Source organism: Quercus lobata, chromosome 3, assembly GCF_001633185.2.
Source record: "Quercus lobata isolate SW786 chromosome 3, ValleyOak3.0 Primary Assembly, whole genome shotgun sequence".
NCBI lineage: Eukaryota > Viridiplantae > Streptophyta > Magnoliopsida > Fagales > Fagaceae > Quercus > Quercus lobata.
The window spans coordinates 69,562,551-69,696,765 of NC_044906.1; the positions used below are offsets into that span (position 1 = coordinate 69,562,551).

The window sequence follows — 134,215 nt, forward strand, 5'->3', positions numbered from 1 at the left end:
TATGATTTAAACCAAATTAAGAGTAATCTTGCCTCATGTATTAGGTAGCCCATGCACTATGCTAGACCTATCCTTGTCCATTGACAGCATGAAGGCTCTCTAAAATTTTTTGGTAGGTGCCGAACTATTTCTAAGATGCAACGAACCCCTTTGTCCTGTTCAATCCAACTCATTCGATTCAAGGATGTTTAGGTAGAGATAAGTCAAATGATGGAGATAGCTAGAAAGTAGCAATCAACCATTATCAGCTCAATTTTCTTCGTGGGTTCTAAGACCATCCTCCAAAGATCAAATAATCAAATAAATCATTGATGCATACTTGAATCCATTCTTCCATATGTGATCTCATGTATTTTTTTTAGATTTAAGAAATAAAATCTTAAATGTATAGTGAATTCTCTCCGTTATACTTGAAAATGAAACTGAGAATGATTTGGAATCGAATAGATTTTTATATATATAATATTTATTTTGAGAAAAATTCTTAGTTTATATTGTACTAATAATGTAAGATTTATATTGTAAATTAAACAAATGTGTACAATATCACATACTTGAATCCATTCTTCTATGTGTGAAACGGAGAATGATTTGGAATCGAGGACATTTATATATATATATAATTTTTTTTAGGAATATTTTTCGTTTACATTGTACTAACAATATAAGATTTATATTATATATTAAACAAATATGTATAATATTGTACACATTTGTACATTTGTAAAAATTGTAAATTGATAGCTTTTCAAAATCCCCCTTAAGAGCAGTAGTAAAAGTTAAGAATAACTTACTTACTGGCCCCCCCTAGAATTTTAGCAAAAAATGTAGACATGTTTCAGTCCTCAAATCTTATGTTTGTTTAAAAAAAAAAAAAAAAAAACCCGAAAACAAAAATAGGATTTGGCCCATTTCTTCAGCCCATAGCTCCTCTAAAATATAAACCCCAAAAAAAAAATTTAACAAATTTGTAATAACGCAACAAATAAAACCCAAATCTTTTCCGAATCAAGACTCCTAATTAAATCAAAATTAAACTCCAAAAAAATTGCATAGTTAATATGTAAACAACTCTAAACTTCATAACCGTTGTAGGACCACACACTTTTTCACAATTTTTTTGTCACGATTCTAACGTGATAAATTATGAATGATTGTCTATCACCTATAAACCTACCTTTTTTTTTTTTTTTTTTTTGGTGCATAAACGGAGGGTTTATTGAAATAAAAGATAACAAACACAACCGAATTCACACCACTAACTGAGAGAGCAGCAACTTACAAAACAAACTAAAGCCCAACAAGCAAACCAAACACTAATTTAAAAACAACATCACCTAAACTTTTAATACACAAAACAATAATCTACCATTTTTTCTCCATTACTCACATTCTGTCACATTACGGTAAAAATGTTATGAAATAAGTTGTGATACTAGATTTTCTCTTTAATTCTTACCGTCATACATATAGATGATCAAAGCCTATATGGCTATAGGCATGCAAAAATAAACTTGTCTAAAAAGGTCGGGAGGGGCACTCCATGCCATCCCTACTTGTAAATGAATGACGAGTACTGTGAAAGGAAGACAACCCGCATGGTGTTAAAGATATGTGAAAGAGAGAAAAGTACTGTCTGGACCTTAATTCAAGACACAGATGCAGGCATCTTTTTTAATTTCATTGCCATAAACCGGAAAAAAAATGCTACATAAAGACCTTGGCGGCTCCAAGATTTTTGTGGGTCAACAAAAGATAAACTATAACTCTTCATTCATTTACAAGTAGGGATGGCATGGAGTGGAGACAGCCGGCATGGTGTTAAAGGTATGTGAAAGGAAGAAAAGTACTCCCTGTACCTTAATTCAAGACATAGATGCAGGCATTTTTTTATTAGTTTGCAATTCTTTAATTTTTAAGTTTACAATTCTTTAATTTTTTAATACTTTTACCGTTACTAACTGGACCACCCGCATAGCCAACAACCACTCCCACGGTGACAAGTCAAATTCGGTCAAAGGGCCAAAAGTGTAAAAGACAAAAACTCAAAACTTAAAAAAAGAAAAAAAGAAAAAAAAAAGAAAAAAGAAAAGGGACTATAATATTGTTATAGTAATGTTATTTAAGTGTTGTGAAAATATATATAGATAAAAAAGTATTATGTAAATATATGTTGTGTTATTTAAATAACGAAAACTATTGTTCAAATAATGTTATAATTCTTTAATTTTTTAATACTTTTACCGTTACTAACTGGCCCACCCATAACCAACAGCCACTCCCACGGTCACAAGTCAAATTCGGTCAAAGGGTCAAAAGTGCAAAAGACAAAAACTCAAAACTCAAAAAAAAGAAAAAAGAAAGGGATTATAATGTGTTCTAGTAATGTTATTTAAGTGTTGTGAAAATATATATGGATAAAAAAGTATTATGTAAATACATATTGTGTTATTTAAATAACGAAAACTATTGTTTAAATAACATTACCAAACAGAAAAACATTACAAAGTACAAACAATACTAAACACACGTAGCAAGAGATCGTCAAAGACTAGAAACTCAAAAAAATTATCAAAACATTGTAACCACACACACGGTAATTCAATGAAAGAGACTTTATCATAAACATACACTCAAATGGTGAAAGAGAGAGAAAAAGAGAGAGTTGAAAATACTGAAGCAGCTGCAGACCAACACACACTTAAGAAATAGTGCGATTCCCTTCAAAACGGAAAACATAAAATATAAAATAAAGAGGGGATTTACTAACATATGCAGGGTATATGTTATTAAACCATTTTAAGATATATTTTTTTTATGGAAAAATGAAAAAGTAACTAACTGATTTGATAATTTTTTTAGTTTTTCATAAAATATTCTTTAAAATAGATGGTTAATGTGTACCCTACATTAACTGAACCCAATAAAGAGATAAAGCGCTTAAAAGTTAGTAGAGTGCTGTTATTGCCAACACATCACTACATTATTGGCACACATTTATGTTTGGGATTCTTCTACTCAGTTAAATTGCTAAATTAAAACTCTTTATTTTGATTCTTTAAAAAAAAAAAAAAAAAAAAAAAAAAAACTCTTTAGCAATTAGCACTGGTCATGACACTAGGGTTATAAGTCAAGAATTAAGCAGCAGCAACAACTGCCATAGAAACCAAGTCTTAATCTAATAAAAAATTTCTTTTAACTTAATAGTTAATAGGTTAAAGGAATCACACAAATTTCTAATTTGGTATTAACTCTACTTCTAAAAGAACTCATTTCTCTTCCAAAACTTACCACATAACCCCTCTAGGAACACTATCATATATATTCTCTAGATTAATAAAAACCATACAAATATCTCTACATGTCTCTATATTTTTCCGTTAAACATCTGTAGACAATTTTTTCAACATACCGCATGTCTTAATCTCATTGGGTTTCACTTACCCAATAACCAAAAATACGAAAATACCACCTACAAATCATTTTGGACTACTACAATTATTTGATACTTCACTACGGAATTGGGCCGAAACCCCATTATTATATCATTAAGCCAAAAGCCCAAAATGTCATTTTCTACCTCATTTTACCTCACTATTAGCAAAGCCTATTACAAATTACTTCATTCCATTCCATTTTAAAAGACAAATGGTTAAAACCAATTGCAAACTACTTCATTTCATTCTATTCAAAAAGCCCATGGTTAAAATTAAAACTTATGCAATTATTTATTGTGAAGGCCCAAGAGGCTACATCATATGTGCAACCCAAATGGGAGAGCCTTTAAAGCCGGCTCACTCTAAAGGAGCTTCGGTTAAGGTGCTCACATAGATTTTGATTCTTGTTTCAAACTCGAAGTTATTCTCTTTGTTTTGAATTTACTTGTGATCAAGATTGATATTTTTGTCTGCATTGAGTGATGTTTGGAGGTTAATAACAAGAACATTGCCTTTTTTGTTTGGCTTTTTTATCAATGGCTTCAATGAGATGATGATCATGACACTAATGCTTAAGTGAGATAGATGCCTACATGTTGTACCTGAACGTAACCTCTCTCCATCAAAGTTCAATTTTTCCCCCATATAACCATATTAGAATCCATTTTGCCCAATCCCACCTGTTTTCCAGTTTTGTCCTTTCCAAAATGACAAGGCCATGTAATTCTCTCATACAAAATCTGTTTCACTTTGTATTCTTAATTCTTCTAGCGTCATCCTCGTCATTTTGTTAAATAAAAATGGTGTTTTTGTTTTTGGAATTCAATAATTTTGTTTTGTGTCAAAACCATATTCTCTCTGTCTTGTGTGAGTTTGTTTCTAAAAAAAAAGTATAACAATAACTATCCATGTGTTAATTTGTTATAGTTATAAAAAAATGTCTTCAAACTATCTTCTTATTTAAAACCTTCGGTTATAAATTTCCTTAAGCCGTATACAATAAACGTCTTTTTTAGCAGAATTATAAAGTATAAACGTCTTTCATGTGCACAAATACACCTTTTTTTTGCGCTATTTCAGCTTGTGAAAAATGTTTTGTCTAGCATTACCCATACTTTGTGCAATCAAGCTCTATGATTACCCCTAAGAACCTTGAGGTCATGGCCTCATGGGTGGAAAAGGCAGAGGGTTTGTGGGTATTTTGCTTTGCTGTTAAGACTTGGGATTTTGAAAGTTTTATGTAAGTGAGACCTGATTTTAGGATCACAACAATTACCACAGAACTTTTCTATAATTATTTTATGTGGCAAACTGTGATTAGTTGTCTGTCATTTTCATATAGACTCAATATTTTTTTCTTCATCACTCATAATTTGCCACATTAGAGTTGTGGTACTAAATTATTTTGGGTAAGTAATGGTTAATTGAATATTTTCAGATTTGGGGTTAATTTCGACGTGGGTTTTGTTGTAGATGTGTGTTTTGTATATATATGTTTTGAGTAGATCTATAAACTGTGTGGGTATGTTTTCTATGTTAGAATGTTGTTTGTGAACCATGGATTGTTAAATTGGAAGAAAAATGGGGTAAGCAACATGGAGATGAGAAAAAAGAGACGGATGTTGTGAAATCTCTCTATTTCTTCACGATCGTGAAGAAATAGAGAGATTCACTTTTTCTATAATAACTTTTACTTGTTAGAAAAATTCACTTTTAATCCTTAAAACTGAGACATGGTCCCAAACAAAAATTGTGTTTTTTGTTTATCAAAAAACATGTCCTAGTAAAATGGTATCAAACACACATTTTTTTCTATCCCAATTTTATGAATACTGTTTTAACATTGTTTTGAAAACAAATAAATGAATGATGTCACTAAAGTTAAAGAAAGTAAATTATATTTTAACATAAATTCTAATGGTAATTTTTAATTCACCCACCTTGTTGTATACATCATATACACAATTTAATTTTTGAACTGAAATTAAGATTTTAAATTACAATTTCAATTCAAAAACTAAAAATGTGTGTACGTTGTGTAACAGGCCATGTGTAATAGACATTGCCAAATTTAATACATGTACACAAATTTGAGTTCCTTATGTCTGATTGTCCGAATGTATAAGAGGAAAGCACAACTATGGCAACGTTGCGGTATTGGGCTTTAAGAAAAGTCATTAAAAACACGCCGATACCTAAAGTACTCCTTAAATTAGGCAGTCCTTAGTCAAAACCGAGCCCAAATGGCACTTGATTGAAATCTCTTTCGGTCTCAGCTCTACAACCTAAAGAAGGTGTTTCTCCATTCACCTAATATGGGCCTCTAGGAGTCCAATCACTCAATATTCCCCCACTTTTTAAATCTCTTTTAGAAATTAAAGTTTCAAGTGGTATATTTTATGTCGTGATATATTTGTAATTTTTTTTTTTTTTTTTGAGAAGTTGATATATTTGTGATTGATATATAATAAAAGTGGTGTTAATAGAGAATCCATGCGAAAGTCATGTTATTCCAATCATAACTTGCCATCTTAACAACACCCAAGGGGTTAGTTTAGTTGTTTACAAGGTCTTATGAGATTCATGAGGTTCTGAATTCAAAACACTTAATCAACACCTTGAAACCACCCTAAAGATTCCTTCATATAGGTGTGTATGAGATTGGAAGATTACGCACACCTAAGAGAATAGTTCAATGCTAGAAAATAAAGCCTAAATTACAATTTACACCTTTAAAGTTTTGAATAATTTTGATTTGTCCTCTAAAGTTTCAAAATGTAGATTTGCACCCCTAATAATTACTACATATAATTTGGATTTTAAGTTATTTCGTCAATGTGTTGTTTGAGATGTTAAATTGTCAATTAAGTGCCAACAAAAAATTATAATGATTGAATCTTGTGACTTACAGTATATTAATAAATTGAGTCAATATTCAAATAAATACCTAAATTATAAATCATAAAAGAATATTGAAGTTGACTTATTAGGAAAATATATAATCAGAAGATGCAATAATGAAATAAAAAAATTGGATATATTTTAAAAATGTCAACACAAAGAAGAGTTATTTCATTTAGAGAACAATATTATGAAAATTTCAAAAAATATTGAAATGAAAATAATTTACATCATTTTGTTGCACATAATTTTTTCCAAATAAATCTATCCAAATTAAGAGATACATTTTAGAACATTCATGTATAATGAAATATATTCTATTAGTTGATTTCTTTCCTTAATAAAGTATTTAATTTCTATACTTCAATTGTTAGATAAAATGAGACTTGAGAGAGGATAATTCAAACCCTAGTTCTCCTTATAAAAGAGATTATATAACATACATTACTCTAGAGATTCCTCCATATAGGTGTGTATGAGACTAGAAGATTACACACACCTAAAAGAATAGTTCAATGTTCAAAGATAAAGCCTAAATTACAATTTACACCTTTAAAGTTTTAAATTAATTTTGACTTGTCCCCTAAAGTTTCAAAATGTAGATCTATACCCCTAAAAATTATATATCATTTGGATTTAAGTCATTTTGTTAATGTGTAGTTTGAGGTGTCAATTAAGTGCTAACAAAAAATTATAATTATAATGATTGAATCTTTTACGTTACAACATATTAACAAATTGCGTCAATATTCAAATAAATACCTAAATTATAAATCATAAAAGAATATTGAATGTTGATGGTGCTGCGAACCACAGAGGATCTGGAGTGGGGCCAGTTTTGATATCTCCAGAGAGGATCATAATTGAGAAATCCTTAAGATTGGGCTTCTCAGCCACAAATAATGAGGCTGAGTATGAAGCTCTGTTGGCCGGGATGACCATGGTTCAAAAGATGGGTGGAAAAGCAGTGGAAATATTCTCTGATTCAAGGCTGGTTGTAGGCCTCCAAGAAGAGTCAAAGGCCAGAGATCTTAGAATGCAGGAGTACTTGAGTCAAGTTAGAAATTTACAATCAAGATTTGAATCTTTTAACTTATCACAAATCCCTAGAAGTAGAAATACACATTCTGACTCCCTAGCCACGCTGGCAACTTCCTCAGCACAAAGTTTACCTCAGATGATTCTAGTGGAAGACTTGTGTAAGCCTACTGAAATAGGGAGAAACGTGACCCACATTCATCAGATTAGGATGGGACCTAGCTGGATGGATCTCATAGTACTATTCCTTAAGAAGGATGTCCTATCCGAGGAGAAATCAGAGCCTGACAAGGTATGAAGAAAGGTTCCTCGGTTTTGGTTGTTTGAGAACCAAAAATTGTATAAGAGATCTTTTTCTGGCCCATATCTACTATGCATACACCTTGAAGCGGTTGAGCTACTCTTGGAAGAATTACATGAAAGAATTTGTGGAAGCCACACAGGGGGTAGATCTTTGTCCCACAGGGCACTCACTCAAGGCTATCGGTGGCCAAATATGCAGAGGGAAGCACAAAAAGTATGTAAATAAGTGTAACCAATGTCAAAGATTTGCACCAAAAATTCACGAGCCAGGAGGTGTCCTTAATCCTCTATCACAACCCTTTGCCATTTGCCCAATAGGGCTTGGACATCGTAGGTCCTTTCCCCAAGGCAGCAGGGAATAAGAGATATTTATTGGTAGGCACAGACTACTTTACCAAATGGGTTGAAATTGAATCATTGGCGAATATTAGGGACGTGGATGCCAAGAGATTCGTTCGGAAAAATATTGTCACTCGGTTTGGAATCCCTCGCACCTTTATCTCGAACAACGAACTTCAATTTGGTAGCAAAGCTTTCAGGAGATATTGTCGTGACCTCTGCATAACGAATAGATACTTCACCCCGGCATATCACCACGGGAATGGACAGGCTGAAGCTGTCAATAAGGTCATAGTGAGTGGAAGAGTTGCCACATGTCCTATGGACATACCAGACTACACCTCGTAGGTCCACTGGGGAGACCCCCATTTCAATGACTTATGGAGCTGAGGCTGTTATTCCTCTAGAGACTGGATTCCCAACACTGAAGACGAGTTCTTTCACTTCAAGCAACAATGATGAGTTGTTAGAAAATAGCCTAGACTTAATTGAAGAGCGAAGAGAAAATGCCATGGTCCAGTTAGCTTATTTTCAACACAAGCTCAAACAAGGGTATAATTCCAACGTAAAGCTAAGACCACTGGCGCCTGGAGACTTGGTGTTAAGAAAGCATCTGAGTACTGCAAAGAACCCAGCATGGGGAAAGTTAGGGCCCAACTGGGAAGGGCCATATCGCATCACTTCGGTGGCTGTAATAGGTGCGCATTACTTCGATGGCTGGAATAGGTGCATATCACCTTGAAGACCTAGATGAGAATGTTGTACTACGTCCCTAAAATGTAAATAACCTGAAAATGTATTATTATTAATGAAAGTGTTTCTTGTCACATTCTCATTTATTAGATTATCTGTTGAGCTCCATATTATTGTTACTCTAAGTATCTAATAGAGCCTTGGTTATGCTTAGATCATCAGACCACATACTTTGGATAAATTGATCTGTTAAGTTACTTTTCTGAGTATTAAATAGAAACCTTAGCTATGCCTAGTTCCTCGGATCACATACTTTGGGTAAATTAATACTTAATGGCATCTTTCTGAGTATCAAAATAGCATTTTGGTCATGCCTGGATTCTCGAACCACATACCTTGGGTAAATTGATATGCTAAGTTACTTTTCTGAGTATTAGACAGAACCTTAGCTATGCCTGATTCCTCAGACCACATACTTTAGATAAATTTATACTTAATGACATCTTTCTGAGTATCAAACAGAATCTTGGTCATACCTGGATTCTCGGACCACATACCTTTAGTAAATTGATATGTTAAGTTACTTTTTTGAGTATTAAATAGAACCTTAACTATGCCTGGTTCCTTGGACCACATACTTTGAGTAAATTAATACTTAATGACATCTTTCTGAGTATCAAACAGAACCTTGGTTATGCATGACTCCTTGGACCACATACCTTGGGTAAATTGATATGTTAAATTATCTTTCTAAGTGTTAAACAAAACCTTAGCTATGCCTGAATCCTCGAACCACATGCTTTGAGTAAACTAACACTTCTTGACATCTATCCAAGTGTCAAACAGAACCTTGGTCATACTTGGTTCCCTAAACCATATACCTTGGGTAAATTAATGCTTTAGGTTACTTTTCTAAGTGTTAAACAGAACCTTAGCTATTCCTGGATCCTTAGACCATATGTTTTGGGTAAATTAATACGTCCTGACTTCTATCCAAGTGTTAAACAAAACCTTGGTCGTGTATGGTTCCCTGAACCACATACATTAGGTAAATTGATACATCAAAGTTACTTTTCTAAGTGTTAAACATAATCTTAGCTATGCTTGGATTATCGGACCACATGTTTTGGATAAATTAACACTTCTTGACTTTTATCCAAGTGTCAAACAGAACCTAGGTCATGCCTGGTTCCCTGAACCACATACCTTGGGTAAATTGATGCTTCAAAACTACTTTTCCGAGTATTAAACAGACCTTAGCCATGCCTGGCTCCTCGGACCACATGTTTTGGATAAATTCATACTCCCTGACATCTATTTAAGCGTTAAACAAAACCTTAACTATGCTTGGATCCTTGGACCACATGCTTTAGGTAAATTCATACTTTATGATATTTTTCTAAGTATCAAACAAAAACTTGGTCATGCTTGGATCCTCGGACCACATATCTTGTATAAATTGATACCTCTCAATCATTTTTCTAATTCTTCTGAAGTTGGACCATTCTTAGTCAAAACCGAACCCAAATGGCACTTGATTGAAATCTCTTTGGGTCTCAGCTCTATAACCTAAGGAAAATGTTACTCCATTCACCTAATATGGGCCTAGAGTCCGATCACTCAATATGGCCCCTTTTTGAAATATCTTTCTGAAAATTTTTTTGAACCCAGTGGAATATTTTTTTTTGAGGTAGTGACATATTTGTGATTAATGTATAATAAAAGTGGTGTCGTTTGAAGGTTGTTGATGCCCATTTTTGTGACACATTTTCACAAGCCGACTTTCTTGTGGGTTTCATTTATGTATTATATTTTATTTTATTCTTTTAAGCATGACCCAAGTCCATGTGACATATTTGGGAAAATTGAGGAAGCGTGGTTTGGAAAGTATGGGGTTGGTTTCTTTAAGACCTTTTACATGAGCCAACCCATATGTGTTACCAAGTGGGCATGGGACACTGGTAGCACTTTAGGCTCATGAAGTGGGTCTTGTACCTAAAATTTTCACCCCAAAAGAACTTTTATGCTCTGACTACTTGTGGCCCAAAGTTTCTATCCTAAACCATTTTTGCCTTTAAAACATAGTTGACTCTCATTGACCAACTCCAGTTGCTAGCCCTCACTTAGGTGAGTATTCCAATAATCTAAAATGATTCACCAAAGGTAGCCAATTAGAGCAAACCCCTTTTATTTCCTAAATTATGTTAAAAGCATGTCAAACTCTTCCCTAAACAAAAGCAACCCAAGCCAAGACACCAAATTAGTGTCATGGGGGATAAAAACCTCCTCTACTACCAAAAAACCAGTTATTAGCAGCACCCCAAGCTCAATATAAAACTCTCCCTTCAGCTCAAAAACCAACAAATTCACATTCTGTCCTTAGAGCAAAGGCCCATTCAGCTAGCTAACATTCTCACAATTATGAAGTTTAGGGATGGAAATATAGGTATAGGGGAGCCTTCCCTTTCATCCTCACAACCTTTCTCAAATTTTTTTTTTCTCGCTGACTATGGGTTGATGTTTCAGATTTGTGCCCTTTTTCTACATTTTCTTGTATTTTAGTTATGACATTTTGATTTCTCTCTTGTTAAAGCACCATTAGCCTTTTGTTCATTAATTTTAAGCTTGATTCTCCACAAATAAAAGTTTCTAAAGAATCCAAGGGGATATTTGGACTAATCTTGTATCTTTGGCCCTTGTCGCAAAAATGTCCTTAACAAAGGTCTATGTGAAAATAATATTACTTCAATCACAACTTGTTATCTTAACAACCCCAAAGGGTTAGTCTAGCTATCTAGTTGTTCACAAGGCTTCATGGGATACGTGTAGTTTTGAATTCAAAACTCCTAACAAGTATCTTGAAACCACTCTAAAGATTCTTCTATGTAGGTGTGTATGGGACTAGAAGGCAACACATATCTAAGAGAATAGCCCAGTGCTCAAAGAGCTTCCAACACTCTTTTTTTTTTTCTTTTTTTCTTTTTTTTTCTTTTTTTTTCAATGTCATTTTAAAAAATTGGGAAGAAAATTGTGTTCTTTAACTTTCAACTCAAATTCATACATCATTAAACTTAAACAACAATTCATTTACTAAATGAAAGCTGAAGATATTCAGTTCCAAACTTAATCTCACATATAATAAGATGAAATGTCTTCAAGTTAGAAGCATATATGGTTTAAAAAATTGGATTTGACAAAACCAAAAAAGAAAGAAAACTCAATTAAATTAACACACCACCAGTCATTCCAATTATTTTAGAGTGTACAAAACCACAAACCCAAACACCAAACAGAAGATGTTTTGCACCAAAGGAAATTGTGGAGAGAGAGAGAGAAAACTCACTAAGCGTTGAGGAACATAAGAGAAAAATCAAAGGAACATGCTAATAACAAACTTAACACAAGTGGGATGAATCATGATTGCAGAACAAACTGCCATGCATGAAAGCCCTAATTACGAGCCATGCCCGGTTCAGGAATTGGAGTTGCTCCGTTTGGGTTCATTATCGTTTCATAGGCTTTTCTCCAACCTTTATATATGACACCCATCAAAAGAACAAAAACACAAAAGAGATTATAAATAATGAATAATAGATCATGTTTGATTATTATTAAAAGCTTATGTTGGAATATTTTTATAAAGATTAAAATATTTTTGTTAAGTAATGCTACAAATACAAACTTTTTTACAAACTGTTGATGTGGTGTGTGATTATTGATAAATGAAAAGATAATGTTAATGGTGGACCTCGATGAGAACTAGTATGGATTTGCCACATTAATAAGTTTTAAAAATGTTATAAAATAGTTTATGGACTGTATTTTGTTAAATACTAATTTAAGTGATTTAATAGAAATTAGTTTTTTTTTTTCTTTGATGTCTTTCCTATTATGAGTTGGCTAAATCAATGCATATTGATTAGCAAAATTTTCCATACTTTGGAGCCTTTAAAAATAATTGAATATTTGCCTTATTAAATCATTTACTTTGCCAAACCTTTTTTCCAAAGGTTTAACGTTAGTAAAATGCCTATCTACTTACAATAGATTTAATTGGTAAAAGCAATAAAAGGAAACTTTATTGCTAACGATTCATCTGATTTTTAATTGGCAATTACCCTTTATTATTATTATTATTATTATTATTATTATTATTATCATTATATACACACACTAGTTAGGGCTACACGTTTTTTTTTTTTTTTTTTTTTGAAGTAGTATAAAATTATGTACTTAAATTTAGAATAGTTATTTAGGATATGACTCTCTGTTACTATGACTCTCTATTTACTAAAGAATAAGGCTACAACCACAAACTATTTTATAACATTTTTACAAATTATTGATGCAGCAAATTCTTATTAGTTCTAATATGGGTCCATCACTTATATCACATTTATGTTTATTAGTGATTATTTGAAAATTACTAAAACTACATCAGTAGTTTGTAAAAATGTTGTAAAATAGTTTGTGCCTGTAGCGTTACTCTAACTCTTTACTAAAAGCAGTATCTACTCATGAAAAAAATTCTACTAAGAATGATAACAAATGTTTTCATCTTCTAACAATAAATAACTAAGTTTTGATAAAACATTGTCACAATATTTAAATTTTCGCAATAAATGATGACATATAGTATAATTGAAACTCTTCATCAAATTAAATACTCACAACCATTTGCAATGAATATTTTATTATTCGGGTCAGGTTTAGGTCTAGTGTTCAGTGGTACTGGACCTATTGAGATGATGACATGTGTCTACTTTTGAACACGTGTCACCATCTAACCAGTGCACTAGATGCACTAGACCTAAACCAAGTCCTTATTATTCATACTTCCTTCTGTATCATCTTATTTTATGAGCCTAACTACGATGTTTAGCTTACTTAATCTTTAATTAACACATTTTTAAGAAAGAAAACAAATAAAAGAAGAACAAGATAATAAAAAAAAATGTCATTGAAGTTTCTATTAGATAAAATTATAAATCTAGAAGATTTAAATCTCTAATAAATTAGTGTTCTCTAGGTAGCAAATAGAATACCATACATCACTATTTTTACATTCTAAGTATGATTGACACATAAAACTCAAAATAAATAAAGAAAATTTTTTGGGACATTAAAATTTAGTAAGGCATTTTAGATGTTGCACAATGAAATATTATACGAATCATAAGATTTTGTTAGGGTTTAACTATGAGAGTAATAGCAGAGACTATATGCTTGTTTATAAAATATAAATGAGGAAATTATTCAACTTTAAAATTTAGGTGGGGGGGGGGGGGGAATGAAACTACCCCAAACATAAAAGGGGAAAGCACTTTCCCATTTTTTTTTTTTCTTTTTTTTTGGGGTAAAACTATGCGTTTTTTACTTTAAACAATGTGTTAAACCAAAAAAGAAAGTCAACCTAAGAAAATTGTCCATAAAACTATGAATTTTGGCTCAACAAATTGATTAAACCAAAAAAAAAAGTTAGGAACATAATAAATGTCACGATATTTTCACAATATCTTTATTTTAGTTATCGTGGGCCCTGGTATGATATTTTATTATTTTATTTTCGAGTAATGCTACGTCCATAACATTTTTACAACACATCCTAAATGGTGAATTGTTATTAGTTATTAATTGGGACAACCACTATAAACTGTGCTTTAAAAAAAATAAACAAAAAACAACAAAAGAAAATTGTGTAAGAAACAGTGAATTTTAGCTCACCAAATTTGACTAAATCAAGAAAAGAAGTTAGGAACAAAACAAAATATCACAATACCTTTATTTTCAGCCATGGTAAGTTTCAATCTAATATTTTATTATTTATTTTATAGAAATTTTATCTCCATAATATTTTCATAACAAATTCTAGATGACAAGTTGTTACTGGTTTTAAGATGGACCCACGATTGAAAACACTTTTTTATCCATCAATAGTAATTTACCACCTATAATTTATTGTGAAATTAATGCAAAAATGTTGTGGACTTAGCATTTTTTTCATTTGATCTATTAGAAACTGAGTTCTTAAAAATTGTGAAAATATTGTGATAATAATAAGTGTTATAACATTTTCACAAAACATTTATTTTCGGTTGTGGTTGGTTACAGTATCATATTTTATTATTTTATTTCATCTTATAAGAAATTGACACCTTAATAATTATGAAAATATTGTGAAATTTATTGTGTCAGTATAACAATACCATGCCAACTCATATAAATATTTAAAAGAAAAAAAAAAGAGGCAAAATACAAAACAGTGAGTTTTGCTCACCAATTGACAAAACCAATTTTTTGCTTCTACTGCGTTGGTTTTAAAGGTGCATTTGGTAGTTAAAGTTACATTATTAAATATTTCTATAATATTTTTACGACAAATTATCGGCAGTAAATTATTAATGATTCTAATTTGAATTCACCATTGAGATTTTTTCTCCACTAAAATTAGCAATAATAACTTGCCACTTAAGATTTATTATAAAAATATTGTAGACATAACATTTTTTGACATTTAACATTAAAAAAATTTCTTTCTCACCCAAACTCACCTTTTGGCTTGTTATACAAAAGTAGTGGCAACTCCAGGAATTTTTCTTAAGGTGGTCATTAAAAAACTTAAATTAAAAAAAATTTAATAAAATAAAATTTGAATATATAGATATCACAAAAAAGCGCAAATACATATATCTTTAAAATTTTATTTTATGAGTTTTCATATTTTGAAATTGATGTATGATAGTTTCGTTATCAATTCTATCAACTGCATCATTTTGAATGTATATAACCAAACAATTATTAAATTATTGATATCCTATCCAATTACGAACATCTTGCCTAATAAGTAACAATATAAACAAAATACAACATCTTTTTTTATGATCTATTCCAACCAATTTTTGTATTCTTTAAACTAATTAGTATTAAATCAACACAATGCTCCATTAATTTCTTTTTTAGGGAAATCATGGCCAAGAAGTTGACAAAAACGTCTTTATAGATATGCTCTTCTTATTTCAACCTGATCTTTAGGATGAAAAAATGATACATTTTCTCATAGCCTATGATTTGAAAGAAAATAATTAAAGTCAATAAAGTTTTGCTTAGAATATTAATCTTGCAATACAAGTGATTTCTTTATAAGAAATTTATTCATGGTGCAAAATAATAAAGGATAAACCATAAGTTCATTCAATATATTCAATTTAGGCATTCAACTGTTATATTAATCATATTCAATAAAGTATTCAGGCATTACTTAATTTAGTACATATGCATATGTACAAAACATATCACATAAATCCAACAAATTCAACTAAAGACTCAAATAAACACTAATAGACTAGCCTTTTGAAAAGGTGTGTCTTTTGAGAACATAATTTAAAAATCACAATTAGGGTCTATTTGGGATCTGTTTATTTTATTGAAACTAAATTTTTTTTACTGAAAGTACTGTAGATAAAGAGAAAAGTTAGTTGAAATAGTATAGTGGAACCTATGAATAGTACCAAAAAGTGCAATGAGACTCATGGATAGTAGTAAAAATAAGTTGAATAATAAAATAAACTGACTTTTAAATTTGGAGCCAGGCACACATTTAGATGAAATCTCTTCCCTCGCAAATCGGAGAGCAAGCAAGTCAACAAGACTAGAAACAGTAGCATTATAAATATTTTCAATGTAAAATTGATCGGTAATGGTAAAGTCAGTGGGTGGTTAGGATAGATAATGAAATTAATTGGACTTTATCACTTGATTTTATTTTGGCACAAGGCACAAAGCACATCCATCCATAATACATGGTTCGATAATGAAATTAATTGGACTTTATCACTTGATTTTATTTTGGCACAAGGCACAAAGCACATCCATCCATAATATATGGTTCAAGCGTGGACGAAGTTTGTTCTCTTGAAACAACAATTTTATTATTATTTTTTCAATTTGTATTAAAATTTTTGATATAAAAGTATTAAAAACCTCATAGATTCACTTCCCAAAACAAATAAAATAATTGCGCGGTCACTAGATGTGATACTTTTTTTTTTTTGAGAAGCGCTAGATGTGATACTGATTGCAAGTCCTTTGTACTACAATTATTGATACATTGTCAACAACTTATTAGCATTATTTGAACAACAGGGATTCTTAAAACATTTTCCTTCTTTCAATTATTATACTCTGCATAGATATTAAAAGTGTTACTTTGTTGAAAGGTACTAAGTGTTTGTTTGGGAACTAAGTGTTCGTTGAGGAACAATTTAAGATCTGTTTGAGATCTATTTATTTTGCTAAAACTGAAATTTATTTTTACTGAAATTACTGTAGATAAAGGTAAAAGTTAGCTGAAATAGTACAGTGGGACTTATGAATAGTACCAAAAACTGTAATGAGACCTATGAATAGCAGCAAAAATTAGTAAAATAAGCTGACTTTTTAATTTGGAGCCAAACACACACTTAAACATTTGATTTGGGCTTTTGGGCTAAATTTTATTTGTTTGGGCAATTTTTTAGAAGTGTTATGTTCTCAACATTTTCACGATACTTTTACAACAAATTCTAGATGAATAGTTTTTACTAGTTTTAATTTGAACTTACCACATAAATAACTTTTTTGTCCACTAATAACAATCAGTAATAACTTACCACTTAAAATTTATTTATGAAACTATTGTAAAAATGTTTTAAAAATTGCATTTTTTGAAATTATTTGGTTCAATCTTCAATGAACCAAAATTTTGGAGAGATCAAATTTTATTTTTAATGGACTCAAATTTTTATTTAGGGTGGTCAAGATTTTTTTTAAGGACGGTCAACAACTCACATTCATTTAAAATTCAAAAATTGTAAGGTATTAAAAAAAAAAAAAAAATCAATTCAGGGCTGTCATGTGACCACCCTGAGTAACATGTAAAGCTGCCAGTGTACAAAAGACAAAAGTTTGAATAAACAAAAAATAGTGTAGCTAGAGTCATAACATTTTTTAACTTTTAACATTAAAAATTTTTCTCTCACCCAAATTCACCTTTTGGCTTGTTATACAAAAGACAAAAGTTTGATTAAACCAAAAGCGGTGCACTTAGAGTCATTGGCTCTTTTTATATAGAGAAAATTTAGACTAGTGTGTAATATTTTATGACCGAGTTTTTTGTTATAGATATAGCAAATGTCAAAAACATAACAATAGATTTAATTGGTTAAAGCAATAAAAGGGAAATTTATTGCTAACGATTCATCTGATTTTTAATTGGCAAGTACCCTTTACTATATATATATATAGAGAGAGAGAGAGAGAGAGAGACCGGTGGATAATATTCTATGACCGAGTTTTTTGATATAGATATAGCAAGTGTCAAAAGCATAAAGTTTCCACTTGACCCTTGCACGCAGTAGCTATTTTCAAAAACCTTTGCTTTGTAATTTTTCACTTCTTTTGAGAATATATATGTTTTTCATATATTATATTTCTGGATAAAAAGAAATTATTATTTCGAGAAGCTTCCTATCCTATAAGTTATGTATGTTTGTAAGGACAATCAGCAAAATGGTTTGGTTGGTAAGCATGATATTGTTAATATCTACTACATTAAAAATCTCATAGACAGCGTGAGTTGTCTTTAGATAATGACATGATCCATGTCTCAATTCTGCCATCTAAAAACTTATGAATTGACAGTAAATTATTTTCATGTTATGAGATAACTTTAAAGCATCATCGACATAATATCTCTTAACTGTTTTATAATTTTATGATAAATTCTAATTTATGTGATATATGATTATTTAATTGATATTTTGAAGATTATTTATTTATCAATTATTGTTGTTAGGTACAGCAGCTTGTAGTTCAGTTGTGCATGTAAATTTATTGTCCAATATGTAGTATAGTAGCTAGGAAAATGTTAAATTCACGAACTATTTTACCTCCTGCTGGATCCATATGACGGTTTTTGAGCTCGCGGTGCTCTTGGCAAAGAGCGCAAAAACAGCATAGGTGATGGACATAGCAATCACCGCAGGGCCCGCACGGCTGTTCTGGCAACTCAAAGTGGCGTCTCAGTTTGGTTCGGTACGTGCATCCGTATAAAGTTGCGCCCAAAACCGGCAGAAAAGTGAGAAGCACCAAATAGTTTCGGCCTGCGGTAAAAGCAGCTGCATGCAAAAAATAGCAGACAATAATCACCCCCATGACCATGACTCCATGTGACTGAAACTTTTTAACTTAAATCACAATTGTTCTTTGTTGATGAGATAGCGTATACATGTGTGTACACACACACATATATATAAAAGCACCATTTATTTCTCACACAAAATACACACTCACAAGTCATGATTTTGAACTTTGAATTCGTGGCTTCAAGCTACGTTTTCTCTTGTTTTTTGTGTGTATGCTATGTGTGTGATACAATTTTCCCATAATGGCATAATCCCATGTATATATGTCACAAAACAATGAGTAGAATTTGCTTACATGTTCGTCCCTCGTCCACTATCTCAGCATTGCGGGCAAAGGTGAGGCAGGGACACACGCAGGTAACCCAGCCTTTCGAGAGAGAGAGAAAAAAAAACAATAGAATTTGTTAAAAAGATGTTGAAAGCATTTGAACTTGTAAAACAACACTCTGAATAGATTCCACTACCCCAAAGCCAAAGGCCACCCATTGTATTCTATACAAAATACAAGCAAAGATTTTCACCCATCTGTTAGTATTTTACCATCAACTAAAAATAGAGTTATATGAAACACTTCAATATTGAAATTTGCAATTTATGCATGTTGCTCAATTATAAGTTCAAACAAGATCATAAAATAAAGTTTGGGATTTAAAAAATAAAATAAAACAACAGAGGATTCCTTTACAATTGGAGCAGTCTTCAAAGCAACCATATATTCCGGTGGACCACTTTCCCATGGTTGGAAGCTGTGGAGCGGCCATATTTTAGAGATGGAAAGATGTATCAGGACGAGGATGGCAAATTCAGATCTCTTCATGCCTCTGCCTGTTTGATTTCTGTTTATAGAGAGATTGGATATGGTTTTTTTATTCACTGGCAGACAAGTCAACAACCACTTGACTTTTGTTCAAAACTTTCCACACATCTGGATTTGTAAAAGCTAACTAAGATTTTACTAATGTATGACCTAGGGGCACACAATAGTAAATCAATTTTGGAAAATGTTTATTAGAAATTGAAAAAATTTTGACAACTTTTTCAATATCTAATAAAACTTTTCCAATAATGAATTTGTTAATGTGTGCCCCTAACTATTGTAAAAAAATTTGCAATAGTATTACAGTGTAATTCTAAAGGTAGATTGCACTGTAACTTAATTCTAAAAAAAAAAAAAAAAACTAATATTTTATACACTTACTTTATCAATTCCTCTCTCTCTCTCATTAGGTTTTTGGGTTTTGGATTTTTGTTTTTATTTGGATTTTGGGATATATTATTTTATTATGTAGAAATATTATTTTAATATGTTGTATTGTAAAATAAAAATTGAAATACTGAGAGTATTGTAAAATTGTATGATACAATTGATAAAGTAGTTTTTTGCTATGAGCATTCACATTTCATATTTTTAAACTATTTTATTTTACTATCTTAAAACCTACTTTATCTATTATTCCATAACATCTAGAGGGGCACTCCATGCCCTTCTTACTTGTAAATGAATGAAAAGTACTGTGAAAGGAAGACAGCCCGCATGGTGTTAAAGATATGTGAAAGAAAGAAAAGTACTGTCTAGACCTTAGTTCAAGACACAGGAAAAAACTTAAGTACTTCGGGAGCAATGCTCCCTCCTCTCACATGAGGGGTGGACCCCATGCATGGGTCCCACCATAGGGCTCACCCTTCATGTGAGAGAAGGGAGCATTGCTCCCGGAGCATGTAAGAATTACCCTTCATGCAGGCATCTTTTTTTTTTTTGTGAAAGAAAATACCTGCATCTATGTCTTGAATTAAGGTACAGATAGTACTTTTCTTCCACTTCTCAACGAAACTAAGGTCTAGACAGTACTTTTCTTTCTTTCACATATCTTTAACACCATGCGGGCTGTCTTCCTTTCACAGTACTTTTCATTCATTTACAAGTAGGGAGGGCATGAAGTGCCCCTCTGGATGTTATGGAATAATAAATAAAGTAGGTTTTAAGATAGTAAAATAAAATAGTTTAAAAATATGAAATGTTTATGCTCATAGCAAAAAACTACTTTATCAATTGTATTATACAATTTTACAATACTCTCAGTATTTTAATTTTTATTTTATAATACAACACATTAAAATAATATTTCTACATAATAAAATAATATATCCCAAAATCCAAATAAAAACAAAAATCCAAAACCCAAAAACCTGATGAGGGAGAGAGAGGAATTGATAAAGTACAGATAGTATTTTTCTTCCTCTCACGTATCCTTAACACCATGCCGGCTGTCTCCACTCCATGCCATCCCTACTTGTAAATGAATGATATTTTTTTCCCGGTTTATGGCAATGAAATTAAAAAAGATGCCACTTCTCAAAAAAAAAGATGCCACCATAGGGCCCACCCTTCATGCAGGCATCTTTTTTTTTTTTTTGAGAAGTGGCATCTTTTTTAATTTCATTGCCATTAACCGGAAAAAATATCATTCATTTACAAGTAGGGATGGCATGGAGTGGAGACAGCCGGCATGGTGTTAAGGATACGTGAGAGGAAGAAAAGTACTATCTGTACCTTAATTCAAGACATAGATGCAGGCATTTTTTTTAAATGGAAAATGAAAATTTCATTACCATAAACTGGAAAAATACTATTAAAGACCATAGCCGCTTCAGGATTTTTGTGCAGAGGTCAATAAAAGATAAACTATAAGTTTATTTAATATTTTTTTAATACAATAAACATATTAATTATTATTACCAAGTGAACTTAATTATTATTACTTAAAATACTATAATCTAATAGTTTATGTCTTTTACTCTTAACTATTTTTTTTATGAGTAATGCTATAGATATAAGCTATTTTACAATATTTTTACAAACTGTTGATATGACTTTAGCATTTTCTAAATAGTTATTATAAGTAAAAATATGATGTTAGTGATGAGCTTATATTAAAACTAGTAAGAATTTACTATGTTAGCAGTCGGTAAAAATGTTTAAAATAGTTTATGTTTGTAACATTTCTCCTTTTTTTAATGGGTTTTACTTAATAAACCATTTTAGAAAATTTTTTTATGGAATAATGAAAAAATGATTTACTATTTTAACAGCCTTTTCAATTCTCCATAAAAAATTTCCCAAAATAAGTAATTAATGTATTAGGGCATACATTAACCAGACTATTTTTTTTAATAAATTCACAAAATATTTTGATTAATTAGTTTTTTTACAATTATTTAATTTAATTTGTCAGTTTCTGTCCCACTAACTAAGTGTTTACAATTATTTAATTTTATATTAGTTTACAATTCTTTAATTGTTTGATACTTTTACCGTTACTAGCTGACCCACCCACATAGCGAACAGCCACTCCCACTGTCACAAGTCAAATTCGGTCAAAGAGTCAAAAGTGCAAAAGACAAAAACTCAAAAGTCAAAAACTTTTTTTGAGCACATTGGGTAACGTTGTTAACATTTTTTAAGGATATGTTTGGGAATCATTTATTTTTGAAAATTAAAAATTAAAAATATTATAATAAAATAATTTTTAAATATATATAGTACCATGAGACTCAGTTTTAATGAAAATTTTACTGAAAAGAGTACGATTGCAGATCTTATGAACAATGCATGGAACCCACTGATGGAGACACAAACGCGCAATGCTTGCTAAAAAATGTTATCCAAACTCAATCTAAGTGTTGTGAAAATATGTATAGGTAATAAAGTGATGTAAAAATAAATGTTATGTTGTTTAAATAACAAAAATTATTGTTAAAATAATGTTACCAAACAGTAAAACACTACAAAGTACAAACCATGGTTATTGATACCGTTCCATTCCGGCCGGAACGGTCTGAATTTTTCGTACCGGTATGCAAACCGGTACTAGAATACCCCACGTTCCATCTCGGGTCAGATTTCAGACCGTTTCAGGCCATTCCAGACAATTTTGGCCAATTTTGACCGAGATGTAAATTCTAGCCGGTACAGGATTTAGCCTATTAAAAAAAAAAAAAAAAAAACAGTAACAGTCCAAACGACGCCGGCCTACCATTTGCCTGAATGAACCTAGCGTTCTAGCCCACTTATTCTTCTTTATCTCCTTCTTCTCCGTTTTGTATCCACTGGTTAGTGGGACTGGTCTTTTGCTCTTATTTTCCATTGTCTTGAGTGTCTGGTGTCTCCTAGAGTATTTCAAATTTCAACTTCAACTTTTCTGAGCTCATCACGTGAGTAGCTTTGGAAATGACAAAAAAAGTTAAAAAATTCAAAAGCAAATGTCTTTTTTTTTTGAGCCCCAAAAGCAAATGTCAGAGGTATTATATTAATATTAATTTATTTTTTTTAAAATATGATTATTAGAAAAATGTTATATTGATAACATTTTCATAATATTTACACAATAAATTGTAAATAATAGGTTGTATATATGTACCCATATACATATATATATATATATATATTTTTTTTTTTAAGAATCCCGAAACACCTTGAAACGATATACCAAAATAGAGCGGTACTGAAATATTCTGTTCCATTAGACAAACCAAAATGAGTCTGTAACGGAATTAATAACAATGGTACAAACAACAGTAAACACTCGTAGCAAGAGATTGTCAAAGACTAGAAACTCATAAAAATTATCAAAATACTGTAACCACATACACGGTAATCCAGTGAAAGAGACTTTATCATAAACATACACTCACATGGTGAAAGAGAGAGAAAAAGAGAGAGTTGAAAATACTAGATGAAGTAGCTGTGGACCAACACACACTTAAGAAATAGTGTGATTCCCTTCAAAACGGAAAACATAAAATATAAAATAAAGGGGGGATTTACTAACATATGCCCTAAATCATTTTTAAAAAAAATTATGAAAAAAATGAAAAAGTAACTAATTGATATGATAATTTTTCAATTTTTCATAAAATATTTTCTAAAATGAATGGTTGATGTATACCCTATATTAACTAGACCCAATAAAGAGATAGTGCGCTTAAAAGTTAGTAGTGTGCTGTTGTTGCCAACACATCACTTCATTATTGGTACACATTTATGTTTTGGGTTCTTCTACCCGGTTAAATTTCTAAATTAAAACTCTTTATTTTGATTCTTAAAAATAAAATTATTAAAAAAAAAAAAAAAAAAAAAAAAAAAAAAAAAAAAACTCTTTAGCAATTAGCACCGGTCATAGCACTAGGGTTATAAGTCAAGAACTAAGTAGCAGCAACAACTACCACAGAAACCAAGTCTTAATCTAATAAAAAATTTCTTCTAACTTAATAGTTAATAGGTTAAAGGAATCACACAAATTTCTAATTTGGTATTAACTAGAACTCATTTCTCTTCCAAAACTTACCACATAACCTCTCTAGGAATACTACCATGTTTTCTCCAGATTAATAAAAACCATACGAATATCTCTACATGCCTCTCTTGAGGCCATTGTTGCTAGCCATGCTCTTGAGTTTGGTTTAGAAGTTGGGATTGATCGAGCTATATTGGAAGTTGACTCGACGGTGATTATGAATGCTCTGAAGGGTGATTGAATTGTCTTTAGCTTCCCTTTCTCCTTTGATTCAGGATGCCAAGGTGTTTTCAAGATCCTTTACTCAATTACTATACTCTCATATTAGGAGAGAAGGTAATAATATTGCCCATAGTCTAGCTAGGCATTCTATTAATATCTCAGATTGGGCTATGTGCATAGAGGATGTTTCACCACTGTTTTATTTTATACTTCAGACTAATATAGTTTGTTCTTTTTCTTTTCTTTTCTTTTCTTTTTTTATTATAAAGTTTCAGTCTTTTTCCTCGCACAAAAAAAAAGAAAAAAAAAAAAAAGAAAAAGAACAAACAAACTACTTCATTCCATTCTATTCAAAAGGCTCATAGTTAAAACTCATGGTAATTATTTATTGTGAAGGCACAAGAAGCTACATCATATGTGCAACCTAAATAGGAGAGCCTTTGAACTTGGCTCACTCTAAGAGCTTCAGCCAAGTGTTAAAGTCAAAGGAAACAACCCACAACTGAAACCCAATTGAGAAGTTGAGTATAGTTGGCCTAGTTCTCTTATAGATCAAACTGAAACAAGCAGCAGCTCCACCAGCCAGCAAGTAAAACTAAATGCCTGTTTAGGAGCAGCTTATTTAGTTTTTTGCTAAAAGTGTGCTAAAATATATTTATATTTTGAAAAAATTTGAAAAAGTGAAAAAAAATAAATTTAAGTTTTAAAAAGCTGTACATAAAAACTAAAAAATAAAAGCTGAAACTGATGCCAAATAGGCTCTAAGCCTTTGAATCAAGATCTGAACTCTACAAATGGCAAACTGAGGTTAAATTTCTCTCCCACCAGCTGCTAACTTGGACAAGGCCCATGAGCTGTGCTGGCTTGTCAAACATGAAAAGGAAGCAAATCTCCCTCTCTCATTCAAATGTTCAACCCAAGGGCCAAGAGCAAGAAAGCCATGCCAGAGCTTCAAGCCTCTGTATTTCTTCATTACCAGCTCAAATCTTTCATTAAAACAGTATTGTAATTGATTCATGAACCAAGCAAATGATTCTATAAAGGGAAACTTAAGGAAACATGATTTGGATATTCATGGTTTTGATAAAAGTTTCAAAATATAGTGCTTGCACTATTGTGGGTTGTACTTGTATTGTTATAATACTAACAGTTAAGGTGCTCACATAGATTTAGACATATCAGGTGCTTTAGGTGTTTTGATTCTCTTTGCTTGTTTCGAACTCCAAGTTAGTCTCTTTGTTTTGAATTTACTTGTGATGAAGATTGATATTTTTGTTTGCATTGAGTGATGTTTAGAGGCTAATAAGTAATAACTAGAACATTGCATTTTTTTTTAATAAAATTAATGGCTTCAATTAGATGATGATCATGACACTAATGCTTAAGTGAGATAGATGCCTGCATGTTGTACTTGAACGGAATCTTTCTCCATCAAAGTTCGAAATTTCTCCCTCATAGATTCCAGTTTGGCCACTCCCACTTGTTTTCTAGTTTTGTCATTTCCGAAATGACAAGGCCATGTAATTCTCTCATGCAAAATCTGTTTCAGTTGGTATTCTTAATTCTTTCTAGCGTCATCCTCGTCATTTTGTTAAAGGAAGATGGTTTTTTTTTTTTTTCCCGGAATTTAATAATTTTTCTTTGTGTTAAATCTACATTCCTTCTCCCTTAAGTGTGGTTATTTCTAGGTCTGTCTAGCGAGTCAATTGATCCGACCAAACCGACTGGATTCGCCCAACCTGAAGCCCAACGGGTGGATTCAAATAGTATGGTCGGTCAGATTCGGGTCATGTGCTGTTAAAAACCAAAACTTCGGTTTGAGTGGCGGGTTAAGGAATTTTAAACCTGTAAAAACCGACTTGACCCACTCATAAAATTTAAAAGGAAAAATTTTTGTTCTCTTTACCATTTTTATGCTTAAGACCCGAACACCATCTCTCTTTCTCTAATCTGTCTTTCTAATCTCTCTTTCAAACCCCTAACCCTAGCCTCTGCCTTACTATTGCTGTAGCCAAGTTTTCCCTATTGCCACCATCATGGGTTAAGTTTTGCTCAAAACCCACTCCCTTGAAGTAAAGCCTCCTCTAACTTGCTTTGATCTTGTGAAAATCTTATGGGTGGATGTATTGATATTGTGATGGATATAGACATGCAATGATAGATGCAGTGATGGTGGGAGGAGGGAGTGGTGGCGATGCCAGTTGAGTCTTATTTCTCCTCTTTCTTTCTCTTTCTTTTAGTCTCAAGTCTGGGTCTCCGCTTTCTCTCTCTTTCTTTCGGTCTTGGATTTTGGCTTTGTGGTGTTTTTGGTGCTATTTGGTTTCAATCTTAGATGAGATTTGGGTTTGTGGTATTTTGGCTTTATTTGATTTCATTTGATTTTTCTAGTTTTGGACTGTGGTTTTGACTTTTGAACTGTCTTCTTTAGGTTTGGGTCTGATTTCTTCTGTGTTGATCTCCAAATCCGAATTCACCCAACAGCTCCAACCCAATCAATCGATGACTCAAGATATTGGTTTCAACCTGAATATTCGGTCGGCTGCAGGTCTAGTTTTTATACTCTTGATCCAATTGGGGTAACTCCAAACCCAATCTGAACCAACCCATGGACAACCCTAGTTATATATATATATAGTGGCATTTTAAAGTGCCAAGAAAAGACCTATTAAAGTTAATTTCAACCCTTTAGCGGCATTTGAAAAACATCGCTATTGGTGATAGATCTATTTCCAAAACGTAGGTATAGACCGATACTACTAGATCCGTTTGGATTGAGTTTATTTTTGCTGAAACTGAAAACACTGTAGCAAAATAATTTTTAAATATGCAAATAGTATTGTGAGACTCACTTTTAATGAAAAAGTTACTGAAAAGTGGAATTTGTGGGTTTGTAAACATTGCACAAATGTACTGTTCATGGTTGACTTGGTCAAATATTGCAACTGGAAAAAAAAAAAAAGAAACGTGAAACTAGAAATGTAGACACAACTTCAGCTCAATCCAAACACATACTAGAAAACGCAAGTGCCGGCTAAACCAGCGTTTTTAAAACACTGTTATAAGACTTGTAATGTATAATTATAAAAATGTCTTTAATACTCTCTTCTTATTTAAAACCATTTCGATCATAAATTTCCTTAAGGCGTATGCAATAAACGTCTTTTTTTGCTGAACTATAAACGTCTTTCATGTGCAAAAACCACAAATACACTTCTTTTTTACTTTTATTTTTTTTTAATACTTTTTGTGTTATTTCAGCTTGTGAAAAATGTTTTGTCTAGCATTACCCATACTTTGTGCTAACAAGCTCTAAATGATTATATATATGATAATATTCTTGATCGGAGCAACCGGGTTGTGATAGTGGCTCTCTACCCCATTGTGAAAGAGAGTTTCCCAATATACTATGACATAGCAGAAAATAATCGTATCTTAGTTGACCGTTTCATGGAGCAAGAGGTCCACTTCTGTGTGAAGGTCTACGAGATGTTTTGCCGAGTTTGCAAGCAGTTTGATGAGCTTGACTTGTTCTATGGCTGGTGCAAGGATATTGGGTACACAGATTGAGAAGATTACCCCCAAGTAACTTCGAGGTCATGGGTGGAAGGCAGAGGGTTTGTGGATATTTTTCTTTGCTGTTAAGTCTTGGGATTTTGGAGGTTTCATGTAAGTGAGAGTAAATTTTAGGACCACAATTATTACTACACCACAACTTTTTCTATAACTATTTTATATGGCAAACTATGATCGGTTGTCTATCACTTTTACATAAAATCACTATTTTTTTTTCTACTGCTCACAATTTGCCACATCAGAGTTGTGGTACTAGATTTTTTGGGATGAGTGATGGTTGATTGAATATTTTGGTTAATTTCAACATGGGTTTTGTTGTAGATGTGTGTTTTATACATCTCTTCAGAGTAGATCTATAAACTGCATGTGTAGGTATATTTCCTATGTTAGATTTTTGTTTGTGAACTATGGATTGTTAAATTGGTAGATAAGTAGGGTTAGCAACATGGAGATGACAAGAAGAGATGGATGTTGTCGACTTGTCGTGAAGAAATCAAGAAATAGAGAGATTTCACTTTTTCTTTAATAACTTTTACTTGTAAAAATGAGTAATTCACTTTTTATTCTCAAAACTGAGACCTGGTCCCAAACAAAAATTGTGTTTTTAGTTCTTAAAAAAACCTGTCCTAGTATAATGGTATCAAACACACATTGTTTTTTATCCCAATTTTATGAATACTGTTTTAACATTGTTTTGAAAACAAATAAACGAATGATGTCACTAAAGTTAAAGAAAGTAAATTATATTTTAACATAAATTCTAATGGTAATTTTTAGTTCACCCACCTTGTTGTATACATCATACACACAATTAAATTTTTGAACTGAAATTATGATTTTAAATTACAATTTCAATTCAAAAACTAAAATGTGTGTACATATTGTCGTTGTGTGTAATAGGCCATGTGTAATAAACATTGCCAAATTTAATAAATGTACACAAATTTGAGTTCCTTATGTCTGATTGTCCGAATGAATAAGAGGAAAGAATAACCATGGCAACGTTGCGGTATTGGGCTTTAAGAAAAGTCATTAAAAACACGCCGATACCTAAACTACTCCCGAAATTGGGCTGTCCTTAGTCAAAACCTAGCCCAAATGGCACTTGATTGAAATCTCTTTTGGTCTCAAGACTCTCAGCTCTACAACCTAAAGAAGGTGTTTCTCCATTCACCTAATATGGGCCTCTAGGAGTCCAATCACTCAATATTCCCCCACTTTTTAAATCTCTTTTAGAAATTAAAGTTTCGAGTGGAACATATTTTCGCAAGTGATGTTGTGATATATTTGTGATTGATATATAATAAAAGTGGTGTTAATAGAGAATCCATGTGAAAGTCATTTTACTCCAATCATAACTTGCCATCTTAACAACACTTAAGGGGTTAGTTTAGTTGTTTACAAGGTCTTATGAGATTCAAAAGGTTCTGAACTCAAAACTCTTAATCAACACCTTGAAACCACTCTAAAGATTCCTCCATACAGGTGTGTATGAGATTAGAAGATTACGCACACCTAAGAGAATAGTTCAATGCTAAAAAATAAAGCCTAAATTACAATTTACACCTTTAAAGTTTTGAATAATTTTGATTTGTCCCCTAAAGTTTCAAAATGTAGATCTGCGCCCCTAATAATTACTACATATAATTTGGATTTTAAGTTATTTTGTCAATGTGTTGTTTGAGATGTTAAATTGTCAATTAAGTGCCAACAAAAAATTATAATGATTGAATCTTGTAACTTATAGTATATTAATAAATTGAGTCAATATTCAAATAAATACCTAAATTATAAATCATAAAAGAATATTGAAGTTGACTTATTAGGAAAATATATAATCAAAAGATGCAATAATGAAATAAAAAAATTGGACATATTTTAAAAATGTCAACACAAAGAAGAGTTATTTCATTTAGAGAACAATATTATGAAAAATTCAAAAAAATTGAAATGAAAATAATTTACATCATTTTGTTGCACATAATTTTTTCCAAATAAATCTATCCAAATTAAGAGTTACATTTTAGAACATTCATGTATGATGAAATATATTCTATTAGTTGATTTCTTTCCTTAATAAAGTATTTAATTTCTATACTTCAATTGTTAGATAAAATGAGACTTGAAAGAGGATAATTCAAACCCTAGTTCTCCTTATAAAAGAGATTATGTAACGTACATTACTCTAGAGATTCCTCCATATAGGTATGTATGAGACTAAAAGATTACACACACCTAAAAGAATAGTTCAATGCTCAAAGATAAAGCCTAAATTACAATTTACACCTTTAAAGTTTTAAATTAATTTTGATTTGTCCCCTAAAGTTTCAAAATGTAGATCTATACCCCTAAAAATTATATATCATTTGGATTTAAGTCATTTTGTTAAAGTTTGAGGTGTCAATTAAGTGCTAACAAAAAATTATAATGATTGAATCTTGTAACTTACAGTATATTAATAAATTGAGTCAATATTCAAATAAATACCTAAATTATAAATCATAAAAGAATATTGAAGTTGACTTATTAGGAAAATATATAATCAAAAGATGCAATAATGAAATAAAAAAATTGGACATATTTTAAAAATGTCAACACAAAGAAGAGTTATTTCATTTAGAGAACAATATTATGAAAAATTCAAAAAAATTGAAATGAAAATAATTTACATCATTTTGTTGCACATAATTTTTTCCAAATACATCTATCCAAATTAAGAGTTACATTTTAGAACATTCATGTATGATGAAATATATTCTATTAGTTGATTTCTTTCCTTAATAAAGTATTTAATTTCTATACTTCAATTGTTAGATAAAATGAGACTTGAAAGAGGATAATTCAAACCTTAATTCTCCTTATAAAAGAGATTATGTAACGTACATTACTCTAGAGATTCCTCCATATAGGTGTGTATGAGATTGGAAGATTACACACACCTAAAAGAATAGTTCAACATTCTCAAAAAATAAAAAGAGAGAGAGAGAGAGAGAGAGAGAGAGAGAGAGAGAGAGAATAGTTCAATGCTCAAAGATAAAGCCTAAATTACAATTTACACCTTTAAAGTTTTGAATAATTTTGATTTGTCCCCTATAGTTTCAAAATGTAGATCTATACCCCTAAAAATTACATATCATTTGGATTTAAGTCATTTCGTCAATGTGTCGTTTGAGGTGTCAATTAAGTGCTGTGGGGCCCGGCCCAAAAATAATGGGCTATTCCAAATCCAGGTCCGCCCGAGGAGCGTCCTATCCGAAGAGGAACCACACATGAGGCATTACTTAATCCCAATAACGTCCAGGAAACCTGTCCGAGGAGTAAATCCTCCTCGGACATCACGAAGCCCAGACGAGAAACTCTTCCCAGCTGATTCAGTTCATCTTCCCTACATATAAAATGAATAAAATCCGAAATATCCCACGAAAAGCTACCACCACATTAATTGCGCCCCAACCAACCTCTTGGCTGCATTAATGAGGAAAAGACCCCTGAACAGTACCGCCTTGGCCTCTGCAACTCACAAAGGGAGTGATGAGGGCGGTTGATGGGACAGGTGCTCAAGTAGATGCTTAGATGATCAACAGGTGTAAGGTTGAGATGAAAGGAGGAGAGCTATATAATGTAGTGGAGTCCCTCAAAGAAAGGGACGGAAAAACTGTATTAAGGCTTCAAAGAAATACAATCAGACCTGAGAAATCCTCCTTGTGTCTTTTATCTTCTGCAACTGTATTATCCATGCATCCGACCGAACAGGCTCACTGAAGCCAAGTTCTTTCACCCATTCTCTACGAACATTCATTGTGGGTTGCGCCTTGGGCCAAAGCCTGATCAATAGAATTTGGGCCAGGAAAATCGTGCAACTACAAGTGCTAACAAAAAATTATAATTATAATGATTGAATCTTTTAAGTTACAACATATTAATAAATTGAGTCAATATTCAAATAAATACCTAAATATAAATAATAAAAGAATATTGAATTTGACTTATTAGGGAAATATATAATCAAAAGATGCAATAATGAAATAAAAAAATTTGACATATATTAAAAATGTCAACACAAAGAAGAGTAATTTCATTTAGAGAACAATATTATTAAAATTTTAAGAAAATTGAAATGAAAAATAATTTACATAATTTTGAATGTACAGAATTTTTCCCAAATAAATCTATCAAAAAAAAGAGATACATTTTAGAACATTCATGTATAATGAAATATATTCTATTAGTTTATTTCTTTCCTTAATAAAGTATTTAATTTCTATACTTCAATTGTTACATATAATGAGGCTTGAGGGAGGATAATTCAAATCCTGGTTATCCTTATAAAAGAGATTATGTAATTTACATTACTCTAGATTGAATTTAGAAAAATATTTGATTTTGAGGTTCACAACAAAACTTGAATGTTTTCAAAAACACATGTTACACATAATCAATAAAATTGGATTATGTTTGATTTGTAAGCTTAAACAATCTAATTAAAGACTCAGACTAATCTAAATACCAGATCATAGGACTACTAATCCTACCGGTCGGGTTGACTCGGGTTTAATAACTATCTATAGTTTTGTTTTCTTTTAATTAAAAAAAAAAAAAAAAGAAGAATAATTATCTATAGTTTATTGAATAGATAGAACCAATGAACCATAGATGGATAGTATCACAAATAAAAAACCCAATCAAGCCAATCTCCCATCTCCCAAACCACTTTAAATGACTTTACGTGTCCCCTCCAACCACATCTTACCACGTGTCACAAACCCAAAACACCCCCTTCAAACCTCTCCTTCTCGATTCGACATTTTCAACTCTCTCTCACGCAAAAATTGTCCAAACTTAACATAAACATAGTATCAGATACCAAGCAACCTTAAAGACAAACAAACAACAAAACACACAGATATTATTCACCATGATTCAAATCGAAACCCAGAAGAAGCTATTGATCCTTGTAATAACATATGGGTTGTTATCGTGTACAACGGAATCAATTCGGTTCGAGCTGCAATCGAGTCACTCAAAGTGCATCGCCGAAGAGTTAAAGGTCAATTCCATGACTGTTGGCAAGTACAGCGTTATCAACCCCAACGAAGACATACCCTTACCCGATTTTCACAAAGTCACCGTTCGGGTATTTTTTTTTCTTTCTTTTTCTATATTTTTTTTGGATTTTCTTTAAATTTTAATCTATAGCGTCCACTCCATTTATCATTGATTGCAAGACACCAATTGGGTTTGGGGGTAGGCGGGGTGTCAATTTGACGAGAAAAGATTTTACGGGTTGAGCTAGCTGGAATCGGGTATTATTTGAAATTTGAATATTGTTGTTGTTTTTGACTGGGATTAGGTGACTTCGTCGAATGGGAATACTTATCATCATGGGGAGAAAGTGCCGTCGGGGAAATTCGCGTTTATGACAGTGGAGGCGGGAGATTACATGGCGTGTTTCTCGGCGCCGGATCATCAGCCTCCCATCACTTCCACCATTGATTTCGAATGGAAGACTGGTGTGGCTGCTAAGGATTGGTCTAGTGTTGCCAAGAAAGGCCAAGTTGATGTAAGCTTTTTTTTATTTTGATTTTTTAAATTATTAGTTGCAACATTTTCTAGAACTATAAATTTGTTGTTCACAATTTGTTTTGGTAGATGTTTTAGGTGTCCTGTTGTGATTGATGTATAATAAAAGTGGTGTAAGTGATGGTTGATGCGAATGGAAGTGGTGTTGCTCTGATCACGACTTGTTAACTTAGTTAAGTTGTGAAAATGGTTGTTACTTTAGTAATTGTGTGTGTGTTTTTTGGGATTGTGTGGTTAGGTTGTTGGTGTGGTTATTATTTATGTTTGGCTTTTTGGGTAATGAAAATTTGAGTGTTTTTTTAGATAGTGGGCTTGATGTTGTAGCTTGTAAAATGAGTGAGAATTGGGAATGTTGAATTTCAGGGTTTAGTATTGTGGTATTAAAGATTTTTATTTAGGGGTAAGTTACATGCACTCAGTAGACTATGAATTCTGAACCCATGGCTTCTCTCTCTAGTTATTGTTGTGGGAAGAGAAAGTGTTGTTTGAGCTAGAGTTCATTGGCGAGTCAAGGGACTAATTTGCTAAGGTATGGTTATTGGTCAGTATGCGAAGTTGATTAAATTGACTTCTAGATCGATATAGAGAACCCTATTTTGCAGCGTTTTTGGTGGGGAGAAATATGCGTGGTGTTTGGCAGATTTTTGTTGGTGATTAGGCATGATTGAAAAATTTGTCTCTAAATGCATTGCATTTTGAAGCCAAGCTGTTCTCTTTGAAAAGTGAATGTAAACAGTAATTATATGGTTATGAGTTCTGCCTGCTGGTCATTCGTGGTCCTTAGTGCAATCTAGTGTATGTGCTCTAAAGTATTTTAGTGTTAATATTTAGGGTTGGCTTGTGATCATTCTTTTCTGATCCCCAAAAAAAGGGAAGGAAGAATGGCATAATGGTTAAAGATGGCAACTTTGAGTGTTTGTCATTGCAATGAAGTTGCATTACAAGTGTGCCAGACCCCATAAGTGAAAACTCCAAGCTACTTGCATGGTTGGTGAATACAACCAAATAGAGTGTATGCTTGTTTCTAATTCAAGAGCAAGTGTAATACAAAACAAACTGGTGAAATCTTTACAGCCTCTTTTTGGTTATAGGTGTAGAGATCACTTTTGATAGTTCAATAGAAATGACCTCCGTGGATCTCTTGTTTAATGTCTTGGGACAGGAGGGATTATGCTCTGGTAGCTTGATAATATTTTAGGTGGTGGAGTCATTTTGTATAGCTGCTTTTACTGCATGGTATGCCACAAAAGCAGTTTAGAAAGTAGTAATGAATCTTTGTGGTATCTTATTCTTCTTTTAAATTTTTTCTAGAGGATAATTATCAGCTTATTGCTCATATACTTTTCTATTTGTAGCCTGTAAGAACAATTAAAGTAAAACAAAGGCAATAATTTGATTCTGATTCCTGGTGTTAGCATTATATTGGAGTAAAAACTGATGTACTTGCTTCCCTAATATCTCTCTATTTAAATATGGATGAGATAATGTGCTTGATATTTGTGGGGAATTGGGTGATTTCAACCTAGCTTAGGGACCCCCCCTTTGTACTTATTTTAATTTTTACGTGTGGAACAATGTGAAACATATGAATTTTTTTTTTCTCGGTATTTATGCACTAATTTGTTTTTTGAGAAGTGATTCTTGCACTAATTTGTGCCTCTTGGTGTGTGTGTGTGTGTGTGTGTGTTTTTTCTTTTTCTGATGGCGTCTTGTTAGTGTCAAAGTCATTTCATTTGCATATCCTCAATGTTATCTACTTACTCTTAGACAATCTTTATTTGTGCAGTTTCTCTTACCATGAAAAGTTCATGCAAATGATTCTCTTTTTTCTGCACTTTTGTTTATTGGTGAAATGGTTTATCTGGATAGTTTTTTTGAGAATAGGTTTATCTGGATAGTTGATTACTGGGATTGGAAGTGAAACTAAATTGGTAATTTTCACGTCTCTATCTTATGAGAGAGAGAGAGAGAGAGAGAGAGAGAGAGAGATATTATGTCTTATCCAGTGCTGATCTCAGTTAAGTGAGGTCTCTCTGAACTTGGGCAGGGTTTTACCCTTATGCATTATTTGCCCAAATTGGCTGCTATCAAGACTCGAGTCCATGCATTTGTGCTTAGCAATCATGCTAGAAATTAGTTAGTTCTGACCTTCATTTTTTGTTAATTTAATTATCATTGTGTTGCAATTTTTTAAATAAGATATTACAAGTTGTGTTCACAATATGGATAGGAACTTATCCTCTTGTCATTATTTTAAATGCCAGCTCATGGAACTTGAACTGAAGAAGATGTATGATACTGTTATTTCCATTCAGGAGGAAATGTTTTATCTCCGTGAAAGGTAAGAAAACTTATTGTATTTCTTTTTCAGTTCATGAAAAGTGGGATATCCATCTCTTTCTAACCAATGCTGTTTATGGTTTATATTTCAGAGAAGAAGAAATGCAGGTGCTCAACAAAACAACTAACAACAGGATGGCCTGGTTGAGTTTTCTTTCCCTTATTGTTTGTTTATCAGTAGCAGGCTTGCAAGTATGGCACCTGAAGACCTTTTTTGAGAAAAAGAAGCTCATATAATTTTTTCTGGACAAGTTCCATAGTTTTCTCAAGGTTAAGTGATAGTTTAGTGGCAATAGCATCTTTTGTAATACCCCGTGTATGTGGTTCAAACTTCAAACCCCATCTCCTCTTGTCCGCTATCTGCCTTTCAAAAAAATTTACAGTTTCCCATCTATGATTCTGTAGCATATTTCAGAAACCATGTACTTCAAAATAGAATAATTCTCATGTCACATTTTTAGATCAAGCGGGGCTTTCTATAACAGTGTGCAGAATCTCCTCGTGGGTATAGGTATCTCATATCAATGTAGGACGATGTAGGGGCAATAAAGTTTAGTTATCTGCTATTCAATTTCTGTCGAATTGGAGATGCTAGAGGGTTTTAGTTTCTAAATTAAAATTAGTTGCAGATCCACACAATGCGTGGAAATATATGATTACTTTGTAATTATGGTATGATGTATGATTTGTTCTCTCTAAAAATTTCTAAAATTATTTTTCATCTATATTTATTTATATATCTCATTTTAGTATTTTAGGTGTGTTTGATTGAAATTATTTCCTTTTGAGGTAGTCCATATTTTTCTAAATTATATTATGGTATGTTGTGTTTTCCTTCTTCTTCTTCTTCTTCTTCTTCTTTTTTTTTTTTTTTTTTTTTTTCCTTACAACTAAACTCTTTATATTATTCAAATTTCTCATTTCTTAAATGAGATAGTGTAATAATCAAAATTCATCACAAAATTACACTTGATATTACTTAAATTATTGAGAAACACGTTCAAATACATAGCAAGATTGTATTTTGATATAAATTCTAATTTTCACTTTCAAAATAACTAAGTATTATGTCAATCAAAAATCAAACAAAAGCTATAAGATGGAGAGAAAAGGCTTGTGATGGAAAACTCATAAAAACACACACAAAATTGTATATTAACCCAAAATAGTGTTATAAAAAAAGTAGAATGATTCATCAACCTAAAGTTAAGTTGCAAGAAAGAATAAATAATCGAGAAAGAGAATAATCACATTTTTTCGAGAGAGACCTAAATTAGATAAATTTATAGAAAATAAGATGAGAAGAAGAATAGTCAAAATAAAAGATATAGTCACACCAAATTATCCAAGTCATGTTATATAATTGAATAACATTATGTTTTTATATATTATCTTTATAATGCAATATGATAGTATTTGACAATCAAAGAAAAGAAAAGAAAAATAACAACTTAAATACACAAAACCAAAAAGTTTAGAGCATGAAATACAATTTGATCCTATTTATTTTTTGTAGGGGTATGCATCAACCTAAAGTAAAGTTCTAAAGAACACACAAATTCATCAACCTAAAGTAAAGATATAAAACTTAAAAAAAAAAAATCCACACAAAAAAAGGGAAAAAAATTGAGAGAGAGAGAGAAGGAGAATAATAGTAGAGTTCTAAATAACATTGAAATACATCAACATAAAGTAAAGATACAAAAAAAAAAAAAAAAAAAAAATCCATGAGAGAAAGAGAGAGATTAATAACCTTTTTATGTGATAAAATATGTATAGAGTGAGAGAGAATAGCAAATTTATAGTGAGAGAAGATAAGAATAGTCAAAATGAAAGAAATATGAAGGGATAAAGGAAGAGTGATATTAATGTTAATAATAGCGGGGAAATGAAAAAGTAAAAAGGAAGGGAAAAAGTTAGAGAAAATGTAACAGTAAATTACAAAATTAATAAATAAATAAAAAGAGTCAAAAAATAAGAGAGAAATAATTAAAAATAAGTAGGTGATATGATTGCAAATATAGCTCAACTGGAGTGTAGTAACAATAAATACTACGCTTTAACTTTTAGAGATATATATATATATATATATATTAACTACATAAAAAGTGGCAATGCCCCCTACAATACACATTTGGTTTAGTGAGGCCTTTTTTTTTTTTAGATTTGAATAGTTGCTACAGTGCCACTTTGGTTTATTTAAGTGGCACTGTAGCTACAATAACTAATGTTTTTTTTTTTTTGGGTTCTTCCGTTTGTACTTTTTTTTTCTTTTAAATATTTATAAGAACTCGTATATATATCGTCATAATGACAAAACAAATTTCACAATATTTTCACAATTATTGAGGTATCAATTTTTTATAAGTCAAATAATAAAATATGAAACTGTGACCAACCACAACTGAAAATAAATATTTTGTAAAAATGTTGTGACGCTTATTGGGTGAATGAGTAAAAGTTACAGTATTTTAGTTTGTTCAATATGTATTGTTCATGTCTTCAAAATATATAAATATATATATATATATATATATATATATATATATTGTAGGGACACGATTTTTAACGACCCAAGGATGACGTTGGGCTCATATGTAAAGGGCCCGTACAATATGATTTATAGAGAGTGGGTTTGGAAAGGCCTGCCCTTGGACGCTGGGCTGCAGTCTGGTCCTGATTTCATGAGAGCTCATACAAAGGTAGGTTCGGACTGTATAGCTAAGCATTACATCAATGTAGTTTGCAAGGTTTGACTCCTTGGAATTAGTCCGAGGAGCATCACATTCTCACCATTCTTCCTCCTTTTTCCAGGATCCTCCCCCTTTGTCTCAGCTCTCTTTTCCCTTTTATACTAGTATTTCCTTCCCGTTCTTCACCTACGTGTCAGTTTTTCCTTTCTTTGGGGTAAGTATTCGTCCTATCAATCTATTCGTCAGAGTGGTTGGGAAAAGCTGGATAGCATGGTATGGAGTATGGGCTTGTCAGGCGCTGGGCTCCACATTATGGTGTTGGCAGCTTCCTCCCTTGTACTGCTCTTGTACTGAGTTTGTCCTTTTCTTCAAGCGTTTTTATGAGATGTTGGACGTGAGGTCGTCCTCGGCTATATCCTGGGGTCTTCAAGGAGCTTTCATTGCGCGTCCTCGGCTGTAGGGCTTATCGGACAGGGCTTTGGGCCCTTAACACAAAGTGGGCTGGGACCTCAGATTTCGGGCCCCACAATAGCCCCTCAAAATCCTGCTGCCCGACTTTATTGTTGGGGAGTAGGGTTTTGGTAACGTCAGGCCCAAATCATGACTTGCCCAGCTCCGCATTTCATCAACATCGAGGTTGCTGTACTGGCCTGGGGAGCGCGCCAAGGCGTGAGACATCCCTCTAGATTTTCCCAGGCGCCGTCTTTGACGTTTTAGTATTCAAGGCCCGCCATTAATGCGCCTCCTTCACGAGGTTATTCAAATCTTGCGGTTGTAGATGGTGTCGGAAATTGTGCCAGGACTATCTTGTCTGTAGCACTTATTGGAAACTTGCGTGGATTGAATGCCACCGGTCTGCTCCCTATTTAAATAGGGTAGGGGATTACTCCTTGTGCATATAAACCCTTCTACTTCCTTCAGAATCATAACCCCTCCTCCATACCCATGATCTCCATTTCCAGTGCCATTCTGCCTCAAAGCAACATGTTCGAGGCTTAGGTGGGGATGAAGGGTCTTCATCCACTTCAGAGGCACCGAATCCTTCCGATACTCAAGGTGATGTGGTCCGGACAAGGGAGGCACAGATTCAAAACAATCCTCCGTCCTAACAAGGGGGAAATGGTATTTTTCCCTCTTTCAGCCAAAATCCGAAGCAGGTACTGGTCGCACCAGATTCTTGGTGCGTCAGAAGTAGGATTTTCCGCCATCAGCGCCGTCTGCTTTATCGCAAGCATGATTACGTGGAGGCTCATCAACTTTCGGCTCCCGGCATCTTTTCTTAAACGGTGCTGGCCGCAGGTTGGGTTCCCTGCATCTTTTCTTCAGCGGCGCTAGCCCGGAGTCGGGCTCTCTGCACCTTTTCTTCAACGGTGCAAGCCCCAAGTTGGGCTCTTTTGCTGCCTGAGTTAAAGGCATGTAAAAGTATTGAGGAATGACTACCTTCGACAAAATTTTGGAGCGGCAGCACGTCTCTTCTCTGCATCTCTTCTTCGGCTTTTCCTTCATCCCCTTGTATCTTTTCTTTTCGCTAGTGTAGTTAGTTTCAGTATGAGCTTATTTAAGCTCTTTCATTGTACACTGTACTGTTCCTTTGTCTTAATAAGAAATGAATTTGCTTACTCTCAAATACTTTTCTTTTCTGCAACAACTACTTTGTGCATGAATATTAGATGTGCATTTTCCTTTAATGATACTTAGAGCAGGAAAAAAAAAAAACCTTAAAACAAATTCTTACTAGTTTGAACTTACTGACATTATCAAGTATAATAATGGTAATTCTCAATAGATTAAACTCCTGAAACTAACCGAGATAACGGCTGAGCGCTTCGTAATGCATGCAAGGCGACCGTCCGAGAACGATAAACTCTAAATAATTCATCCGAGAGGGTAGCCGAGCAGTGAGGGACTTCGACTGTTTTTGGCAACATATTGCCCTATATTGCATCAATCCCCTTGGTATTGAGGATCCAAGGGTAGACTGGGGAATCCATGCAGTTTAGGGATTAGACCAACTATCAATGGGGAACTCTCCTCGGGTAGATTCTAAGGGCCATGTAACGTCCAGGTTGTCCAAACCCCATGTTGTCTCTTCTAAGTAGTTGGTTTCTCCATAGGCTTGAGTCCGAGGACCATGTAAGGCCTTGGTTCTGTCCAAAACTTGTAGTTTTTTCATTGGAGTACTTGGTTTCCCCATAGGCTTGAGTCCGAGGACTATGCAAGGCCTTGGTTCTGTCCAAAACTTGTAATTTTTTCTTTTGAGTACTTGGTTTCCCCATAGGCTTGAGTCCGAGGACCATGCAAGGTCTTGGTTCTGTCCAAAACTTGTAGTTTTTTCTTTTGAGTACTTGGTTTCCCCATAGGCTTGAGTCCGAGGACCATGCAAGGCCTTAGTTCTGTCCAAAACTTGTAGTTTTTCCTTTTGAGTACTTGGTTTCCCCATAGGCTTGAGTCCGAGGACCATGCAAGGCCTTAGTTCTGTCAAAAACTTGTAGTTTTTCCTTTTGAGTACTTGGTTTCCCCATAGGCTTGAGTCCGAGGACCATGCAAGGCCTTGGTTCTGTCCAAAACTTGTAGTTTTTTCTTTTGAGTACTTGGTTTCCCCATAGGCTTGAGTCCGAGGACCATGCAAGGTCTTGGTTCTGTCAAAAACTTGTAGTTTTTTCTTTTGAGTACTTGGTTTCCCTATAGGCTTGAGTCCGAGGACCATGCAAGGCCTTAGTTCTGTCCAAAACTTGTAGTTTTTCCTTTTGAGTACTTGGTTTCCCCATAGGCTTGAGTCCGAGGACCATGCAAGGCCTTGGTTTTGTCTAAAACTTGTAGTTTTTTCTTTTGAGTACTTGGTTTCCCCATAGGCTTGAGTCCGAGGACCATGCAAGGCCTTGGTTCTGTCCAAAACTTGTAGTTTTTTCTTTTGAGTACTTGGTTTCCCCATAGGCTTGAGTCCGAAGACCATGCAAGGCCTTGGTTCTGTCCAAAACTTGTATATTTTTTGAAGGTTAGCCCCTCGACCAAGGTGGGGAGAGTTAGCTTGAGGTTGGAAGCCCCTAGAGCTTCCTGTGCTATTGGCACCGCAAGGCGCAGCCCCTAACGGGAGTTTATGTCGGAGCAACAGCTGCACGTCGCTGGAAATGGAGGACACTTCGCGGACCTCTGCTTGATAGAGACTTGACTCCACCGCCACCTGTGCCAACGCGCAAGCCTCCCCATAGACGGCGCCAATTGTAGGGACACGATTTTTAACGACCCAAGGTTGACGTTGGGCTCATATGTAAAGGGCCCGTACAATATGATTTGTAGAGAGTGGGTTTGGAAAGGCCTGCCCTTGGACGCTGAGCTGCGGTCTGGTCCTGATTTCATGAGAGTTCATACAAAGGTAGGTTCGGATTGTATAGCTAAGCCTTACATCAATGTAGTTTGCAAGGTTTGACTCCTCGGAATTAGTCCGAGGAGCATCACATTCTCATCATTCTTCCTTCTTTTTCCAGGATCCTCCCCCTTTGTCTGAGCTCTCTTTTCCCTTTTATACTAGTATTTTCTTCCCGTTCTTCACCTACGTGTCAGTTTTTCCTTTCTTTGGGGTAGGTATTCGTCCTATCAATTTATACTTCAAAGTGGTTGGGAAAAGCTGGATAGCATGGTATGGAGTATGGGCTTGTCAGGCGCTGGGCTCCACATTATGGTGTTGGCAACTTTCTCCCTTGTACTGCTCTTGTAATGAGTTTGTCCTTTTCTTCAGGTGTTTTTATGAGATGTTGGACGTGAGGTCGTCCTCGGCTATATCCTGGGGTCTTCAAGGAGCTTTCATTGCGCATCCTCGGCGGTAAGACTTATCGGACAGGGCTTTGGGCTCTTAACACAAAGTGGGCTGGGACTTCAGATTTCAGGCCCCACATATATATATATATATATATATGTATGTATATGTAGGGACACGATTTTAGTAGACACGATTTTAGTTGACCCGGTCCTGGATGGTTAGGCTCTAACCCAAAAGGTCCCGCACAATAAAGTTTTGTAGAATGTGGACTGAAGAACTTGGTTCCAGTTGGCTTAAACGGTTTGTTGCATGGGCTCGGGAGATATAGAAACAAGAATGGAGAAAGTGGATGTGAAGGGGGGAATTTTATTCATGGGCCTGCATTTGTACAATGAACTTTTTCTCCTCTGTTCCTTATCTCCTCTTTTTCTCTCTTTTTCTCCGTCCCCTCTCTTGGGGGACTCTTACATATTATATAGGCCCTCTTTTATCATCTGAGCCTTACACTTGTTGATCATCCAAACCCCCACTTGAGCACCTGTCACATCAGACACCCTTACCAGTTCTTTGTGAGTTGCAATGACCAAGGTAGGACTGTTCAGGGGTCTTCTCTTCATTAATGCGGCCAGGAGAGTAGCTGTGGTGCATTTAATGTGGTGGTGACAGCCTTTGCTGGGATATTTTGGGGTCTCCTTTCTTTTTACATGCTTGGAGTGAGGACTACAGTAACTGGGATGCACCTTTGACCTGGACTTTGGAACGTCCGAGGAGGAATTACTCCTCGGACGTGTTCTCTTTACTCCAGTGGGCCTAAGTAAGGATTCTGGGCCGCGACGTCTCCTCAGACAGAATGGTCCTCGGACGGGCCCAGGGCCCAACCAACCTATTATTCTAGGTCGGTCCCCACAGTATATATATAAAAAGAGCGAATAGGCTTATGAATAGTGTTATGAACATCATTTTTGGTTTAATGACTTGCCTTTTTCTCCCCACCTTTTTTTTTCAAGTTCACCAACTTGGTTTGAGCTTTTTTTTTTTTTTTTTTTTTTAATAGATCTTTATATATTTACTTTGTACTTATAATGTAAACTTACGTTGTATACACAGAAAAAGTAGCAAATATTATATAAATTTAATAAACTCATGAACAGTATTTTTGGTTTAGTGAGTTGTCTCTTTTTAATTTTTTTTTTTAATTTTTATTTCTTCAAGTTCACCAACTTGGTTTGAGCTTTTTTTTTTTTTTTTTAAGTATCTTTATATGTTTACTTTCTACTTGTAATATAAGCTTACGTTGCATACACACAAAAAGTAGCAAATATTATATATATTTGCAAAAAAAAAAAAAATTGTACAAATTTTGCAAATGTATACAACATATGCCAATTTTTATGTGTTTACAATATAAATTTACATTAAAAGTGCAATGTATATTTCTATATATAAAAAGAGTGAATGAGAAAGGTTACAGTAATTTCGCTATAATAGTTTTGGTTTGTTCAACTTTCACTGTTTTGTTGGTCGCTTTTCTTTTTTTCTTTTTTTTTGGTGAATGCGTAAAGTTGTAGTATATTTGCTATATTATTTTTGGTTTGTCCAATTCATACTGTTTCACATTATAATAAAATATTAACATAAAAAATTGGCTCAATATTTTCACAATTGTTGAGGTGTTAATTCATTATAGGTCAAAATAAAATAATAAAATATCATACTAGAACCAGTTACAACTAAAAATAAAATTATTGTGAAAAAGAAGTGCTATATCCACAATAATTTTCAGAACATTTTCATAACAAATCAAATATAGTAAATTGTTATTGGTTATAATTTAAACTTACCAATGAAACTACTTTTTTGCCTACTAATAACAACTTGTAATAACCTACTACTTATGATTTGTCATGAAAATATCATGGATATAACATTTTTTTGTGTGAAAAATGTTAAGATATCTTGATGTCGTCACAATATTTTCAAAATTGCTGAACTGTTAATTCTTTACAAGTTAAAATAAAATATAACAAAATTATAAAGGTATTATGAAAATATTGTGTTATTCTGTTGTGTTTTTAGAAATCTTTCGTTAGTTTAATCAACTTTGTTGAGCCAAAATTCACTGTAGGGGTGAGGGTCCAAATTATATATTGGGTCTTGGGCTTGGCCGAGAACGTGGGGTGATCCGAGGATGAATAAACGATAGTGAGGGTGTTAAGCTTAGAGTCCCTTGAGTATATTGCAAGTGGAAAGGTTGGGGGAAATAGTTCGAGAAGTAGCGTCTCCTCGGATAAGTGAAGTATAGACCAAATGTATATCCTTTTGTCCAGAGTGACCTTTCAAGAAATTTCATTGATAGGGACATATATTATGAGCATACGAGAAGGATGGAAGTCTATAAATATTTGAGGAAAGGCTGCTACCATCGCATTAAATGTTTTGCAGCTAAGTTTCTAGCTATATTGATGTGGAGAAGACTCATGAACAGCGTTGCATTAGCAACTCCAATGCACAGAGGGACTGAGGGAGTCTCCAATGGGACAAACACTCAAGTGGTGGCTTGGATGACTAACAGGTGGAATGCCAAGATTGTCTAAGGAGAACTATATAATAAAAAAGACCCTCCATGAAGAGGGGATCGGAAATTTAGAAGAGAAAGTACTGTAGCAACTTGAACAATATCTGTAACCATTTTAAATTAATATATACTAGAACAGACATCCTTGGATTGTGCCAAAGACAAATTTACTTAGATAACTTCAATCCAATTCTGTTTGATTATCTTTTAAAATCCATTATAATTGTTATCCCATTCATTAGAACCTAGTTGTCCAACCCATTCTCTACAAATTCATTGTATTAGACTTATTAGGCTTGGATCTGATCATACTTTGGGTTTAGGGTCAAAACGCGTCCTTACATTCACTATTCCACATACAATTTTCTTAGGTTTACTTTTTGTATTTTTTTTTTCTTTACACACTATTTTAAGTAAAAACACATAGTTTTACACACACACACACACACACACACACACACACACACACAAAAAAAAAACAAAAAAAAAAAACAAAAACAAAAGCAAAAACTTAGGAAAAAAAAATATTTTTCATCATTTATGTTTGGGGTAGTTTACAATTCTTCTTTAAACTTTAAAATCAAGCAATTTTTCCCTTAATATTTTGGAAAATAACAAATATGTCATATTGTTATTCTCTCAGTTAAACCTTAATGAAAACTTATGATTTTTAAAATATTTTATTGTGTAATGTATAAATTACTCCCACTAAATTTTAACATCCTAAAAATTTTCTTTACGTATTTTGAGTTTTAAATGATAGAAATTCTTAGAAGTTTTAGAGAGTAAATATATTGTCTTTAGAAAGTAGGTACTAACAAACTATTATACTTAAATAAATATTTATATGTTAAATAGCTACCTTAACTTTGTATTTGATCAAAATTTTTTTGTGAATAAGATTAACTTTTTATGACATAATTATCAAAATTCTTAAAATCATAAGTTTTCTTAGGTTTACTTTTTGTATTTTTTTTCTTTACACATTATTTTAAGTAAAAACACATAGTTTTACACACAAAAACAAAAACAAAAAAAAAAAACAAAAACAAAAGCAAAAACTTAGGAAAAAAAATATTTTTCATCATTTATGTTTGGGGTAGTTTACAATTCTTATTTAAACTTTAAAATCAAGCAATTTTTCCCTTAATATTTTGGAAAATAACAAATATATCATATTGTTATTCTCTCAGTTAAACCTTAATGAAAACTTATGATTTTTAAAATATTTTATTGTGTAATGTATAAATTACTCCCACTAAATTTTAACATCCTACAAATTTTCTTTACGTATTTTGAGTTTTAAATGATAGAAATTCTTAGAAGTTTTAGAGAGTAAATATATTGTCTTTAGAAAGTAGGTACTAACAAACTATTATACTTAAATAAATATTTATATGTTAAATAGCTACCTTAACTTTGTATTTGATCAAAATTTTTTTGTGAATAAGATTAACTTTTTATGACATAATTATCAAAATTCTTAAAATCATAAGTTTTCTTAGGTTTACTTTTTGTATTTTTTTTCTTTACACATTATTTTAAGTAAAAACACATAGTTTTACACACAAAAACAAAAACAAAAAAAAAAAACAAAAACAAAAGCAAAAACTTAGGAAAAAAAATATTTTTCATCATTTATGTTTGGGGTAGTTTACAATTCTTATTTAAACTTTAAAATCAAGCAATTTTTCCCTTAATATTTTGGAAAATAACAAATATATCATATTGTTATTCTCTCAGTTAAACCTTAATGAAAACTGTGGGGCCCGGTAATTTATGGGCCAGGCACATTTGCTCGTGGAGAGTCCGAAGGCCCAAGCCGATGAGAGCTATGGCCCAAGCCCGATAACATAGAGCACAAGACAGTTTTGGAATACAGCCGAGGACAGTTTAGTCCTCGGCAGATCCAAAATCCCACCGGAAAAAAGGGGTAAAACTGGAATAGGACTAAACTTGAAAAGAGACTTAAAAATATCTTGGGAAAGTTACCCTTATGACCCTTCCCAGATAAGACTCTGCACCTAGCAGAGCCGTATTCTTCAGCTTTATCAATCATCCCCAACAATTCTGAGATTAGACTGGTGGGACAAATATCAGTCTTGTAAAGGTTGACCCTACACGTGGACGAAGGACAGCTAACGCAGGCGAGTATAAAAGAAAAAAGTAAGTAAATCTAGGGGATCTCTCCATCCCACCTCAAAAAAAAGAGACTCCATGGGTGAAAACACCGGAACAACACATGTACATCAGATAAAAAACCCACCGTTGGGTAACCGGAGTAAGACCTTAAGGATCCTCGGACCAAGTCCGAGGAGTCCAATCCCATAGGATGCGACTCTGAAGGGTTTAAATGTTTAAACCCAACTCCTTTTTTTACATGAATCCCTCTAAAATCAAGACCGGAACATCGCCCCATGACCAAAGGTAAGCTTTTCAAGCCCACTCTCTACAAATCATATTGTGAGGGATCTTTCATGTGCGAGCCCAACATCCTTATTGGGCCTCAACAGAACCGTGTCCTTACAAAAACTTATGATTTTTAAAATATTTTATTGTGTAATGTATAAATTACTCCCACTAAATTTTAACATCCTAAAAATTTTCTTTACGTATTTTGAGTTTTAAATGATATAAATTCTTAGAAGTTTTAGAGAGTAAATATATTGTCTTTAGAAAGTAGGTACTAACAAACTATTATACTTAAATAAATATTTATGTTAAATAGCTACCTTAACTTTGTATTTGATCAAAATTTTTTTGTAAATAAGATTAACTTTTTATGACATAATTATCAAAATTCTTAAAATTAATGTCTCTTTTGATTAATGTAAATCTTTAAATACTTTAAAAATCAAATGATTGATATCTTTGTTTTATAATATAAATAAAATCTAAAATTAATCTTAATTACTATTTTTTTTCCAAGTTTTACCATGGCTTTGCATGTGTTGCCTTGATTAGTTGTATATATATACTTTATATTTTTGGGGAATATAAATAATAAATCCTCCCTCGAAATAATGCAACAAGAAACCCAAGGCCCCTCCTTGTAGGCCCCTTCTTGTAGCTGTGGGTCCGTCATTGCAAACAAGCTTAGCCACAAGCGCATAGTCAGCAAGAGGCAATGTAGACAAGTGCATGTAAAGTTCTTAAAGAGAAGAGAAAGTGAAAACTGTTTGATTGCATAATGCCAAAAATGGTCAAAAGTTACAATAATGCAAGGCTGAAAAGTATTCATGCGTGAAGGTGAAGTTGGGTCTGATATTTTATTCTTTTTGGTCTGTCTTGGCAACATGATTGAGTTTGGGTTTGACCAATTCATAGATTAAGGTCAATATTGGATCAAATTAAAATTTAAAACTACCTGGATTAATTAAAAGGTGTCACAACTTCTAGCTTAGATCAACCTATAAGTTTTTCTCTCTTAAACATTAAGATAAATTAATGGATTAATCAATTAATATATAAAAATAGATTAAAAAAATATCAAATATAATTAATTCTAAAGACACACGTTAAATTTTCTATTTTTAGAAATATTTTTTTAAAAATTAAAAAAATTATCATTATTTTTTTAATTTTCAAATTTTTTTTCTAAAAATAAAAATTAATGTGCACATAATAATAAAATCCTTAATGGCATCCAGCTGGAGGAGTCTGCTAAAGGAGAGAATACAGTGTACTATCAAGAGACAAAGAAATAAAGGAGCAATTTATTGGAAGATGACAATTGACAAGAGATAGATTAGAGCAAAATTTCTTGGAAGATGAGAAGAGATGGAGCAGAAAGTGTCACATGCATCTGCATGTGAAGTAACAAGGAAGACTACTACATGTCGACTGACCAAAGCCTGTCAAGTTGTTGACTCCGGATGTACCCAATCCAGAAGTTGTTGATGACTTTTTAACCATGAAAAAAATTGAGTTCTATGTAATTAACTTCTCCTAGTAAATGTATAATAGTGTGTAATTCGGCGGATGCAACAATAATTTACCTTAAGAAATGTACGTGTTCGTATGGACCAACACTAATTCTTTATGGCCTATCCTTCCTTACCCATGTCCCCACTGCCACCACTAACAGTATCATCGTATGCAAATACAAGTACATTGCGTGAAAAGAAGAAGAAGGAGAAAAGAAAGTACAAAAGAGAAAAGTCAAAAAGGAAAAAGAAAAAGAAGAAAAGAAAGTATAAAGAGAAAGGACGAAGGAAACAAAAATGAGTGGGGGTGGTCAAAAAAGAGAAAGGAAATTGTATCCTACTTTCTTTAAGTTATATTTTATGGAAAAAGTGTGAAAGTGAATCAATATTGTATGTAAGCTACTCTCCAAGTCTCCGTAACCATAATAGTATTCCACACTAAAGTGACGACCGGTTTTCTCAAATTACGTGTTTGGACTACACAACTGTGAAATTACGTTCTCTAAAAAATGAATTAGACTACAAGCAATATGCTAGTATTTTCACAATAGACCATTGTTGTCTTCTTTACCTCACAACAACTAACATTCAACTTCACTCTGCCATTTCCATTCTCTCTCAAAAATCCTTTTGAGACAAATCTCTCTTATTTTTAATTTTTCTTTCACCTTCCTTTACCTAAGTTATCACATATTTCTTTCTTCTCTTCCTTTTAGATCATCTAACCGTCTATCCAAATCACAATGACTTTTCTTACTAGAAAAAAGAGACTCCTCTTCCTCTTTCACACTATTATGCAAAGGATAAAGTTTAGCTACAAAATTAATTGTAGCTTTAGAGTACAACTTTACTCAATATCTTTTTATTGAATATGAATTTTGATAAATCTACCATTAGATTACATCTTCTTCTTATATCCTCCATACTTACAAAATATATATAGAGAATTAAAGATCAATAGCTATGTCATCAATAAATTTTTTAAATTGCAAGATTTTGTAGTTTAAAATTATGCATAAAATATAAGCTTATAGATTATAGAGCAAATAATATCCGATTGACATAAAATTTGACATATGTGTTAAGAGTATAAAGAACATGCAATTCAATAGTTAGATTTTCAAAATATTTAATAATATTTATTTTATTAAGTAAGTTTGTAACTTTAGACTATAACCAATTTTGTATATAAACTTTGTCCTTATGCAAATATAATATATTCTTGAGTTTTAGAGGTCAAAATACCCGTGTGGATTTTACGAGCAATTAGAATGGATTTTTGCATTTAAACATAGCTAAACTTATACTTATAGCAATCTTATAAAATTTTCTCTTTAAATGTTGCAGATTTGTTTACATGGCATGCTTTCGTTGTTTACTAGGGAAAGCTAGATTTGACAATTAAAGCAATGAGAAAATACAATCCTAAAATTGCGCTTTCAAAGCAGAAGTCATGTATAGATGCAGTGCTATGGGAAGCTTGTAAGGAATGGAGTTGAGGTTATTGAACACTTGATCGAGTTGAGGTTATTGAACACTTGATCAACAAGAATCTATTACGATAATCTAAATCTGATCAGAACATCAAAAATAAAAGAAAAAGAAAAATTGAAATAGAGTATTACACATCACACTCTCATTGAAATTTTACCAAACATAGGGTAAATAACAAAAACATAGGGTCCATCCGAATCATCATCTCTAATGTGGCTGTGTTAGCAAAGTCTTTGGCTAATTGTTCTTTTGTTTGGGTTAGAAGGTGTTGTAATTCTGCAGCACATGTAGCTGCTAAATTTGCTTTATGCTCCTTTTTGTCTTTTCTTTTCTTCAAGGATTATCTTCCCCCAGCGATTTTAGCTGTTTGTATGGAAGAGTCCAAACTGTGTTCCTAGTTCTTTTTTTTCAGCAATAGATTGAAGCTTATCAAAAAAAAAAAAAAAAAAAAAATTTCTTTACTCGGTGAATCAGATATTGGAACTGCCGAAGCTAGTGTTTCCTAACATGATACCAGAGTCAAATTGTCAACAAGACCCTTAATTTTAAGGCACTGATAGATTTGGATGCAACCTTACTGAATCTACGAACATCATGAAACCAATTTTTCCCATAAAAAAAAAAAAAAAAAAAAATTTAGCATGTTCACACAGGCAATGATTTACTACACTCTTTACATCTTGGAAATTACCATAGCACCCCAATGTAGAAATATCATAATATTATAATAGTCATGTAACGAGTTGTTAGAGCAATTTTTAATAAACTATATTAGGAAAATTTTAAACATCACTTTCATGAGAATTATAAAAAACTGTTAGAAAAATTAATTGTTTTATTATTTTCTCACAAAATATTTCTAAATTATCTTAAAAAAAATATTTATAAAAATAATTCTTAAACTAATGCTTTTAGGGCATTCTCTAACATTCCCATATAATTTTTTTTTTTTTTTGACATTTTAACGTATTATAATATACAAACACACGACAGCAAATCCCTTTAATCGAATTCAATTGGGCCAAATCAGTCATCATAACTGTATGTATAACATAATGACATCACCAACCAACATAGACTCAACGGTTTTTTTTTTTCCTGGGTAGAAAGACTCAAAGATTTCAACATTTGCATTTCATAAAGACAAGGTATAATTGATTGTTTATTAGGTCATACAGAATACAGATAAATTCAACCAGGTCTGAAAGCGAAATGCAGAGTATTTTACACCCGGCCCACCGGATATTTCTTCGTACTTTCCTGAGTCCAAAATTTTGAAAGTTTTAATCAGAAAATGCACATCAGCTTCCAGCTTCCAGCTACACTCCAAAGTCCATACGCCAAAGATAAAATATTATTGGTTAACCATCAAAAAAAAAAAAATTAAATAAATAAATATATATAATTTTTTTTTGCCCAAATTATTTTATTATTTATTATTATTTTTTTTGGGTTAAATTTTGATACTACAAAGAAATTTCTTCGAACTTTCCTGGATCAAAGAAAGCGCGTGTACCCAAAAAATTCACTTACCAGTCAAAAAAATACTTCTTATTTTAGCCTGGCATCACAACAACTAAAACTCAATTCATTGGCTCTCTCATTCTCAGCCAATTCTCGTTCTTTCTTAAAAAACCATTGTGAAATATCTCTCATTTTTTATTTCTCATTCACTTCGCTTCTTAAGCTCTTACAATTTTAATTTTGTCACATCTTTATTTTCTTTCTCCTCTCCTCTTCCTTTTAGATTTTCTCAACTGTCTTTGCATCAAAATCACAATGGTCCTTTTGACCACTAGAGGAACCTCCTCTTCCTCTTTTACCCAACGATGCAGATATGATGTGTTCTTGAGTTTCAGAGGAGAAGATACCCGCAATGGTTTTACCAGCCATTTGAATGGTATTTTGCGTTATAATGGTATTAACACTTTCATGGATGATGAGCTTCCAAGAGGAGAAAAAATTTCCACTGAACTTCTTGAAGCTATTGAAAGTTCAAAGATTTCGATAATTGTATTCTCTAAGAACTATGCATCCTCCACTTGGTGTTTGGATGAACTTGTCAAGATTCTTGAGTGTAAGAATAGTGGCCAAATGGTGTTACCGGTTTTTTACAAGGTGGATCCATCAGATGTACGTAACCAACAGAAAAAGATTGGAGAAGCACTCGAACAGCATGAAAAAAAATTTAAGGATAATATAGAGAAGGTGCAGAGATGGAGGGCAGCCCTAAATGAAGCCAGCCATATATCTGGTTGGCATTACAAAAATGAGTATGTGTTTAATCTCTACTTTGTTATCACCAATTAATTTTATTGCTATACAAACAACAACCACAAAAAAACCCTTCTTATTTGCTTTTTTATTAAAAAATAAAAACAAGAAAAGAAAAGAGATTATAAAAAATTTATATTTTGATCATATCTTTGAGTAGTGAGCTAAATAGGATATAAGGTTCAATGATAGAAAGGGAACAATATATGATAGATACTCTTATCAATTAATTTGAAACTTCTCTCATGTCATGTTTAGAAAATTTCCCCTAAATTTTATAATAAATTCATTCAAGTGTTAGAAGTGGATATTCAATGAGCTTGTGCTAAAATCCTAAAGTTGATTTTTGACCTAAAAAAGAAGAAGTTCGTAATGATAAATCAATGAATTACGTGCCATTTAATTTAACTAACATAATTTATGTTGTAGTCCACAAACTAAATGTTTTGAATTCATTTCAAGATCATATTTCTATTTTCTAACATGTTTTAAATGCTTTGTGATTGGCAGCCACCCTCAATTTAGATTTATCGAAGAAATTTTAGAAGAGATCAGTGCTAAATTAAATTGTAAACAAGTATTTGTTGTTAAATGCCTAGTTGGAATAGACTCTCGCATAGAGGAAATAAATTGTGTGTTAGATATTGAGTCAAATGATGTTCGCATGTTAGTGATCCATGGTCTTCCTGGAATAGGTAAGACAACAATTGCAAAAGCTATTTTTAACTTAATTGCATATCGTTTTGAAGGAAGTAGCTTTCTAGAGGACGTTAGAGAAAACTCAAAAACAAATGATGGTGTACTCCAACTACAAAAGGCACTTTATTATGAGATCTTAAAGGCTGGAAAATTGAAAGTACATGGTATATATAAAAGAATCAATGTGATAATAGAAAAGCTTTGGTACAAAAAAATTCTTTTAATTCTAGATGATGTGGACAAATTAGAACAAGTAGAAAAATTGCTTGGAAATTGCAATTGGTTTGCTTCTGGAAGTAGAATTATAATCACAACAAGAGAGAAAAAGTTGCTATCTACTCTGCAAGAAGATTGTCATTTATTTTACTATGAGGTCAAGGAATTAGATGAATGTGAATCTCGTGAACTCTTTTGTCAACATGCACTCAAAAGAAACAAGCCTACAGAAGATTATTCGGAGCTCGTACACCAATTTATAGGTCATGCCAAAGGACTTCCATTAGTTTTAAAAATAATAGGATCTGATTTATATGGCAAAAATTTACAATGTTGGAAAAGTGCATTAGATAAGTACAAAAGAATTCCTAATTCGGATATTCAAGAAGTACTTAAAATAAGCTACGATGGATTGGACCAAATTCAACAGGATATTTTCCTTGATATTGCATGTTTTTTGAAGGGATTCTACATGAATTTGGTTGTAGATATATTACAAAGTATCTATTTTCATGACCCATACTGTGACATTGAAAAACTTATCGATAAATCCCTCATAGTCATTACAAAAGATGACAAATTATTGATGCATGACTTAATACAACAAATGGGTTTGGAAATTGCTCGACAAAGATCAGAAGTGTCAAAAAAATATAGAAGGCTATTGTGTTATGAGGATGCTCCTGAAGTACTAAATGAAGATACAGTATAAGTCCTTTTGATTTACCTTTTTCCTTTTCTCGCAATGCAAATACAAATAATTTTTTCTCATTATGTTTGATTTATCATTTTAATGTTGAAGATGATTTTTGTTTTAAATTTAATAATCATATGTTTTGTTGTCTAATGTGATTCATGTGATTCTTTGTCCAATTAGGGATTAGATGAAATTCAAGGCATAAAATTGTCCTTGCCACATCCAAGAAAGATGGAATTGAATCTTGGAAAGATGAAAAGCCTCAAATATTTGACAATTCACAATGTAATTTGTGAAGACCTTAAATATCTTCCCAATGGGTTAAGGTTACTTGATTGGAAAAAATTTCCTTTATCGACCTTGCCGTCCACCTATAAACCTACAAAACTCGTTGTTCTTAACATGCGAAGGAGCCACATTGAATTGGACGAGCATTTCGAGGTATAATCATAGCATTTATAAATTCTTATTAGTATTTTTTTTGTTAACGAGTACCTTTAGAGAATAAGTTAAGGTGCATTTTTTTTTTTGTTGCTAAAACAAAACCATGCATTTAATACAATATAAAATAAATTTTCTATAAATTTTTTTAATATATAAAATCAAATTGTGTACAAATATTTAAAAATGTACACGTAACCATAAAAAATTTATGGTGCAAATCAATGAACTATTGACAAATGTTTTTTAAAAAAAAAATGAATAGTACTATAAATATTACAAGTTTTACTACATTGAATATACAAACTGATGTGTCACAAATTATAAAAAGACAATTCAAATATTCATTTATGAGGTGGTTAAAACCTACCAATCACATTTGTAAGGACTCGATTCGTGACGACCCCAAGATAATATTGGGCTCGTACGTAAAGAGGGCCCAAACAATATCATTTGTAGAGCGTGGGTTTGAAAGGCTAGGCCTTGGTCACCGGACGGTGGTTTGAGTTGGCTCCGGTTAGTGAATCTCGTCCGAGGAGTCTAGGGAGCTTTGTGCTCTCGTTATTCTCCTTATTTCTAGGACACCATGGCTGGGAGGACTGGTTGTCCCCCCCCCCCCCCCACTTTTCTCACATTGCCTCTCTTATCCTTTTATACGGGCATTTACCCTCTTACCAGCGTCCACATATAAGCTCAGTTTCCTAGGACTTAAGACTTGTTCTGTCAGCCCATACCTAAAGTGGTTGGGGGGTGGTTGCAAAAGCTGAAGAGTATGGTCTTGTCAGGTGCAGAATGCTTTATTGCAATACTGGTAGCCTTTTACTTGTGCTGTTTCCGCACTGTGATCACTCTTCCTTTTAGGGGCATTTATGGCCTGCCGAGCAGGAGCTCGTCCTCGGCCATTTCCTTAGGCCGTCCTTGACTCCCATGGTGCGTCCTCGGCCCTGTCTCTCCTCAGTGCAGGCCTTAGGCCTTAACATGAAATGGGCTGGGGTCCTAGACTCTCTAGCCTCACAATAGCCCCTCAAAATCCTGCTGTCCGACCTCTTGGTCGGAGATGAGGGTTTTGGTGATGCCACGTCTTTATTGCGATCTGCTTAGCTCTGCCCTTCATCAATGTGGTTGTCTCTTCATCTATCCCGGAAACACGCCAGACTACGAGACATTCCTTTGAATTCATTCATAATGCGCTCCTACCATTTCAGTGTTCAAGACGCGTCTTTAATGATTTCCCTTTACGAGACTATTTAAATCCGACGATTATTGACGGCGTGGGGAAGTGGAGTGGGTATATTCTCGTTTACAGATTTTCTTGAAAATTTGGATAGATTAAATGCCTCCCGTTTTGCCCTTTATATAAGAAGAAAGGCAAGAGGTTACTTCTCTTACACAGAGACCCTTTAATCCTTTTAAAGTCTTAAACCCTTAGCTTCCCCCTGAGTTTCCCTTATCCGCTCGTTTACATCTCAAATTGTGATACGTCTGAGATAGGAGCGGGAATAGAGAGACCATACCCCTCCCAGAAAAGTCATGTTCTTCCGAAACTCAAAATGGCTCGGTCAGGGCAGGGACGGCAGAGACTCAAGATACCTCTCATACTCCCTTCAGCCAAAATCCGAAACAGGGGCTTGTCGCGTTAAACCTTTGGTGCGACTGAGCTGGGGTCACCCATTATCAGTACCAGCCGTTCTCTTATGAGCATAGCTAACATGACACCAGCGTGTTAGGAGTCAGGGCTGACGCAGGGACAAAGTGTCCCTACTTCTTCCTCTCTTCCTTCACTGATGCTTCATTTTGCCTCCACTTCTTCTTCTTTCCCATCACCAGATCCATCCTGGTGCTTTTCCTTCTTCTTCTTCTTCTCCTCTTCCACCAAGGGAGGTCCTCCTTTTAATATGGTTGCTACTGGGGCAGAATTTGGAAAGATTTCGGAGCAAAGCTTAGAAAGACTTCTGGTTGTTTGTTTGTCGTTTTTTTTTTTTTAATTTTTTTTATTTTGTAATTCGTTTTCTGTATAGGCTTGTTTAAGCCCTTCATTGTACGCTGTAATACCTCTTTATATTAATAAAAGTGAACATTGCTTTATTTTGTATATTCTATCTCTTCTTTCTGAAATAGTTATGCCGTGAATAGACGTACTACCATATGACTTCTTTTTTATTTTTATATTCTGAACGATGCTTAGGGCCAAAATCCCAGCTAATAAAAAGACTCTGCTCTGCGCTTATTGAAACAATCCGACACAATAATGCCGACTTGAACAAATGCTATTTAGGGCAAAAACCTTTATTTGAAAGAAAGACGTAATTCTGTACTTATTGGGCTATTCGGTTTGATAATGCCGTCCTAAAAAAAACAAAACTTAGGACTGAAACCCTTGCTAAGGAAAAGATGTTAAGAAAAAGATGTTATTACGAACTTATTAGAGTTGTTCGGCACAATAATGCCGACCTGAAAAAACGATACTTAGGGTCGCAACCCTTGCTAAGAAAAAGATGTTATTACGAACTTAATAGAGCTGTTCGGCACAATAATGCCAACCTGAAAAAACGATACTTAGGGTCGCAACCCTTGTTAAGAAAAAGATGTTATTATGGGCTTAATAAAGCTGTTTGGCACAATAATGCCGACCTGAAAAAGCGGTACATACCCTAAACCAACCGAGATGACAGTTGAATGCTCGTTGCGATGTAGGAGGTAGCCATCCGAGGATGGGTGGTTCAAAAATGAATCGTCCATGTGGGCCGCCAAGTTCTTAGAGTGTTTCGCCGCCTTCCTGATGGCTTTTGTAGCCTTGGTCCTTTTTTGGTATCCAGTCCGAGGACTGAGGTACGATCATGCCGAGCTCAAACGCTCGTTTGCATCAGTTCCCTTAGAGTTGAGGCTTTGAGGACAGATCGGGATCTTCATTATGCCTAGGACTTAATCCGACTTTTAGTAAATGATCTTCCTGTAGGTCTGAGTAACCTAAAATTCTCCTTAAGTAGTTGGTTTCCCCATAGGTTTGAGTCCTAGGACCATGCAATACCTTGGTTCTGTCCAAAACTTAAATTTATTAAGTAGTTGGTTTCCCCATAGGTTTGAGTCCGAGGACCATGCAATATCTTGGTTCTGTCCAAAATTTAGATTTATTAAGTAGTTGGTTTCCCCATAGGTTTGAGTCCGAGGACCATGCAATACCTTGGATCTGTCCAAAACTTAGATTTTATTAAGTAGTTGGTTTCCCCATAGGTTTGAGTCCGAGGACCATGTAATACCTTGGTTCTGTCCAAAACTTAGATTTATTAAGTAGTTGGTTTCCCTATAGGTTTGAGTCCGAGGACCATGCAATACCTTGGTTCTGTCCAAAACTTAGATTTATTAAGTAGTTGGTTTCCCCATAGGTTTGAGTCCTAGGACCATGCAATACCTTGGTTCTGTCCAAAACTTAGATTTATTAAGTATGGGAGGGATTAGCCCCTTGAGGAATTAGCCCCTCTACCAAGATGTGAGACGTTGATCCGCCGTGGAAAGCGCCTAGAACCATCCGCGTTACCAACGCTTCTAAGCGCAGCCCCTAGTGGAACTCTACGTTGGGACACGCTAGCGGGCTGTTGGAAGTAATAGGAGGACTTCTCGCTCCACCGCCTGAGCCAATGCACAAGTCTTCCCCATAGACGGCGCCAATTGTAAGGACTCGATTCGTGATGACCCCAAAATAATATTGGGCTCGTACATAAAGAAGGCCCAAACAATATCATTTGTAGAGTGTGGGTTTGAAAGCTTAGGTCTTGGTCACCGAACGGTGGTTTGGGTTGGCTCCGGTCAGTGAATCTCGTCCGAGGAGTCTAGGGAGCTTTGTGCTCTCGTTATTCTCCTTATTTCTAGGAAACCATGGCTGGGAGGACTGGTTGTCCCCCCCCCCCTTTTCTCACACTGCCTCTCTTATCCTTTTATAAGGGCATTTACTCTCTTACCAGCATTCACGTGTAAGCTCAGTTTCCTAGGACTTAAGACTTGTCTTGTCAGCCCATACCTAGAGTGGTTGGGGGGTGGTTGCAAAAGCTGAAGAGTATGGTCCTGTCAGGTGCAGAATACTTTATTGCAATACTGGTAGCCTTTTACTTGTGCTGTTTCCGCACTGTGATCACTCTTCCTTTTAGGGGCATTTATGGCCTGCCGAGCAGGAGCTCGTCCTCGGCCATTTCCTTAGGCTGTCCTTGACTCCCATGGTGCGTCCTCGGCCCTGTCTCTCCTCGGCGCAGGCCTTGGGCCTTAACATGAAATGGGCTAGGGTCCTAGACTCTCTGGCCCCACAACATTCATTACCACATTAATTTGAAAGCTTTATGTTTATAAAATTGGAGTTCCTTTAACATTTTTATTTTAAAAGTGTGTATTATAATTCATAAAAAGAGCTCTAAGCCTTATTTTGTTTCTGTTTAATAATAAATTAAAAAAAAAAAAAAAACTTCTTTTGTAGAGGTGTCGGTTTGAAACATTAAAATATATGGATTTCGCACATTGTAAAAATATTACAAAAGTACTTGACTTATCAGTGACAGCCTCAAACATAAAGAAGTTAGAGCTTTACAGATGCATAAATTTAGTCAGCATTCATCAGTTGGTTGGTTGGACTTCATGTAATTTTCTCCATAAATAAAGATAAAAATGTGCACAAATATTAAATAATGTTCACACAACCATGATGAGTCTATGGGTGCAAATCACTGAACTATTGGACACCAATCACATTCATTGCAATATGCACATTTTTTCATGACGTCATAGGTTGAAACTAAAAAATATATATATTTATATATTTATTGTTACATGAGTTTGTAAGATTTATATAGTAAAATTTATTATACTTTTAATATTTTTATTTTAAAAAATGTGTATTATATATTTTTTAAAGGAAAAAAAATGTCTATTATAATTCATTATTGATCATTTATTAATCTGTGCTCTTAGTCTATCATTTTAATGGTTGTTTTTTTCTTACTAATAAATTTCAAAAACTTTCCTTCTTATACAGAGATGTCGGTTCGAAACATTGAAATATATGAATTTCAACTCTTGTAAAAATATTACAAAGTTACCTGACTTATCAATGATTTCTCCAAACATAAAGGAGTTGGCACTTTATAGATGCATAAATTTAGTTGAGGTTCATCAATCTAATGGACTTCTTGAAAAGCTTGAATTATGGGTTCTCGGTGGATGCCAAAATATTAGAATTTTTCCAAGAAACCTCCGATTGAAATCTCTTAAAAGGTTTTATTTTAGTTGGTGTGGAAGTCTTCTGCAAAGAACGGAAAGATTAGCATTGCTTTCATCAATAGGTTATCTCATTAGCCTTCATAGCTTGAGAATAAGTTTAAAAAACGTGAAAGATTCAAGTAACATCTCTAATTTACAAAATCTTAGGGAGCTCTTTTTGTATGATTGTGAAAATTTTCCAAAAGCCAGGGATACTTCTGGTTGCTTCCCCAAATTACGATATTTAGGTTTCCGTAACAGCAACATCACTACCCTCCCAGAAATTGCATGCAGATGTCCGAAATTAGAGACCCTTGACATTCACCATTGCCGGAACCTTCAGGAAATTCCAAGGCTTCCACGTCGTATAAGAAATGTATCTGCAATAGGGTGCAATTCGTTGAATTCACAATGTAGAAGAAGATTATTTAGTCAGGTATCTCTCTAATTTATATTTAAAAAAAAAAAAAAAAAAAAAAAAAACAATTTTGGTTAACTTTCCTTACTATATTTTTTGAACTGAAATTTTGTTAATTGCAAGCAGCTTGGAGATGTGATAAGGCTTCCACGGAATTTAGTATGTGGTTATTCTAATATGAGATCATCGCATCAGGAGTTTGGATCTGAATTGGGCTCTTCATCTGAATTGAGCTTCGCTTCTAAGTGGTCTCATTATAGCCTTGCACTTCCAGGAACTACAATTCCAAAGTGGTTCAACCATCGGAGTCATGGAAGTTCCATATCATTCTCAGTTGGTCAGAAATTTCCATCATTTGCTTTATGTGTTGCTTTAAACGTAGAACGCAAGGATAATGTGCCATTAGTACATCAAGTGTTTCGTTGTTCTATCTACTTGTTCATTAATGGTTTTGAAGAAAGGCTTGAGACATATAGATTTCGATTTGATTCATTAAATTTTATGTTGTTTCTTTATGTAAGTGATACACATAACTTATTGAAACGCATAATTTTAGGCGATCGGAATGATCTTACTCTTTGGTGTGAAATTTCAAATAACTATAGAGAAGCAGCAGAAATTACAATAAGAAGTTGTGGGGTCCATGTGGCATGCATATGTCCCCCTCGGAATTTTGCTGCAGATAGGGTATTAAAAGAAGCATCTTTTGTTGAAAGATTAAAATTTTTTCTATCCAGAGTGGCTGCAGAGGTTCTTCCTTTGGAGCGAGAGATGGTCGGATGCTCTGAAACCCAAAATGCCGATCGTTGCCCTCTTTGTGAAATAGCAAAAGATTCAGCCTTACATCTATTTCAATGTTGTCCCTATGCCAAAGGAATGTGGTATGGTGGTAGATGGGGTTTTCGCATTGAAATGATCCAAGCCAAATCTGTAAAGGAGTTCATTGAACAAATAGTTGACCCCCCAAAGGAATTATTAGCAGAAAGAGTCACCAAAGATGAATTCACACTGTATGCAGCAGTATGCAGCAGTGGCGATGAAAATCCTTTGGGATGCACGGGTGAAAGCACTAGTTTCAGAGACTAAAGAAAGCATAAATCAACTAGCCCATCGTCTTAACACACAGTATGACTCTAACTTGAGATCACTTGGGACTACGAGGGGAACTGAAGAGCAAAAAAGGGAAAGTGCTTGGACCAAACCACCTGATCAACTGGTGAAGCATAACTTCGAGGCGTCAGGTGATCAAAATAATGTAGGCTTGGCTGTGGTTGTCAAAAATCAAGAGGGGAATAGCAGAGCAATCAGACGTGGGATAAGCCTCTACAGTAAGATGGGCAATGTCATTCGCAAAATGAGGAGAGACTTGAACAAGCTGTGTCAGAGGGTATAAAGGTAAGCACCCCAATTATTTGATAAAATGTTACTGTGGATATATAATGGTAAAATACATTACGGATTGCACAATTGGATTGCTATTTCTCTCTCTCTTTTTTTGTTTTTTTGGTAGTCCAATGAATCTGTGCTAGAGATAATCTTTATATTGTTAGCTGGTTGTTTATCTTTTAAATTGCAGCTACTATCATCAACTTCATTGTAAATTCAGCTTGCAAGCTCGGCTGGGAATGGAGGAGCATAATGAAGGATATTTTGGCTTTGGCTTCTTTTTTCAAATAATAATGTAGTGAACAGCCTCATAAAATGGGCACTGGGGCCTAATGACTCAAGTTTGTTGTTGCCTGTAAATGTTCCCCCAACAGTAAGCAGATAGAAGTTTGTTACTTGTCTCTCCTCTTTCTAATATGTTGCTCACATAGTCACACATCCTGGTGGACTTGCATTCGTTTTCTGCTCTTCTTCAACATGTGTATTTGGACTATGATTTATCAATTTATTAATACTTAGCACCAGTTCTGAAAGGTCACTCAGATACTAATGAGGTCTCTCTTGGAATCTTCAACCCTTTTGAAGGTACTAAGTTCATATTATATGTATACCAGCTAAGTAATTGTTGGAAATATAATTTGATTTTAATATGGGAGTAGTCATGAGGTTAATCTAGAGCTTGGACTGTTTTAATTTTGGTTAGTATGACTTAAGGCCTTCTGTATTGTAGTTCTGTTAAATATGACAAGATATAGATAAGATCAAATGAATTGATATTCCAGTTGGCCAAGTTTAGAATAAATTGTCTTATTGAATGAAATATGATTTTTATGTTGTTCTTCTCATACAAATAATGGTTATTTCTCCTTGTGATCTTGAACATACCTCATGTTAGAGGCTAACTGGAACCTTTCTCCTAAATTGATATCCCTTAGCACTAAATTTAATATTCACTTCACCTAAAACAAAAATTCATGTATTAAAAATGATTTGGAACTATTGGCTGAATCTTAGATACTTTTCTTTTGTGGGGGTGGAGTTGGGGGACTATTGCCATGATTATCATTTACTATTTCAGGAAGCAGAGCATCTCTGCTTAGACAACCGCTTGCCAGAAACTAAACTACACTTAAAGAGCCAAAGTAGTCAACCAAGACAAAGCTGCAAGTCCAACGCAAGCACCCCACTGCCCCCAATCAGCCTCTCAGTGCTGACAATTGACAAACCACTTCTCCAAGCCAACCATCATTAGCTGAAAAACTATGGTAAACCTTAGAATTATTAAAAACATCTTGTTCTTGAATAACCCCTAAATTTGTTCTTCTCCAGTTGCCTAGGGTCAAACTTATTGAAGACTTGACAGAGGAAAAAGTGTTGAAAATGAGGGTTTCTTTCACTATCTCACACATGCCAAAAATAGATCATGCCCTACATTGCAGCATCAGTAAGACTTCTATGGCTCTGGTTATAAATTGCTTTGATTGATGGATTTACTATGAAGTCATTGTGTGGCCATAGCTAAAGTTGATGCAAAGGCAGCAACATTCATTGTGAGGTGGAACTGAATGAACTTTTGACTGTTCTTAGATACACACCTTCTCCAACTCAAAGCTATCACCGCAGAAGTAAATAACCAGGATGACAATATTTGTGCTCTCCTTTGCCACTTCAGTGCCTTGGATTCCCATGGAAAGCCCAATAATTACATCATTCATACCGGCAGTTCTCTCTTCCAGTGAGTATTTTTTGAAAATTCTCTGTTCTACTAGAGCTTCATTGTTGAAATCCTCATCAAGATTGGGAATCTCACATTCCAAAGCTATCACTCTTGTTGCATGTTCATTGTCACCAGTGATCATTTTGTTGTTTACTCTAGAGAGTGCATATAGTCTTCTTACTCTTCTTCTTTTCGAAATCCCCACTTCTATTTTTCTTTGAATTGAGGGCCTTGACTTAGATTATCTCAGAATTTTTCTTGATTTGATCAATATTGATACCTAAATCGTAGATAGCCCAATAATGTAGTACTTTTGCTGTATGGCTTCCAAATCCTTCAATTGGTCATGCAGAAATCCTCTTTGTTAATTGTACTAGCTGTGTTGAAACCAAAAACTTGTTGCCTTATAACAAAAATATTTTCTACTTTTTCTTAGGAAGTACATTCGCTCGTTTCTTTACCAAGCCAAGATTCTGTTAGATTCATCTCATTAACTGTCAAGTGCCTGTTTTGTCAGTGAAGATTTTCTTTTTTTTTTTTTTGTGGCTCAGTCCATTGTGTAACAAGCAGAAGGTTCTCGAACCATGCTGTAATCAGGCATCAAGCATTTCATAGAATATGCCACATGTAAGAGTAGCTGATAAAGGCAGACCTTTCGGAGTTGCCACCACCATAACTGTGACTGCCGTGGCAAAAAGGCATGATCAATCATCGTGCACTATATCTCTAATACTTTGAGTTTTAAATATTTGTATGTGTATTAAGATTTAGAGTATCAGAGCAACAAATGTTCTCTCATGTCAACTCTTAAAGTTGCATACTATGGTTTTGTTATTTTAATTTTCTGTTCACTTTTTTTTTTTTTTTTTAATAACATAATGTCTGTGTTTTCAACCAACATCAATGTAGTGGTTATCTTTAACATAATATTTTTGCTTTAAATCAAGCTTTAGTATGACCAGTTTGCTTGTCTTGTGCTATTACTCTCAAGAAAGAGGCCGCACCAGAGAATGATGCTTCCTATTGGTAGTTGAGGAAAGGTGATTGGTTAAACTCATTTTTTTTACATGATTATGTTTTAATCTTCCATTCTTTTCATTGTAAATGCATAAATATGTGAAATTTAGCATTCATAAATTATCATGTTAGATGTTGATTACATTTACTCTTTTTTCCCCTTTTGTTACTACATCACTAGCGAGTATTCTTTGGCTTTGCCTTTTATGGAGACCACTTAAAAAGATTGGCTTTTAATGTCCCTAGGAAGTTTCCTAAGTCCTACATGCAGAGCATATACTTTCTGTTCAGCTGTGTTTGCCATTTACAACTCTTTCCCTATTTCAGACTATGTTATCATCTTTATGAGTTATAAAGAGTACAAGGGAAATACACTTTATTTTAAATGCTTTATTTTGTTGTGATGAAATCCATCAATGTAGAAGTTATTTAATTTGTAGGGAATTTTTATATTGCAATCATAGGAATGGACCCTTTATGCATGTGCCTGATTTTTTTACTTGCATGAAGAATCTTTATGCTTAAGAACTTGTGATCTTGTTTGCAGAAAAGATGAATGCTCTTCACAAGTGAGTGAAAAGGCAAAGACCAAGTTGCAATTTCAATAAAAGTACCTAATTGCCCTCACTCTAGCCTCCCAGAATTTGCTTAGGTCATTGAAGTATGTTCATAAGCATTACTTTGTGTGTTACTCTGCTTGGGATATCTTGAATTAAACTCTTTAAAACTCTTATCAAAGTTTGATTAACCTTCTTGCAGATTGAACTAAAACTTACTTTGAGATTTAGGTTGATAAAACAGTCACCTTAAACAAGCCCTATCAAAAGTGATTTGTGCACAAGTTAGCTTGTAACTATATGTGGCTTGGTCATGAGATTGTTACTGCCTGGGCCAGGACATGTATAGCTTTGTGGAGGCCAAGTCACCCAAAATTAAAGGCATTAACTTATAAATTAGTACACTTGGCCCACAGCTTTTCATAGTCAATTTGTCATGAAATCAATCAACTTCTTTTTCTCTACATTGGAATATGATCATACATTCTTAAATACTCTCTCCTTAGTTAGCCACCTTGTTTAGGCCAATTTTATGTATATTGCTTCTCTCTAATGAACACACTTTTTTTTTCTTTATAATATAACCTAGGGTCTTTTTTTAAGGGGATAGTAACATATTCAGTTGAAGGAAAATATATGTATATTTCAAATAAGGTATGGCTAATAATAAAATTTTAATGCAAGCAAAAAATTCTCTTGGTAAGGATCAATAATTTTCCTGGTGTACCTTTAATGTTAACTTAACCCCATCAAAACCCCTTGCCTTCAAATGGGATTATGTGGTTTTGATATCTGAAACAGTGGAGGAATTGGGGCATACAATACAAATGTCTCTCTCTCTCTCTCTCTCTCTCTCTCTCTATATATATATATAAAATAAAATATTAAAAAAACCAATGTGTATATATATATACACACATATACATAAAAGAAATATTAAAAAAATCAATCCCATGGGAAGCAACAGCCAGCCTAGCCTCCCTTTGCTTTGCATTTGATCATGGCATGCTTAATTCGTACCCATACTGCTTAATTCCTTTTGTGGTATTGTTGTTCTCTTGCCAAAGTTACCATTATACTTAGATGTACTATGACTTGAGCATTGTTGCAAAACCTTGGGAACTGAATATTCTGATAATTTCTTTGGTGTTTTTCTCCTTTGAACCAAAAAATTTAAAGTTCAGTTTGTTGACAATTGATCATCTTTATATATCAATTATCCAACTAATGAAAAGATGGCATACAATTTCCTTCTGTAAAATATTTATAAAAAAGTACTAGTATTTTTTTGTAACTTGTCAATGTGTAAATGTGTTTTTTTTTTTTTCTTTTTTCTTTTCTCTAACTTATAATAATTGTTGGTAATATAATTTGTTTTCAATACTAGAGTAGTCATGAGGTCACTTTGCTCTAAGTTCAGTTTGCATATGCTTCATTGTAATTTTAGTTAGTATGATTTAGGGCCTTCTACATTGCTGATTTGTTGAATATGACAAAAATATAACTAACATTAAAAGTGGTCTGATATTCTGGTTAGTCAAGTTTGGAGCAAGTTGTCTGATCCACTAAATTTGAGTTTTCTAATATGATTCTCAAAGTAATGGTGTTTGTTACTTCTTTGTCCATTTGAATGTATGAAATCCACCCTCAATGTCGTTGGTCATTTATTTCTTAACTATATTCCTATGAAAATTCAAGGACGAATGACTTTTTTTTTAAAAATAATTTCATAGGAATTTTTGATACTTAATAAAACTAATAATTACTTTGGAATAGCTATTGATTTGTCATAGGATTGGTCTTATTTATTGAATTGGCCTTGGGGCAAGAAGAAGGGGGGGGGGGGGAGCTTTTCTTTTTACCTTGATGTCCTGTTAAAGGCTGGCTAGAATGTGGTCTCTTGAATATATATCCCTTAGTCTTGGGGGCTTCCTTCTTGTGGGCGTGAACAACCTTCTCTCTCTTCATCTTCACTGAAACTCCACTTATGTTTTTCTCTGAATCAAAGTCTAACATGGATTATAGAATTTATTGATATTCATACTCATATCAAAGACAAGCCCAAGAAAGGGTTGCTTTCTTGGTAGGGCTCCAGAAATCTTTACAAGCGATATTAGAATCTACTTTGTAAATAGTATTGGTTGTATTTAAACCAACTGCTTCTTGTTTTATATATCAAGAACATTTGATACTGTTATGTGGGAGTACCTTCCCTCATTGCTTCTTTTAAAGGCAAAATTCTGTTACCTTCATCTCATTTAATGTACAAGTACCTGTTTTGTCAGTGCAGATGCTTATGTCTTATTCTAGGGTCTCACAATCAGAGATCCCTAGCCAAGGCATGAAAACTATCATGTATTTCATAGAATAAGCCAAAGTTGTCTTCCAGCCCGAGGCAGACCTTTTGCAATTGCCAACACCATGATTATGACTAGCAGTGACAATAGGAACAAGTGCATTGAAATATGTTGGTGCTGCCCATCTCTCAATACGTCCACCTTGATGTCTCCACTCTTTAGGGAGAACTTTTCAAATTGCCTGGATTGCTTGAAGTTACAGACAGCAGAAACAGCAACAACCCGAATGACAGCAACAATAATACTCCCACCATCATAATCGTATGCTGTTTGATTCCAAAGGCAGAGAGATTATTGCACAGGCCAAAAGTACAGTAACAGTGGTTGTCTCAAACGCTTTAAAGACATAACTGAGTAGGCCTTTTGCTGGTTCTTTTTGGTACTTTTTGGCACCAAAAACATTCTTTCAATGAATAAGATAGCCACATTACCACTAATAACTTGCTTTATGTAGGTTCCAAGAACCACAGCCAGTGCTTTTACTCCAGACTGACATGAAGCCTCAAAGTTCTTATTCCTCATCCTGTCACTGAGCCACTTCAGATCAACACTGAGAAAGGAAATGGATTTGTTATGCAAGCAACCCTCATCAACAGGCTGCACATCAATGGTCTTGGTCAATTGGTGCTGTATATGTGAAAGATCAGTTGTAAATCAATACACCATCTTTGGTTCATTGCTTAGTAGGTCTTGATTTGTGGTCCTTCCTTCTGTTGCTTTTGGGTTACATTGGTTGATGCCAAGAAGATGATAGATGTTATTGCTTCTGGAAAGGTACATATAATCAGAACATAAGTAGCATCTGGCAGTTCCTCACTGTCTTATGTGGACAATTTGGAGGGACTTGAATAACTGAACATTTGAAGGCATGGAAAAACCAGATAAGAGATCAAATCTAATTTCCTGAATCTGCAAATTGAATGTTGTACAATGAATTTTTTGGGGACCTTTTAAATTTATGATTGTAATTTTTTAAGAGGCTCTACATTTTGAACACTACTCTTCTTTAATAAAACTCATTAATTACTTATAAAAAAAATAAGTGTTTGATTGTTTTACTTCCTTGGCCTATTCCTAGTTTATATTTCTGTTAAGATTGTCAATTAGTACAGCCATTGGTCTTTGTACCAATGGCTTCTCCTTTCCTTCTCACAAGCAAGGGGAAGATGTTGAAGTTGTGGGTTTAATCTGTAATGTGTAAATGATTAGTATTTACCAATCAAAACTGCAATGTGATAGTTGAATTCTATTTGTGAAGAAAGGGATGGAGAAACTAAGATAGGAAGCTGTGTTTTGATGGCTCTCTCTTATGATGTAGTGACACTATTTAGGAAGAGTCATAGTATGCACACCTTCAACGCTTTAATACAGATGTAAGTTTGAAAATCTTACATAAGATACAATTATCTCTCCTTGGCCTAGAGCCTTGAATTCCTATAACCCAGTACCTAATGGTTTTAGGGAAGGCACATAATTGGAATGGCCGTTGAATATGGCTTTTTCTGCTTCAAGCATGTACCCATCATAGCCTTCTCTAAAATGTAGAATCTTGTCATCATACAAATATCAACGTTTTCCATTTGTTCTTCACGCTAACAATTTTGAACATTACAATGTCCACTTCTGCTTTACCTACTAAATCCTCGTTTGGCTTGAGATTTTAGACTCTGCACTAAATTAGCTATAGCTTTGGAGTTATTGTCTCTAGTGATCATCTTAACATTTAACTTCGGCAATTATGCCCTACTGTTCACACAAACCATTTATTTTGTCGTAGTCCACATTGTTTCTGCTGTTCTAGCACTGGTTGAGATCATTCAACACCGCTAGCCTTGATAGCCCGAATAAGATCAGAGGGTTTTCTTCAAGAATAGCATGAACCTTCTCATTCTCCTCCTGTTTTGTTGGGCAGAGGTGTTGTATTCCAAGCTCATATCAGCTGTATCACTATGATTGCAAAAATTGCATTATTTTCTTTTGATCCATATACCTCTTAGCTATCTTTCTTTGGACATAATATTTCAAATATATTCCCAGTATTTTCCGTGAAAGAGAGATAGCATCCCATGTTGCACTTAATGTTACTTTGTTTTGCTTCGCTGGGTGCATAGTTACTAGAATATTCTAGCTATTGATGATATGATTAACTTTCCTATACTGCATTGGTGGGTCTGGAGAAAGTTTTGTGGCTCAACTGTACTCTGTATGGCATGCATTGGGTGTGTTACAATCTGTCCTGGTATTGCATTCTATAACTACATTTTCTAAATCAGCCAATTCTAAATGCAAAGAAAAGTGTTACTGCACTCCTGGTTCAGCATTGGTGAGTTATCTCAAATTTTAGGGGTAATCACAACTTACCCACCTGTGGCTCTCTTCCTCCTCACAACCAAGCTTCCATACCTCTAGAGAGACATGGGATTCCTTACCATCATCATCCCAAGTATTGCAGCTTATCAACCTCTACTTATTTCTATTTCCTTTTTCTTTTTTCTCTTACTTGATATTGTTGGACCATCCTACTAACTACTACATTTCATTCTGTAGCCGCAAGTGCCTCTGGGAGCACTACTGGTGTTGCTGGTCAAAGAAGTGGTGGTGGTGCTACTATGGGGTTCAATGGCAGAAAGTTTGGTGTATCACGGCCACCAAAGTTTCAACCACTTGGTGAAAAGGGCAAGAAGGCCAACAAGGGCACCAAAAGCAGTAAATGAAGCAGATTATCAAATATTACCGAGCTTTGCTGTCAAAGCAACAAGATTTTGTATTACTGAGCTTTGCTATCAAAGCAGCAAGAGAAAGTATGCTTGACCCAAAAGATGACTGCCTTTTCACTAGTTTATAATTTTTTTTTTTTTTTTTTTTTAAAGAAACTTTCGTTCTTTGATACTTGTGTGTGTTAGGGAAAATAACAGGTTTTCATTTGGACATATACTTCATGCTGTTTAACAAATGTGTATTGGCAGATTTTGTATTGCTGAGTTTTGCTGACAAAGCAGCAAGAGAAAGTATGCATATTTTTATTTAATGTTTTTTATAACAAGCAGCAAGCAGAAATTTTAGCAGGCAGAAATTTTTAGTAGCAGGCAGCAGGCAAAAGACTAATAATATTTTCTTGCAAGAAGCAGCAAGCAGCAGGCAGTATGCTTGACCCAAAAGATGACTGCCTTTTCACTATTTTTTTTTTTTAGAAACTTTCATTCTTTGATACTTGTGTTAATTAGGGATAAAAACTGGTTGTCATTTGGATAGACACTTCTTGTTGTTTCATTTGGAAAATAACAGGTTTTCATAAACACCTTAATGTGCTATACAATATGAAAAATGAATTTTTTTGAAAAAATTACAAAAGAGCAAAAAAGGAGGACATAAGAACAGCACAATAAAGCAATCAACAAAATGACAAGCAATGCATATAACATTAACATAGAGCTTTCACATGTATCTATTACATTTACATATAGACCTCCATGCCAATAAGAATGGAACTTAAATTGTAACTTACAATAAACAAGGACTTAAATCTGTCCAAATAGGGTTGGTATACCACCAAAATGAATTTAAATACCCCACAAGCATCATGGCAGACTAAGGTTCTTCACCCTTATATCATTGTACATTGAGGCAAAACACAACAACAACATGACAAAAATGAAAGATAATCATGACACTACTAGTGCTAGCTTGTACAATATCTCACTCTCTAACCCTCATAACTTTCTCCCTAATCTCATAATTCACAATTAATCACAACTAATAATATGATCTTCTCGGATGGTTGACAATAGCCTGAACTGGAAAGCCCACTGATCCACAGAAACAGCATTTGCTGCTAAGCAAAGGGAGCTTTTTTTTTATTATTCAGCAAGCTGCAGAGACACCAACTAGAGACTTTCCAGCACCACAAGGTAGCTCTATAATGCCAGGTCTTGCTCTGCCTACAATTAAATAAGTTAATACAAGAGTAATATATTTGTCTTGCCAAAGCCATCAGAGAGCTTGAGAAAATCTAACAATGAAAAAATTGTAAAATTGTTAATAAGAATTAAATCCAGTCATTATACTGAGACTTGAATAAAAATATCCTAGCATGTCTATTACATAGGTAAGGAATTATGGATGGTGTATGCACCAAGAAGTTTGGTCTTACAGAAGTTTAATAGAATAAATACATGAATAGTGACAGTGGAAAAATGCAAGAGTTCAGAAAAGAAAGAAACTTGCAAAGGGAAAATAATGGTCAGCATGCATGTAAGGTAGTATTTAATTAGAGAATGGAAAGTGCTATGACCTTAAAAAATTTGATACTTTTTTACTTTTAATTTCCTCAAGCATAAGATTTTGAGATCAACCAATTGCCCAAATACATGGTTATTCCTCTGCTTGTGTTATTATTACTTGAGGAACAATTACTCATACAGTTCTATTTTATTGTCCATTCTATACGACCCTACAAACAAGTTTTGAGATAGAAATCTCACCTGGGTTACGGCCAAGCAATCCTGTTTTGACAAATAAAAGAATAAAATCAGCTTTTGGAGAACTTAAAATTAAATCTAGTCATTAGACTGAGACTTGAATAAAAATATCCTAGTATGTCTATTACATTGGACTCAGACGGAATTTTCAACCATCTGAGTCCAATTTTATATTCTCAGTGGAGAATCTATACAGAGCAATTCAATTTCATATAGAAATATAAAATCCATAATAATTCAAACAAAACACCACTTTGCAGAAACCTAATTTCAAAAAAAAAAAAATTAAAATTAAAACCCTAGGTTTCAAAAATTAAATCTACCTAGAATAAGAGGAAAAGAGCAGATGAAAGTAAAAGATAAAAAAAACTTCAAGCTCAGAAAGTCAGGAACTCACCCAATAGAGAGAAACACGAACAAATGAAGATCCAATTTGTTAACAAAAAATCACGGGTTGGTAACAATCAAAACCCTGAATCAATAGTTCAGTAACTCCACGGTTTCCTTGCTAGAAATCACCCAGAGGATCCCAAGCATAAACGGATTTAAGAACTCAGGTGGGTAGCATCCTCAATGTGTGCGTTGCTAGGAGAGAGGAGTGTTTGATCTGTTTTGTTCTTTGATTTTGGGATCAAACGTGTTAGAGTAACGGTAGATTGAGAGGTCGGTAACAGAGCATCAACTGAATAAACCACGGCTGGGTGTCAAAAATAAAATCACAGGTAGGTAACGGAGCATTAAAAGAATAAACCATGGGTAGGTTAAGTGTTAAAAATAAAACTACATATTGGTAAGTTAAATTTGAGACAAATCATAGATGGATAAGTTGTAATTACCCCTTAATTTTATGTGTTTTTTTAGTGATTTCATTTGTAACGCTTCTAACTATTATCGTATATTTACTAACTGATGATTTTCATAACAAAAACATTAAATGAGAGGTAGCATTGTTCATTAGATTCTCAAAAGTAATAGTGTATGAAAATTATATATATATATATATATATATATATGTGGGAGGACTTTCGTCTTGACTCCCAATCAGGTATTATTCGCTTTGGAATGGGCAATGATCGACTTACGTCTCACCTATACGAATTTGCTCAATCCCACGTTGAGGAGAGACGCCTCCCACCCTTACCTTATAAGCCTTTGGCCTAAGGAAGAGTGTACCGTAGTCTCTCCCCGATGTGAGATTGAGCAAATTCGTGCAGGTGGAACATAGGTTGATCCTTGCCCATCTCAAAGCGAACAAATACCTAATTGGGTTTGAGACGAAAGTCCTCCCACAATATATATATATATAATTTTCATATACTATTACTTTTGATAATCTAATGAACAATGCTACCTCTCATTTAATGTTTTTGTTATGAAAAGTCAAAAAAGAAATTTTAAAATTTTCTAACTTTATTTCTTATGTAATTTCTACTACTACTAGAGAACATCTTTTTTTTTTTTTTTTTTTTTTTTTTTTTTTTTTTTTTTTGTTATGATTAATATGGTTTCCATAGTTAGAGTTTGATTAGTTTTAAATTTAAATTTAGTACTATGATTGTATTTAATTATTGATTTAATTTTTTGAGTGAATTTAACGGTTTATTTTACTACACTGTAAAGTTTTTAATGTTCTCCACACGATAATCTCTATTGTATTTTTTTACTTATCCTTACAACCTCTTTGTTTTCCAATCAACAGATACTAATTGATGCTTGATTTTTTTTCTTTATCTACTCTTTATTACTTTGTATTGTTTTTTTTCTTTACCATCTCTCTCTCTCTCTCTCTCTCTCTCTCTCTCTCTCTCTCTCCATTGGTAACCTATCATTATCCAAAATTTGATGATGATTCTATGACATTAAATATGCATTATTAGTTTTTTTTTGTTTTTTTAATTTAGTGTTTCTAACTTGATTTGTTTTATATTTCATTTTTCCTTTGATGCATTGGGTGTGAGAATGAGTGATTCCCTAGCATTACTTCACTTAATAAGGACAATTTTATTTATTTAATTTAGGCAAAATATTATATTTAAATTTTTTAAAATTAAAAAGGAGAGGAAATATAAATAATTTAACGATATATATGGGGGATGTGACTGAATTTAAATGTAGAATAAAATTATATGAGAAAAAAAGTAAAAATAAAATATATAACAGTAAACACTAACTTATCCAAATCATTCTATGTAATATAATAATAATATATTCTTATATACTATCTTTAATTCTTTATAATGTAACATGATAACATTTAACAATCAAAGTGATAAAAAAAATTAAAAAAAAAAAAAAAAAAAAAAAAAAACAAAAAAACTTAAAACACAAAACTAAAAAAAAAAAAATAAAAAAAAAAAAAAAAAACTTAAAACACAAAACTAAATTTCATCAACCAAAATAGAATTCTAAATAATACAACACTTTATCAAGCTAAAATAGAGATGCAAGAAAAATAAAAATAAAATCCACCAAAAAATTGAGGGAAAAAGAGTGGGAAATAACCCATTTTTTGTAAGAGAAAATTATGTAAAGAATAGAAGAGTGAATGACAAATTTATACTAAGAGAATGATAATAAAAAGAAACAATATAAAGAAAGATAGAAGGAAAGAGGAAGAGTGATATCAAGGTAGAATGTTTAGGGAGATGAAAAGATAAAGGGAATGAGAAAGGTTGGAGAAAGTGTAAATGTTAAAAAAAATGATTACAATTTGATAGGCACAATTTTCTTTTATTTGAATTTAAGTAAAATATTACATTTTTTTAAACAAAAAGAGAGAGAGAGAGAGAGAGAGAGGGAGAGATAGATAAAAAATATCAATAATTTAATGATAATGAGGATGTGGTTGAATTTGAATATTGAATAAAATAAGATGAGAAGGGAAAAAAAAAAATTAAAAGATATAACAATAAAAACTAAATTATCCAAATTATGCTATGTAATGGAATACTATTATAATTTTATCTATTATCTTTAATTTATTATAACGTAATTGGATAAAATTTAACAATTAAAGAGAAATAATAATAATAATAATAATAACTTAAAATACAAAACTAAATCGTATCAACCCAAAATTAGAGTTCTAAAAAACACAAAAATTTATCAACCTAAAGTGGAGATGTAATAAAAATAAAAATCCACCAAAACATTGAGAGAGAGAGAGAGAGAGAGAGAGAGAGAGAGAGAGAGAGAGAGAGAGAGAGAGAGAGAGAACCTTTTTTGTGAGAGATTACTATGCAAAGAATGCAAGAGAGAATGACAAACTTATAGTAAGAGGAAGTGAATAAAAAGAGACAAATAAAGGAAAATGAAGGGAAAGATAAATAGTGATATTAAAGAGAGGATAGTGGAAAGATAAAAAGGTAAGGGAAAAAGAAAAATTGAAGAAAGTGTATATATATATATATATATATTTTAAAAGTGAATGTAAAAAAAAAATTATAGGAAAATTGGAAATAAAAAGGATATATATATATTGTAAGGACGCGATTTGCAACGAACCTTAATAGAGTTGGGTTCGCACGTAAAAAGGCCCAGACAATATGATTTGTAGATCGTGGGTGTAAAGAACTAGGTTAACTGTGGTCTTCCTTACAAAGATTCACTCTCTTGTATATTAAAGGTCTAAGGTTGGCACAACGATCGTTTTCTTTAGTGATCAATGCAATCCTTCTTCTCTACTTTTGCTTTCTTCCTTTTCGCATGTATTTTTCTCCCTCTTCTTTTTCTGTTCCAATCCCCTTTCTTCATGCTCTTCTTTTAGTTTATATACCCCCCTTTGTATTCCATCCTCACCGCACACGTGTAGGTTGGGTCCGGAGGATTTCTTTCTGTCCCATCTGGCACCTCCTGGAACTTCCTATGGACAGCTGTGAGGCTGCTATCTTACTGTTCAGGTATCACCTCCACATTAATGCGGCCAGAGAGTTGGTTGAAAGGTCATTAATGCGGAGGCAGCTGTAGTTATAGATATTTGTTTGCCTTATCTCTTTCATCCTTAGTCGGTTATTCTATCCTTTACGGTGACCTAATTCTGAGGTCTGGTTGCAATAAGACCACGTCCTGATCGTCCTCGGACGCATAATGCCGAGGAGTATGGTGTCCTCGGACGGATATGCATCCTCGGATGGGCCACGGGCCCAACAATCCTGAATCAATTCTGAACTTTATGGGCCTATTGATTGAACGGTCCCCACATATATATATATATATATATATATATATATATATATGGATGTTAAAACTGACAAAGATGAATATGTAAAGTTAATAATTTATTTATATATTTTTTGTAAAAAAAAAAAAGAATAAGAAAGAATAATAATTATGTAGCAAATGATGTGGCAATGAGGTGGCGCAACAGGAGTTCAGTAGTAATAAATGTTATGTTTCAGCTTTTAGTAATATATAGAATAGAGATGAGATTAATTCCAAAGAAGTGGCATCATTTTTTCTGTCTTTTACAAACAATTCTCAAAGTCATCCCATTGTTCTAGGATATTAATTGGCGTTTAAAAGTAGGAGTGTGTCACCAACTTGCGAACCTATCAACCCGCTAAAAGTGACCTAATCTAATCCAACTCATTGATTTGGGTCAGTTTTTAGAGGTTGGTGGGTTGGGTTGGATTGTGAGTTTTTTATTTATTTTTTTATAATTATATATATATATATATATTTTTTTTTTTTTACAGTGGATCGGGTTGGGTTCAGGTCATAATATTCACAATTCTGCTTAATCGACCCAACCCCCACCTAAATAAAACTCAAACCTTAAGTTGTTCTTAAATAATTTGTGTTGGTTTGGTATTGTTCTAATGATCAATTTAATAATAATAGTAATTAAAAAAAAATTTATCCAATCCATGGATCCAATCTGATCCATGTGGGTTGTTTTGGGTTGGGTTTTTTTTACCCACAATGGTGGGCTGGGTTGAAAAAACCCCTTAACCCAAACCAACCCAACCCGACTCATACAAATCCCTATTCAAAAGTATTAAGTTACAAAAAAGATACATAGAAATTCTTATGTACTGGAGATAATTATCTCATGCATCTAGTATATGCAGTTAGAGAGTTTCAATGAAATATTGTCGATGATAATGACATTGCCTATCAACAAGTACTCCATTTTGCTTGGTACGACGACATGCAGGTGGGAAAAGAATTGAAGCATAAATAATGGAATCATCTCACTTAAAATTATCTTTAAACCAAGATATTGTCTCAAACACTGCAATCCAAGAGTTCTTCAAGGTGTGCGATTGTCAACATTTTTTTCTTTTATTTATTTATTTATTCATAGATTTTTAAAGCCTTTTTTTTTTTTTTTTTTTTTGTAAAAAGTAGAATTACATTTTAACCAATTTTCAACAAACAAAGTTTTAGCAAAAAATTGTAGCCAAAGTCCAAATAGACATGATGTTACCATGTGTCAGGGGCATTTTTGCGACAAGGGCCAAAAATGCGAGAATAGCCCAAATCTCCCTTTGAGTTCTTTAGAAGTGATTGTGGAGAGTATCAAACCCAAAATTCTAATATTTAGTAAATAAAGGCTAATGGCGCTTTAACAAGAGAAAAATCAAATTGCTAATAACAAAAATTCATAGAAATATAGCAAGTCTGAAACTTTAACCCACAATCAGTGAGAAGAGAAATTGAGAGAGGTTGTGAGGAAGAGAGGGAAGGTTCCCCTATACACATGTTTTCGCCCCCAAGTTTCGAAATTGTGAGAATGTTAGTTGGCTAAATGGACTTTTGCTCTAAATTTTCAGCTTTAAGAGTAAAACGTGGTTAGCCTGTTTTGAATCTAAATAGGGGCTTTTATATTGAGTTTGGGGTTCTCTTAGTGACTGGTTTTTGGGCTAAAATATGAGGCTATGGACCTCTAAGGTGTCAAATTGATGGTTGGTTTAGATTTGCTTTAAATGGGTAAAAGAGTTAGCTTGCTTTATGTACAATTTGGGAAATATTTGACTAAGTCCCCATTAACTCCTCATTTTCAATCGTTTCAAATTCTTGGGAGGCTCACCTAAGTGAGGGCTAGTAGCTGGAGTTGGCCAATGAGAGCCAACTATGTTTTAAAGGCAAAAATGGGTTAAGGCAAAAATTTTGGGCCATAATTAGCTAAAACATACAAGCTCTTTGGTGGTGAAAATTTCGGATATAAGACCTCCTCCATGAGCTTGAGGTGTTACTAGCTTCTTTTACCCACTTGGTAGCACACTTGGGTTGGGCTTATGCAAAAAATCCAAAAGGAACCGACTCATACCCTCTAAACCACACTCTCTCAATTTCTCCAATACATTACATGAGCTTAGACCATGCTTAAAAGAATAAAATATAATAAAATACATGAATTGGGCTTGTAAAAAAATGTGCGTGAAAATGGGTATCAACACCATGCCATCCACCCTGATATTTAGAAGCTCAAATATGAAATTCTAAATAAAACATTTTGCAGTAATTTTTTTTTCATATATGTATGTATGTATGTATTTTAAATTCAGATCTTGTATCAAAAAATCAAACGTGTAATCCATCTTGGTCATTATTTTTTTTTTTAAATTCTCCTTTCTTTTAATTTCCACACAATTTTTCAGCTTTTTTTTTTTTTTTTTTTTGGGAAATTAGACTTAGTGGTTAGGCCAATTTTGACTTTAGTCACTTGAGGTAGTCTCTGATAGATAACCGTTACCAACCTCTCACCTTATCATTAGAAAAATATATTTTAACATAAAAAACATAAAAGAAAACATATCAAACATCTCTCAAGAAAAAAAATTTCTCATCATTTTTCAGGGATTCATTAACACAAAATGACAGAAAGAGAAGTCATGAGAACGCACTCGCAAAAGTATGCTCTCATACAATTGCTTGCAACGTGTGCTCACTCTCTTCTATCAGTCTCTTCCATTACCCTTTTTGTCTTTGATGAATAGTCTGTGTGTGTCTTTGTTGATTAATTTATACACAACCAAAACAAAGAAGAAGTATTTTTTTTGTAGTAGTAATCTAATCCATCTACATGGCAAACACAATTAATTAATACCCATCACTCCCTCCTATCCATCAGAGCTAGCCTATGAACAACCCCAGGCCCAATGCCTTTCTTTGAGGGTGTGTTTGTTTGGAGGTGAAATAGGGTGGACAAAACACTTTGGAGAGAAAATAGGAAAAAAAAACTTTTTTGGTGTGTGTTTAGTTGGGTAGGGAGGGAGGAAGGAAAATAAATGGTGGGGCCCAGGTGTTTTCTCCCTCTCCCCTAGGCAATAACGTTGCCCTTTTTTTTTTTTTTAGGGCAACAACGTTGCCAGTAACATTGCCCCTTTTTTTTTCTTTTTCTGGGCAATCACGTTGCCAATTGCCACCTTTTTTTTTTTTTTTTTTTTTTTTTTTTTTTTTGGGCATTAACGTTGCCTTTTCTTCTTCTTCTTCTTCTTTTTTCTAATCTTTTTTTTTCTTTTGATTTTTTAGGGCTTGGGCGTGATAGTTTTTTTTTTTTTTTTTCTTTTTTTCTATTTTTTTTACTAGATGTGATTTTTTTTGGGACATGTGATGACTTGCATAATTGAGTGTAATTTATCACTTCTCAACTTTAAACTTTAGTCTAATTTTATTTATTTTTTGTCGATTTTAGACTTCATTATTGTTATTTAAATTTTATTTCAGATTTGAAGAAAATGAAGATTTACTCAAATAAAGAGACATGAAGCAGCTAAAAAAGTATTTTGGGCTAAAGAAAAAAACGTTTTGGGCTGAATATAATATTTTTGGGCTGAATGTAATATTTTTTGGGCTGAACCAAAAAAGAATAAAGCAGAAAAAAGAAGAAAAAAGAGTGGCTGAACTGAAAATTGTTTGGGCTGAAAAGCTGAAAAACGTTTGGGCTTTTTGGGCTGTGTTAGGCTGCAATAAGTAAAGGGCTGGACTTTAAAAACGTAGGGCAAAAAGAAAAAGAGAAAGAACGCTGAAAAAAAAAAAAAGAAGGCAGCCGAAATAGAAAAGAAAGAAAGAGGGCTGAACAGAAAAGAAGAAAGGTGTGCTGAAGCAGAAAGAGAGAGCTGGAATAGAGAATTTTTCAGCATTTATTTTCTTTCCAATCTTCTCAGAAAAAATTATGGTGAACTCGTTTGTGTTGGATTTAATTTTTAGCATGAACTAAACTTTCTTTATTCTAGGAAAACGATGTAATCTAGTTCCGAACTATGCTTGCTTTTCTATGTTAATTTGAACAATTTCTCTTCATGTTTGTCTGATTTATTCTAAGCTTATTGCTTCTAATTAACTGGCCATTAATTAGATGATTTTAATCTTGTGATTTGCTGTCAAAAGAGGGAATTATAGGATAGATCTTGAATATTTCAGCATAGGTAAATATAGAGATCGAAAGACTTGTATGAACCTATGTACTATTAAAATCGTTGGTCTTAATGCTTTCTTACTTTATTAAATTGCATACTTTTGTGTAAATTGATGAATAAGAATGTTTCCAATGGACTGTCGAAAGAGGCTTTTGGAAGAGTTTGGAGATTGCTAACAAATAGAGAGAATTAAATTCAATTAGCTAGATGAGTAAAGCATAGTGAGGGATTAGGTGAAATCGATTTCCTAGAAGTCTCTCTCTCATTAAGTTGATTTTCAAACAACATATTTCTTTACCTCTGCGTATCTTTTATTTAAATTGATTTTATTTTGAATTCCAATTACTAAAATCTTAGTGACTTCTCGAGATAAAATCAAGATTAGAATAATTTTGGTATTTGTCAAAAGTAAGTTACCAATCCCTAAGGACGATACTCTTCTCATCACTTTACTATAAAACTACGATACTGTGCACTTGCAGTTTTGCATCGTTCAACATGATTTTTATTTCTATGATAAATTTGGGTGATTGCTCTTTTTTGTGTGGTTATTTGTCACTTTTTTGTTTTAATTGGGCATCGTTCTTTAATAAGGGTATATGAGTAAATTTATTCAAACTCATTTTTTCCATCCCTCCACTTTTCCACTCCCAACCAAACAAAAATGAGAGAAAATAAAATCTTTTCTATCCTCCCACCATTTTCTATTCTCCCACTTTTCCACCCCTCTAACCAAACGGACCCTGAGTTTCTAACCACCAAAAGAAAGGAGTCCCCTTTATAATTTGTTTCATGCTCCATTATTTTGTCCAATCTCAAAAGAAGAAATTGGTGGTTTTTTACTTCAGTGTGAGATGTGGGTTGTGGAGAGATTTGAAGCAGTGAAACTATTATTTTTTTCTACTAGCCAAGGAAAAAAGTGACAATTTTCCCATTGATTTGCTCTAAATCTTGTGTTAATGAATTCCAAGAAAATGGTATGAGAAAGTTTTCTTGAGAGATGTTTGATCCGTTTTCTTTTAGGCTTTTATGTTAATATGTGTTTTTCTAACGAAGTGAAGAGGTGAGTAATGACTCTCCAACAGAGACTATCTCAAGTGGGTAAAGTGACAATTTTCAAACCGCAGATGACAAAGTCAAAACGGGTCTAATCACAAGTGGATTAATTCTATTTTCCCCCAAATTATAACATCTTCAACCAATGAGCTCTCAGCTTTGAGCCAGCAAGAAGGGTTTCCACACACTTTACATTAGCTTTATCCATACGATTGAGTCATTGGGTTTTCGAAATAGTATAAAATGAAGTTCTTTGAATACTATGATGCCAGCTAAAAAGCTTGTGTTATGTGACGCGAAACAGAGTGTGTTTCTTAACTTTTGAAACTTTGTAGCAACAACAAGACATCATAAAGATCAACCACCAAGAGTCTCTCACAAAATTAAATTTCAATTATTGTTAATGACCAAAAGTCCTATGAATCTTCTTACTCTCTCTCTCTCTCTCTCTCTCTCTCTCTCTCTCTCTCTCTCTCTCTATATATATATATATATATATATTTATAGCAATTGGTGTAACTTTATAACAATGTTACCCCTCTTAATAACTTACTATTGAATTCATATTTTGAAAACCCATTCGTTGAATTACATGTTCTATATGTTCTTAAAATGCATGCCTATTGTCATACCAATTGGATGTAATTTACCATTTGATCCATTAAACTAATTTTTTATGCATTATTTTAAATTATAAAAACTAGAATTTAAACAAATGATTGATAACGTGACTATTGATCTTTGATCATTTTTAAATTTTGTAAGCATGAAAAATATGCAAATATAATGTACTCTAGCAGTAGATTTATTAATTTTCATATTTAATTAAAAAATATTAAGTGGTGTAATATTACTTAAAGTTATATTAGATGTAACTTGAACACAACTCATATATAAATATATATATATATATATATATATATATTGTAAAGTTGTGATTTCCAACTATGTTGTGTTGGCTTTAATTCTGTGTCAAATTTGATTGTAATTTCTTCAATCATTTACCATGTATATATGTGGGTTTAATTGTAAGGGGTGAGTGTGAGGGATTGGTAAAGACTCAAGCTTCAAAGGATGAACAAGTAGATTTTGCAACTGGCTCGCGATTGTTTTACGAAAAGCTTACCCGCGAAAAAAGCCACGTGTGGAGCATATGACTGGAAGATGAAGAGTCGTGCCAGGTTGGATTTTTCGCAAGTGTCTCGCGGGTAAGGCCAACCCACGAAGGACTCGTGAAACTCTCCGTTTGGCAAAAAGTTATGTTTTGCTTTACTATGTCTTTACCCACACTACATATACCCTCATTATCCACAAATTGGAAGGAGTCCTTTTTAGAAAGAAAACCCTAGAAAATACACTTGAGAGTTAGAGATTGTCATACCCACAATCATCTACACATTTCGTCGTGGTTTTCCTCAACTTCTACCTCTCTATCTCTATATCTTTGAGAGGTTGCTAGCCCAAACACTTACCACACCCATCTTGAGTGTAAAATGAGATTTTTGTGCTATTGGGAAGTACTGGAAGGAGCCATTCATTGGCGGATACAATCGGGTTGAATTGTGGGATCCAGAAAGCTAAAGAAAACAAGGCTCCCAAAAGTAAGTTGGTAGCAAGAGCTTAGAGGGCTTAAGTACATGGAGTAGACTAGGCTTGGAGGGTCTTTTGTTATTCGTGTACTCCAACTTTATTCTCTAGTGAATCAAATTCGACTTGGAGGGTCATGGAGAGGTTTTTTGCCAAATTCTTCGATTTCCTCATTGATAACACGCCTCAATGTTATCTTGTATTTGCATCTCTCTTCCCTACTCTTTAAGCTTTCCTTTTATTGTTAATAATGAATGAATATGGTTTAGGGTAGTGTTAACGGTTATTTGCGATTATTTACTCTTGTTCCGCACTTAGTATAAGTTAGAGTAAAAGTTATCTAGCCGTAATTTTTAATCAGAGGTCTGAAAAAGCTCTTGTGTTTTAGCACAAATTCCAACTTTCATATAGATATATATATATATATATATATATATATATAAAGTTATGAGTCCATTATTAAGTTATCTTTTATTTGTTTGTTTGTTTGTTTGTTTTTTTTTTTTTTTTTAATATAAAAATGATATGTTCAAATTGGCATTGGGTCAACAAGCAATGAAGTAACACCATGTATAAACACTTCTCCAAAATGTGTGAATGCATCTTCATCCTTCCAAAGCAGATCAATTGCTTGTGAGAAATTGAGAACACGTATGAGGAGAGGCATTGGCACTTGAGTATGTCTAAGGCATCCTTCGTTTATATCCTTCCATGCATTCACGATTTGCTTTTGAAATTCGTTATGTACCTCTTCCTTTGAGATACCATGTTGCTTCATGCAGCATTCAATGCCTGAGACAGGATGCTTTCTATTTTGCTTAAACTGCAACAAATAAATTCAAAAATATATAGTGTCATTTTTTATAGGCCTATAATTGAGTTGCAGTGCTGGACTAATCTTTTATGTACCTCATTGGAGACAATGTCATCCATTAGCCTGGTTATGGTTGATGCTGCTTTGACAATCTTAGGCACCTTGGAGACCCATTCGAAGGCCTCTTGTGTTACCATATCTCCCATGCTAACAAAAGATAAGATTATAAGAGCAGGGCAACAAGTAGATATTAGTGCGTTACTCATATACTCATCCATTGTGGGTATGTATCCTTCGTTAAGCCACTTGGCTTCAACAAAATAGGCTTGACAAAGTTTTTTCATCTGGTTCCATTAAAGCATAAAATATTGTGAGTATAAAATCCAACTTTAATGAGAAAAAAGGGGATGGGTACAAGCAAATTAATTTTTTTAGGTGAAAGTTCAAATGAATTAATTAATAATATTACAAAATATTGCTATTATAACATCCAAATTTAATGAAATCAAAGGGGATGTATTCAAGTGAATTAATTTTTTTTCTCATGAAAGTTCAAGTGAATTAACCAATAGTATTATACCACATCTGTTGCGTGGTAAGCAAGGTATGATCTTCCTTCCTTGGACATCTCATCCTCAATTTCTTCATAAACATCCAAGAGTGCTTTATAACACAACTTCATGTACTCTGGGAGTTGGTCTATTCTGGTAATATCCCACCTAAAAATTAAATATTTCAATTAAGAGGTTGATTTAAAGCCCTTAAATCTAAAGACATGCTAGGTCCTACGCCTGCGCTATAAACCTTTTAGTTGAGTCTGTGAACAGCTCAAATTCTTCACAAGTACCATATGCATCATACATGTCATCTATGATTGTTATCGTGCAAAATTTTTTGGTTAGTATCTTCCTAGCAATGGAGTATTGGGGTTCAAAGTAAACCCCAAAACCCAAAAGTAGCCCTCCACCACTCTATCTCGTGCAAAAGATAGTTTTTCGCAAAATCCAAATCTTTCCACCACTTAAGGTACAAATTCAACATAAACTGTCATTTAAAATCATGTCTTGTACAAGTTTTACACCAAGATAGAGTGATATTGTTCATAAGCATACCTTGAGATATGACTAAGTTCCTTTTGGTGTTGTTTCTGTAATATGTTAAAATCTACCCTTTGCAAGCACTTTCGAATGGGTGGCTTCAAGGCACGATTTACTTGTGTAGCAAGAGTAGGGCTTAAATTAGTCACCACCAATTTAAGGTAAGTAGTTGTGAACTTAAGTGCTTCATCAAGTATATCTTCTCCATGCACCCTCATATGTGTTGCTTCATACAACTGTAACATTCCTTGCACGTCGTGAATAAGAGATTCCTTGAAGTTCCCCATGTTGTCTTTGAATTTTTTGAAGATATCTGCTTCACCAGCTATTAGATGACATAAGCCAAGTATGAGAATGCAACTAGTTTACATTTCTTTCTTTCTTTCTTTTTTCTTTTTTTTTTCTTTTTTTTTTTTTTGGATAAGTGCTAGCTTAAATTTCCTAAAATAATTTATACAAATAAATAGTGCAATTTATTAGACCAAAAAAAAGAGGGCTTACCACTTGAAATGTTATAACCTTGCTGCCTAAGTAATCGAAAACGAAGAGCAACAATGTAAAGACTATCATTGTCTTTCTGACCATCCTCATTATGATGATCTTTATAAAATTGTTGTAATACTTCGTCAATCTCACTTTCAAAATGGTAAGACACACCCAAGCATTTGATTGCATCAATTAATTCCAACTTTTGTGAAGGTTTATCAATGGGAGCCAATAGCAACTTCACCACTTCTTCCTTCAGCCTCTGAACTTACTCCAAGTTGTCATTGATTTCCTACAAAAGCAAATTGAAGTAAACAATTAACACAGTGTAGCACAAATTTAAGTCATTTAAAGATGAAGTAGCTAAAGACTATGGCATTTGAATAAAAATTTGGAAAGAATCAATTTACATTAGAATAATAAAGTTATCATGAAGTCTGACACGTCGAGTAAAAGAGGTATTATATCTACTATGGAGTCATTAGCATAAGAGAGGAAATGGTCTCCCCATAAGCTAGGACTAAAATTCGCCAAGGGACGTTTTGCATTAGAATTTAGATTCTTCATTTGAGCAGGGACTGCGGAAACTTGAGGAAACATTTTCGGAGGTGAGAGGACTTAGTGAGACAGCTTATGTGCTTAGGACCTTTGGTAATTATAGATAAAAAGACAAGATTGAAAATAAAATTAATCTAAATTATACAAATGCAGAGACCTAATGTTAAGAATGTGTCATGTGGTGCATTCCTTGAAGCTTTTTTTATTTAAGATTTTAAATCAACAAATTTTGCATTTATATCAAAGTATTAGTTCATTAAATTAGACAATAGAGTAAATGCATATATTACTTATCTATAGTTATGCATTAATTATTTATATCAAATGAATTTATATGAATACTTTTATAAATTCTATATAAGAGATAATTTTTAGTTGGAATAATAATAATAAATAAATTAGAATATGACTTTCTTACTCATGTTTAGTTGCTTTGACAACATTTGACACAAAAGCTATAAAAAAATTAAATATTTATGAATTCACTAAAATAAATCTTAGTTCTTTAAATTTCCTAACTTTTTTAGTCATATATATATATATGTGTGTGTGTGTGTGTGTAATAGAATAAATATATTTATTTTCTTATAGCATAATGAAATTTTAATATAATTTTTCTAAGATTTATATGAAAAAGAATTTTTTTTTTTATGTGAGAAATAATTTAAACACTATATCATGCAATAGTTGAAGCAATGTCCAACAGAGTGGGGAAAAAATTAGTAACACACAATCAAGAATGTAAAAAAAAATAATTGAAAGATATATGCATTTTTTTTAGTAGACACGAAACATGCTTATCTATGTTAGTTATCAAGCAATTTTCAATTTGTAAACACATATATATATAGTGTGATTTCTATTTTGTCTGTAAAATAACTATGGATTACAATTTTTTACAAGGAAATTTATTCAAAAATTTGTTTATACATCAATAGTTGAGAGATTTGAATCATGAATGTCTCTATTGCAAATTGAAATGCCTACTAATTAAGTTACAAGATTCTGGGTAAACTTATTGAAATATTGGCGAAAACTAATAATAAGTTGCACTGCACATTGTGCGGGAATTTAGCTAGTTACTCATAATCTATAATCTTTAGGGGAAATCAGATTTAACCCACTTGTGGTGTTCTGATAGGAAGATGTTTGATTTCTCTGGTTACCAATGCTCTTTTTGAATAACGAACTCACGTTCTCTCTTATTTCTCTGTCTTTGCCCTCTCCAAACCTAAATCACATATAACATCAAATCAAAACCTAATGTAACCCAAATACCTAAATTAAAATCAATCCAACCAAATTTCTCAAAACTAATTCATATTTCATACCCATACCCAGATCTAAGAAAGAATGAAAAACAGAAAAACTTACCGGTGGTAGTTCTCTCTATGTCCGTATGTCAATTCCTGCATATACCTTTAGGTTATCGGTGCCGGTTCTGGTGGTATAATTTTGGTAGGGGAACGGACGGTGGCGGGTACGAACTCTGTCTCCTTCTCAGCTTTGTATCGCAAGCTTTTTTTTTTCCTCCTTCTCTATCTCCGTATCGCAAGTGTTGGTGTTAAGAAAATTCAAAAGGAAGCGAAAAGAGAGAGTATTCATAGGAGGAGAAACTGAAATTAGAGTGAGTTTGAACTTTTGATTGGGAATACGGTGATGGCAGAAGATCTGGGTGGCGCCCTTCTCTCCATCTCTGTCTCTCTATTTCTCTCTCTTTTCTGTCGATCTCTCTCTCTCCTTTCTTCGTGTAGCAGTCTTTGTTTTTGGTTTTTTGTTTTTTTTAAGCAGTTTCCTTTTATACCAATAGGGCTCCCAACAGTGTTTTAACGTAGCGAAACATTATATTTCATCGGTTTTAAACGATGTAACAGCATGAATAATGCTACAGTCACAAACAATTTTACAATATTTTTATAAACTATTGATGTGGCAAATTCTTATTGGTTCTAATATGGGTCCACCACTAACATCACATTTACGTTTATCAATAATTATTTGAAAATTACTAAAGCCACATCAGCAGTTTGTAAAAATGTTGTAAATTAGTTTGTATCTGTAGCATTACTCGTTATAGCATTACCAAATAATGTAATTTATCGCTTCTTAATTTAAACATGTGTGAATTTTAGATAATCCCTTTTCCTACATGACAACACGTCCTTAATTGTATGAATCAACTTTCTCTCAGCTTCTGCTATTATATATAGTATATGATATGATATAGATGAGATTATTTCCAAAGAAGTGGCATCATTTTTTCTGTCTTTTACGAATAATTCTCAAAAGTCATCCCATTGTTCTAGGATATTGATTGGCATTCAAAATTAGGGGTGTGTCACCAACTCGTGAACATATCAACCCACTAAAAGTGACCCAATCAAATCCAACTCACTAATTTAGGTCAGTTTTTAGAGGTTGGTGGGTTGGGTTGGATTGTGAGTTTTTATTTTATTATTTTTTTAATAATTATATAAATATATATATATATATATATATATATATATATATATATATATAAAAATAAGTATGTATTCTTTTTCCATACTACAATAAAGTTTTCTATGTGAAGAAGCTAAAGGTACCAAAATATTTTTCTGTACTTAGAATTGAGTTTTTAGTTTGTTAGTGGGTTTCTCTTGGGTGGATTATCGATATTTATGTTGATGGGTTTTGTCATATTAATTAAATGTGTTTTAAATCAAATATAAGTAATATAATAAGAGAATCCATTATAAAAGTTATTTTACTAAAATGAGCAGTTCAATGCCATGAAGAATAATTGTATTTTTACGGTCTCTATAGTCGTTGATCTTCAAGAAATAGTCCAAAAGGAGTGTACCTTTGGCATGAAACACAATAACTTGTTTTCACCATATTGGAGATTTTCCAATACTGAAATTGGATTGTCTTTTGACATTGAAGTGCTTTAGGATGAGTCTGGCTAATTGAATCTGAGCCCACATTGACTGATCTCAATTGATAATTCCCAAGTGAGTAGGTGAACAAAAAGTGTAATATTGACTCATTTTGGGTGTGTATTCACCTCAAATAAGCTAAAAGCAAGGTAATGTGACCAAAAAAAATCTGAGTGGGTGTGCACTCCCCATCAGCTTGTATGGGTAATTAGAGGCAGTTCCTCGAAACTTGGTTCACCTGAATCTAAATGCAATGCTTAGCCACATTCAGGTTGGATGACGTTAGAAACACTTTCATCATCTATTCATTCAAGCATGGATATTGGATAATAGACCAAGTATGCTACCATTTCTACATCTTCAATCCGTGATTTAATTGTCACTTGAATGCTTAGGGGAACTCTCTTTGTGTTGCACAAATATTTGCTCAAATTTTGTTACCAGTCTTCTTATTCATTTCTCATAGGGAAAGTATTGTTGCACATATGAAATAGACATACGGTGCACATAATGGCCTGGTAATCTTATTTAATGGAAACTTCGAATAACACATATCTTGACCCTGTTTTTTCCATAAAATTTAGAGCTTCTTCTCTGGCTTTATCTGATTTTATGTCATTCTAGGTAAGAAGATTGACAGAAACTCAATTAGTTATAGTTTGCTTGTTTGGTATTTGTTGGGTGATGCCGCAAAGGGTAGTGGATTTGTTGGATTGTTGGTCATGTAATTTCAGGCGACATCATAATATAGTTATATGGAGGATTGTGCTGCACTATTTGATGTGGTGTATCTAGTGGGAACGGAATACTAGAAGCTTTGAGGGACGCGAACGGTCCATTCTTGAGTTTAAGTCTTTTTTCTTTTTTACTCTTCTCGAATGGTGTTTAGTTTTACCATCTTTTTCTTGTCTTTCCCTTCCTGTTTTGCTTGATCATTGTAATCGTGTTTCTTGATGTTTTTGCCTCTTTAGTACATTTCCTATGTACTGGGCTGTGTTCTTTTTAATAAAATATTTATGTTACTTATCAAAAAAAAAAAAAATATATATATATATATATATTTTTTAGGTGATGGAGTCATTTTGTATAGCAGCTTTCACTGCATGGTATGCCACAAAAGCAGTTTAGAAAGTAGTAATGAATCTTTGTGGTATCTTATTCTTCTTTTAAATTTTTTCTAGTGGATAATTATCAGCTTATTGCTCATATACTTTTGTATTTGTAACCTGTAAGAACAATTAAAGTAAAAAAGGCAATAATTTGATTCTAATTCCTGGTGTTAGCATTATATTGGAGTAAAAACTGATGTACCTGCTTCCCTAATATCTCTCTATTTAAATATGGATGAGATAATGTGCTTGATATTTGTGGGGAATTGGGTGATTTCAACCCAGCTTAGGGACCCCCCTTTTTACTTATTTTAATTTTCACATGTGTGGAGCAATGTGAAACATATGAATTTTTTTTTTCTCTGGGTATTTATGCACTAATTTGTTTTTTGATAAGTGATTCTTGCACTAATTTGTGCCTCTTGGTGTGTGTGTGTGTTTTTTTTTCTTTTTCTGATGGCGTCTTGTTAGCGTCAAAGTCATTTCATTTGCATATCCTCAACGTTATCTACTTACTCTTAGACAATCTTTATTTGTGCAATTTCTCTTACCATGAAGAGTTCATGCAAATGATTCTCTTTTTTCTGCACTTTTGTTTATTGGTGAAATGGTTTATCTGGATAGTTTTTTTGAGAATAGGTTTATCTGGATAGTTGATTACTGAGATTGGAAGTGAAACTAAATTGGTAATTTTCATGTCTCTATCTTATGAGAGAGAGAGAGAGAGAGAGAGAGAGATTATGTCTTATCCAATGCTGATCTCAGTTAAGTGAGGTCTCTCTGAACTTGGGCAGGGTTTTACCCTTATGCATTATTTGCCCAAATTGGCTGCTATCAAGACTCGAGTCCATTTGTGCTAAGCAATCATGCTAGAAATATAGTTAGTTCTGACCTTCATTTTTAGTTAATTTAATTATCATTGTGTTGCAATTTTTTGAATAAGATATTACAAGTTGTGTTCACAATATGGATAGGAACTTATCCTCTTGTCATTATTTCAAATGCGAGCTCATGGAACTTGAACTGAAGAAGATGTATGATACTGTTATTTCCATTCAGGAGGAAATGTTTTATCTCCGTGAAAGGTAAGAAAACTTATTGTATTTCTTTTACAGTTCATGAAAAGTGGGATATCCATCTCTTTTTAACCAATGCTGTTTATGATTTATATTTCAGAGAAGAAGAAATGCAGGTGCTCAACAAAACAACTAACAACAGGATGGCCTGGTTGAGTTTTCTTTCCCTTATTGTTTGTTTATCAGTAGCAGGCTTGCAAGTATGGCACCTGAAGACCTTTTTTGAGAAAAAGAAGCTCATATAATTTTTTCTGGACAAGTTCCATAGTTTTATCGGGTTTAAGTGATAGTTTAGCTAGTGGCAATAGCATCTTTTGTAATACCTCATGTATGTGGTTCAAACTTCAAACCCCATCTCCTCTTGTCCACTATCTGCCTTTTAAAAAAATTTACAGTCTCTCATCTATGATTTTGTAGCATATTTCAGAAACCATGTATTTCAAAATAGAATAATTCTCAGGTGTTAGATCAAGCGGGGCTTTCTATAACAGTGCAGAATCTCCTTGTGGTTATAGCCTTATAGGTATCTCATATCAATGTAGGACGATATAGGGGCAATAAAGTTTAGTTATGTGTAATTTAATTTCTGTCGAATTGGAGATGCTAAAAGGTTTTAGTTTTTAAATTAAAACTAGTTGCAGATCCATACGATGCATAAGAATATATGATCACTTTGTAATTGTTGTATGATGTATAATTTGTTCTCTCTAAAAATCAAAAAAATTCTAAAATTATTTTAGATGTGTTTGATTGAAATTATTTCTTTTTGAGGTAGTCTATATTTTTCTAAATTATATTATGGTACGTTGTGTTTACCTTTTTTTTTTTTTTTTTTTTTTTTTTTTTTTTTTTTTTTTTTTTTTTTTCTTACAACTAAACTCTTTATATTATTCAAATTTCTCATTTCTTAAATGAGATATCGTAATAATTAAAACTCATCCCAAAATTACACTTGATATTACTTAAATAGTTGAGAAACACGTTCAAATACATAGCAAGATTGTATTTTGATATAAATTCTAATTTTCACTTTCAAAATTACTAAGTATTATGTCAATAAAAAATCAAACAAAAGCTATAAGATGGAGAGAAAAGGCTTGTGATGGAAAACTCAAAAACATGCACAAAATTGTATATTAACCCAAAATAGTGTTATAAAAAAAGTAGAATAATTCATCAACCAAAAGTTAAGTCGCAAAAAAGAATAAATAATTGAGAGAGAATAATCACATTTTTTTGGGAGAGACTTGAATTAGATAAATTTATAGAAAATAAGATGAGAAGAAGAATAATCAAAATAAAAGATATAGTCACACCAAATTATCCAAGTCATATTATGTAATTGAATAACATTATATTTTTATATATTATCTTTATAATGCAACATGATAGCATTTGACTATCAAAGAAAAGAAAAGAAAAATAACAACTTAAAAATACAAAACCAAAAAGTTTGGAGTGTGAAATACAATTTGATCCTATTTATTTTTTGTAGGGGTATGCATCAACCTAAAGTAGAGTTCTAAAGAACACACAAATTCATCAACCTAAAGTAAAGATATAAAACATAAAAAAATAAAAATTTAAAAAAATCCACACAAACAAGGGAAATAAAATTGAGAGAGGGAGAATAATAGTAGAGTTCTAAATAACATTGAAATTTATCAATATAAAGTAAAGATACCCAAAAAAAAAAATGAGAAAGAGAGAGAATAATAACCTTTTTATGTGATAAAATATGTATAGAGTGAGAGAGAATTGCAAATTTATAGTAAGAGGATGGACATAAAAAAAGTCAATATGAAAGGAAGAGTGATATTAATGTTGATAGTAGTGGGAAGATGAAAAAGTAAAAAGGAATGAGAAAAGTTAGAGAAAATATAATAGTAAACTACAAAATTAAGAAATAAAAAAATAAAAAATAAAAATAAGAGAGAAATAATTGAAAATAAGTAGATGATATGGTCACAAATATGACTCAACTGGAATGTAATAACAATAAATACTACACTTTAACTTTTAGATATATATATATATATATATATATATATATATATATATATATAAATGTATAATAGTGTGTAATTGAGCGGATGCAACAATAATTTATCTTATGAAATGTACGTGTTCATACGGACCAACACTGATTCTATATGGCCAATCCTTCCTTACCCAGCTGTCCCCCACTGCCACCACTTAACAGTATCATCGTATGCAAATACAAATACATTGCGTGAAAAGATGAGGAAGGCAGTCAAAAAGGAAAAAGAAAAAGAAGAAAAGAAAGTGAGAAAGGACGAAGGAAACAAAAATAAGTGGGGTGGTCAAAAAAGAGAAAGGAAATTGTATCCTACTTTCTTTAAGTTATATTTTATGCAAAAGTGAATCAATATTGTAATGTAAGCTACGCTCCAAGTCTCCATAACCATAATAGTATTTCACACTAAAGTGACGATCAGTTTTTTCAGATTACGCGTTTGGGCTACACAACTGTGAAATTACATTCTCTAAAAAGTGAATAAGACTATAAGCAGTTTGTTAGTATTTTCACAATAGACCATCGTTGTCTTCTTGGCCTCACAACAACTAACATTCAATTTCTTCAATCTACCATTCCCATTCTCTCTCAAAAATCCTTTTGAGACAAATCTCTCTTATTTTTAATTTTTCATTCACTTTCCTTTACCTAAGTTACCACATATTTCTTTCTTCTCTTCCTTTTAGATCATCTAACCGTCTATCCAAATCACAATGACTTTTCTTACCAGAAAAAAGAGACTCATTTTCCTCTTTCACACTACTCTGCAAAGGACAAAGTTTAGCTACAAAATTAGTTGTAGCTTCAGAGTACAACTTTACTCAATATCTTTTTATTGAATGTGAATTTTGATAAATCTACCATTAGATTACATCTTCTTCTTATATCCTTCATGCTTACAAAATATATAGAAAATTAAAGATTAATAGCTATGTTATCAATAAATTATTTAAATTGCAAGTTTTTGTAGTTTGAAATTATACATAAAATATATACTTATAGATTATATAGTAAATAATATCCAATTGATATAAAATTTGACATGTGTGTTAAGAGTGTAAAGAACATGCAATTCAACAGTTGGATTTTCAAAATATGTAGTAATATTTATTTTATTAACTATGTTTGTAACTTTATGCTACAACCAATTTTGTAGTTAAACATTGTCCCTATGCAAATATAATATATTCTTGAGTTTTAGAGGTCAAAATACCCACGTGGATTTTATGAGCAATTAGAATGGGTTTTTGCATTTAAACATAGCTAAACTTATAGCAATCATATAAAGTTTTCTCTTTAAATGTTGCAGATTTGTTTACATGGCATGCTTTCGTTGTTTTTCTAGGGAAAGCTAGATCTGACAATTGAAGCAATGAGAAAATACAATCCTAAGATTGCGTTTTCAATGCAAAAGTCATGTATAGATGCAGTGCTATGGGAAGCTTGTAAGGAATGGAGTTGAGGTTGTTGAACACTTTATCAACAAGAATATATTACGATAATCTAAATTTGATAGAAGAGCTGCATAACAAAACATCAAAAATAAAAGAAAAAGAAAAATTGAAAACAAAGTATTACACATCACACGTCTCATTGAAATTTTACCAAACATATGGTAAATAACAAAAAAATCGCTGCACTCAGTGAATCAGATATTGGGACTGCCAAAGCTAGTGTTTCCTAACATGATACGGGAGTCAAATTGTCAACAAAACCTTAATTTTGAGGCATTGATAGATTTGGACACAACCTTACTGAATCTACGAACATCATGAAACCATTTTTCCCATTAAAAAAAAAATTAGCATGTGCAGTGATTTACTACTCTTTACAACTTGGAAATTACCATAGCACCCTAATGTAGAAAATTCATTATAAGAGTCATGTAAAGGGTATCTTTAGAGCAATTTTTAATAAACCATATTAGGAAAATTTTAAACGTCACTTTTATGAGAATTATAAAAAATAAAAAATAAAACTGTTAGAAAAATTAATTGTTTTATTATTTTTTCATAAAATATTTCTAAACTACCTAAAAATAATAAAATATTTTTAAAAATAATTCTTAAACCATTGTCTTTAGGGCATTTGTTAATGTTTCCATATAAATTTTTTTTTTTTTTTTTACTTTTTAACGTATTATAATATACAAACACACGACAGCAAATACCTTTAATCGAATTCAATTGGGCCAAATCAGTCCAAACGCCAAAATATTATAATACGTTATAACAGATGTGATAGGGCTTCCTAACTGTACGTATAACAGAATGACATCACCAACCAATATAGACTCAACGGTTTTTTTTTTTTTTTTTTTTTTCCTGGGTAGAAAGACTCAAAGATTTCAACATATGCATTTCATAAAGACAAAGTATAATTGATTGATTATTGGGTCATACAGAATACAGATAAATTCAACCAGGTCTGAAAGTGAAATGCAGAGTATTTACACCCGGCCCAGCGGATATTTCTTCGTACTTTACTGAGTCAAAAATTTTGAAAGTTTTAATCAGAAAATGCACATCAGCTTCCAGCTACACTCCAAAGTTCAAACGCCAAAGATAAAATATTATTGGTTAACCATCAAAAAAAAAAATTATTGGTTAGAATATAAAATATTATCTCTGGGATATTAGGACTAACATATCAGTAGACAGGCAGAGTAGTTAGAGTCTTAGAGATAATATAAAATATTATATCTAACGACTCTGCCTGTCTTTTATATATTATCTCTAACGACTCTGCCTGTCTGCTGATATGCTAGTCCTAGTCTCCCAGATATAATAAACTAATGAAATAGGTTCCATAAACAAAAGAAATGGATCATTGAGACCCACCCAACACGTTTTAAATTTTTGGCCCACATTATTATTATTATTTTTTTTTTTGGGTTAAATTTTGATACTGCAAAGAGATTTCTTCGAACTTTCCTGGATCAAAGAAAGCGCGTGTACCCAAAAAAATCACTTACCAATCAAAAAAATGGGTGCGGCTGCTCCAGTGCATTGGAGCTGCACTGATTGTGACACGTGTCCATTTCTAAACACATGTCACAATCACAATGCGTCCAGTGCACTAGAGCACTGGACATAAGCTGTGTTCCAAAAAAATACTACTTATTTTAGCCTGGCATCACAACAACTAAAACTCAATTCAATGACTCTCTCATTCTCAAGCCAATTCTCGTTCTTTCTCAAAAAACCATTGTGAAATATCTCTAATTTTTTATTTCTCATTCACTTCGCTTCTTAAACTCTTACAATTTTAATTTCATCACATCTTTATTTACTTTATGCTCTCCCCTTCCTTTTAGATTTTCTAAACTGTCTCTTCATCAAAATCACAATGGCCCTTTCGACCACCAGAGGAACCTCCTCTTCCTCTTTCACCCAACGATGCATATATGATGTGTTTTTGAGTTTCAGAGGAGAAGATACCCGCAATGGTTTTACCAGCCATTTGAATGGTATTTTGCGTCATAATGGTATTAACACTTTCATGGATGATGAGCTTCCAAGAGGAGAAAAAATTTCCGCTGAACTTCTTGAAGCTATTGAAAGTTCAAAGTTTTCGATAATTGTATTCTCTAGAAATTATGCATCCTCCACTTGGTGTTTGGATGAACTTGTCAAGATTCTTGAGTGTAAGAATAATGGCCAAGTGGTGTTACCGGTTTTTTACAAGGTGGATCCATCAGATGTACGTAACCAACAGGAAAAGTTTGGAGAAGCACTCGCAAAGCATGAAAAAATATTCAAGGATAATAAAGAGAAGGTGCAAAGATGGAGGGCAGCCCTAAATGAAGCCAGCCATATATCTGGTTGGCATTACAAAAATGAGTATGTGTTTAATCTCTACTTTGTTATCACCAATTAATTTTATTGCTAAACAAACAACAACCCCCAAAAAAAACCCTTCTTGTTTGCTTTTTTATTAAAAAAAAGAAAAGAAAAGAGATTATAAAAAATTTATATTTTGATCATATCTTTAGTAGTGAGCTAAATAGAATATAAGGTTTAGTGATAGAAAGGGAAGAATATATGATAGATACTCTTATCAATTAATTTGAAACTTCTCTCATGTCATGTTTAGAAAATTTCCCCTAAATTTTATAATAAATTCATTCAAGTGTTAGAAGTTGATATTCAATGAGTTTGTTTCCTTTCCAAAGTAGATATTCCATGCATCTTTGTGCTAAAAGCCTAAAGTCGATGTTTGACCTAAAAAAAAAAAGTTTGTAATGATAGTTCTCAAATCTATGAATTACATGCCATTTAATTTGACTAACAAAATTTATGTTGTAGTTCACAAACTAAACGTTTTGAATTCAATTAAAGATCATATTTCTATTTTCTAACATGTTTTAAATGCTTTGTGATTGGCAGCTACCCTCAATTTAGATTTATTGGAGAAATTTTAGAAGAGATCTTAAGTGCTAAATTAAATCGTACACAAGTATTTGTTGTTAAATACCCAATTGGAATAGACTCTCGCATAGAGGAAATAAGTCGTATTTTAGATATTGAGTCAAACGATGTCCGCATGTTAGTGATCCATGGTCTTCCTGGAATAGGTAAGACAACAATTGCAAAAGCTATTTTTAACTTAATTGCACATCGTTTTGAAGGAAGTAGCTTTCTAGAGGATGTTAGAGAAAACTCAAAAACAAATGATGGTGTACTCCAACTACAAAATGCACTTTATTATGAGATCTTAAGGGCTGGAAAATTGAAAGTGCATGGTATAGCTCAAAGAAGCAATGTGATAATGGAAATGCTTCGGTACAAAAAAATTCTTTTAATTCTAGATGATGTGGACAAATTAGAACAAGTAGAAAAATTGCTTGGAAGTTGCAATTGGTTTGCTTCTGGAAGTAGAATTATTATCACAACAAGAGAGAAAAAGTTGCTATCTACTCTGCGAGAAGATTTTCATTTATTTTACTATGAGGTTAAGAAATTAGATGAATGTGAATCTCGTGAACTCTTTTGTCAACATGCACTCAAAAGAAACAAGCCTACAGAAGATTATTCGGAGCTCGTACACCAATTTATAGGTTATGCTAAAGGACTTCCATTAGTTTTAAAAATAATAGGTGCTGATTTATATGACAAAAATTTACAATGTTGGAAAAGTGCCTTAGATAAGTACAAAAGAATTCCTAATTCGGATATTCAAAAGGTACTTAAAATAAGCTACGATGGATTGGATCAAATTCAACAAGAAATTTTCCTTGATATTGCATGCTTTTTTAAAGGATTCTACAAGAATTTGGTTGTAGATATATTACAAAGTAGCAATTTTCATGACCCATACTATGATATTGAAAAACTTATCGATAAATCTCTCATAGTCATTACAAAAGTTGACAAGTTATTGATGCATGACTTAATACAACAAATGGGTTTGGAAATTGCTCGACAAGAATCAAAAGTGTCAAAAAAATATAGAAGGCTATTGTGTTATGAGGATGCTTCTGAAGTATTAAACGAAGATACGGTATAAGTCCTTTTGATTTACCTTTTTCCTTTTCTCGCAATGCAAATATAAATAATTTTTTCTCATTGTGTTTGATTTATCATTTTAATGTTGAAGATGATTTTGTTTTAAATTTAATAACCATATGTTTTGTTGTCTAATGTGATTCATGTGATTCTTTGTTCAATTAGGGATTAGATGAAATTCGAGGCATAACATTGTCCTTGCCACATCCAAGAAAGATGCAATTGAGTCTTGGAAAGATGAAAAGCCTCAAATATTTGACAATTCGCAATGTAATTTGTGAAGACCTTAAATATCTTCCCAATGGGTTAAGGTTACTTGATTGGAATGAATTTCCTTTATCGTCCTTGCCGTCCACCTATGAACCTACAAAACTCGTTGCACTTAACATGCAAAGTAGCCACATTGAATTGGACAAGCATTTCGAGGTATAATCATAGCATTTATAAATTCTTATTAGTTTTTTTTTTTGTTAATGAGTACCTTTAGAGAATAAGTTAAGGTGCATTTTTCTGTTTGTTACTAAAACAAAACCATGCATTTAATACTATATAAAATAAATTTTCTATTATTTTTTTTAATATATAAAATCAAATTGTGTACAAATATTTAAAAATGTACACATAACCATAACAAATTTATGGTGCAAATCAATTAACTATTGACAAATGTTTTTTTTATTTAAAAAAAAAAATAATAGTGCTATAGATAGTACAAGTTTTACTACATTGAACATACAAACTGATGTGTCACAAATTATAATGAGATAATTTAAATATTCATTTATGAGGTGGTTAAAACCTACCAATCACATTCATTGCCACATTAATTTGAAGGCTTTATGTTTATAAAATTGTAGTACCTTTAACATTTTTATTTTCAAAGTGTGTATTATAATTCATAATTGAATAGTTATTATTTCTGTTTCTCAAAAAAAAAAAAAAAAAAAAGAGTTATTATTTCCTAATCTATGCTCTTAGCCTTTTTTTTTTTTTTTTGAAATGAGTTCTTAGCCTTATTTTGTTTCTTTTTAATAATAAATTTCAAAAAAAAAAAAATCTTCTTTTGCAGAGGTGTCGGTTTGAAACATTAAAATATATGGATTTCGCACATTATAAAAATATTACAAAAGTACTTGACTTATCAGTGACTGCCCCAAACATAAAGAAGTTGGAGCTTTATAGATGCATAAATTTAGTCGGGATTTATCAGTTAGTTGGTTGGCTGGACTTCATTTAATTTTCTCCACAAATAAAGTTAAAATTGTGCACAAATATTAAATAATGTTCACACAACCATGATGAGTCTATGGTGCAAATCAATAAACTATTTGATACCAATCACATTCATTGCAATATGCACATTTTTTCATGACGTCATAGGTTGAAACTAATATATATATATATATATATATCTATATATTCATTACGACATGATTTTGTAAGGTTTCTGTAGGAAAACTTATTATACTTTTAGCATTTTTATTTTAAAAAATGTGTATTATATTTTTTTAAAAGGGAAAAAAATGTCTATTATAATTCATTATTGATCATTTATTAACCTATGCTCTTAGTCTATCATTTTAAAGTTTGTTTTCTTCTTACTAATATATTTCAAAAACTTTCCTTCTTATACAGAGATGTCGGTTCGAAAAATTGAAATATATGGATTTCGCCTATTGTAAAAATATTACAAAGGTACCGGACTTATCAGTGATTTCTCCAAACATAAAGGAGGTGAAAATTTATGGATGCATAAATTTAGTTGAGGTTCATCAATCTAATGGACTTCTTGAAGAGCTTGAATTATGGGATCTCCGTGGATGCCAAAATATTAGAATTTTTCCAAGAAACCTCCGGTTGAAATCTCTTAAAACGTTTTGTTTTAATTGGTGTGGAAGTGTTCTGCAAAGAACGAAAATATTAGCGTTGCTTTCATCAATAGGATATCTCATTAGCCTTCATAGCTTGTGTATAAGTTTAAAAAACGTGAAAGATTCAAGTAACATCTCTAATTTACAAAATCTTAGGGAGCTCTATTTGTATGATTGTGAAAATTTTCCAAAAGCCAGGGATACTTCTGGTTGCTTCCCCAAATTACAATATTTAGGTATCCGTAACAGCAACATCACTACCCTCCCTGAAATTGCACGTAGATGTCCGAAATTAGAGACCCTTTGCATTCACGATTGCCGGAACCTTCGGGAAATTCCAAGGCTTCCACCTTGTATAAGAAGTGTATTTGCAATAGGGTGCAATTTGTTGAATTCACGATGTAGAAGAAGATTATTTAGTCAGGTATCTCTCTAATTTATATAAAAGAAAAAAACAATTTTGATTAACTTTCCTTACTAAATTTGTTGAACTGAAATTTTGTTAATTGCAAGCAGCTTGGAGATGTGATAGGACTTCCACGAAATTTAGTATGTGGTTATTCTAATATGGGATCATCACATCAGGAGTTTGGATCTGAATTGGGCTCTTCATCTGAATTGGGCTTCGCTTCTAAGTGGTCTCGTTATAGCCTTGCACTTCCAGGAACTACAATTCCAAAGTGGTTCAACCATCTGAGTCATGGAAGTTCCATATCATTCTCAGTTGGTCAGAAATTTCCATCATTTGCTTTATGTGTTGCTTTCAACGTAAAACGCAAGGATAATGTGCCATTAGTATCTCAAGTGTTTCGTTGTTCTATCTACTTGTTCATTAATGGTTTTGAAAAAAGGCTCACGACATGTAGATTTCCACTTGATTCATTAAATTTTATGTGGTTTCGTTATGTAAGTGATAGACATAACTTATTGAAACACATAATTTTAGGCGATCGGAATGATGTTACTCTTCGGTGTGAAATTTCAAATGACTATAGCGAAACAGCAGAAATTACAATAAGAAGGTGTGGGGTCCTTGTGGCATGCATATGTCCCCCTTGGAATTCTACTACAGATAAGGTATTAAAAGAAGCATCTTTTGATGAAAGATTAAAATGTTTTCTATCTAGAGTGGCTGCAAATGTTCTTCCCTTCAAGCGAAAGATGATCGAACGCTCTAAAACCCAAAATGCCGATCGTTGCCCTCTTTGTGAAATAGCAAAAGATTCAGCCTTACATCTATTTCAACGTTGTCCCTATGCCAAAGGAACGTGGTATGGTGGTAGATGGGGTTTTCGCATTGAAATGATCCAAGCTAAATCTGTAAAGGAGTTCATTGAACAAATAGTTGACCCCCCAAAGGAATTATTAGCAGAAAGAGTCACCAAAGATGAATTCACACTGTATGCAGTAGTGGCGATGAAAATCCTTTGGGATGCACGGGTGAAAGCTCTGGTTTCAGAGACTAAAGAAAGCATAAATCAACTAGTCCATCGTCTTAACACACAGTATGACTCTAACTTGAGATCACTTGGGGCTACGAGGGGAACAAAAGAGCAAAAAAGGGAAAGTGCTTGGACCAAACCACCTGATCAACTAGTGAAGCTTAACTTCGATGCGTCATGTGATCAAAATAATGTAGGCTTGGCTGTGGTTGTCAGAAATCAAGAGGGGAATGGCAGAGCAATCAGACGTGGGATAAGCCTCTGCAGTAAGTTGGGCAATGCCATTGGCAAATGAGGAGAGACTTGAACAAGTTTTGGTAGAGAGTATAAAGGTAAGCACTCCAAGTATTTGATAAAATGTTACTATGGATATATAATGGTAAAATACGGTACAGATTGCACAATTGGATTGCTATTTCTCTTCCTTTTTCTATAGTCCAATGAATCTGTGCTAGAGATAATCTTTATATTGTTAGCTGGTTGTTGAGGATTTATCTTTTAAATTGCAGCTACTATCATCAACTTCATTGTAAATTCAGCTTGCAAGCTCAGCTGGGAATGATGGATATTTTGGCTTTGACTTCTTTTTCAGATAATAATGTAGTGAACAGCCTCATAAAATGGGCATTGGGGCCTAATGACTCTAGTTTATTGTTGCCTGTAAATGTTCCCCCAGCAGTAAACAGATAGAAGTTTGTTACCTCTCTCTCCTCTTTCTAATATGTTGCTCACACAATCACACATCCTGGTGGACTTGCATTCGTTTTCTGCTCTTCTTCAACATGTGTATTTGGACTATGATTTATCAATTTATTAATACTTAGCACCAGTTCTGAAAGGTCACTCAGATGCTAATGAGGTCTCTCTTGGAATCTTCGACCCTTTTGAAGGTACTAAGTTCACATTATATGTATACCAGCTAAGTAATTGTTGGAAATATAATTTGATTTTAATATGGGAGTAGTCATGAGGTTAATAGAGCTTGGACTGTTTTAATTTTGGTTAGTATGACATAAGGCCTTCTATATTGTAGTTCTGTTAAATATGACAAAATATAAATAAGATCAAATGAATTGATATTCCAGTTGGCCAAGTTTAGAATAAATTGTCTTATTGAATGAAATATGATTTTTATGTTGTTCTTCTCATATAAATAATGGTTATTTCTCCTTATGATCTTGAAGATACCTCATGTTAGAGGCTAACTGGAACCTTTCTCCTGAATTGATATCCCTTAGCACTAAATTTAATATTCACTTCACCTAAAACAAAAATTCATGTATTAAAAATGATTTGGAACTATTGGCTGAATCTTAGATACTTTTCTTTTGTGGGATTGGAGTTGGGGGACTATTGCAATGATTATCATTTACTATTTCAGGAAGCAGAGCATCTTTGCTTAGACAACTGCTTGCCAGAAACTGCACTACACTTGAAGAGCCAAAGCAGTCGACCAAGACAAAAGCTGCAAGTCCAACGCAAGCACCCCACTGCCCCCAATCAGCTTCTTGGTACTGACAATTGGCAAACCACTTCTCTAAGCCCACCATCACTAGCTGAAAACCTATGGTAAACCTTAGAATTATTAAAAACATCTTGTTCTTGAATAACCCCTAAATTTGTTCTTCTCCAGTTGCCTAGGGTCAGACTTATTGAAGACTTGACAGAGGAAAAAGTGTTGAAAATGAGGGTTTCTTTCACTATCTCACACACGCCAAAAATGGATCATGCCCTACATTGCAACATCAGTAAGACTTCTATGGCTCTGGTTATAAATTGCTTTCATTGATGGATTTACTATGAAGTCATTGTGTGGCCATAGCTAAAGTTGATGCAAAGGCAACAACATTCATTGTGAGCTGGAACTGAATGAACTTTTGACTGTTCTTAGATACACACCTTCTCCAACTCAAAATTGTCACCACAGAAGTAAATAACCAGGATGACAGTATTTGTGCTCTCCTTTGCCACTTCAGTGCCTTGGATTCCCATGGAAAGCCCAATAATTTTCTTCTCTTAGAATAAGTACATGATTCATACCGGCAGTTCTCTCTTCCAGTGAGTATTTTTTGAAAATTCCCTGTTCTACTACAGCTTCATTGTTGAAATCCTCATCAAGATTGGGAATCCCACATTCCAAAGCTATCACTCTTGCTGCATGTTCATTGTCACCGGTGAACATTTTGTTGTTTACTCTAGAGAGTGCATATAGTCTTCTTACTCTTCCTCTTTTCGAAATCCCCATTTCTATTTTTCTTTGAATTGAGGGCCTTGATTTAGATTATCTCAAAAATTTTCTTGATTTGATTGATATTGATACCTAAATCGTAGATAGCCCAATAATGTAGTACTTTTGCTGTATGGCTTCCAAATCCTTCAACTGGTCATGCAGAAATCCTGTTTGTTAATTGTACTAGTTGTGTTGAAACCAAAAACTTGTTGCCTTATAACAAAAACATTTTCTACTTTTTCTTAGGAAATACACTCCCTCGTTGTTTCTTTACCAAGCCAAGATTCTGTTAGCTTCATCTCATTAACTATCAAGTGCCTGTTTTGTCAGTGAAAATTTTTTTTTTTTGTGGCTCAGTCCATTGTGTAACAAGCAGAAGGTTCTCGAACCATGGTTTAATCAGGCATCAAGCATTTCATAGAATATGCCACATGTAAGAGTAGCTGATAAAGGCAGACCTTCCGGAGTTGCCACCATCATAACTGTGACTGCCGTGGCAAAAAGGCATGATCAATTATCGTGCACTATATCTCTAATACTTTGAGTTTTAAATATTTGTATGAGTATTAAGATTTAGAGTATCAGAGCAACAAATGTTCTCTCATGTCAGCTCTTAAAGTTGCATACTATGGTTTTGTTATTTTAATTTTCTGTTCACTTTTTTTTTTAACATAATGTCTGTGTTTTCAACCAACATCAATGTAGTGGTTATCTTTAACATAATATTTTGCTTTAAATCAAACTTCAGTATGACCAGGCCGCTTGTCTTGTGCTATTACTCTCAAGAAAGAGGCTGCCCCAGAGAATGATGCTTCCTATTGGTAGTTGAGGAAAGGTGATTGGTTAAATTCACTTTTTTTTTCATGATTATGTTTCAATCTTCCATTCTTTTCATTGTAAATGCATACATATGTGAAATTTAGCATTCATAAATTATCATGTTAGATGTTGATTTCGTTTACTCTTTTTTCCCCTTTTGTTACTACATCACCAGCAAGTATTCTTTGGCTTTGCCTTTTATGGAGACCACTTAAGAAGATTGGCTTTTAATGTCCCTAGGAAGTTTCCTAAGTCCTACATGCAGCACATATACCTTCTGTTCAGCTGTGTTTGCCATTTACAACTCTTTCCCTATATCAAACTATGTTATCATCTTTATGAGTTATAAAGAGTACAAGGGAAATACACTTTATTTTAAATGCTTTATTTTCTTGTGATGAAATCCATCAATGTAGAAGTTATTTAATTTGTAGGGAATTTTTATATTACAATCATAGGAAATGGACCCTTTATGCATGTGCCTGATGTTTTTACTTGCATGAAGAATCTTTATGCTTAAGAACTTGTGATCTTGTTTGCAGAAAAGATGAATGCTCTTAACAAGTGAGTGAAAAGGCAAAGACCAAGTTGCAATTTCAATAAAAGTACCTGATTGCCCTCACTCCAGCCTCCCAGAGTTTGCTTAGGTCATTGAGGTATGTTCATAAGCATTACTTTGTGTGTTACTCTGCTTGGGATATCTTGAATTAAACTATTTAAAACTCTATCAAAGTTTGATTAACCTTCTTGCAGATCGAACTAAAACTTACTTTGAGCTTTAGGTTGATAAAACAGTCACCTAAAACAAGCCCTCTCAGAGGTGATTTGTGCACAAGTTAGCTTGTAACTATATGTGGCCTGGTCATGAGATTGTTACTGCCTGGGCCAGGACATGTATAGCTTTGTGGAGGCCAAGTCACCCAAAATTAAAGGCATTAACTTATAAATTAGTACACTTGGCCCACAGCTTTTCATAGTCACTTTGTCATGAAATCAATCAACTTCTTTTTCTCTACATTGGAATATGATCATACATTCTTAAATACTCTCTTTAGTTAGCCACCTTGTTTAGGCCAATTTTATGTATATTGCTTCTCTCTAATGAACACACCTAGGGTCTTTTTTTAAGGGGACAGTAACATATTCAGTTGAAGGAAAATATATGTATATTTCAAATAAGGTATGGCTAATAATAAAATTTTAATGCAAGCAAAAAATTCTCTTAGTAAGGACCAATAATTTTCCTGGTGTACCTTTAATGTTAACTTAATCCCATCAAAACCTCTTGCTTTCAAATGGGATTATGTGGTTTTGATATCTAAAACAGTGGAAGAATTGGGGCATACAGTACAAAAGTTTATCTCTCTCTCTCTCTCTATATATATATAATAAAATATTAAAAAAACCAATGTATATATATATACACACACATATACATGAAAGAAATATTAAAAAAATCAATCCCATGGGAAGCAATAGCCACTCTGGCCTCCCTTTGCTTTGCATTTGATCATGGCATGCTTAATTCGTACCCGTACTGCTTAATTCCTTTTGTGGTGTTGTTCTCTTGCCAAAGTTACCATTATACTTAGATGTACTATGACTTGAGCATTGTTGCAAAACCTTGGGAACTGAGTATTCTGATAATTTCTTTGGTGTTTTTCTCCTTTGAAGCAAAAAATTTAAAGTCTGGTTTGTTGACAATCGATCATCTTTCTATACCAATTATCCAACTGATGAAAAGATGGCATAGAATTTCCTTCTGTAAAATATTAATAAAAAAGTACTAGTATTTTTTTGTAACTTTTCAATGTGTAAATGTGTTTTTTTTTTTTTCTTTTTTCTTTTCTCTAACTTATAATAATTGTTGGTAATATAATTTGGTTTCAATACTAGAGTAGTCATGAGGTCACTTTGCTCTGAGTTCAGTTTGCATATGCTTCATTGTAATTTTAGTTAGTATGATTTAGGGCCTTCTACATTGCTGATTTGTTGAATATGACAAAAATATAACTAACATTAAAAATGGTCTGATATTCTGGTTAGTCAAGTTTGGTGCAAGTTTTCTGATCCACTAAATTTGAGTTTTCTAATATGATTCTCAAAGTAATGGTGTTTGTTACTTCTTTGTCCATTTGAATGTATGAAATTCACCCTCAATGTCATTGGTCATTTATTTCTTAACTGTATTCCTATGAAAATTCAAGGACGAATGACTTTTTATTTTATTTTTATTTTTATAATTTCATAGGAATTTTTGATACTTAATAAAACTAATAAGCACTTGTTGGAATAGCTATTGATTTGTCATAGGATTGGTCTTATTTATTGAATTGGCCTTGGGGGGAGAAAAGGGGAGGGGGGGGGGGGGGGGGTGGGGGAGCTTTTCTTTTTACCTTGATATCCTGTTAAAGGCTGGCTAGAATGTGGTCTCTTGAATATATATCCCTTAGTCTTGGGGGCTCCCTTCTTGTGGGCATGAACAACCTTCTCATTCTTCATCTTCACTAAAACTCCACTTATGTTTTTCTTTGAATCAAAGTCTAACATGGATTATAGAATTTATTGATATTCATACTCATATCAAAGACAAGCCCAAGAAAGGGTTGCTTTCTTGGTAGGGCTCTAGAAATCTTTACAAGTGATTCAGAATCTACTTTGTAAATAGTATTGGTTGTGTTTAAACCAATTGCTTCTTGTTTTATATATCAAGAACATTTGATACTGTTCTATGGGAGTACCTTCCCTCATCGCTTCTTTTAAAGGCAAAATTATGTTACCTTCATCTCATTAATGTACAAGTACCTGTTTTGTCAGTGCAGATACTTATGTCTTACTCCATTGTCTCACAATCAGAGATCCCTAGCCAAGGCATGAAAACTATCATGTATTTCATAGAATAAGCCAAAGTTGTCTTCTAGCCAGAGGCAGACCTTTTGCAATTGCCAACACCATGATTATGACTAGCAGTGACAATACGAACAAGTGCATTGAAATATGTTGGTGCTGCCCATCTCTCAATACGTCCACCCTGATGTCTCCACTCTTTAGGGAGAACTTTTCAAATTGCCTGGATTGCTTGAAGTTACAGACAGCAGAAACAGCAACAACTTGAATGACAGCAACAATAATACTCCCACCATGATAATCGTATGCTGTTTGATTCCAAAGGCAGAGAGATTATAGCATAGGCCAAAAGTACAATAACAGTGGTTGTCTCAAATGCTTTAAAGACATAACTGAGTAAGCCTTTTGCTGGTTCTTTTTGGTACTTTTTGGCACCAAAAACATTCTTTCAATGAATAAGATCAGCCACATTACCACTAATAACTTGCTTTATGTAGGTTCCAAGAACCACAACTAGTGCTTTTACTCAATACTGACATGAAGCCTCAAAGTTCTTATTCCTCATCCTGTCACTGAGCCACTTCAGATCAACACTGAGAAAGGAAATGGATTTGTTATGCAAGCAACCCTCATCAACAGGCTGCACATCAATGGTCTTGGTCAATTGGTGTTGTATACGTGAAAGATCAGTTGTAAATCAATACACCTTTGGTTCATTGCTTAGTAGGTCTTGATTTGTGGTCCTTCCTTCTGTTGCTTTTGGGTTACATTGGTTGATGCCAAGAAGGTGATAGATGTTATTGCTTCTGGAAAGGTACATATAATCAGAACATAAGTAGCATCTGGCAGTTCCTCACTGTCTTATGTGGACAATTTGGAGGGACTTGAATAACTGAACATTTGAAGGCATGGAAAAACCAGTTAAGAGATCAAATCTAGTTTCCTAAATCTGCAAATTGAATGTTGTACAATGAATTTTTTGGGGTCCTTTTAAATTTATGATTGTAATTCTTTAAGAGGCTCTACATTTTGAACACTACTCTTCTTTAATAAACTCATTAATTACTTATAAAAAAAATAAGTGTTTGATTGTTTTAGTTCCTTGGCCTATTCCTAGTTTATATTTCTGTTAAGATTGTCAATTAGTATGGCCATTGGTCTTTGTACCAATGGCTTCTCCTTTCCCTCTAACAAGCAAGGGGAAGATGTTGAAGTTGTGGGTTTAATCTGTAATGTGTAAATGATTAGTATTTACCAATCAAAACTGCAATGTGATCGTTGAATTCTATTTGTGAAGAAAGGGATGGAGAAACTAAGATAGGAAGCTGTGTTTTGATGGCTCTCTCTTATGATGTAGTGACACTATTTAGGAAGAGTCATAGTATGCACACCTTCAACGCTTTAATACAGATGTAAGTTTGAAAATCTTACGTAAGATACAATTATCTCTCCTTGGCCTAGAGCCTTGAATTCCTATAACCCAGTACCTAATGGTATGAGGGAAGGCACATAATTGGAATGGCCCTTGAATATGGCTTTTTCTGCTTCAAGCATGTACCCATCATAGCCTTCTCTAAAATGTAGGATCTTGTCATCATAAAAATATCAACGTTTTCCATCTGCTCTTCAGGCTAACAATTTTGAACATTACAATGTCCACTTCTGCTTTACCTACTAAATCCCCGTTTGGCTTGAGATTTTAGACTCTGCACTAAATTAGCTATAGCTTTGGAGTTATAGTCTCTAGTGATCATCTTAACATTTAACTTTGGCAATTATGCCCTACTGTTCACACAAACCATTTATTTTGTCGCAGTCCACATTGTTTCTGCTGTTCTAGCACTGGTTGAGATCATTCAACAATGCTAGCCTTGATATCCTGAATAAGATCAGAGGGCTTTCTTCAAGAACAGCATGAACCTTCTCATTCTCCTCCTGTTTTGTTGGACAGAGGTTGTATTCCAAGCTCATATCAGCTGTATCACTATGATTGCAAAAATTGCATTATTTTCTTTTGATCCATATACCTCTTAGCTATCTTTCTTTGGACATTATATTTCAAATATATTCCCAGTTTTTTCCGTGAAAGAGAGATAGCATCCCATGTTGCACTTAATGTTACTTTGTTTTGCTTGGCTGGGTGCTTAGTTACTAGAATATTCTAGCTATTGATGATATGATTAACTTTCCTATACTGCATTGGTGGGTCTGGAGAAAGTTTTGTGGCTCAACTGTACTCTGTATGGCATGCATTGGGTGTGTTACGATCTATCCTGGTATTGCATTCTATAACTACATTTTCTAAATCAGCCAATTCTAAATGCAAAGAAAAGTGTTACTGCTCAGCATTGGTGAGTTATCTCAAATTTTAGGGGTAATTACAACTTACCCACCTGTGGTTCTCTTCCTCCTCACAACCAAGCTTCCATACTCCTAGAGAGACTTGGGATTCCTTACCATCATCATCCCAAGTATTGCAGCTTATCAACCTCTACTTATTTCTATTTTCTTTTTTCTTTTTTCTCTTACTTGATATTGTTGGACCATCCTACTAACTACTACATTTCATTATGTAGCCAACAAGTGCCTCTGGGAGCACTATTGGTGTAGCTGGTCAAAGAAGTGGTGGTGGTGCTACTATGGGGTTCAATGGCAGAAAGTTTGATGTATCAAGGCCACCAAAGTTTCAACCACTTGGTGGAAAGGGCAAGAAGGCCAACAAGGGCACCAAAAGCAGTAAACGAAGCAAATCATCAAATATTACTGAGCTTTGCTGTCAAAGCAACAAGATTTTGTATTACTGAGCTTTGCTGTCAAAGCAGCAAGAGAAAGTATGCTTGACCCAAAAGATGACTGCCTTTTCACTAGTTTTTAATATTTTTTTTAAGAAACTTTCATTCTTTGATACTTGTGTTAGTTAGGGAAAATAACAGGTTTTCATTTGGACATATACTTCTTGTTGTTTAATAAATGCGTATTGGCAGATTTTGTATTGCTGAGTTTTGCTGTCCAAGCAGCAAGAGAAAGTATGCAGATTTTTATTTATTTAATGCTTTTTATAACAAGCAGCAAGCAGAAATTTTAGCAGGCAGAAATTTTTAGTAGCAGGCAGCAGGCAAAAGACTAATCATATTTTCTTGCAAGAAGCAGCAAGCAGCAGGCAGTATGCTTGACCCAAAAGATGACTGCCTTTTCACTATTTTTTTTAGAAACTTTCATTCTTTGATACTTGTGTTAATTAGGGAAAATAACTGGTTTTCATTTGGATAGACACTTCTTGTTGTTTCATTTGGAAAATAACAGGTTTTCATAAACACCTTAATGTGCCATACAATATGAAAAATGAATTTAAAAAAAAAAAATTACAAAAGAGCCAAAGAGGAGGACATAAGAACAGCACAATAAAGCAATCAACAAAATGACGAGCAATGTATATAACATTAACATACATTAGAGCTTTCACATGTATCTATTACATTTACATATAGACCTCCATGCCAATAAGAATGGAACTTAAATTGTAACTTACAAAAAACAAGGACTTAAATCTGTCCAAATAGGGTTGGTATACCACCAAAATGAATTTAAATAACCCACAAGCATCATGGCAAACTAAGGTTCTTCACCCTTATATTGTTGTACATTGAGGCAAAACACAACAACAACATGACAAAAATGAAAGATAATCATGACACTACTAGTGCTAGCTTGTACGATATCTCACTCTCTAACCCTCATTACTTTCTCCCTAATCTCACAATTCACAATTAATAATTTGATCTTCTCGGATGGTTGACCATAGCCTGAACTGGAAAGCCCACTGATCCACAGAAACAGCATTTGCTGCTAAGCAAAGGAAGCTTTTTTTTTTTTATTCAGCAAGCTGCAGAGACACCAACTAGAGACTTTCCAGCACCACAAGGTAGCTCTATAATGCCAGATCTTGCTCTACCTACAATTAAATAAGTTAATACAAGAGTAATATATTTGTCTTGCCAAAGCCATCAGAGAGCTTGAGAAAATTGTAAAATTGTTAATAAGAATTAAATCCAGTCATTATACTGAGACTTGAATAAAAATATCCTAGCATGTCTATTACATAGGTAAGGAATTATGGATGGTGTATGCACCAAGAAGTTTGGTCTTATAGAAGTTTAATAGAATAAATACATGAATAGTGACAGTGGAAAAATGCAAGAGTTCAGAAAAGAAAGAAACTTGCAAAGGGAAAATAATGGTCAGCATGCATGTAAGGTAGTATTTAATTAGAGAATGGAAAGTGTTATGACCTTAAAAAATTCGATACTTTTTTACTTTTAATTTCCTCAAGCATAAGATTTTGAGATCAACCAATTGCCCAAGTACATGGTTATTCCTCTGCTTGTGTTATTATTACTTGAGGAACAATTACTCATACAGTTCTATTTTATTGTCCATTCTATACAAACAAGTTTTGAGATAGAAACCTCACCTTGGTTACGGCCAAGCAATCCTGTTTTGACAAATAAAAGAATAAAATCAGCTTTTGGAGAACTTAAAATTAAATCTAGTCATTAGACTGAGACTTGAATAAAAATATCCTAGTATGTCTATTACATTGGACTCAGATGGAACTTTCAACCATCTGAGTCCAATTTTATATTCTCAATGGAGAATCTATACAGAGCAATACAATTTCATATAGATATATCAAATCCATAATACTTCAAACAAAACACCACTATGCAGAAACCTAATTTCAAAAAAAATAAAAAATTAAAACCCTAGGTTTCAAAAATTAAATCTACCTAGAATAAGAGGAAAAGAGCAGATGAAAGTAAAAGAGAAAAAAAACTTCAAGCTCAGAAAGTCACCCAATAGAGAGAAATACGAACAAATGAAGATCCAATAGGGAGAGAGTGTGTGCGTTACTAGGAGAGAGGAGTATTTGATCTGTTTTAACTATTTTAACGGAGCATTAACTAAATAAACTACGGTATACCCTTCCTTAGGCCAAAGGCTTATAAGGCAAGGGTGAGAGGTGTCTCTCCTCGATGTGGGATTGAGTAAATTCGTACGGGTGAGACGTAAGTCGATCCTTGCCCATCCCAAAGCGAACAATATCTGATTGAGGGCCGAGAGGAAAGTCCTTCCACAAAAACACACACTATGGTACACCCTTCCTTAGGCCAAAAGCTTATAAGGTAAGGGTGGGAGGCATCTCTCCCCGATATGCGAGCAAATTCATGCGGGTAGGACGTAAGTCGATCCTTACCCATCCCAAAGCGAACAATACTTGATTGGGGGCCGAGACAAAAGTCCTCCCACAATATATATATATATATATATATATATAAGCTTAAATGAAAAGTCAAAAAAGAAATTTTAAAATTTTCTAACTTTATTTCTTATGTAATTTCTACTACTACTAGAGAACATTTTTATTTTTTATTTTTTGGTTATGATTAATATGGCTTCCGTAGTTAGAGTTTGATCAGTTTTAAATTTAAATTTAGTACTAAGATTGTATTTAACTATTGATTTAATTTTTTGAGTGAATTTAACGGTTTATTTTACTAGTGTTTCCCTAGCATTACTTCACTTAATAAGGACAATTTTATTTATTTAATTTAGGCAAAATATTATATTTTAAATTTTTTTAAATTAAAAAGGAGGGGAAATATAAATAATTTAACGATATATATGGGGGATATGACTGAATTTAAATGTAGAATAAAATTATATGAGAAAAAAAGTAAAAAATAAAATATATAACACTAAACACTAACTTATCCAAATCATTCTATGTAATATAATAATAATATATTCTTATATACTATCTTTAATTCTTTATAATGCAACATGATAACATTTAACAATCAAAGTGATAAAAAAAATTAAAAAAAAAAAACTAAAAATACAAAACTAAATTTCATCAACCAAAATAGAATTCTAAAGAATACAAGACTTTATCAAGCTAAAATAGAGATGCAAGAAAAATAAAAATAAAATCCACCAAAAAATTGAGGGAAAAAGAGTGGGAAATAACCCATTTTTTGTAAGAGAAAATTATATAAAGAATAGAAGAGTGAATGACAAATTTATGCTAAGAGAATGATAATAAAAAGAAACAATATAAAGAAAGATAAAAGGAAAGAGGAAGAGTGATATCAAGGTAGAATGTTTAGGGAGATGAAAAGGTAAAGGGAATGAGAAAGGTTGGAGAAAGTGTAAATGTTAAAAAAAATTAGTACAATTTGATAAGCGCAATTTTCTTTTATTTGAATTTAAGTAAAATATTACATTTTTTGTTTTTTAAAACAGAGAGAGAGAGAGAGAGAGAGAGAATATCAATAATTTAATGATAATGAGGATGTGGTTGAATTTGAATATTGAATAAAATAAGATGAGAAGGAAAAAAAAAATTAAAAGATATAACAATAAAAACTAAATTATCCAAATTATGTTATGTAATGGAATACTATTATATTTTTATCTACTATCTTTAATTTTTTATAATGTAATTGGATAAAATTTAATAATTAAAGAGAAAAAATAATAATAATAATAACTTAAAATACAAAACTAAATCGTATCAACCCAAAATTAGAGTTCTAAAAAACACAAAAATTTATCAACCTAAAGCGGAGATGCAATAAAAATAAAAATCCACCAAAACATTGAGAGAGAGAGAGGGAGAGAACCTTTTTTGTGAGAGATAACTATGCAAAGAATGCAAGAGATAATGACAAACTTATAGTAAGAGGGAGTGAATAAAAAGAGACAAATAAAGGAAAATGAAGGGAAAGATAAATAGTGATATTAAAGTAAAGGGTAGTGGGAAGATGAAAAGGCAAGGGAAGAAGAAAGATTGAAGAAAGTGTAAATATATATATTTATATTTATATATATATATATATATTTTAAAGTGTATGTCAAAAAAAATTATAGGAAAATTGGAAATAAAAAGGAAATATATATATATATATATATATGTTAAAACCGACAAAGATGAATATGTAAAGTTAATAATTTATTTATATATTTTTTTGTTAAAAAAAAAGGAATAAAAAAGAATAATAATTATGTAGCAAATGATGTGGCAATGAGGTGGCACAACAGGAGTTCAGCAACAATAAATGCTACACTTCAACTTTTAGTAATATATAGATATAGATGAGATTAATTCCAAAGAAGTGACATCATTTTTTCTGTCTTTTACAAATAATTCTCAAAGTCATCCCATTGTTCTAGGATATTAATTGGCGTTCAAAAGTAGGAGTGTGTCACCAACTCGCAAACCTATCAACCCGCTAAAAGTGACCTAATCTAATCCAACTCACTGATTTGGGTCAATTTTTAGAGGTTGGTGGGTTGGGTTGGATTGTGAGTTTTTTTTTTTTTTTTTTTAAATAATTATATATATATTTTTTACAGTGGATCAGGTTGGGTTCAGGTCATAATATTCACAATTCCGCTTAATCGACCCAACCCCCACCTAAATAAAACTCAAACCTTAAGTTCTTCTTAAATAATTTGTGTTGGTTTGGTATTGTTCTAATGATCAATTTAATAATAATAGTAATTAAAAAAAAAATTAATCCAATCCATGGATCCAATCTGATCCATGTGGGTTGTTTTGGGTTGGATTTTTTTTAACCCACAATGGTGGGTTGGGTTGAAAAAACCCCTTAACCCAACCCAACCCGACTCATATAAATCCCTATTCAAAAGTATTAAGTTACAAAAAAGATACATAGAAATTCTTATGTAGTGGAGATAATTATCTCATGCATCTAGTATATGCAGTTAGAGAGTTTCAATGAAATATTTTCGATGATAATGACATTGCCTATCAACAAGTACTCCATGTTGCTTGGTACGACAACATGCAAGTGGGAAAAGAATTGAAGCATATATAATGGAATCATCTCACTTAAAATTATCTTTAACCAAGATATTGTCTCAAACACTGCAATCCAAGAGTTCTTCAAGGTGTGCGATTGTCAACATTTTTTTCTTTTATTTATTCATAGATTTTTAGTATATGCAGTTAGAGAGTTTCAATGAAATATTTTCGATGATAATGACATTGCCTATCAACAAGTACTCCATGTTGCTTGGTACGACAACATGCAAGTGGGAAAAGAATTGAAGCATATATAATGGAATCATCTCACTTAAAATTATCTTTAACCAAGATATTGTCTCAAACACTGCAATCCAAGAGTTCTTCAAGGTGTGCGATTGTCAACATTTTTTTCTTTTATTTATTCATAGATTTTTAAAGACTTTTTTTTTTTTTTTTTTTTTGTAAAAAGTAAAATTACATTTTAACCAATTTTCAACAAACAAATTTTTAGCAAACAATTGCAACCAAAGTCCAAACAGACATGATGTTACCATGTGTTAGTGGTATTTTTGCGACAAGGGCCAAAAATGCGAGAATAGCCCAAATCTCCCTTTGAGTTCTTTAGAAGTGATTGTGGAGAGTATCAAGCCCAAAATTCCAATATTTAGTAATTAAAGGCTAATGGCAATTTAACAAGAGAGAAATCAAATTGCCAATAACAAAAATTCATAGAAACATAGTAAGTCTGAAACTTTGACCCACAATCAGTGAGAAGAGAAATTGAGAGAGGCTGTGAGGAAGAGAGGAAAGGTTCCCCTGTACACATGTTTTCGCCCCCAAGTTTCGAAATTGTGAGAATGTTAGTTGGCTAAATGGACTTTTGCTCTAAAGTTTCAGCTTCAAGAGTAAAACGTGGTTAGCCTGCTTTGAATCTAAATAGGGGCTTTTATATTGAGTTTTGGGTTCTCTTAGTGATTGGTTTTTGGGCTAAAATATGAGACTATGGACCTCTAAGGTGTCAAATTGATGGTTGGTTTAGATTTGCTTTAATTGGATAAAAGAGTTAGCTTGCTTTATGTACAATTTGGGAAATATTTGACTAAGCCCCCATTGACTCCTCATTTTCAATCGTTTCAAATTCTTGGGAGGCTCACCTAAGTGAAGGCTAGTAGCTGGAGTTGGCCAATGAGAGCCAACTATGTTTTAAAGGCAAAAATGGGTTAAGGCAAAAATTTTGGGCCACAATTAGCTGAAGCATACAAGTTCTTTTGTGGTGAAAATTTCGGGTATAAGACCTCCTCCATGAGCTTGAGGTCTTAGAATTTAGATTCTTCATTTGAGCAGGGACTGCGGAAACTTGAGGAAACATTTCAGAGGTGAGAGGACTTAGTGAGACAGCTTATGTGCTTAGGACCTTTGGTACTTATAGATAAAAAGACAAGATTGAAAGTAAAATTAATCTAAATTATATAAATGCAGAGACCTCATGTTAAGAATGTGTCATGTGGTGCATTCCTTGAAACTCTTTTTATTTAAAATTTTAAATCAACAAATTTTGAATTTATATCAAAGTATTAGTTCATTAAATTAGACAATAGAGTAAATGCATATATTAATTATCTGTAGTTGTGCATTAATTATTTATATCAAATGAATTTATATGAATATTTTTATAAATTCTATATAAGAGATAATTTTTAGTTGGAATAATAATAAATAAATAAATTAGAATATGACTTTCTTACTCATGTTTAGTTGCTTTGACAACATTTGACACAAAAGCTATAAAAAATTAAATATTTGTGAATTCACTAAAATAAATTTTAGTCCTTTAAATTTCCTAACTTTTTCAGTCATATATATGTGTGTGTAATAGAATAAATATATTTATTTTGTTATAGCATAATGAAATTTTAATATAATTTTTCTAAGATTTATATGAAAAAGAATTTTTTTTTATGTGAGAAATAATTTAAACACTACATCATGCAATAATTGAAGCAATGTCCAACAGAGTGGGGAAAAAATTAGTAACACACAATCAAGAATGTAAAAAAAAATAATTGAAAGATATATGCATTTTTTTTAGTAGACACAAAACATGCTTATCTATATTAGTTATCAAGCAATTTTCAATTTGTAAACACATATATATAGTGTGATTTCTATTTTGTCTATAAAATAACTATGGATTACAATTTTTTTACAAGGAAATTTATTCAAAAATTTGTTTATACATCGATAGTTGAGAGATCTGAATCATGAATGTCTTTATTGCGAATTAAAATGCCAACTAATTAAGTTACAAGATTCTTGGTAAACTTATTGAAATATTGGAGAAAACTAATAATAAGTTGCACTGCACATCGTAAGGGAATTTAACTATTTACTCATAATCTATAATCTTTAGGGAAATTAGATTTAACCCACTTGTGATTAGGCTCATTTTGACTTTATCACTTGTAATTTGAAAATTGTCACTTTACCAACTTAAGGCAGTCTTTGTTAGAGAGTTATTACCCACCTCTCCACTAGCTGTTAGAAAAACACATTTTAACACAAAAACATAAAAAAAAAAAAAAAAAAAAAAAAAAAAAAAAAAAAATCAAACACATCTAAAGAAAATTTTCTCACACCATTTTCTTGGGATTCATTAACACAAAATTTAGAGCAAATCAATAGGAAAACTCTATGTTATTGGATCAACTTTTGCAAATTTGTATTATTTCTTATGTACACTTCTTAAATTTTAGCCATGTATCTAGTTAAATACCTAAGTATAAAAACACCAAGTTTTCTTTCCTTATTTTTTCCTTGGCTCGTATAAGAAAAAAACAATGGTTTTACTGCTTCAGATCTCTCCACAGTCCACATCTCACACTGAAGCATAAAACCACCAACCGGGAGGAAAAAACCATTGGAAGAAAAAATCTGAAGACAAAAATATAGTCCACGTCTCACATCAAATCTCTTGCTGAAGCAATTTATTCTTTTGAGATTGGACAAACTAATGGAGCTTGAAACAAATTATAAAGGGGACTCCCTTTTTTTGGTGGTTAGAAATTCAGACAAATTTAGTGGGCCTGGGGTTGTTCTTAGGCTGGATTCGATGGATAGGAGAGATATGGGTATTAATTAATTGTGTTTGTCATGTAAATGGATTAGATTACTAACACTTCTTCTTCTTTGTTTTGTTTTTGTGTATAAATTAATCCACAAATATACACAAACTATTCATCAAAGACAAAAAGGGACACGGAAGAGACTGACAAAAGAAAGTGAGCACACACTGCAGGCTATTGTATGAGAGCATACTTTTGCAAGTGCATGAAAATTGTGTTAAAAAGCTTTTCTTGAGAGGTGTTTGATCTTTTTTTTCTTTTATGTTTTTGTGTTAAAATGTGTTTTTCTAACGGCAATGAGAAAGGTTTGTAACGGTTGTCTAACAGGTACCACGTCAAATGGGCAAAGTAACAATTTTCAAACCATAGATGACAGTCAAAACGGGCCTAACCACATGTATGTTAAGTCTAATTTCCCTTTTTCTAATAAAAAATATTAAATTTAAAATTATTTATTAATAGTGTTTTTTTTTTTTCTTTTTCATAACAAATAGGGTGGAGTGATTCCATTCAAAAACATATTCTCCCTCTGGTTGAGACCAAGTTGAGCCACAAGACTTTAAGCATCATTAAAGCCAATTAATAGAACTTGGTTAGAAACTTTAGTATCCATTTGAGAACAACTTATTTAGCTCTGTATCGAAAACATGCTAGAGTGTACTTATACTTTGAAAATGTGAAGAAAAAAAAAAAGAGATTTTTAAAAAGTTGTATATAGAAGCTAAAAAACAAAAAACTACCTTATAAGCTAGCCCCAAACACAAAGTTGTGCTTCACATCATCATGTAATACAGAACAGATAGGTCCACACTCCACGCTGTGTCCTAGCCCAGGATAACCAAGCCCCATTCCGCGTTTAACCATCACAATAATAGCTAGCTATAGTACTAAAAACGTGACTAGCGCATCACATCCCCTTCATCCTATGAAAGAAACAAAAACTAGTACAACAATACATGGAGCAGTACCATCTAACTGCAAATCCATCCTTTACACAAAGATCCAAGTAACTCTGAAAAGGTTTAATCTAACTGTTGAAAGAGAACAATTAAAGAGCGGAAAAAAATTCTATGTTGCTCTTTTCTCAAGTACACTTCGGGACCAGGATTACAAATGAAAGTCAAAATGAAGAAAATCCAGTCATAGGATGAAACATTCTTACATATACGTTAATTTGGATAAGACTCTTGGATAGGTTGGTTCAGATCAATATAAAACATGACGAGTCTTAGAGTCTGAGAAAAGTAATCAACATTACCTGCTCCATTCAGGATAAGAATCTGACCAGAATATTGGAAAACCAGTCGGAGCTATTACTCTCACAAATTGCCCACTTGAGGCCCTTCACAATATTCATCTGCTCAATTGGAAGAGTACAAGAGCAGAAATGGTAAAAATATATCATCCACATACAGACCATGCCATTGGACTTGAATTTTTATGTATTAAATATGTTCCAGTGATGGTCAGTCGGTAGATTTTCCTTTGTCTTCTCAAGCCTCTTGAGGATGTCTAAGAAAGGAGGTCTTTGGTTCATGTCATGGGCCCAACATTGCTCTGTTAATCTAAAACCATTGAATATGAAAAGAGATTAGCAATCTGATTGTTCAAGTTCTAGTGTATATCTAGGATAATATTTACGAAAGTTTTTTATTCATATAGCAACAGTGCTTTTCTTCTAAACAATAACAGAGTATCCAATTGTAAATCAGCATCCTAGTGCATGTTGAACAACATGACATGGTTTTGGTTGAATAGATTACATAAATGCTGAATACAGGCAAATAAATCTACTGAGAACAGTGTCAGAGTCTAAGAAGAAGATCAGAAATTGCTAATGCAAATTAATGAAAATATTATGAAGATAGTATAACCAATGACCATGAGATAACCATGAGATAATATTATGAATTTCTTCAATCTACCAAAAAGTTATTTGCTCTAAATCATTATCTACGTCAAATGAGAGATCAAAGAGGCAAAGTTCATACAAGTAGATGTCAAGAGAAAAGAATGAGCAATTGCACATGGCTAAAAAGCATATGGCAAGTCGGGATTGGGAAAACAAGGACAATAAGATATGAAAGCAATCAGGAATTAGTGATAGTACCAATACAATACAAGATCAGCAACAATGGTTTTCTTGTGGAACAAAATTAGCCAATGGACCAGTAAGAAGAGATTAGTTCCATTGAAGGTGTTGCAGGAACAACAGGGAGATAAAAAAGAACACGAGACAATGCTGTAAGGAAGACAAAACAGCTGACAATTTTTTTTTTTGGCAAAAAGGTGGCTGATAATTTCAACAGTTCATGTACCTAGACCACAAGAAAAGAAGAGAAAGGAAAAGAGGAAATATGTGTACCTAGACAGAATAGAATGACAACAACAACAATTTGTGAATTTGTGCAGCTAAAAATTAGTTTGGGTAAAGCTTTGTTGAGTCAAATGACTCAAATTATTAATGATTATACAGCTGAAAAATCTTAGATTCATTTTATTAGGAGAAAAATTATGATTCATAGTTGGGCCATGCATGCATGACAAAAAATTTTCACAACAAACTTACTCTCTCAATTCAGGGATATATCCTTTTGAGCGAAATGTAGGCCTGTTTCCCTCACTCACATATTTTGCTGCTTCATAAGGCTCAAGGTTTGCAAGTGGTGGGTCCCCTTCAAGCATCTGGATTAGTTGGGAACATTATGAATTAGAACCAATTTCAAGTGTTTTGAGATCTTATCTCAAATCCTTACAGAAGCAAGCATTACCTCATAAAGTATCATTGCGAAAGAGAAGACATCAACCTTCTTATCATATCTCCGGTGCTTGAAAACTTCAGGAGCCATATACCGGTCTTTTGTTTCATTTCCACACCCATAAGAAGGGAAAAAATAACTAAGTTTTCAGTATTATAAATCGTATTTCAATGTACAGAAGTTATCAGAGACACTCACAACTTCCAGTCTCTCCAGTCATTTTGTAAACATCATGAGTATTCTGAACCTTGATGAGCTTGCTTAGTCCAAAATCTCCAACTTTTAAATGGTCTGCACTGGAATTGACTAGAAGAACATTCCTGAAATTTATAAACATATTTCATCAGGTAAAATAAAATGAAGGTACAGAGGCCAGCAACATGTTCTTGATGATGATGAAAACCAGAACAAAAGAAATAAAATGTAACCATTTCAATTGGGGAAAACAGCATTTCATCCTATGAAGACTAATAATCTCCTAATTACAAGGACATGTTAGTATACTGATTAGAGCATGACATCAGTAGTTACTAGTAAAATATAAAGAAGTTAAAATGCCCACCAAAATCTGAAACAGAATAAACTCACCTTGGTTTTAGGTCCCGGTGAATTATGACGTTTGGCTCATTGTGAAGATAAGCCATGCCTCTGCCCACATAAGATAATAGAAATCAGATTAGCATAACAATTGAACTCCCTTGAGTTTGTAAATTCTTTTCTCTTTTTTTTTTTTTAATAACAAATGATGTATTGAGTTTGTAAAATGATCTTTGTAAATAAACTTAAGCAATGTAATAGAGGGTTATGCAAATGCCATAGATTTTGTATAAACTCAAATTGCGGATTCAGCAGTATGCAATTAATTTATTTCAATTGATGTCAAAATTAACCCGTGGAGCCTAATCTTGATTCCTGAGGTAATACACAAACAGATGTCCAAAAAAGAGGATGATATAAGCAGAAGCAGAACTCCAATCAATGCAACACACACACCTGTGCGCGTGCGCATGCATGTATAATTTTTTTCCACATTTCTTCCCTTCCATTCAGTTGATGAGAATACATAGCAGCCCAATTAATTGTGATTAACGAATGTAGTTCTGGATAATGTATCTCTCTATACAAAATTAGTTCATACAACCCCAAAAAAAGAGTGAAACTAAGATGAACTTTTCTACTTGAGTACAACAATTATTTACAAACACAGATGCAATAATTGTTGGGTATACATAAGTGAAGTCTCACATTAAATAATGATGAGAAAATGAGTGATTAATATAATATAGTAGAGCTCATTCCCATTGGGCTCAAGCCTCTTGGATTAAGCGTGTCTCTATATGTTATATTAACTACTCAAGGAGTCTCCCCAAGGTGTTTATCTCCCCAACAATAACCAACAATCAATAACAATGGGGTTCAGGTATGGCATTCTTCCAGAAGTAGTTAGAACTTGAAGTACCTGGCAATGTCCAATGCAAAGTTGATAGCTGTTGTAGGACTAAGTGAACCTTTTTCCTTGAGGTACTGATGGAGATCACCCTAAAACAGCAGATGAATGCAATTAAGGAAGGTGTCTCTACAAGTACATTCTTTGAATCACTAGCAAGAACTTCAAACCACACAATTATGATTCTATTATCCTAAACCTTTTTTTTTTTTAATTTAAAAAAAAAAAGCATTTATATACCCCTCGTAAGTACTCAGTAATTAACATCAAGGGCTTCTTCTCCGTGACAGCTCCAAGAAATTGGACTATATTAGGGTGACGAAGCTTCACTAGTAAATTAACCTCATGCCTGAAGTCCTGACTGAATCAGGAAAGCAAAGAACAGGTAAGCAATTTAGATTTATGATAAAAAAGAAACTGGATCAGAAAGAAAATTTGATAATAGGAGACAAGGAAGGATTAATTGTTTTCTTAATGACAGTGGCCCTCCAGAAAACTTGATATATGAAAAGTGAAGATCCGTTTTAATTTCAATACACTCACTCTGGGAAGAATGCTGAGTGAATCACTTTAAAAAAAAAAAAAAAAAAAAAAAACCTTTTTGGTCCAAGTAAAATATAAACTTCATCCTTTACTTTGGTTTTGATCACATTTCCCACTCAATTTATTTTTTTATTTTTATTTTTTTGTTGATAAGTATTTCCCACTCAATTTCATAAAATAAGCCATAAGTACAACTCAATTCAACCAAGCCCTAATCGACTGATACATGGATCCTTTTACACCTCTTGGTCCTATCTAGGGCCACACCCTTAATGCCTATCAACCTACCAAACCCTCCTTTTTTACCCAGGCTTGAGATTGGCTATGCGAAAGGATATGATAATAAAGTACGAAGTTGGTGGAGTTAGGACATAATATATATATTTTTTTTGATAAGTAAGAAGAGAATATTATTAATAAAAGAGAAGCAAGAAAAACACAAAGGGTTCACGGTAGTGAACAAAGGAAAAAAGAACTAGAAAACAGGAGCAGCCCCTAATCTATTCTAATAGATGAAAGAAAATCCAAAAGAGTAGAACAATCCAAATAACCCCAACATCTAGATCAATCAAACAGTGTCCGCTAGCAATACTCTAATAACTGAACCTCAGTTTTCTCCTCATCCTCAAAAGACCGCCGATTCCGTTCAGCCTAAATAGTCCACATTAAACAACCTAGAACCAAATCCCAAATATCAGAGCTATGCTTCCCAAGCCAATGATACCAGCAAAATAATAAGTCCACAACTGAACCTGGCATGATCCATTCGATCCCAAACAACCGAAGCATATACATCCACAAAGAATGAGCTATCGGACAGAAAAGTAACAAGTGATCCACAGATTCCGTGTTGCTACAACACAAACAACAACGATTTGCCAAAGGGCGACCACGAAGCATAAAATTATCCAAAGTTAGAATCTGACCATGGGCTGTAGTCCACATAAAAAAAAGCCACCCTTTTAGGAACCTTAACTTTCCAAATTCCTTTCCAAGGGAAGGTGGAAGGATCTGCATTTCAAATCTTTTGATAAAAGGACTGAGTATCAAACTTCCCACTGCCATTAAGGTCCCAACAAAGTCTATCACAACCTCCACCCCTAGGAATACGGGTTTGGATGAAATGAAGAAAGGAGTAGGAATCCGCCAACTTCCAATCATTGAATTCCCTCTGAAATCTTAAACTCCACACTCTGTCATTATCACCCACTGAAAGGCTTGACACCTCAAAGATACAAGCCTCCTTATTAGCTGAACACAAAAATAACTGAGGATAAAGAATTTTGAGAGGAACATCCCCAGTCCACTTATCATGCCAAAACAGAATACGAGCACCATCCCCCACCATGAAAGAGAAATGCTTTGCGAAAGTTTCCCATCCTTCGCTAATGCTCCGCCATAACCCACAACCATGAGCCCTACTACAAGCTCTAGTGCACCAACCCCCTTTTCCTATCCCATATTTCATGGCAATGACCCTTCGCCACAGATGCGAGGTTTCATGGCCATACCTCCAAAGCCATTTCCCTAATAGGGCCTAATTAAAAGGTGCCAACTTCCGAATTCCTAAACCAACCAACTCACGTGGAAAGCAAACCTTTTTCCCAAGCCACCAATAGATATTTGAAACACTCAACTGAAGAACCCCACAAGAAGTTCCTTTGAATGCATTCCAATCTGGTCGCTACAACTATAGGGATAGTAAAAAGGGAAAAGTAATAAGTCGGAAGGCTTGAAAGGGTACTCTTCAGCAAGGTAAGTCTACCATCCTTTGACAAATAAAGCCGCTTCCAGCCTGAAAGCTTCTTTTCCATCCTCTCAAGGATCGGATTCCAAATAGAGGATGTTTTGTACAAAGAACCCAATGGCATACCCAAGTAAATCATAGGCAAATTGCCTACCCTGCACTGAAGGATATTAGCCAAAGACTGAATGTTACGCACCTCCCCAATAGGGACAATCTCACTTTTCCCCACGTTTACCTTCAAACCAGTAAAAGCTTAGAAACAAGTCAAAACCAGCCTAATAGAAAAAATCTGCTCTCTAGAGACATCACAGAAAAGAATGGTGTCATCAGCAAATAGAAGGTGAGAAACACGGATACCAGTCGAATTAACAGAACCCATATGAAAACCCTGAATTAAACCCCCTTCCTCAGTTTTCTTCAGGATACGACTTAAAACCTCCATGATTAAAAGAAAAAGAAGGGGAGACAGAGGATCACCTTGTCTGAGACCTCTAGAACTACTAAAGAAACCAACAGGAGATCCATTAACCAGAACTGAGAAGCGAACGATAAAGACACAAGTCTTTAGCCATCTTCCCCATCTATCCCCAAAGCCCATCCTCTCCAACAGATAAAACAAAGCGTCCAAATTCACACAGATCATATGCTTTCTCAATGTCTAACTTACACACCACCCCCGGAGTACGACGCTTCAGTCTACTGTCTAAACATTCATTAACAATAAGCATAAAATCCAAAATCTGCCTGCCACCAACAAAAGAATTTTGAGACTCTGAAATAAATTTATCCAACACCCGCCTCAATCTGTTAGCTAAAACCTTAGACAACAGCTTATACACACTGCCCACTAGGCTGATAGGCCTAAAATCTTTGATACTTAAAGCATTATTTTTTTTGGGAATCAGATAAAGGAAAGAACCATTCAGAGACCGTTCAAACTCTGAGCTCTTATGGAAATGATCAAAGAATGCCATGACATCTATTTCCACTACACTCCAGCATTTTTGAAAAAAAACCATAGTGAAAACCATCAGGACTTGGGGCTTTATCACCCTCCATCTCATGTAGAACCTTTACCACTTCCTCCTTAGAAAATCCCTCTCTAATTCAAGTCGCTCAACCTCCTCAATTCTAGCAAACTCTAATCCATCCATAGAGAGGCGCCAAGTATCTGACTCAATGTATAGCCTCTAATAAAAATTGACCACCTTAGACCGCACGTCTTCCTCATCCTCATAAAGGACACCATCCACCTCTATACCCCGAATATGATTAATTCTTCTATGGGAATTTGCAACCCGATGAAAGAAGCGAGTATTATTGTCCCCCTCCTTCACAAATAAAATCCGGGACTTTTGTCTCTAAAAAATCTCCTCCAAAGAGGCAAGATTAGCAATCTCACCTTTAATTTGAATACGATGCGTTTGATCCTCCAAAGAAAGACCAGACAAGTCCTCCCTAGCATCCAAACCCAGCAATTTAGATAAGAGACATTTCTTCCTAAAGGCCAGATCCCCAAATTCCTCCTTATTCCACTTTTTCAAGTCTTCTTTAAGAGCTTTTAATTTACGAGCCAGAATAAAGCTAGGAGAACCCGAAAAGCAATACCCATTCCACCATTGCCGAACTCTCTCTACAAAACCCTCTTCTTTCAACCACATATTCTCAAACTTAAAGGAACTCCGACCTTTATTAACACTACCCGCCACCATCAAAAGAGGGCAATGATCAGAAACTACACGAGGAAGTACCCTTTGAGACACATTTCCAAAGTGATCTACCCAATCCACTGATGCTAAGGTTCTATCAATTCTTGACATACAAACTAAACCACAAAAAAAAAAAAAAAAAAAAAAAAAAAAGGGAAATAATATACTATTCATTGAAAACAATCAACTTATGCTGTTGCAAATAAAAAAAGGCAAACAAAAAGTAGCACCCCTATATGGAATTTTATAAGAAAATGTATCTTACATCACCAATCTGTCATCTGAAAGTGATGGAAGAATGCGTTTGACAGCTACAGGTGTTCCACGCCAACAGGCTTTTAAAATCTCACCAAAAGAGCCCTGTCAGCATCAGCCATCATCAGTGAAAGTACATTTGACAGATATATTAATAGTAATACACACCAAGAGCTGTGTGCTGATATCCAGATTTTCAGCAGCATATGAATTATTTAAGTTGCAAACAAAATTAAAAAACTAACAAGGCACCACAGACCCACAGCATGAAACAAATAAGAGAAATTACTGAGTAAAGATGGAACTATATTAGCATAAAGAAACTACCCATTCTTACAATCAAAGCTACTTTATATTTTGTTTCGGTGAAGATAATCAATAATCATCTCAGCACTTTACCTAGCCAGGGGAAATAAAGTACAAGTATAGGGTATAGGTGGCATCTTGTTATGGAGAATGAAAGCATGTGATAAGACGTAACATGATCCCTAAAAACAAAAGGTAATAAATTCTCCATTAATCTTTCATACTAATTCCTGAAGATAACCTAGAATGGTTTTTTTTGTATTGTTCATACACAATCTAGCATACTAAATCACATTTTCCGGCTAAGAAAAATAGCAATTACAAAATGTAGGAGTTCAAACAGTCCAATTTTTACCATAACCAGATGCAGATTCTAGAACCGCTAAAATCAAAATGCATTCTGGCTGCAGAATAGTAGACAGAAAACCCTAGTAATGATGTTTGAATACACCAGATCACTGATGCCCAGTTTAAAACATTCAAACAATCAACCTTAAAAAATCATAGTGTAACTTCTTAAAACATTTTTCATGACTTGCCCTCATACAATCTGTTTATCACCAATATCAAGAAAATAAAATACACCTTCCCGATCATAGCTGAGGTTGAGAAGTCCAGCTCAGAAGGGTCAATTTCCCAGTCACACTTGTTAGGCAGAGGGGGCGGAACAGGCTTTGGTTCAAAATGACTTCCATTTTGGCCCTGCAGAACACTTGAACTTAGACTCACACAAGAAAATAAAACACAAAATCCACAAGATATAAGAGAGTCTTCATGCAGTATTCAGGTATACCTAGCATTATTATGCCAAATGGAAGGAATTAGACGCTAAAGCACCTAGCACAAACAAGAGATAGGCAGATAGCATTTCCATTTTGAAGCAAACTGGTTATATATGACTTGTAAACTGTTTCCATATCTATAAGAAAACACAAATTGATGCAGCCAACAAAGAGTTTGAGGAAAAACAAGATAAATTTCTAAAAGATTCAAGAATTGTGATCTAGTTTCAATGTGGCACATTCTTGGCACCTTTCATAGCCTAATTAAGTTATTATTGAGTCTTAATATAAAGTTTATTAAGGTTAGAAAGTTGTTGCTTCAGTTTTAATATAATAAGTGTAATCTGGTAATTTCAATATTTTCTGGAATGGGTTGTAATAAGCTGTATCCAAGGCCCATGAGTCCTATTGTATGTTTTGAGTCCTTTTCCTAATAGTTGTAGAAATTCTTAATTACTTTTCCTTGTTATTGGGAGTTCTGCTTATAGGAAAATTTTATTCAGGATTTCCTAGTCTTTCCGGGAACAGGTTCTGCAATAACCTATATGTAGGCCTCTGTGTAGTCAATAACTTTCAAATAAAGAGATTAAATTCAATAAAATTTCAGCAGCTTTTTTTAAACTTTGAGAGTGATTGCTATACCTTAGACATGTTAGAATACAATAGAATACCTTAGACAAGTTATCCAACTTGTGATCAAGAATTAGTTAAACATACAAAAAAAAGTAGCCTCTTGAGAGCTTAGATCATCATATATTTCATAGGTAGCACCCCTTAGGTGATTTCAATGATACAAGTTTCAGAAACAGCTGGGAACTCAAAGTGCGAGCAAGACTTCAAATCAACCACGATGTTTAGAGGTTCAAAGCCATCATTAGATATTATTACATGCTCATTCTGAAAAAGGACAAAGGCTCATTCCGTCCAAAGTTAACTATTGTGAACCCAGTACCAAGATAGAGTCCCTTCCAAAATCCCAAAGGCTACGCGCCAATTTACCCCAAAGTCCGCTTGCTTAGCAGGTATAATAAGTGATACACCAAACTAAGTTCTTTTTCCTTTTTTCGTTAAAGGGAAATCACATGTTCACTTCTCTCAGCTTAGATAGCAGAGAGTAGAAGAGGGAGATTTGCTGTAGCAGCTGCCATGACTGCAATGTAAAGGCAATTGCTAGGTTATGGTAGGTAATCCAAAGATCTTTTCTTTCGATTTTCATGGATAAATTTGATTCCCACCTATCAACCCCCAGAAAATGTCTAATATCCTAGTAATCATACTTCAATGTGCTGAAATATGTACAATGATGGCCAAGAGCCATGTAGTTGAACTAGAACCTCTTGGTGTTTCCAGGGGAGATGTCCTAGGTTTATATCCCCCCTCCCCTATTATAACTATTGAATTATCAAAAAGAAAAAGGAAAAAAAAAAAAATATATATATATATATATATGTACGATGATGTTATATCACATTTCATGGGGTCAATGGAAGATAAAATCCCTAAAACTTATGACTTCAGTTTATCCTTGATGGCAATCAAAATGCAACAACAGACCAAAATAGTTTCCAGTGATGCACCTCAAAGGAAACCACTGCTAAAATTACCCAATTAGATGTTGTCTGAGTTTCTCAAAAGACTCTAACTGAAGAGCAGTAGTATCTGAAAACATAGACTGTCAACTAGTTCCTTAAGAAGCGTAGTTTTTTATCACTCAACAACCAGACAATATAAAAGAGGCCATTAGTAAGCATCTCTTAGAACCTTACCTAAACAGTTACACCATTTTAATAACAGTGACATTACAACTCTGCTTCAAGGTCCAGGTAAAAGAAAGATAGAGAGTGAATTCCCATGTTTTTTTCTTTTCAGATTATTTCATAAAATAATAAGTCCCCATTTCTATTACTGAAAGCAAATACCAACTATTTTCTTTAAGAAGACTTTATCACGTTATCATTTTCTAGTTCGAATGGCAAGTGAAGAAGGCCATGTATTTATTATCTTGTATAATGGCCAGTGATATAACAGAATGAAAAGCATCTTCTATTCCAAAATTGATAAAAACAGATTCATCTCTTGTATTAATGAATTCTGAACTAAACCCTAGTACCAATACATAAGGGTCAACAGATTATTAACATTTGGAAGATACATTCTAGTAAGTGCTGTTTTATTCATTTATTTATTGGTAAGTTATGAAAGCACTAGGTAGATTTCAAACCCTCTACCTTACCCTCCACCTATTCTAATTGGAGAAGTACCCATTGAGGCAGAATTCATGAACTCTACTAAACGCAGTTTCAAAGAAGCAACCCAGTATAGTAACTAGGATTTTACTAATGGATTAGACCATCCGTTAATAAACCATTTTAAAAAACTTTCTATGGGAAAATGAAAAAGCAACTGATTTTTTTTTTTTTTTACAGCTTTTTCAATTTCTCATAAAAAGTTTCCTAAAATGGTTGATTAATGGATGCCCTAAGGGCACTCATTAACTAGACCCTAGTAACTAATCAACAATAAGGAGAAAAAAAACATGTAATTGTAGACTCAACAACTCCATGAAACAGGACAAGAAGAAGAAGCTAACTAACCATTTGCAAGCAAATGACATTAAATAACGAAAGGAAAGACAAGAAGATGAAAATTAAAGCCAGAGACTTACATAAGACAAGCCACCGTATGATTTTAACAACTCGATCATGTTATGCTTTTTAGCTCCTTCAGCATCGGCTAAAGGCTGTCACAAGAGAAACTCCATACAATTATTATCTGATTACCATTCCACATTAAATTTAAGGCCCCCCCAAAAAAAAAAAAAATCACTTTTACTTCTAATGCATATCAAAACATTACATTTGAATTGCAAGATTTACTACCCTTTTTCTTTAATGATAGTGCACTGGCAATATCCCTCCTAAGCTTCAAAAACATGCAATGTACCCCTTAACCATTGTTAATTTATCCCTCCCTTGCCATTAGGATTACGATTAAATTTAACAAAAAAAGTCAAAAATTTTGATAAAATACATGTCTAACAGAAATTTGAATTTCCCACTAAATTTATTCCTAATACATTATTCAAACTCATATCACCTGCTGTAATAAATTACCGATTCTACCAAAAGCTTAAGCCATTATTCTATCTGTTAAAATAATAGTTAAACGATTAAATCCACCATTTGCAATTGCCAATTTATCAGTAAACAAATTACCAATACCGAACACCGAGATGGAATCCATTCATTTAAACTTAAACACAGTTATACTTTCAATTCCATTGTTCAAATCCAAACTTACTTGTACACAACAATTTGCACAATTTTTTTTTATTACTGTTGAATTTCACAATTATTTTTTCAAATTAAACAAATAAAGTGAAAAAAACAGAAATTAACACTGCAAAAAAAAAGCAAAAATTGACGAAGAAACAGTAAAAGAGAAAGTGTTTTTTTTTTTTTTTACGGTGTTCTTCCATCGATCCTGAGCGTTGACATCGGCGCCATAGTCGATCAAGCACTTCGCGACATCGATCCAGCCGTGGAGCGACGCCACATGGAGCGGCGTGCGGTTGTCGTAGTCCCTAGCGTTCACCAGCGTCCGATCTTCCTCCAGAAGCTTCCGGACGGCTCCGGCGTCGTTTTGGTGCGCGTGCCAGAGAATCGAAGAGGTCCGGCTCACTCTCGCCTTCTCCTTCTCCTTCTGCTTCTCCTTCGACGGCGACGGCACTGACGCGGAGCCTCCGCCGCTAACGCCGCCGACTTTGCTGCCGGTGCTGTCTCCGCCGGAGGATGTGTCGGAGCTCATTAGATCGGATCGGATCGGGTTGGAAAGTATCTAACGAATTCGGATCCAAGTCGGGTAGGAAATTAGAAATTGAATTTTGAAAGTGGGAAATGGATTTTGATTTTTTTTGTTGAGAGAGAGAGAAAGCAAAGTTCGGTATTCTATCCGTTACTCTGGTTTTACTTTTTCAACACACTTCACGTGTGTCATGTGCATTTATATTTATATATACTGTATTTGCTTAATTGCATTTTCACCTTCTTAAAATTTTCTAATTAGATACTAAACCGTTCAGACTCGACTCGAGAAAAAACTTGCTTCTATCTGTTTATTTGACAAATAGGTCAAGTTAAATGTTTAGAATATACTTATATGGACTTGATATTGAATTATATAAGTATAAATTAGTTTATAAATATTAAATTAGTACTTGTGATTTAATGATGGTATAAATAATCAATTTTGTAGTAAACTTATATACAATTTTTTAAAATATAAGATTGATGAATCTAATTAAGTCAAACAAATTAATTTTAATTATAATTTAGTTATTATTAATTATTAGGATATATTTGTGAATGGGAAAAAAAATTTTGTAATAATATTTGGGAAAATAATAACTTAATCAAGTGGTTCATGAACAAGTTTAACCTTGTTCAACAAGAAATCAAACCAAACTTGAATATGTAATTTAGTTTGGTAATAAGTTTGAGTTTGACTTGTATTCAAAAATTTTAAAATAAACAATTTTTAATTTTTAATACTCAATTTCATCTATAGTTAAAAGTAAAAAGGAAAAGAAAAAAAAGAAAAGCAATTTACACATATATTTTCCTTATTTATTAGTATTTCATTAATATTACTTTTGTATTGGTTGAGAAAATTCCACATTTTTTCCCTCCATGTGGTGGGGCTTGTGGCTACTAACCGCGTCCGTATGTTTGGATCTAAAGTCATCTAATAATAATTGTCAACTATTTATTATCCTTTGCCTATCATCAGCCTATGTATTCTAAACACGATTGGATTCCCAAGATCTTGGAGTTGACCTCTAAGGTCTCTCTATCACCGACTTAAGATTGAAGACTTTGGAATCAAATTCTGTATTACACCCCACCAAAAAAAAAAAAAAAAAATGTAAAAAATTCATAACCAATATAGGAATCAAGATTTGGAATCAACTTGTCTATACCGAAAGTTATGAACAAATATTCTTAACTTGGCCTTTTTTTTTTTAATTTTTTGGGGAAAATATTCTTAACTTGGTTTTGGGGTTTGGGCAAAGTTTTAGTGCGAATCTTAACTTTAATTTTCTCTCTATATATATTAATCATTCTTTTATTTCCATTTCTGCTTCTTTCATAACCAAAAACCTACAACTGTTAAAGGGAATGAAAGAGATCAAACCTAAATCGCCCTTCTTTATTGGGGTCCATATAGGGTGAGTTTGGTTCAGTTTTTTAAAATTGGACTTTTTGAAAAAGTGAGGTTTTCAAAAAGTGCTTTATGAAATTGGGTTTTTTGTAAAAGTTGAGTGTTTGGTAAAAACTGTTAAAAAGTGATTTTTGAACAAGTTGAGTATTTGGCTAGCACTTATAAAAATGATAATTTGAGTGGTAAATTATCAAAAAGGACAATGTATATATAAAAGAGTTTATTTCATACTTAAATCAATATTGTGAAATTATTTTTTTCTCACCAATATTAGCTAATAATAATCTACCACTTAAGATTTATTGTGAAAATATTTTAAAAATATTGTGATAATTTATACTTATTTTAATTTGAACATATTATTACAATTTTTTTTTTTTATCTTTCTAAACATTTTTTTTTTACCAATATTAACTAATAATAACCTACCACTTAATAACTTATCACTTAAGATTTATTGCGCTTTTCTCTCTTATTTTATTATCCATATTTCCTTCTTTTTCTTTTTCCTTCATTTTTCTCCCTCTTTTTTCTCCTCCACACACGTACCCTTACTCTTTTTTTTCTTTATTTTGTTCTTTTGTCTTTTTCCCTACCACTTCCTCCATATACACGTGCCCTTAACTTTTTTTTCTTTTTTTCCTTCTTTCGTCTTTTTCCCTACCACTTCACACTCCAGAACATTCTACACAAAGCTGAGCTCTTTCTTCCTATTTCTTTTTCTATTTTCTTTCTTCCTTTCTCCCTTTTCTCTTGTCACTTCATCTGCAAGTTTCTTTCCCTCTATCCCATCAAAACACAAAAACTTAAAGGTCACACACTACCACACCAT

The 134,215-nt window shown here is 33.2% G+C and overlaps 6 protein-coding genes, 4 long non-coding RNA genes and 1 pseudogene across 23 annotated transcripts; 4 read left to right on the forward strand and 7 right to left on the reverse strand.

Moving 5' to 3' along the window:
* Positions 1-12,047: 12,047 nt before the first annotated feature.
* On the reverse strand, positions 12,048-19,512 carry LOC115982983 (protein PLANT CADMIUM RESISTANCE 7-like). The gene is made up of 4 exons (XM_031105752.1): positions 19,357-19,512; positions 19,188-19,259; positions 18,638-18,865; positions 12,048-12,241 (listed from the first exon to the last, which is right to left on the reverse strand). Exons 1-4 carry the CDS (start codon positions 19,376-19,378, stop codon positions 12,162-12,164), a joined length of 402 nt encoding a protein of 133 aa, XP_030961612.1. The 5' UTR covers positions 19,379-19,512; the 3' UTR covers positions 12,048-12,161.
* Positions 19,513-32,695: 13,183 nt separating this feature from the next.
* Positions 32,696-36,488, forward strand: LOC115978781 (transmembrane emp24 domain-containing protein p24delta9). The gene is made up of 4 exons (XM_031100645.1): positions 32,696-33,115; positions 33,332-33,541; positions 35,826-35,902; positions 35,994-36,488. The coding sequence occupies exons 1-4, from the start codon at positions 32,897-32,899 to the stop codon at positions 36,136-36,138; spliced, it is 651 nt and encodes a 216-aa protein (XP_030956505.1). The 5' UTR covers positions 32,696-32,896; the 3' UTR covers positions 36,139-36,488.
* A 15,412-nt stretch (positions 36,489-51,900) lies between these two features.
* Positions 51,901-108,759, forward strand: LOC115978785 (TMV resistance protein N-like). Of its 14 annotated transcripts, none has more exons than XM_031100650.1 (11): positions 51,906-52,619; positions 53,131-54,241; positions 98,619-98,879; positions 100,089-100,748; positions 100,841-102,098; positions 102,276-102,656; positions 103,148-103,824; positions 104,745-104,831; positions 105,358-105,471; positions 107,638-108,058; positions 108,160-108,759. In XM_031100650.1, the coding sequence occupies exons 1-5, from the start codon at positions 52,126-52,128 to the stop codon at positions 102,059-102,061; spliced, it is 3,747 nt and encodes a 1,248-aa protein (XP_030956510.1). In that variant the 5' UTR covers positions 51,906-52,125; the 3' UTR covers positions 102,062-102,098; positions 102,276-102,656; positions 103,148-103,824; positions 104,745-104,831; positions 105,358-105,471; positions 107,638-108,058; positions 108,160-108,759. The 14 variants fall into 14 exon arrangements, with proteins under 14 accessions (XP_030956518.1, XP_030956519.1, XP_030956517.1 ...); XM_031100648.1 differs by having other exon boundaries at positions 103,148-103,514; positions 103,658-104,831; XM_031100653.1 differs by having other exon boundaries at positions 103,148-103,514.
* Positions 70,783-72,575, reverse strand: LOC115978791. The gene is made up of 3 exons (XR_004088871.1): positions 72,242-72,575; positions 71,848-71,868; positions 70,783-71,304 (listed from the first exon to the last, which is right to left on the reverse strand). It is a non-coding gene; the product is annotated as an uncharacterized LOC115978791 (long non-coding RNA).
* Positions 83,380-84,022, reverse strand: LOC115978786 (probable terpene synthase 2). Its single transcript, XM_031100661.1, has 2 exons — positions 83,760-84,022; positions 83,380-83,673 (listed from the first exon to the last, which is right to left on the reverse strand). Exons 1-2 carry the CDS (start codon positions 84,006-84,008, stop codon positions 83,380-83,382), a joined length of 543 nt encoding a protein of 180 aa, XP_030956521.1. The 5' UTR covers positions 84,009-84,022.
* LOC115978789 lies at positions 84,234-84,772 on the reverse strand (annotated as a pseudogene).
* On the reverse strand, positions 85,415-87,554 carry LOC115978792. The gene is made up of 3 exons (XR_004088872.1): positions 87,180-87,554; positions 86,930-87,036; positions 85,415-85,539 (listed from the first exon to the last, which is right to left on the reverse strand). It is a non-coding gene; the product is annotated as an uncharacterized LOC115978792 (long non-coding RNA).
* LOC115978790 lies at positions 90,814-91,126 on the forward strand. The gene is made up of 2 exons (XR_004088869.1): positions 90,814-90,917; positions 91,009-91,126. It is a non-coding gene; the product is annotated as an uncharacterized LOC115978790 (long non-coding RNA).
* LOC115978788 (TMV resistance protein N-like) lies at positions 96,179-96,883 on the forward strand. Its single transcript, XM_031100662.1, has one exon. The coding sequence runs from the start codon at positions 96,295-96,297 to the stop codon at positions 96,823-96,825; it is 531 nt and encodes a 176-aa protein (XP_030956522.1). The 5' UTR covers positions 96,179-96,294; the 3' UTR covers positions 96,826-96,883.
* Positions 108,760-111,080: 2,321 nt separating the features above from the next.
* LOC115978688 lies at positions 111,081-112,600 on the reverse strand. Its single transcript, XR_004088814.1, has 3 exons — positions 112,516-112,600; positions 112,134-112,154; positions 111,081-111,614 (listed from the first exon to the last, which is right to left on the reverse strand). It is a non-coding gene; the product is annotated as an uncharacterized LOC115978688 (long non-coding RNA).
* Positions 112,601-119,604: 7,004 nt separating this feature from the next.
* Positions 119,605-132,151, reverse strand: LOC115978793 (integrin-linked protein kinase 1). The gene is made up of 11 exons (XM_031100663.1): positions 131,629-132,151; positions 130,829-130,903; positions 127,967-128,083; positions 127,086-127,180; positions 123,062-123,182; positions 122,834-122,913; positions 121,963-122,022; positions 121,573-121,694; positions 121,387-121,472; positions 121,185-121,300; positions 119,605-120,180 (listed from the first exon to the last, which is right to left on the reverse strand). Exons 1-11 carry the CDS (start codon positions 131,968-131,970, stop codon positions 120,054-120,056), a joined length of 1,341 nt encoding a protein of 446 aa, XP_030956523.1. The 5' UTR covers positions 131,971-132,151; the 3' UTR covers positions 119,605-120,053.
* Positions 132,152-134,215: the final 2,064 nt, after the last annotated feature.

What these genes read in the sequence shown, in the direction of transcription:
- LOC115978793 (XM_031100663.1), bottom strand. Translation starts at nt 131,970, where the DNA reads ATGAGCTCCGACACATCCTCCGGCGGAGACAGCACCGGCAGCAAAGTC. An exon ending in CCTCAGCTATGATCGGGAAG is followed by an intron (nt 127,181 to 127,966) that starts GTGTATTTTATT and finishes TGATGCTGACAG; the next exon opens with GGCTCTTTTGGTGAGATTTT. An exon ending in TCAGATGACAGATTGGTGAT is followed by an intron (nt 123,183 to 127,085) that starts GTAAGATACATT and finishes TTCCTGATTCAG; the next exon opens with TCAGGACTTCAGGCATGAGG.
- LOC115982983 (XM_031105752.1), bottom strand. Translation starts at nt 19,378, where the DNA reads ATGGGTGGCCTTTGGCTTTGGG. An exon ending in GGGTGGCCTTTGGCTTTGGG is followed by an intron (nt 19,260 to 19,356) that starts GTAGTGGAATCT and finishes CTCTCTCGAAAG; the next exon opens with GCTGGGTTACCTGCGTGTGT. An exon ending in TCATATGGATCCAGCAGGAG is followed by an intron (nt 12,242 to 18,637) that starts GTAAAATAGTTC and finishes TCATATATAAAG; the next exon opens with GTTGGAGAAAAGCCTATGAA.
- LOC115978788 (XM_031100662.1), top strand. Translation starts at nt 96,295, where the DNA reads ATGGCCCTTTCGACCACCAGAGGAACCTCCTCTTCCTCTTTCACCCAA.
- LOC115978781 (XM_031100645.1), top strand. Translation starts at nt 32,897, where the DNA reads ATGATTCAAATCGAAACCCAGAAGAAGCTATTGATCCTTGTAATAACA. An exon ending in TTCACAAAGTCACCGTTCGG is followed by an intron (nt 33,116 to 33,331) that starts GTATTTTTTTTT and finishes GACTGGGATTAG; the next exon opens with GTGACTTCGTCGAATGGGAA. An exon ending in CCAAGAAAGGCCAAGTTGAT is followed by an intron (nt 33,542 to 35,825) that starts GTAAGCTTTTTT and finishes TTTAAATGCCAG; the next exon opens with CTCATGGAACTTGAACTGAA.
- LOC115978785 (XM_031100652.1), top strand. Translation starts at nt 52,126, where the DNA reads ATGGTCCTTTTGACCACTAGAGGAACCTCCTCTTCCTCTTTTACCCAA. An exon ending in AAGTACTAAATGAAGATACA is followed by an intron (nt 54,242 to 98,618) that starts GTATAAGTCCTT and finishes TTGTTCAATTAG; the next exon opens with GGATTAGATGAAATTCGAGG. An exon ending in AATTGGACAAGCATTTCGAG is followed by an intron (nt 98,880 to 100,088) that starts GTATAATCATAG and finishes CTTCTTATACAG; the next exon opens with AGATGTCGGTTCGAAAAATT.
- LOC115978786 (XM_031100661.1), bottom strand. Translation starts at nt 84,008, where the DNA reads ATGAAAAAACTTTGTCAAGCCTATTTTGTTGAAGCCAAGTGGCTTAAC. An exon ending in ATGACATTGTCTCCAATGAG is followed by an intron (nt 83,674 to 83,759) that starts GTACATAAAAGA and finishes TATTTGTTGCAG; the next exon opens with TTTAAGCAAAATAGAAAGCA.